The following is a 118,748-nucleotide window of genomic DNA, read 5'->3' on the forward strand; positions in this document are numbered from 1 at the left end:
AATAGTAAGCTGGTGATATGAGCAAAATAGAAACTGTCAGTTCTTCTCGTGTTGTTTACTTCAGCAACCCAAAGTGTTGTTGACCTGGTCCACCTTCTCTCTTGAAGTTGAAAGCCAGAAATATCCATGGCCACTCACACCTTAAAGATAACTCAACAGCTCCAAAGAAGACTGAAGAGCTCTCCTCTCTCACCTTCACCAGCTCAACCCTGCCCACTCCACCAAAAAAGGAGAGAATCCTCTACATATGGGCTTTAGGCCTGGGGTTACACAAAATATACAGTGTTGAAGGAATATAGCTTTATTACATGACTAGGGGACCAGCTAAGGTGTCTTACAGAAAGTGGCAATTGAGCTTAGCCCTAAAGGAAGCCAAGAAGGCTCTGAGGATGGAAAGCATTCCAGGCATAGAGACAGCCAAAGCAAAGGCACAAAATCGGGAGAATCGTGTGAAGGGCAACAAATCTGCTATCATTGAACTATAAGGTATGTGTACAGCTATGTGGAGCATGAGTTAGAGCAGGAAGAGATGTGATGCAGGGACACCAATGAAAAGACCATTATAATTGTCCAGGGGAGAGGTGACAAAGGTCTGGACTAAGGTCATAGCTGTATGAGTGACATGACAAGGATGAGAAACCCAGAGACATAGAGAGCCCAGAGAGGTACAAAGAGAAAGCAGTGTCATGAAAATCCAGAGAGGAAAGACTATGCACTAGGAAATGCTCAACAATTGGGTCAGATGCTACATACAGGGAAATAAGAAGGGCATTATGAAAAATTAAAACAAACATTAGATCTGGTAATAAAGAGATCACTGGTATCTTTGGAGAAAGCAACTTTACTTCCTGGCCATTTCCAAAGTATGCTGCCTAAACGTTATTTATCTCCTTCATTCCTCCCATTAGAACCTTAGACTTTGTCTCTGAGGTCCCTGGGCTCTAATGGATGAGTTTTCTTATCTAATCTAGAACCAGGCCTCCATATGACTCCTCTGCCTTGCCCAAGCCATATCACTGCATCTGTGTCCCTTCTCTCATCTCTTCCTGATTTCAAGTTTCCCTCTGAGAGGATAGAACTGTCTAGTTTGCTTATATTTGTCTCCCCAGGACTTAGCATAGTGTCTAACAATGCTTAGATTAGATTCATCTAATCATTCACTGACTGAATCCAAATTACAGTACATTTCAAAAAGTGTAAGAAGAAAAGAAATGGAAGTCCATTCAAAGAGCTTAGCAGAGGAGAAGAGAAATACAGATAAGAGGTGGCTAGGGTGGAAAGATCAGAGGAGATCTTTTGGAGTATGTCAGAGACTTGGGCATGACTGTAAGTAGCAGGGAGGGAGAGATTAGGTAGGGAGAGACTGAAGATTTGAAGTCAGGATGATAGTGGGGACCAGAAGGGTGCAATTTGATTTAGAATATGGGAGAGATGGATGTATGTTGAAAGGATGACCTTGACAAGCAGAAGGGACATGTCTTCATCAGAAACTGGAGTAAAAGAGGAGATACTGGGAGATATCAGAGGGATGGAAAATGGTAAAAAGGAGAAAAGAAGCTCTCAGCAAAGGGCCACAATTTTAATGAGTCCAATATGAAATATGTCATCTGCTGAGGGAATGGAAAGAGAGGGTGTTATGAGAGGCTTGAGATTAGATCAGAAAGTCTGTAACAATCATTGTAGAGAGGATAGTTAAATGAAGAGAAGTAGAAGGATTGCCTTCTTGCCATGAAACCTAGTTAAGATTAGATAACATAAAGTTGTAGGAGACCCAGTCGTCAAGGTTTAATGACCTCCTCTAGATCCATTGAGTAGCACATGAAGAGGAATGACAGTCAGTTGATGACAGTAATCCAGGGCTGACATTTAGCAAGATTTGGTTAGCAATAGGACAAGGGAGCAAGGGATCACAAGGTAGATGACAGGGCAGAGTTGAACTGGTTCACAAAAAGGCCTTGATTGAGAAGGGAGGAGAGTATAACCAGTCTAGGTTTACTGAGAAGGTATATCCTGAGAAAATAATGAGGAATGGAAGGATTAAGTGTAATAAGGCATAGGGTCAGATGGAATGATAACAGATTATTGTGACATAAAGAGTACATGAACATGGAACTGGGACATTTGTGTGTAATGGCAACATTAAGGGTATGAGAATCTCTATATGTAGCTAAGATAGAATTGTAAGGGTTAAATTAGGAGTTTTGACAAAATAAAGAGAGCAGCTTTTAATAATTTAACAATTTAGTTTAATTAAAATAGAGATAGTAAAATGAATATAGTAAAGGAGAGAAATATAGAAAAGAGGTAGAGAAAGAAGATCCCTAGCCATAGTTCATTTCTCTGCCCCTACAGGTGGCAATTGCCTTATCTCTAGGGGAAATGACCAAGCAGATACCACTGCAAAGCTAGTGGCCTTAGAAGGGTCTGAATTAATTTTAACCTTGACAATGAATAATGAATCAGTTCTATCACTTTCCTATAATGAAAAGGACCTGGAAAAATGGAAGCAAAAATTCAAAGCAAAACAGATCAACGGAGTATGGGTGTCATCTGAAGGAAAATCCCTGCTCCCTAGAAGTTTTTATCACCAAATATGCTAATCCATGCATAAAAATGATCACTTTGGCACCCATGGCATTGTAGACTCTTAAAAAGAGTATGGATAGCCCCTGGTATAACTACTATAGCTTTTAAAGTGTGTACAGCCTGCCTTACCTGCCAAGCATTCAGTCAGCACTCCTTTCATGGCAAAGCATTTGGTGCGCATCCTCTGGCTTATATACATTTTGTAAGAGTTAAAATGGTTGAAGATATAAATTGTGATAAATATAAGAGAGGGTGAGTAAGTTGTGACCGCAGAAAATATGTTTTCACTACAGTGTCTTGTTTTTAAATCAAATATAAGGTGGTCGCCAGGGAAATATTCCCAATTATGAATATACCTGTAAAAAATAGACTCCAATACAGGACTACAATCCCCACAAGCCTTTGTTCCACTTCCCCAAGATGCTTTGTAATCTCACAGGAATTCTGAGGTGGGCCAAGATCGAGGAAGGATTTAAGCTGGTGGCAAAGGTTTTTGCTCTCTCGCTTCTTTTGGACTTCCGTTTTGGAGCAGATGTGTCTCTTCCGTGATGTGAGGTTATCTGGCCTAGGTCTCTGGCCTAGGCACGTGTTTTTTCTTATTCTGTATTTTCTTTAATCTTTAACCTTTAATAAACCTCTAAAAAATATAATACTCCTTGCAGAGAGAAACTAATTTCTACCTGCCTCAGTCTCCCCATATTCCTAAATTTTAACTGTTACATACCCAATTCAACTGGGTTTTATAGAGAATTTAATTAATAATACAATGAGGAATCAAAGAAAGAGAGAGAGAGAGAGAGAGAGAGAGAGAGGAAATAAATGAGAAAAGAATAGGCTGGCCCAGGCACCTCTGGCCAACCTAGGCCTAAGCCCCTAAAAGAAAAGATCAGTCAGTCCTAATCACTCACCATAAGATCTGTTCAAGCTAGGATTCAGGGGGACAGAGTCTCCCCAGAGGGAGTTCCAGCCAGAGTCAGCCTCCCTTGAGAGACCTCCTTAGAGATTGTCCTTCTCTCAACAACCTCCTTAGAGACTGTCTCTCAAGAGACTTTTTTTAGAGACATCCTGTCCTTTTCTTATATAGGGGGTTTTCTCCTATGTCACCTCCCCTAAGTTCTTCTATCTACCAATCACAGTAGACGTTTTCCAAAGGACAGCCCATTCTGAATTCACACCTGAGTAGGCTAGAATCTCTGAGTAAGTTTTTTTCCTCTTTGCTCCTTGTAAGTTCACAAGTTGCCTGACCTTTATAGGTACTTAGCACCCCTTTGTATTAATTCTAAAAATAGGCATGGCTTAAGTATGGGTTTAAGTATTTTTCATTGCTCAGCAAGGAGTTTTCTCCCCTAAAGCAGTCTTAAGTATGGGTGGAGTAGAGGTCTTCCCATTTCTGATCTAAGTAGAGTTCTCACTGTCTAAATGGGGAAAGATCCCAATAGGGAATTGTCCCAACATTCACAAATCTGAGAAATTTCAAGATTCACACATTTTGAACATCTGCAAATTGATTTCATTTCAATGCCAAAAGCTAGACATTATAAATTTTGTCTAGTCATAGTGCATCAGCTGACCAGATGGCCAGAAGCATTTCCTACCCTCTGAGCCACAACAGCTCTTGTTGCCAAGGTACTCTTAAAAGAGATTATTCCTTGCTTTGGCTTGCCAGCACAAATTGATTCGGACAGGGAAATGTATTTTACCAATTTGATCCTGTTCCACATTTATTCCTGTTTGGAGATAACTCCTAAATTTCATGTACCATATCATCCCCAGAGCTCAGGCCAAGCTGAAAGAATGAATAGAGAACTTAAAACTATGACTGGAAAATTATGCACTGAGACACATTTAAAATGGTCTGGAGCTTTCCCTCTAGCTTTATTTTATCACCAAAACAGGCCCAGAGGAGATCTACACATCCCACCATTTGAGATAATTTTTGGACCTGCCTCTATATGGGGGGGGGGGGCTGGACTTCTATTTCTTCCTATATACATGAATTTTAGAACAAATTGCATGAATTCAATGATTCTGGAGCTGCAGTACAAGCAGAACCAATACAGTTTTCACTTCATGACATAAACCCAGGAGACAAGGTATACATAAAGAATTTCTAGCATGCTGGAGCAATTCAGCCTGCCTGGAAAGGTTCATTTCAAGTACTGTTGACCACTCCAACAGCTATAAAAATTGGAGAAAAGGACTCTTGGATTCATTGCTCTTATGTAAAGAGAATACCTTCTATTGAAACTGACTGTATCCTGTCACAGACATTGGAGATAAAAATCTATAGACAAGTGGACATTGTTTTGGAAATATATTGAATTCCTGAATTTTATTTTATTATTGTTTTTCTTTTTCATGGAATATTTTCCCTTTCTTATTTCTTGTACTTGAAGTACATATAATCAATATTAATCTTTTTATGATTTTTCAGTAATATAAATTTCAAATATATGTTTACTCTAGTAATAATGAATACCCAAGACTTTGGAACTTTTTTTAGACTATGGAAACCTGCCATTTAATGATAAACATTATGGGACTGTGATTAATGATTGTATCTGATTCCAGGAGAAAGGATCATAAAAGAGCCACTGCAGTGCTAAGGAGAGCACAAAGAGCAATCTGCTCAGTGCCTACAAGCACAAGGTCAAGGAGACCACCAATCCCAGTGGGATTGATGAGATCTGCGCCAAGACAGAGGACTTGTTTGAAGTTTGAGGTTTGTCAGACACAGGTCTTTCTTGTGCCACATTCAGACAAATACTGAAGTTTAGCTACTCTCCTGGCTCTCCTATTCCTGGGTGTGAAGGTAAAATCAGACCAGAGAAACACATTTCCCTTTTACACAAAAATCTAGTCCTTTTTTTCTCTCTTATAGAATGGCAACTTCCTGTAGTCCTGGCTGCCAGTGGGTAAGTACAATATTACTACATTTGTCCCAAAGACTTGTGGGACAGAAATTACTTTAATTGAATGCTGATTTAAGAACCTGTTTTGGATTTATGCTTATTTACTCAGAAAGTTTTTTTCCTGATAATTGACTCATATACCCTATAACTCAATGAGGTATGCTGAATTGATCTGGGTGTTGGTCAATGTAAAGATTAAAATTTAGGGGATATGGGGAGACTGAGGCAGATAGAAATTAGTTTCTCTCTGTAAGGAGTATTATATTTTTTTAGAGGTTTATTGAAGATTAAGGATTAAAGAAAATATAGGATAAGAGACACGTGTCCAGGCCATAGAGTGGCCTAGACACAACCTCACCTACATTATGAAAAAAACCAGGCCTGCCCCAAAACAGAAGTCCAAGAGTCAAGAGAGACCCCTCAAAAGCCTTTGAATCAGCTTAAATACCTTCTCGATCTCGGCCCAGGTGAGATTAAAAGGCATTCTGGGGAAGTGGAGCAAAGGCTCGTGGGGATTGTAGTCCTGTATTCGAGTCTATTTTTTACATCAACACCCTCCTCAGGGTATAACATTTAAAATAGTTGTAGCCATAAACTGTGGCAGTTAAAAGAGTGACCGCAGAAAATATGTTTTACTACAGTGTCTTGTTTTAAATCAAATATAAGGTGATCGCCAGGGAAATATTCCCAATTATGAATATACCCAAGTCAACTGGGTTTTATAGAGATTTAATTAATAATACAATGAGGAATCAAAGAAAGAGAGAAAGAGAGAAAAAGGAAATAAGTATGAAGGGCCTTAAGCCAACATGGCCTAGACCTGAGTCTTAAGAGAGAGAGATCAGTCAGTCAGTCTTTTTTCACTCACCACAAGGTCTATCTAAGCAAGGATTCTAATGAGAGTCTCCTCAGAGAGAGTTCCAGCCAGAGTCCTCCTCAAAGGGCCTTCCAGCCAGAGACTATTTCAAAGGGCCTCTCTCAAGAGCCTCCAGAGGGACAGAGTCCCCTCAGAGGAGCTCCAGTGAGACCTCCTTAGAGATTATCCTCCAAGAGCTTCCCTTCTCCAGAGCTTCTCTCAAGAGCTTTTCCTCAAAAGGATTTATTTTCAAGAGATTCTGCTTTTTCTTATATAGTGGGTTTTCTCCTATGTCACCTCCCTTAAGTTCTTCCATCTACCAATCACAGTAGACGTTTTCCAAAGGACAACCCATTCTAAAAACACTGCTGGATCAACTAATCCCTTTAGTAAGTTTGTACCAGAAAAAAACTTCTGAATAAGTTTTCACCTCTTTGCTCCTGGCAAGTTTACAAGTTGCCTGACCTTAAATAGGAACTTAGCACCCCATTGTATTAATTCTAAAAATAGACATGACTTAAAGAACTTTTTGCCTCACTATAAGTATGGGCCCAAGTACCCTCATTGTTTAGCAAGGAGTTCTCTCCCCCAAAGCAGTCCCAAGTACGGGTGGAGCAGAGGTCCTCCCATTTCTGATCCAAGTAGAGTTCTCACATTTTAGATGGGGAATGGTCCCTAATAGGGAATTGTCCCAATGAAAAATTCCCCAATGTGGAAATTTTTAACATTCACAAGTCTGAGAAATTTTAAGATTTACAAGGGGGATTGTATAATTTTCATAAAATCCAAGATTTAAACATTTTTGAGAAAAAAATTCAGGGAAAGAAGCTTGCTAACTCCTTGAATCCAGAAAATGAACTGTTTGGGGAAAGATGTTTACAGAAACCTACCCTGCATCAGAAGATCCAGAATGAATTGTGGGGTACAATTGATTGAACTGAAAGAAGATTGAACACATTTATTTTTAATGTAAATTTTTATGCCAAAGGGGACTGCCCCTTAATTGGCTTTTTGTCAATGCTCCTAGCAAACAGTGATTTGCTCTCTCTCTCTTCTATTTCCCCATTATCTCTAACTATTGTAGTTTCCTCTTAGAATGTGCAATAGAGTATGCACCCGTAGTTAGAAGATTTTTAGGGGTATAAGATGATTATGTCAAATGATCCATTGGGGAGACTAATCTCCCAAAGGATCTGGGGGGGTGATTGTGAAGATGGGATTAACTCACCCCTCCTCTACTTTTAAATTTAATCACCAGACACATATATATCTTACTTAACTCCTAAATGGGGGATGTCTCCAACCCACTTGCTAAAATGGTTGACAACTCAGAAATTATTAACTGCCCCCTGGGCTATTGGAAGCAAAGTTATAGACTGCAATTGGTTCCTGTAAAGTAGAGGAAGGCACAGGAAGTGACAAGAAGAAAGGTCTTTGAAAGTGACTGCAACTTCCTGTGAGTCAGTTTTTCAAGGCTATGGAGGCTGGGAGAGGATCAGCTTCTTCAACATGAACCTGGGATCCTAGAATTTGGTAAGATTACTTTGGAATCTTCTCCCCTTGGATTTTGGATTGATGAGTGGAAAAAAACTGACCTTCCTTTCTTCACTTCTGGAGAGGTGAGTTTCCAGAAAGGCTTCCCTGTCTTGGGGGAGGCCTCATGGTTATTCATCACCAGGTCCCTCTGGCTAAACAGCCCTCCAAATGAGGGCCCTCCACTGGAGGGCTAATTGGCCCAGCCTGAGTTTAACCAGGCACCAGAGAAGCATTTAGAGTGATAAGCCAGACTTCTCATTCTGTCCTCTTTCACATTTCTCTACTTTACTCTTTTCCTCTATTTTGCAAATAAAGCTAGTAAATAAAAAGTCATTTTTGACTTGAGTTATAATTTTGGTGACCACATTCTCTCATATTTTAGTTAAACCATTAATTTTAACCCTCACAGAATGGAAGAGTAGGGCAAGAAAACTGAGTAGATTGGAGAACTGGAAAGTTAGGGTATTTGCTGACACATCAGCATGCATATTGAAATTGAGTACAGGTAGAGAGAAAGACAGTGAGACATATGATAAAGTTATTAAGAAATGAGGGAAAATGACCTGGAGATAGGAGGCACCAAGCATCAAGATCTGGATTAGGTAACATATTTGAATGGGGTGAACCTGAAAGGAGAGACAACTGAGCAATGATTGTATATTCTAGAAGTGGCAATGGGGAATGTAGAAGCAGACTACCCTTGCCCTTTATGGAAACATGAAGAAAGCATTTTAAAATTATCCTAGTTTAAAAATCTAACCACTTTCTCTTAGAAAAATATGTAAGGGAGGTACATGTGGCTCAATGGATTGAGTCAGGTCCAGAGACAAGAGGTCCTGGGTTCAAATCTGACCTCAGACACTTCCTAGCTGTGTGACCCTGAGCAAGTCTCTCAACCCCCATTATCTAGCCCTTACCATTCTCCTGCCTTAGAACCAGTACACAGTAATGATTTTAAGTCTGGGGGTAAGAGCCTTTTTTTTTTTTAAATGAATGCTACGAGTTATAGGGGAGGGAAAAAAAACTAGCCCTTACTGCTCTTCTGCCTTAGAATCCATATTGGTATTGACATGAGATTCAGGGCTTCCCCTGAGCACCCCAAAATCCCAGAGGTATCCCAGGACACTAGAACAAACTTTTTTCCTTGGATTCCTATAGTGCTGAGGAAAGGTGATCATTAGCAACAGAAACCTACAATAAAGACTCATAAGAGAAAGAAAGATCCCTCTGGCTTCTCCCCTAGATTTTTGATGAATAAAGATATGCACCTCCTAGATCTACTTTATTAAGCATTGGGTTGTATCCAAGACATCTAATCATCCCCTGAACTGCACAGGTTGCCCCTTCTGTCTTCAAGGCACAACACACCACCCTATCCCTGGTTACTTAGTAACATCAGCCTAACAACTCAGCTCTGCTCAAGTAACCCTTGTTGTCAAAAGGGAATGAGAATCCCAAACTCCATCTCTTTGGGGAGGCAGAATTCTACCTGCACCTGCCTCCTGGTCATTCAACTTAATAAAGTTCTCTATTTTTAAGCTAATCATTGGAGCCGGTCATTCTTGAAGAAGTATCCCTTCCCTGCCCAAGTTTTCTTTCCAGATCTTCCACAAAGGTATAATTTCTAAGAGAGAAGGTAATGATTATTATTTTCTTTTTAAAGGAATGAGTGCTAAAATTCCAGAACATGGATTGAGGAGGATGAACAAACTTGGAATAGGGAGTACCTCAATTTAGTTAAGGTCTGTCTATCCCCATGCCTTGACCAGATTAGGTTAATTTTCTGATAATAAGAAGGAAAAGAACCTTTATTCTTCCAATTAATGGAAAATTTCTTGAGTTCTTTGACCAGCTGGAAAGAAGCCTCCCGAAAAGGAGAAGCCAAAGAACAATTTTATGGAAATCATTCTCCTTGGCTTTGACAAAAGTAAAGAAACTATCCTGCTTCAAGAAGCAAATTTTTGTTTATTTGGCTTGGTTTGTTTTGCTTTGTTTGTTTGTTTGTTTTTTATAATACCCATTTTAATTGGACTATTGCCTAAACTGTGCACTCTTGCTCAATTCTGATTAAATGTATGTCTCTTACCTAGGAATACTATGAATTGAAGCCTCGAAAGACTTTTAGAGAAAGATGTTTAGTTTCTAAGAATAACTCTGTTCGTTTTTTGTCCCCCTCCCTCTAAGCAAAAATGCTTACATTAAAATGACGGATTAGTGGTTCTGAAAGTGGTTCTCACAGACTCCTGGAAACTTTTCGGGATATTCATCCGCTAGTTCCAGGGGCTCACCCTACCTCCTTCCTGCCTTCTCCGGAAGTCACCTCTTCCCCTCCCCCTCCAACATCCCCACTACAAGACTCTTCCTCCTCAGTCTAGGCTATACTCTTCCCTGCCCTCCATTAACCATCACTATTCTCCCTTCCAAGGCAACCCTACCTCAGGATCTTATTCCTCCCCCACAATCTGTTCAAGTCTCGATCTCAGACAGTAACTGCATTGAATAAATGTTGCTCTCTTCTGGGCATCGTGCTGAGCCCCCGGGGTTCAGAGGAAGTAAAAAGTTGAGTCTCTGGCCTCAAGGAGACCATGCAAACCAGGATGTGCAGCCAAGATAAAGAACGCACAAACTGAAGAAAATCGCCCCTAGGGAGGCACTGAAATAAAAAACAGTCTGAGAAAATTTTCCTGGAAAAGAAAAAAGGAAGTCAGAGAAGGCAAGGGGCACAGCAAGGGAAAATGTCCAGAGGCTGGAGATAGAGGATCTTCTACAATTAACAGCCAAGAGAGCTTGGGAGAGGGTAAAGACAGAGGGGTGGGAAGTGAGAGGAAGTCATGAAGGGCTTTAAATACCAAATAGAGAATTTTATACTAAATCTGCAGCATCTCTAGGCTCCTGACCCTCCTCCACGAGATAAAGCCTGCCCCTCTTTATTCTTATTCAAATTAGACCCTTAGACCCCCCCCCACCCCCAAATGAGCCGGTCCCGCCTTAACATTGGCCCCTCCTCTAATCGGACCCTACCCTTTCCAGCTAAGAACATTCCCTCTCCATTCAGAGCTCATCCTCCCTTAGGCACTGTCCCCCTTCAGAGATTGTGCCCACCCGTTCGTTCTTACCCTTCTAGGTCCCACCCCTCCCTTTCTCCAATCCCAAACACCATTCCCTCTCTTCATTTTCAAACCTCCTCCCCACACTTAGCCCTGCCCCGCCCCAGACTGTGCCTTCTCCCACCTGACCAAATGAGGCCCCGCCCCCACCTGCACATAAATATCCTCTCCATGCAAGGCTCCACCCCCCGATTACACCTGCCTTCCCATAGGAGGTTCCGCACCCCCAGGCCACACCTCCATCCTTTCCCACATAAGGCCCAGCCCCCTTTGCCCATCTGCAGAGAAATACATCTAGAATATTAACAAGACATCACTGGGAAGAGATCAGGACAGGCACTGGGGGAGAGGGGGTGGCAGCACCTGAGCTGAGCCCTAAAGGAGCTGGGATTCCAGAAGTTAAAAGGGCCTGAGAGAGTGCATCGAGGAATGGGAGACAGTCTGTGCAAAGGCACAGAGATGGCAGATGGAGTGAACCATTGTGGAATAAAGAGAAAGCCAGTGTGAGGACCAAAGAGTCAGGAAGCAGAGCTACAGATAATGAAGATCATTCAGAGGATGGAAAGAGCTTCTGAAAACATGCAGAATTGGATAATTTATCCTAGAGGCAGAGGGGAGCCCCTGAAGTTCATTGAGGAAAAGAATGACAAGATTAGGTTTGCCCTTAAGGAAAGTCACTTTGGCAGCAGTGTGGCAGGAAGGCCTCTGATGGGGAGAGACTTGAGGCAGGTAAAATTACCAGAAGACTGCTGCGTAGTCCAGGGGGAAGAGGCTTGGACGGAAACCATTTTTCATTATCTCAAAAGGCAGAATGGATGCATTGGATAGTAAATGCAACTGAGACACGAATGGGAATCTTCACCAAAACTTCAATTTTGACATCCTGTAATAGGAGCACATGGTGTTAGATGGGGAAGTGTACAGAGTGCAGGCTGGGAGTCAGGAAGACCTGAGTTTTCTGGCCCCAAATGGCTCCTAAGCTGTGTGATCCTAGGCAAGTCATTTAACACTCTTTGCCTCAGTTTCCTCATCTGAAAATGAGCTGGAGAAGGAAATGACCCACCTCGCCAGTATCTTTGTCATAAAAACCCCAAATGAGGTCACAAAGAGGCAGACACAACTGAAATGATTCAACAACATAGCAGCACTGGGAGTTATAGGCTTATTTATTTCTCTTGTTCTTGTTTCAGTCCCAGAAATCCAGGGAATACAATTTAAATCTCAGATACATCAGTCTACTTGGTTAAGGGTATATTGTCAGATTTACACTTGATGGAAAGTCTTTTGTGATCACATAGCCAGAAATTTCAAGTTTTCTTCTTCTGAGTAGATAAAGCAATACATCTTTACATTGCTTTTGTTCCTAGCTATTGTCACCCTCCCCAACCAGAGTCTTCTTACCACCAGAAAGCAAGTTTGATATGTATTCATACTATGAAACAATTCTCTCCTTGGAGACAGCCTGTTCTCTGTGTTTTTGTTGAGGGGAGACCACCTACTCTTTCCATATAAGTTTCTGGATAACCATTGATTTGTAATACCTTTTATTTAATGCTGATATGGGTTGAATTTGAAGCAAAGCTTGATATATAAATGCCTCCATGCTTTGAGCAATTCCTAAATTAAAATAGCCTAGATTTTACTCATGTTAGAAGAAGAAACTTTTATTTGTGATAATTTAATGCTGTAAATAGTGATCTTTTCTGTTTAATATTATCTTTCTGAGCTATGGACTTAAAATATTCACACCTATCCTTGCCAAACAATATTGAAAATCAAATAATATAGTATTACAAAATCCCACTTCCCTTTTGATGTCACATTATACATATATATACATATATACATACATACACACACACACATATATATATATAGATGCATACATAAAGATTCTGAGATTGTTCTAAATCTTCAGGGTCAGCAGACCAAAATGGCTATTAGAAAATGCTCATTGGAGTCTACTTGTCAGTACAAAACAATATAATGATGTAGCAGTCCAGCGCATAGGTATTGTGGAGAAGCAAGGATTGTGAGTGAACACATGGCCATTCTGCTCATGGCAATGAACTCTATTCCCAGCGTGGCTGAAGTTAGGGTGCGAAACCTTGCTTCCCTTTGTCTCACTCACCTGAGGATAATAACCCCACCTTCACCTTGTCATAATTTGCAATTATCCAATGGCAATACACTATGTAACTCATCTATATGTATTGAGGCATCATGTAACTTATCAATATGTATTGAGTTCATTTGCATATCAAAGAGAATAAAACGGAGAAACACAGCCAGCTCCGCCCACTTCGAGGACATCTACAGGTTTGCCCTACAGACTAACTTCTCCCCTTTCTCTCTCCTCTTTTTCTTTCCTGAGGCCTGGCCCTTCGGTCAGGTCTCTCTCTCTGTCTCTCTCTTTTCCTATGCTAATACCTAGCATTGTCTAACTCTTTCAGTCTCTAATCTCTCTCCCTACTGAGCTAGTATTATCCTCTGATCAGTGCAGTGTTAAATTGGGATCACTGGATGGGAATAGCCTTAAAAGTAACGTCCAGTGGTCGGAGCATGGCTGTGGCTCCTGAATATTAATAATAATTGATTACTGACTCATTATTCATATCTCAAAGGTTGGCTCTTTCACGCCCTTCGCGGGATTCAAAAACTTCTTTTCTGTTTCTATTTTCCTACCATAAAGCTTCTCGCTGGCCGGGAGGCTTTAAAAGAAATGAGGTATTATTAGATTTTTTTGTTAGTAATAGAAAGTTTTTTAAGTTATAAAGTAAACTAAATGTATGATAGTGCAAAAGCACTCAAACGGTTCCCATTTAGATACTTTATCTACTTTTGAAAAATCTGTAGAAGATAAATATAAAACTTTCATTTTAATTTAGGTTGGGTGGTCTTCCAAGTTACATGTTCAAACCATTTAGATACCTTTTCGGTGGAGATCTACATGATCTGCCCTGAGTGCAGATTGGTCCTTGGTTAGTGTTCCCTTGGGTTCTCATTAAAATGAGAGCACTTAAAGAATTATTTAAAAGAATTATTCTTAAAATATACAGCAGAGATGTCAAAAAGGAGCCCAGATCAGATGAAAAAGTAATTGGGGAGGGGGCAGTTAGGTGTCACAGTGGATAGTGCCAAGCCTAGAGTTTGGACTTAGGTTTGAATGTGACTTGAGATGCTTCCTAGCTGTGTGACCCTGGACAAGTCACTTCACTTCTGCCTAACTGTTGCCCTTCTGTCTTAGAGTTGTTACTAAGATAGAAAGTAAGCATTTTTAAAAAACTTAACTGGGTAATGTTTAACAAACTAAATAAAAATACAATACAATAGAATGTTCATTGGTAGTTTTTCTAAGTCACTACAGTCAGCAGGATCCTATTCTATCTGGGCACCACTGAGATAAATGAGATAAATGTCAGCATTTCATTTTGTCCAATAAGAACCCTTGAAGGAGGATGGTGAGAAAACGTATTGTCCCAGTCCATTATCTACCCACCAGAGAACAGTGTTATTGACTCGGCCCTGAAATTCATACTAAAAGCTAGAAGTGATGAGATTTTTTTAACAGATCTTAAGTTCAGTAGAATTTCCTAGAATTCAGACTCAACTAATGAAAAAAGTAGAAGTTAAGGAGATGAAATGGAGTGATGCTTCACCTCTATCCCATCAGGCCCTTGAGAGTCTTGTGAGATAAGACCAATGCTTCAGGAAGGACCTTGGAGCCTAATGGCTATTTACTTTGACAAGAGTTACTTTTTTATGGTGACCACAGGCTTACTTGGGTAGACATAATTCATTCTGTGAGTCAGGCAATCAGAGGTTGTTCCTCTCAAATTCTACAGTGATAGCCCTAGTTTTTCTCACGTTTTCCCCTTCTATATCAAATAAAATTAAAAATGTTTTAAATTTTTGGTTTTGCTATTTTCATCTAAATTTAAATTCTCATCTTTATTCCAGTTTAAAAGCTTTTTAAAATATCCATCATTTGATTCAACTATAACATCTATGTTATAGTCCAATATTACTTCCTTTCCCTCTTCTCATATCAGCTATTGAGAAAGCTATCTACACTCACTAGCTCCACTTCTCCACCCATGCAATTCTAAACTCCTTGGGGTCTGACTTCTTCATCCATCTGGAGGTCTCTATAACCTTTGCCACTGTGAGGCACTCACTTCTTTTTTTTTTCTGGTTAATAGTTTTAATTGTACATAACTTTGGGCACTATTTAACATTTTACATAAAATCAATAACAATGCACAAGGTTTCCAAATAAGACAATACTTATTAATCTAGCTAGTTTACAAGACATTTTTATGAAGCTTTACCTGAAAAATACCTTAAGGAAAATAAACATTCACTCTACCAGTTCCCTCTGATTTAAAAAATATGAATAGAAATATACATTTTAATTTTTAAAAATCAAGACAATGGTTAAATCAGTACTGAATAATCAATTTCACTTTTTATAATCTATACACGAATGAACTAATATTAGATAAAAGCCTGCAAATTACTGATACAAAAATTGCAGTACTTTTATCAGATGACTGAGCTGCTGTCATTTTTTTCCCCTCTGTGGACGAGGTAATTTTCTACACACTATTAAGTGTCCAGTCTTAAAAACAAAAACTTCTGCAGCATTTCCAGTTAGCAACATGGAAAATACAATGATCTGGATGGAAGTGGGGGAGGAGGGAACCCCACTCTGCCATTATTTGGTGAAAAATAATCATGAAAGAGTAAAGAAAAAAAGTCTTTAAGGTGGGGCTGAGCAATAGCAACTTTGAAAACTTTCAACAACATTCAATGAGGAAGAATGGGAGATGGTATGAGAGCGAATACATGAATGAGAATAGAAATCAAAGCTATTTTTTTCCCCACCAACTTCTTTGAGTAAATTTCTTATTTCCCAGGGATAAAGGAAATCAAATGAAAGGCATTACCTTGGACCTTTCTTACAAGAGAATGTCTCCATAGAAAGCCACAGTTCCACAGTGAGAGTGGGTGGAATTGTACTTCAACCTCAAACATGGCGGCCCCAAGCATCCCAATGAGGAAGCCAGCCCGGAACTAAAACTTGGAGGGAAGAAGCAAGATAGAAATTTTGGAAAAATTTCCCCATGAAAATCTCATGGTGGGGGTGGGATGGGGGGTTGAGGGTCAGGGCTAAATTTTAGGGTTAAATAATTGTAAAGTTTAGAAGAGCTACCACACCGGGGAACAAGTAAGACTACTTGTACTGAGGCAATGCTTGGTGAAGCAACTATTCACAGCTAAGTAAAAAATACTTTCTAAACTACACCTGGCAGTTAAGACAGATCTATCTCTAAACTCCCATTTCTGCTAGTTTCATTTTTCTTTACTTCCAATAAGCAAACCATGACACTGCACAGATTTAATGCTTTTTTATTCTGAGAAAAGAAAAAGAATGAGCAAAATAGTTACTTTCATGACAAAAGTGATTCAGATATAATTATTTCTATTTTATTATCTTTCAAATGTCACTATTTTAGTCCCAAAAGATGAAAAAATAAAAATATTCAACTTGTTTAATCATGAAAATGCAAAGTGGTCATGAGAAATCTACAATGCTTTTTCAGTTTAGCTTTTTAGGGTGATCCAATTTGAATTTCACCCTGGTGGGAAGCAATAGGTGGGAAATTTCCCTGACCAATGCAAATTGGCATTTTTTAATATATATATATATTTCTTTATATAGGATGTCAAGAGGCACTGAGTGGTAACTTGCCCCAGGCAAGTATGTGGTTACAGATTGGCCTTGAATCCAGAGCTTACTCTTTTAAAAAGAGTAAAAAAAAAAAAAAACCTTTACCTTCTGTCTTCGAGTCAATTGACTCCAAAGCAGAAGAGTGGTAAGGGCTAGGTGCTGGGGGTCAAGTGACTTGCCCAGGGTCACACAGCTGGGAAGTGTCTGAGGTCAGATTTGAACCTAGAACCTACTGTCTCTAAACCTGGCTCTCAATCTACTGAGCCACCTTGCTGCCCCCTGAGAGCTTACTATTTCTAAGGCTAGTTTTCTATCCACCTGCTCTTCATCTGACATATATTGTACATTTAAGTAGTGCTTCTATAAAATGGGCTTAAAGGGAGAAACCTTGGAAGACCAATTTGGTTATATTATGTTTTTGGAGATCAAGAAGCAAAAGCAAGGCAAAGCAAAAATAAAACATCTGACTTCTACCAACAGGAATCTTTCCAGCAGTTGTGCCCAGATGCCTCTTAATCCCCCTCAAACACACACATGCTCTGTGGCTGCTTTGTTTGGCACGTACTGGCTCAAGTCATCAGGGGCAGCCAACAAAGAAATACTTTTTAACCCAATTGAGACTCCCTAGGACTAATTCTGGTATGGATGGAGCAAATAAACATTAAAATAGGAGGAGAAGAGTCCTTACTGACATTTAAAACAGCTAGAAATTCAAGAAAGGCTGAATTAAGGACTTGCTGTAGGGTGTCCATTTGAAGGCTAAAATGCTTATGGAATGGATGTGGAAACACTGCAATCAAGATCTTTTATTACCAGTCAAAAAATGACTATCAGTCTTGGAGACAAGTTGTTCAGTTTGGGGAGACGGAGAGCAGAGGTTTTCCCATCTTGTTTTAAAAGACCAATACGTTTAATAAAGAAATTACAAGTGGTTTGATTTTGCTTTTATCCCTGGTTATTAATAGAGGAAAGTTTTTAGAGAAAGGAAAGTAAGAAAATAGACCCGAGTAGAGGGAGCTTAACATTACATTCACTTTTTATAACGATGATTTATTTATTATCTCTTTCCTTTTTGTTCCCATCATAGTACATCACAATAGTCTTTTTTCCCCCACAGGCTCTAGAGCAGATAATGTATTAGCCCGCGGGGAAATGATTTTGCCTCTGGGCCAATTAATTTACTAGCCAATGTCCTAGTAGCTATTACCACTAGTCCTACCCTCAAATCATTAGTCTCAAGGATGGTGAGAAGTATTTTGTGCTAAATTGCAAGAACCTATATCCAAGAGAAGTGCCCCTTGCCCCCCAAATAGAACCATTGCTTTATTTGTTGTTATTAATAATATAATAAGTTGTTAATTATTCTATTTTTTGCATTTACAGGCTTTTAATTACAATCATCCTTCAGCCCAGGTAGGGCCTCTTTTTCCTTTTAACACTAACTCTTAAATATAAATTAGGTATAAAAATAAACATGGTTGACATTTATTTAATGCATTTGTATTATATTATAAAAGTATCCATTTTCTGTTAAGATTTCAATGGTCCAGCTTTTTAAACTGGATTGCCTGAAACTGTTCTAAGTAAAGTAACAATCATTCATTCACTCATTCATGTGCATATGAAAAAAGAAATATGTGAACTCAAGATATTCAAAATATTCTTTACTACCATTAGGCCCCCTTTATTTATAGGTAATAAGATACATCTTAAGTTTTAAATTAAATTTCTGTAATTATCTAATATTGACAGAATCTACTCTTCTTTGTTGGCTTGAACAAGACCCTATAGAAAGAGTTACATTTTTGTATACCCTGAATAAAGGCAATAAGTGAGATCTCATTTTGTTAAATGTAAAATTGTTAAAAGTGAGATCTCTATTGTTAAATATAACAATAACAGAAATCCATAGATGCAAACCATTATAGTTTGAATCAAAGGAAGAGATCAGATAAGATATGGGGGGGAGGGGAGGTAAAGCAATAGCAGAATTCAATTAAAGTGGTACCTTAAGAAAAAAATTAAAATTCCTTGGAATTTTTGTTTTTTAAGGGAAAGAAGTCACAGTATTCTTTTTTAAAAAGAAAGGCTTTCTGCTCATGTTACTGGGCAACAAAACAGTGACAAGTCACAGGATGCTATTGACTTATTAAATGGTTTCAAGGATGAGAAATGAAATTATGCAGCATTTATACTATTTGAAACTGTTTTCTCTCTCTTGACTTTCTAAAGTAATATTCATTTTCTTTCACTAGTTTTCAAATATTTTCTGAAAGATCCACTTTGTAACAGTGTTTACATAAGGTTACCAGTTAAAACAGTTTTTGGTGGAAAGCAAGCAATTTGGTGTACTTGGCTAATTAACATGAAATAATCAAATTACAACAAATCAAAAAAAGTATTCTTTCCATTAAGTAGTTTCCTCTTACATCTTAATACAACATATTAAGGACAAACAAAATAAATATACAGAAGCCCGCCTCCGATTCTCCATTCCTTCTGGAGGCCAAGAGCTAAAAATTATTGCCATCACAATTTATACACATCCAAACAGAATCTTGAGTCTTCTTAATAACAAAAGGCTTCATATTTACACCTGAGACTAAATTTACAATAGATTTGTTTGCTAAACTTCAAACATTTCCTAACATAGAGATTTTGAGTTCTTTATCAAATTACTGATCTCAAGACTCAACAGTATGAATAAATTCAACTAATTAAACTCTTGTGTACATTTTCTTCAATGACCAAGTGTTTTACTGGGAGGCAACTAAAAAAAAATCTTTTTATTTGGTCTTTCAAAGAAACTGTTCTAGGTCCTGTTGTTTTCCTTTCCCTAGAGGCTTCCTTCAGTTCTGGCCACATTTTTTTTCCTTACTGCAAGACTGTTCTAGTCCTTGGAATGGAGTGGCTAACAGTGGCTGTCTGTCAAAGGGTCCTGATGGTTACTAGGTTCTTAAACCATCTAGACAGAATAGCAGGATGGGAAGAATACAGTCACAATCCACCAGATGATAATACTACATAGTGCAAAGGTCAACACAACTAGGATACATGTTAGAGGAATAGAAGTTGCCTGGTTTTGCCTTCTACTTTTCAGGGCAAGTAGCTTATCACCTTGAGTCATTCTGTTTGTTTCATCAGAAGAAGAAGAAGAAGAATCTTTAGTTTCTTCAGACTGGATTTCACATATTGAAATGTCATCAACCCCTGTTAGGATTTTTGTGACTGCAGCTGCATGTCTTCCATTTTCCTGGTCCCTTAACTTCTTGCGATAACAATCTCCTTCTGTCCAAAGGCTTGCCTGCTTCGACACCAAAAAATGTTGCTGAGGTCCAATCACAGAACCAGGTCTACAGATTCTGATCCAGGCAATGGTTTCAGGAACTGTCATCCTATAATGCTTTATGATATAGCAGGCTATAAGGGTGCCTGTTCTTCCAAGACCAGCTTTGCAATGAACTGCTACAACACCTTCAGCATTTTCACAGATATTCAGAAATTCTTTGACTATGGCATCACTAGGTGTACTGCCATCAGCAAAAAAAAGTTCATGATGGTCAAAACCGGCATTTGTAAATCTCCTAGCATCATATGCCTTTTTGTTGAGTCTAATAATGGTTGTAACATTGTGCCTTTTAAAATAAGGAACATAGGCTTCTGGTGCATGATAGTGGTAACCCCTTTCAAGTCGGTTTCTTGATTGAGGGCCACAGAAGGCAATAAATCGGCCTGGAATTATCCAGTTTAAATTTCCATTTTCTTCTTTTTCATAATGCTCATATTCAACAAGGTCGAATTTTTCAAAATTAAGGAAGCCATAATGGATTGCCTTATGAACTGCCTGAAAACAGTCAAGTAGTGTTAAGTAGAAAGTGCAAGTATCATAGGAAGCATCCCTGAAAGGAACATAGGATATGTTTCCAACCAACAGCATCCTATAGGTATCTTCAGGAGATTTCTCCAAATATATTATTATGAAACACCCCATGAGGAAAGCTGCATTTGCTTGTTTTTTTTTATCAGCACCCGTGAAATGAATTATTTTCTTCCTTATCAATGTAAGGGACTTCAATTTCTTATTTATCTTGCAACAATATCTGTAAACCATTGCCAGATTGAGTGGTCCAAAATCTGCCAAGAAGTTCTGATATTCAAATTCGTCATCTATGGAGAAATAGTGTATGTTTGCAGCACTCTTTGGTTTCTGGTAAAGAATGGCAAAACAAAGGCGATCAGTGATGTCCAAGTAAACGTCCTCCGGCTCTAGTTCCAGCTCCACGAGGTCTAGTTCCTGCTCTTCTTGGCTCCCAGTAAGTCCAGTGAGCTCTTGGTGTTGGACACCTAGTGTCAGCTCCAAGATCGCCTTTCGTTCTTTCGAGCGCGGTGCGTCCAGGGACCCATGACCATGGCCCTTAGCTCCTGCCCATGAGGCCGTGGCCGTCGCCAGCCCAGCACCGAAGCACTCCCAAGGAGGAGAAAAAGCAGGGGGTGGGAGTGAAGGGATGGGGAATGGGAAGCGATGATGCTTCATGGTGGTGGTGGTGGTGGTGGTGGTGGTGGCGGCGGCGGCGGCGTTGGCGGATGATGGTGGGGGGCTTCTGGCAGAGGTGGTGGAGGAGGGGGGAGGGGGGCCGAAGCCTCTGCAGCTAGGAGAGGAGGAGGACAACGACGAAGACGAAGAGCAGGAGGAGGAAGAGGAGCGGTGAGAAGCAGAAGGAAGTGGTGAAGGAGGAAAAAGAGAAGGAGCTCAAGTTAACGTTTCTCTTCACACTACCCCACTCACTTCTTGATCTTCATTTCTCTCTAGTTTTTGTGACACTTGTCTTTTCAGGTTCTTTTGTTCTGGAATGCTCCTCTTCAGTGATTCTTCATTATCCTTGTCATTTTTCCTCTCCCTGGGTGTCCCTCAAGACTGTCCTTGACCCTGTAAAGAAACTAAAATCTAGGGGTTTGACTAATTATAAGAATTCTAAAGTAATATTGAGGTTGCTGATTTAAAAATAATAAAGCTTAAGTCAAAATTACTTTTAGCAGCTTTATTTACAAAAAGGTGAAAGAGTAAAAGTAGCTAAAGAGACAGATTTAACAAGCCTACCAGCCCTTCTCCAGTGAAGTGAGGCTCAGCCCCATGAGGCTTCCCAAGTCCCTTGTCCCCATGTGGATTTCCCAGTAATCCCAACTCACCCACACAGAGACTCCCAAGGTGACATCCAGAGGCAAAGTCCCAAGGAGAAGGTCCCCGTCCAAGTCTCAGGAGCAGTTCCAAGCCGAAGATCAAAGGAGAAGCTTTAAGAGGAAGATCCAAAAGCCAAAGTCCAAAGGTCCCTTGGACAGAAGGTTCAGGACTTTTTATAGTGCTTTTTCCATGTCACTTCTTATCCCTCCACTTTAGAGGAACCAATGGCAGTTTTTTAATTTGCCTAGCACTGTACAGGGGCAGGGCAGTGGCCTCTGGAGTTGTCACCCACTTTAGTAAGTGACTTACAAATTCTCTTATTTCCTGTTAAGTAAAGGTGTTTAAGTTTTTGCTTGATTAATTTAAAAGTTGCTGATTGATAGACAAAGAAAGTTTGATCCACTCTTTACAGCCCCCTTCACTTTTCACCCTATCCTGTCTCATGGAATGATCTTATCAGTTCCCAGGGGTTCCATTTTCCTCTCTTCTGCAGGTAATTATCAGATCTATTAATCCACCCTTTGTCTCTCTCCTGATATCTAGGAGTTCCTACAGGCATCAAAACCTGGTATATCTAAACAGAACTCATCATTTCATCACCACACCCTTCCGTCCTTCCAACTTTCTTTTTTTTTTAATTTTATTTAATTAGTAAATTTAGAACATTATTCCTTAGTTACAAAAATCATGTTCTTTCTCTCCCCTCCCCTCAGCCCTTTCTGTAGCCAACGTGCAATTCCACTGGGTATTACATGTGTTCTTGATCAGATCCATGTTGTTGATGTTTGCACTAGGATGTTCATTTAGAGTCTACATCCCCAGTCATATCCCCATCAACCCATATAATTAAGCAGTTGTTCTTCTTCAGTGTTTCTACTCCCACAGTTCTTTCTCTGGATATGGAGAGTATCTTTCTCATAAGTCCCCCAGAACTGTCCTGGATCATTGCATTGCTACTAGTAGAAAAGTCTGTTACCTTCCATTGTGCCACATTGTATCTGTCTCTGTATACAATGTTCTCCTGGTTCTGCTCCTTTCACTCTGCATCAATTCCTGGAAGTCTTTCTAATTCACATTCCTTCCAACTTTCTTATATTGTCAAGGGCACTCAGTCAACAGGCTCACTGCCATCCTCAGCTCATTCCTACTAACCTCATACAGCTCATCTGTTGGTAAATTGGGGGGGGGGGGGGGGGATTTTATCTTTACAACTTCTCGTGTACATCCACATAGTACTGGCCCTATCGCATCTTCCTTGGATTTTTGCAATTAATAGTCCTCTGGTTGTCCTCAGGTCTCTCTCTGTGCTCAGTAAAATCCAGTGGCTCCTTCTTACCTCTAAGATCAAATACAAAATCCTGTTTGGCTCTTACAGCCTCTCATAATGTGTTCCCTTCCTACCTTTTCAGTCTGATGAAGACTGTGAAGACTCCACAGAAACTCCCTGGTAGCTAGTGGCCTCCTTGCCCTAATGCTCCATCACCTCATTCAGGGCATTTTCACTGTCTGTTCCCATTCTTGTAATTCTCTTCCTGCTCCCCTCACTCACCTGGCTTCAAGCCTCAAGTCTTATCTTCTGCAGAAGATATTCTCATCCCTTCCTTCTCTTTCCCCCTCCAGCCAGTTCCCTCTGAGGTTCCTTCTGTTTATATAGAATACACACGACATATGTGAGTGTACATTACCATGTACGCCTGTGTTTAGAGTCTTGGGCTAAGTGCTGGAGATACAAGGAAAGAAAGGCAAACAGTCCCAGCCCTGTAGGACCTGACAGTCTAAGGGGTGAGTAGATGTGGGAGTAAATATGTACTGACTAGAGAGATTGATATCTTATGACATATCTAGAGAGAGAGAAATCTACATGTCTTTGAAGTGAGAAGCTTGTAGCTCCTATCTGGATCTCCTAGCTTGTAAAGCATTTCTCTCTAGTTATTTACACATTATCTCTCTTATTAAATAAATGGCAGCTCCTTGAGGGCTGGTGCCATGTTTGCCTTTCCTTGTATCCCCTCCACTTAGCCCAGGGCCTGAAACATGGTAAGTGTGTAATCAGTCCTCATTGACAGACTCTTATAACTCTCTACCCAGGTCTGCTCCTTGGAATACCTACTTATAAGACCTAACCTTGCAAAGTACAATAAAGGCTCTTTCAGTATTTTTTTTCCCCATTTCCCATTGTTCTTATTTGATGGTTCTTCTGATTAAAGTACAAAATGTAACTTTCATATTAAAATGTTATAGAATTATCCAGCAGATGCTGAAATAGGTAGATGTCACTGCCCAAACAGGGATGGGCAGAAAACCTATGGAAATGCTTGATGAAGATTATATTGCTAAGGAGAGCCTAAGAATTCTTAAAGACATTCATCAGTTAGAGCTAAATTCAGAGTCTAAACAATATAAATTTTGTTTTTAGGTAAATTTCTCTTAGGCTTTTCTTTTAAGAAGCAACAAAATAAATCTAGGTAGTAGACTTTCAGTAAAAAAAAGGGGGGGGGAGGTCTCACTAACACCCACTTTAAAATTTAGCATTTTATTCTTGATTTTTACTATTATCTATGACCTTTCATGTGCTATCTATAACCATCTCAGTTCATGCGTTACCTATTATACTAAGGAAAGGAGGAAGAAATCAAGCTGGACAAATATCCTAAAATCCACTGAGGAGTTAACATTGACAATTCTTTGTATTTGAAATATTGGTGTTTATTCTGATGACTGGATTCAAAACTCCCTAAACATCAGGTATTTTCTCTGATGAACAACTAGGGGAAAAAAATCACTAAGATCATGAGCTGATCCCTGCTTAACATTTTTTATTCACTTGTAAACCTTAATTATTAGAGTTTTCAGATTCTAAGTTACAAATGTGAGGGCTGAATCAATTTAGAGAATGTGGTGTGGACATTAATTTCCCTCTCTAGAGTGCTGGGGGCCATCAGTCCATGATGCATTGACAGAGTCACGCGTGGTAGCTGGGGAGACCACAGAGTGGTCTTTGGCGAGATGTGACTGCCCATTCTATCCCCCTTGCATAACTTCTTTCATCAATGCCTCTTACCTATGAATTGACATGATTATTATTCCCCCTAGTCTCAAAAGAAATAATGCAAGAGCAAAACACATGTACCCTAATTCTCCAAAACATCACCAAAAGATCAGACCCTCAAACCCAATCCCAAAAGACTATCATGGGTTAACTTTTACTTAGGTACATAATTCCCAGCAAAACCACAGCTAAAGGCCAAGCCGAAAACTTTCTCATGAAGCCAGCACACAAATCAATCATAGAGGTCCATGTAATATGTACAGGTACAGTATAGGTACACTAAGCTTCAATATGCCTCAGTGACTCAATTACACAAATCAGTAACTCAAACTCCCTAGTAAGCTACTTGTGATGAAATCATTTATCTTGTATTCTGTCTGTAATCACAATACAAAAATATAGAATGTTAATCAAGTGATTTGTTAAAAGTTAATGTATCACTTTTCTAATTATCTCTCTTTGATTTTGTGTATTCGCATGCCAAGAGAATGGGTATAAAAATAAAGATCAGACATCGGGAAGGAGCAGCTGAGATGCAAAGCAGTCCCATGGCCGTAATGATTAAGCTGTCTTCCATTTGTTATTTATTTTGACTGATCGTTCGCTACCTGGCAGGAACCCTGGAGTTGCAAGTGAGGCTGGACCCTGACCATGGCACTAGAGAACATTTTGAGGTATCTAAACATTTTAATTATGATAAATCATTACTACAAGAGTTATTACTGTGCTTGTTTATATGAATAAGCCGAGTTTGAATCATGAGTTTCAAATGTGCATTATTGCTATTCAGTTTTTGTTGGAATCATTATCTGGTCTACCTGACAAGACAAATCCAGAAACTGTATGAAAACTATTACAAAATACTTTTCACACAAGTCAGATCTAAGCAATTGGAAAAATATTAATTTTTCATGAGTAGGGAGAGCCAATGTGATAAACATAATGGTTTTATCTAATTTACTTATTCAGTGCCAATCAAATTGCCCCAAAATTATTTTATTGCGTTAGAAAAAATAACAAAATTCCTCTGAAATAAGAATATCAAGGGAATTAATGCAAAAGAAATGTGAAGGAAGATGGGCTAGCAGTACCAGATCTCAAACTGTATTACAAAGCTATAATCATCAAAACAATCTGGTATTGGCTAAGAGAGTGGTGGCTTAATGGACTATATTAGATACACAGTACCTAGTAATAAATGACCCTAGTAATTTGCAGTTTGGTAAATCAAAACATCCAAGTTCTTAGATCACTATTTGGCAAAAACTGTTGGGAAAACTAAAAAAACAGTATGGCGGAGACAAAGAATAGACCAACCTCTCACACTGTATATCGAGCAAGGTAAAAAATGGGTACATGATTTCAAAATGAAATATGGTATCAAATGAATTAGAGGAGCATTAAATAGTTTACCTGTCAGATCTTTGGATAAGAGAAGAATCTATGACCAAACAAGACAAAGAGCATTAGAAGACATAAAATAGATAACTTTGATTTAACTAAATAACTAAATTAAAAAGGGTTTCACAAATAAAACCAACACAAAAAAGGATTAGAAGGAAAATGGAAAACTGCAAAAAAAGCCATCCACCAACTTCACTAACATTCCTCATGGGTAGAACTCTAGAAAGGGGAACTAGAGACTGAATAAATATGGGTGAAGAGTTAAAGTCTAAGGAAAGGAGAACATAAGACAAGAAGAAACACACAGACAAGTGGAGAGTTCCAACATAAAGTAAGTCTGGCAGCGAGTTAGCTCTAATGGAAAGAGCTCTGGTGGTAAACAGCTTTTATTATAAAAAAGTTTTACATGATTACACATATAATATCTATATCAGATTGTATACTGTTTTAAGAAGAGAGGGGATAGAAGATGGGAGGGAGAAAAATAATTTGAAAGTGAAAAAAAGTTTTAATGAAGGTTAAGAATCATTTTTACGTGTAATTGGTAGAAAAATATTACTAAAAATTAAATTAAAATCATTATGAAGAAACATACTATTACCACGGGAAAATTGCCCACCAGACAATACCCTAAATAGGGTCCCTTGTCCCAAGAACTAAAATTACTATGCCCTTATTTATGTACTGCCATAAAGATATGTTATCTCAAGACTTCAGGTTTTACTGACCTGGGTCACTCGCAGAAAAGGAAACATCTGGAACTAAGATTGATGTGTCTTTACTTTTGACGCCTGGTTCTCAAGATGATCCCCACCCCAGCCCCTCTATATAAACCAGACCTATGCAATGCTTGAGGTCTTCTGCTTCTTGTGAATGCCCAAGCTATAGCTTGAATAAAGTACCTATTGTGTATTGCATTACCGTGTGTGTCTCCTCCTTGGAATCCGAACCAGAATCGGACTGAACAATTATATGAAATTTAGGGTTAAAAGTCCAGGACCTGAAATTTGATTGCAAGATAGTCTCCAGCTCTCTTATATTTCAGTCCTCTTAATTTATGTGCTATCTCACTTCCAGAGCCATGAAATCCTGGCAATTCTTTGAAGTTGTACTTGAGGTATGAGAATGAATTAGACCATCCACAATTGTTTTTGTTCCTTGAATATATTTATCAGCAAATAAGCCAATATGAATCACCCAAAGGCAGCCCAATTCAACAAGTCCTTTATGTGGCATTTACAAAATTCTAGACCAAATATATGTCAATGCTAAATAATATTAGATCCCTGGTCTCTTGAGGAACAATTCTATATACAGCTAAAGAAGGAACTGTTTGAGTCTGGTTGTGTTATGGGCAGGAAGGATACCTTTTTGGGGTTCAGGAAGGATATCTTTTGCAAGCATGCAATGACTCCAAAACTTAGCTTAAAAACAAAAAGAGATTTATTAATTTAGAAAGTAATGTTGAGAGTGGCCAGGAGGATAGCAAGGTGGAACAGCAAGATGGGGAGCAGTTCCTTGGGAGGACAGCATGAAAGGAAAGGCTGTTCCTCCATGGGGACAGCATGGATAGAGAGGCTGTCCCCCAAATGACATCAGTTCTGGGGTTTATATACTCTTTAGATGCTATGTCCTGGTGTGGATGTGACCTAGAGTGTTAGTCCCTCAGGCATTTGGTGGGGTGGGGTGGTCATCTGACTGGGGTCTGCCTGGAGGCATAAAGATTCATTTCTTTATCCACCTTAAATCTAGAAGACAAAAGAGGGTAAACATCTCAGGACCCTAGAAGGGGTCATTGGGTATTTCTAGGTTAAGAGTCACAAGGATGCAAAGGGCTCAAGGGAGTTTCCCTGATAATAGTTGGCCTGGGTTTCTGGGGTACAGTGCCCTTGTCAGTTGCAGATCAAAGGGTGCCATCCTTTACTTTATTTCTTTCATAAGTTCTTTATTGTATGTGTGATATGTCTTCTTTCATGGCAAGAGGAGAATGGAAATATATTGCATGAAAGTGCTGGTACAACTTTTATCAAACTATTTAATGCCTTGGGAAGTGGGGAGCACGGTAGACGTGAGAGAATCTGAATTGCAAAATGTCAGAAAACAGTTGTAAAAAATGTTTCTACATGTAATTGGAAAAAAATTTTAAGTTTTTTTAAAAAAAGAAGATAACTGTTGTCAACGAGGAAATCTAGAGATCCCCAGTTTATTTAGTTGGGAGGTAGAAATCCCAGGTTTTGACCTTGTCACAGGAGAGTTTTCCCCCTGAGGGAAGGTCCCACTTCACCAGACAATGGACATCCTGGTAGTTTGGGTGGGAGTAGCTAATCCCATCCAAGGTTAAGTATCCCTTTTGTCCCAATGGTTTCTCCCCCTAGGATAAGGTCCATTACCAAGGTGGCCCAGCCCTGGGCTGAGACTTTCCCTTTTGTGTTCATTCTAAGGCATCAGCCCCTCACTGTCATTCCTGTCTGGAATCCTCCTTTTCCTTTCTTACCATTGTAAAGTCAATCAACTGTGCCTCTCACTCTAAGCCCCCCAGGTCATCTAGAGTGGTATATAGGTTCCTGAGTTGGTAGCAGTCCTGGGGGTCAGTGACCAGAGCAGCCAGAGTTCAATCCTTGGACTCTGTACAGTCTCGGGGAGTGAGCAGCTCTGTTGTTGAGGCCTCTTAGCGCTGAACCCCTTTTGCCCTTGACTAAAGAGTGATTTTTGACTATTTAATAGTTCTGTGTTTTTTTGAGTTAACACTGTTAAAGTTTTTTTTTTTTTTTTAAGATGGCTCTTCCCCTACTCAACTTTGGCATCAGTTCTGGAAGGAATAGACTTGAAGTCATCCTAGTTGCCATTTTTGTATGCTGTCAACCTTTAACTGTAGTACCCAGAACCAAACATAATTCTACAAGTGTGCTCTGGCCAAAGTAGAGAACTAAGGAACTCTCATTAGGGCTTTTATTCCTAGAAATCTTGTCTCTCTTAATGCAATCCATAATCCATAATGCATTAGCTTTTCTGGTTATGACAGTGAGGTGGTGGTCCTCTGAGACTCCAACATCTTTTTCAAACCCAAAACCATGGCTCTTGTTGATTTCTTTAATCCAACTATAAAACTTTACATTGATCCATATTCAATACTGGAGAAGAGACATAGTTAATAGGAGAGGAGGGAGTACAGCGTAGTGGACAGAGATCTGACCTCAGAGCCAGGGAAGATTTGAATTAAAGACCTATGGCTAACCAGGACTGAGCACAGTGCCTGGCACATGCTTAATACATTTTTTATTAACCGGTCAACTATACCACATCCTAAGAGACCCTGGGAAAGTCACTTAGTGCTTCCCTTAGACATCTGATGTGGGTTCTCTGCAGATTCTCTCCAGCTGCCTTCCACATCCTTCTCCTCTTCTCAGCCTGACCATGAATCATTTTGTGGCAAAATCCAAGACTTCAACCCGTTGGCCTTGCCTTTTTACTCCAAGCAAGGAGAGCACTCCTGCCATTTGTCTAGAGGTTCACAAAGCTGGTTCCCTGGCTAAGGTTGAGTCTCCAGGGGTCCCAGACTGCTACAGAGTCCCCTTCTGTGACGTGCTCATCAGGAACATGAAAACTGACTACAGGGCGGATTCAAGGACCAAAACTGCTTCAGCATCAGAGCCAGTCTTCCATGGCAAGGTGGAACACTCTGGGGGGCAGCTGGGTGGCTCAGTGGTTTGAGAGTCAGGCCTAGATGTCATGGGCATTGCACCCCCAGAAACTCAGGCAAACTATTCAGGGAAATCCCTCTGCTCCCTTAGGCCCAACCCCAAACACCTGACCTTGAAGATTACCCCACTGAATTGAGAAGGACAAACACACCTCATTCATTCATCCTCCAAATCAGGAGAACCACCCCCATGCCCTCGGGCTAACCTCCTCCCCTAGCCCTATTGAAGAATATAAAAACCCCAGAATGGAGGCATTCTGGGAGCAACCTCCCAGGTTGCTCCACTCATGCTGTCTTGTTGGCCAAAAATTCAACATTACTAATAAATCTCTTTAGTTAAGTTTTGGAGTCTTGCATTCTAGCAAAATGTATGCTTCCTGTACCCCAGGGGTACACCTCTACACCCCACAACATAGAGACTGTCAACGTGGAATCTAGAGGTCCCCAGACTTGTAGCTTTTAAATTGGTGATCCCCAGTTGGATCCCAGTTGGGAGGTAGAAACCCCAGGTTTTGACCTTGTCACAGGAGAGTTTTCCCCCTGAGGGAAGGTCCCACTTTGCCAGACAATGGGCAACCTGGTAGTTTGGTTGGGAGTAGCTAATCCCATCAGAGGTTAGATATCTCTTTTGTCCCAATGGTTTCTGCCTACATTAAAGTCCTTTACCAAGGTGGCCCGCCCTGGGCTGGGTCTTTCCCTTTTGTGTCCACTGGAAAGCATCAGCCCCTCACTGTTATTCCTGTCTGGAACTCCTTATTTTTCTTTCTTACCATTGTAAAGCCAAATAACTGTCCCTCTCATCCTAAGCCCCCAGGTTTCACCTAGAAAGGTATTTAAGCTCCCTAGCTTTAATGGCTCCTCGGATTCACCATCTCACTGGGTGGCATTCCCAGGGGTCAGTGTCCAGAGCGGCCAGAGTTCAATCCTTGGACTCTATGCAGTCGTGTGGCACACAGCTCTATGTCGAGGCCCACTATAGCATTGAACTCCTTTTCCCCTTAATTAAAGAGTGATTTTGACCATGTAATAGTTCTGTGTTTTTTCCTAATCAACAAGACAGAAGGTCCTAGATTCAAATCTGACCTCAGACACTTCTTAGCTGGGTGACTCTGGCCAAGTCACTTGACCCCCCATTGCCTAGCTCTTACCACTCTTTTGCCTTAGAACCAATACACATTATTGATTCTAAGATGGAAGGTAAGAGTTAAAAAAAAAAAAGCTGGAACACTCTTTAAGAAAAGTAGATATGTCATGTGGTTAAGACTGGAGCTTCCTCTTTTGCTCACCCGGGTCTACAGCAGAACTTTAAGGAAAAGCTTTAAATTTGAGGATATTTGGCACTTAAATTTCTAAGATAATAATAATATTTTACTGGAATATAATATCATACATTGTATCACCTTTTGCAGTTTACAAAGATGGGACATAATAGTAATGGCAATGCAAAGGTCTAATTATACTGTAGATAGACACTGAATCTGGAAATAAAATGATCTGAGTTCAATTCCTACTGCAGACATTTGTTAGCTATGTGACTTTGAATAAGTCACTTACCCTATCTGCTTCACTTTCATCAAATGTAAAATGAAGATAATAATAATAATAATAATCTTTTCAGTATGTGCAATATTCTATCCTGGTTCTACTTAATTAATTCTATACCCTTTCATATAAGTCTTTGCAGGTTTCTTTGAGTTCTCCTGCTTGTCATTTCTTATAGCACAATAGTATTGTTGGGTATCTCTTTCCAATTCCTTGGCACTACAAAAAGAACTGCTCTAAAAATGCCTGTACATAGAGGTTCTTCTCCTTTCCTTTTTTTATCTCTTTGGGATAGAAACCTAGTAATAATATTTGCTGACTCAAAGGGTATGTACTGTTTTAAAGTCTTTTGGACATAGATCCAAATTTCTCTATAGAATGGCTAAATCAGTTCACTACTTCACCCAACAGTGTATTGGGGTCTCCATTTTCCCACAACCCCCACCTCCCAAGTTTTGTCATTTTCTTTTGCTGTCATAATCGCCAATCTGATAGTTGTACCTTAGATTTTTTTAAAATTTGCATTTCTCTAATTAATAGTTATTTAGAAAATTTTTCCTTATGAATATAGATAGCTTTAATTATTTTGTCTGAAGATTGCCTATTCATATCCTTTGACCATTTATCAACTGGGAATTGACTGGTATTCTTATATGTGAGTCATTTCTCTTTGCATTTGATAAATGAGGCTTTTATTAGAGACTTGTAAAAACTTTTTTCACCATTATGAATAGTGTATAATTCTCCAAACTATTTCCTCCTGTTTATTCTTTTCTCTTTCCCTTCATTCTATCCTAAAAAATGTTTAGCTTCTGTGAATTTTAGATTTACTCCACCCTGCTTAGTCTAGAAATCAGGAATGTATACACCCCTACTTAAGGGTTAAGTATGGGGGAGGAAGGTCTATGACCTGCATATACTAGCAAGTGACAAATCAGAGACAACTGGCTGACTCCCTGGGCTGTCCAAAGCCAAGTTTAAGCCACCATTGGTACGTGTAAGACACAGGAAATGACATAAAGAACTGCCTTTATATTTCGTGTCACTTCCTGTGAGAGGGATTTGCCTGTGGAACTTGACTGTGGAGGGGCTCCTGTGTGAGACCTGAGACTGCTTCCCTTAGACAATCACATGGTGAGTGATGAGGCTGACTCCTTTCCCTTGGCTTTCTGGAGTCTCTAGCCTCTAGAGAGACCCCTTGGCTGAGACAAAGGTTGTGACGAGTGCCCTCAAAATTTCCCTGAATTTTCTTTCCTCTTTCTCTATTACCTCCTCAAGTCATTCTTTTAAACATCTATCTCTAACAGTTCAAAACACAGCTGCTAGATCAGGTGAATAAAAAACTTTTTTTTCCTCCTTTCTCCCTAAAATAAATAGAACACAGCCATTTTTAATCTTAGCAACAGGGCCCTGAGGACTTAGCTGGGGAAACTGTTCCCAAATCTCCCTTGCCTTAGGGAATAAACAACCCAATTAGCCAACCTTTGCTGACCTACTAGCTGGACGGGTTGCTCTTAACTAGCTGTGAGGAAAACCTGGAGAAAGGAGCCCTGCTTCTGATCTCTCACAACAAAAAGGGCTAGATCGCCAGAGTAAAGGTAGTCAGCTCAGCAAGTTTTTTTTTTTCTTAAGAGAGAATAATTGTATTAAAGTTTTACTTTCCTTTTTTCAAGCCTCTCTAATTTTTTAAATTTAAATGGGCTTTTCTCAAAGAGGGATGCACGTGGTTCTATCAGTTTTAGCCTGAGGGTGAAGGAGAAACCAGCTTGTGGCCCCTCCCAAACTTAACCTTTAAAAAAAAAAGCTTCAGCCTCAGGCAAAGGGCTTTGTTTTCTGTCTGCCTTCTCACCCAGAAGAGTTAATTGGATTAAGTGTCAAAAAAAGGACCACACCCAAAAGCCTAGTCAAAAGAAAAAAATACAACAAAATAAGGTCCTAGGCAATAGCGCCATCTAATGACAAAAGGCAAAATTACAGGCAACTTAATGATTGACTTTAGGAATAAATGGTTAGTCAGTATTCAATTTACTTAACAACTGGCTTTTCAGCACCATGACCAAATTTAGAAAAGTATTGTTCCTTTTCTCTTTGAATTGGCTTATCCCAGATAACTTATGGCATTGGTTAAGCTCCGCATTGCTCTTGGGTGTGATTTTAATTGTTGGAGGTGGAATGTTGTATCTCTTTTTCTATAAGAGAGACCTGGAAAATACCATACATATGCTAGAGAACCAAATATGACAATTATGTCAGTCTCCCCATGGAAAACGAATTTCCCAGTCAAACTGACTAATTGTTCCTTCTACTATTCAACAATATGTGGAACAAAACACTCAGCTTGAGTTTATAGAGGAAAATTTGGGGGAAATCATGGCTTTTATGAAAAACATTAAAAGGAACTCAATTAACATCCCAGAAGAGGAGTGATTTATCTCTCCACACCTCATCATTATCAGAATCTCTGTCCCACCCTGTTCTACACAATTTGGCTCCTAGTTCTCAAACTGTCCCCTTCCAGACCCAACTTCTGTGCTAGCTGGGAATGAAGGAACTAAAGTTTTGACAGGTAATTAAGAGAGAGGGAACAGCTAAAGAGGAATGCCAATTCTCCCTCCCCCCAGGCAGAGCTGTCTGGATGATTGAGTTAGATCTGACCAGAGCTGAAGGATAAGAGAAAATCCCCTTCAATCTCTTTCTTCTTTAGTTGATTGTATTTGTAATCCCCCTCTAGTACATTTAACATGTTTGAGTTCTGAGTAAAGTAAAAATAGCTATTTATTAGATAAAGGAGTTGGGTATAAATTAGGAAAGAGGAAACAAGAAATCCCTGAGCTATCTCCCTCCTATACATGTCTTCAGGGATTTGAGGCACAAGTCTGGGTCTAAGTTCCAGAGGATCTTAATGTCTTTGTAGGTTCAAGATGATGATATTTCTTGCCACAAAGATATAGCTTTGAATGAGTCTTCTGAAGAATAGGCTATTGTCTTCCCTGAAGGGAAAAAAATCTCTTATCCCACCACTGTAAAACAGATGGTTAGTATGGATCTTTTTCTGCTCAACAAGGGATTTGTAGATTTGTAGCTAAGTAGGCTCAATGAGGATTTTGCTCCTTCCCTCTTCAAGTCAAAGAGAGAAAAGTCAGCAGCTTCTAACTGTTCTACTCCTTTTCTTATCTGGAATGTTCCATTCTCATCACCTGTTGGCAGGCAGTGTTCTATCTCATTTTTTCATGAGATGACCTTACAAAATCCAGGCCTTGCATTCATTTTAGCATTTCTCTCTTCCACGACTACCCCTTTTTCTGATGTACAGACTCAGCCTGACATCTGTACCAAAGTTCAGTACTTACCTTATTAATTAACATTTTATCCTATCTGTCTATGAAATATCCTATTCTAAATATTCCTCCACCCCTCAAAATAATAAATCTTATTCTATCTTAAATATCCTAATCCATCTAAATTGTATGCTAAGATCAGGATTAAAGAAAAGTGGAAGGTAGGAAAGTAATTCAAATACATAGGTATTTTGAACATAGTAAGAATTTCAACAATATAACATTTTTTCTGTAATAATCTAAATCGTCCTATCTCAATGAACAATAACAATTTTTCTAACTATGAACTTTTGAACTTTTTAAACTTCTATGGTAATAACTTTCTTTTAAAAAATTACATCACAAGATATGATATTATTCTATCCCTAGTCTATCTCTAATTCCAAACTTCCCTGAGCTAATCTCTCCCTATGTATTAATAAATTAATATATTCATCTTCCTTAAGCTATGTTAGTATGTTAAACCATTAGTATCATACAAATGGACATTTGCTTTCTGTACAAACTTTATATATGTACAACTATGTTACATTTTTACATGAGTTCTGACTAGAAGAATCTTTGTATCTTCCTGCCAGAAACTCATATAGGTTGATCTTATGTATGATACAACCAAAAATATCAGTCTGAATAAATGTTTTATGTGCTCATTGTATTGATGCACGCATACTTACTCCATCAGTGAATCCTCTTCATGTTTCCTGAAAATCTATGCTTTATTCTTCCTGTTATGATTCTAATGTGCATGTGAATGCATTTCCCTATATGTGAAATTAACATCATGTATGATGAATAATCTTATGTGACCCATTATACCCAGTTTTTTTTTTATTTTAAAGTTTTTTTGTTCTTGGTGTTGATTGATGTAAATACGCTGGTCTGGTGACTTCCTCCGTCCAGCATGCATATTTGCCTGTTGTCTCACCTTGATTGAAGTCCTGTGTTCCCTGATTTTAACATATAGGATTATGCATGTATGTAAGAATATCGTGTGCATGCATGCATGTAAGATTGATTTTTTCATATGTGCATGTAAGAAAAAGTCTTCATGTGTGTATGTAAGTATTCTACTGTGCAAATCTTCATGTATGTGTGTATGCGATGTAGCTTTTTTTGTAATTTGTTGTAAGTATATCAAGTGGTTTTGAGATTTGGAGATATGATTTTTTAGATTTGGACATGTGATTTGAATATATGATTTTGAGATTTCGAAATGGACACTTCCTTCTAGTCTTGATTTAACCTTCAGATGTTGATCTTAGCAAAGATTCCTTATGATATGTGTTAGCAGAGATTTGTCTTATATGTTAGCAGAGATTTGTTTGTGCAGTACTTTATTCTATTCATCGCTCTCATTATTCTCATTTATAGGGACAATTTCAGTTGTTTCTAGGACATTTGGTATTACTTCAGATTCTGATATTTCTTTTGCATTCTCTTCTGTATTTTTCTCTAGATCTTCTATTGTGCTATCAATATTGTGGGCATAATGTTGTTCCACGTGCAAGGCATGATACCATGTTTCTGTAATAAAATTTTTCACGTACACCTTATCTCCTGGCTTGATATTATGTAATGAGAGGTCAAGTGGTACTCTTTGAACTAATAATCCTAACTTTTTTAATTCTTCCAACCTATTTTGTATTTCTACTAGATAGGTGTAAACTTGGCATTCTCCTTTTAACATGGATATATAAGATGGTTTAGCTGATTGTCCATGCCATAACAGTTGTCCATATAGAATTTCAAACTGGGAGATATGCAAGTCTCCTCTAGGTCTAGTTCTAAGGTGGAATAAAGCTAAAGAAGAAACATCTGTCAATTTTAGATGTGTTTGTGCAGTTTTCCTATAGTTGTTTTTAATTCTTTATTCATGCACTCTATCTGCCCTAAACTCTGAGGTCTGTACACATCATTTAGACTACTTTTGATTCCTAAGTTCTTGTATGCTTCTTACAATATCTGCAATGTAAAATGTGATTCCCTGTCAATAACATCAGGAATAACATATCTAGGAATTATTTCCTTCAGTAGCGTTTTCACAACCTCAGCTGTGTTGTTTTTAGCTGGATAAGCCTCTATCCATCTAGTTAAACAATCCATGATTACAAGTGTATATTTGTATCCCTTGTCACTATTGGCATGCTAATATAATCAATCTGTAAACATTGGAAGGGTATATAACTCAACAGACAAAACGGCCTTGATTGAATTTCCTACATATATCACATGCCAGACAAATTCTAATAGCCTTTGTAGATACCCCTGGGGTGATCCAAAATCTCCTTATTACATCCAGCATGGATTGCACTCTGTAATGACCTTTGAAATAAATCATATTACATAGATGTTGATAAAGTTTTTTAGGTAGTATGGGCTTCCCTCCTTTAGCCAGCCATATTCCTTTCACTAATTTGACTCCCAGATGTTTTTGCCATGACTGAATCTTATCCCTGTGGTGTGCTTTGGTAATATCATGCTTTTCTACCAGAGAAAGATTCAGAACACAGTAAGGACCAAAGCTTGCTGCATATCTTGCTGTTATGTCTGCCCTTTGGTTCCCCTGGGATACATTATCCTTGCCAGAAGTGTGTGCTTTGCAATGTATTATAGCTACTTCACTAGGCAAGTCTACTGAAGCTATTAGATGGGATATGAGATCTTTATATACAACTTACTTCCCAGCTGTAGTTATAAAACCTCTGTTCTGCCAATATATGCATTAGCATGCAGGGTTGCAAATGCATAAGCTGAATCGGTGAACACATTCACTCTTTTGCCTTTTGCTAATTTGAGTGCTTACAGGATGTGATATTTAAAATGGTTGAGGTCTTAAACTGTAGTGATTAAAATAGTGGAAGATATAAATTGTGATAGTAAATTTGACCGCAGAAAACAGGTTTCACTACAGTGTCTTGGTTTTAAATCAAATATAAGGTAGTCGCCAGGGAAATATTCCCAATTATTCAAATACCCAAGTCAACTGGGTTTTATAGAGAATTTTAATTAATAATATAATGAGGAATTAGAGAAAGAGAGAAAGAGTAGGAAAGGAATAATTATGAAGGGCCTCAAGCCAATATGGCCTAGACCTGAGTCTTAAGAGAGAGAATCAGTCAGTCAGTCTTTTAACACTCACCACAAGATCTGACTAAACAAGGATTCTAGTGACACCAGGCCAGCTCCATCTCAGCTGACTTCACCAGAGAGCCTTCCAGCCAGAGACTGTTCCAAAGGGCCTCTCTCCAGAGCCTCCAGAGGGACAGAGTCCCCTTAGAGGAGCTCCAGCAAGACCTCCTTAGAGATTGTCCTCCAAGAGCTTCCCTTCTCCAGAGCCTCTCTCAAGAGATTCTTCCCTCATCAGAGATCCTCCAAAAGGAATTCCTCCAAAAGGATATTCTCAAGAGATTCTGCTTTTTCTTATATAGGGGTTTTTCTCCCATGTCACCTCCCCTAAGTCCCTACATCTACCAATCACTGTAGACACTTTCCAAAGGGCTGCCCATCTAAATTCCTGCTAAGTCAACCAATCTCCTCAGTAAGTCTGAATGAGAGAAAACACAGCTGAGTCAATTAATCTCATCAAGAGAAAACTTGCCTGACCCTTTTAAGTACCTAGCATCCCATTGTATCAATTCTAAAAACAAGCCTGGCTCAAAGAACTCCTTGCCTTATTATAAGCATGGGTCCAAGTACTTTCATTGTTTAGCAAGGAGTTTTCTCCCCTAAAGCAGTCTTAAGTACAGTTGGAGTAGAGGTCCTCCCATTTCTGATCCTGGCGAGTTCTCACATCAAAATGGGGAATGTTTGTCAGTAGGGAATTTGTTCCAATTAAGAATTCCCCAATGGGGAAATTTTTAACATTCACAAGTCTGAGAGATTTCAAGATTTACAAGGAGAGCTTTTAATTCGGCATCCTGGGCACTGACATGACCAGGCAATGAAGCATGCCATAGTGTCTTATCATTAGTCACTACTGCTGCACCTGTGACCCTTTGTCCTTTAAAGATGTATGAGGATCCATCTGTGTATAACTCCATCACTGGGTCATAAGAGGTATATCTTTTAGATCTTCCCTTGGTTTGTATACCATTTCTATAACTTGGGTACAGTCATGTAGTGGTTCTTCTCCTAAAGGCAAATCAGGAATCATAGTTGCTAGCTTTAGAGGTACACATCTGTGAATGGTCAGATTATCATTTCCTAGCAAAATGATTTCATACTGAGATAGCCTAGCAGATGTGAATGCATGCATATTCTGTGACCTTAAGAGTTTTTCAATTTGGTGAGCAGAATATACATGTAGCTTGCATCCCAGTACTATGTCATTTGCCTTTTTCACCATGAGGGCAACTGCAGCAATACTCTTCAAGCAATGTACCGTTCCCTGTGCCACCTTATCTAGGATTCCCTGTGCCACCTTATCTAGGATTGTACTGTGGAATGCTACAAGTCTTAGATTAAGTCCAAGATACTGTTCCAACACCCCTGAAGCTATGCCCTGAGCTTCATGAACATACTAGTGTACCTCCTTGTCATAATTTGATATCCCTAATGCTGGGGCTATTAGAATTACCTGTTTGAACTTTGACAAAGTATGAATATGTTCTTTTGTTAATTGCAATGGTTCTTCTACTTCATTCTTTGTCAAGTCTGTTAAGCATTTAGATATATGGGAATACCCTATGACATTGCTGAGAGAAACCTACAATTACAAGGAATGCCCTTAGTTGTTGCTTTGTCCTTGGGATTGCTAGCTTTTAGATATCAGCAATCCTTTTGCTAGAGATTTTCCTGGTGCCCTTTTCCAGGATAAACCCCAAGTATTCTACTCACAGGGGTACCCACTGAAGCTTCTTTCTAGAGACCTCATGTTCTCTCTTATAAAGTTCTATCAGAAGCCTTTTTGAATCTTTCAAGCATGTCTTTGGATCAAGTGATGCCAGTAATAGATCGTAGACATAATGTATCAATTTGCTCTGCTTGAATTTGATTGTTTCTAGGTCTGTCTTAAGCAATTGGCAAAAAAAGGACACACTTTCACAGCAGCCCTGAACTAAAGTCCAGCAGAGCTTATTTTGTCCCCACAAGAATGCAAAAATGTTCTGGGAGTCAGGGTGTAATGGAATTGTAAACTAGGAGTTGCTATCACGGTGTACCACTGGGCATTGGGTGGAATTTCTGTAATAATATCATTTGGTGACAGTGTTATAATGTGTGTCTTCTTTATTAAAGTTTTTTGCTGCCCTAAGATCCTCCACAACTCTCCAGCATTCTGTTTGTTCTTCTTAATGGCTAATATTGGACTGTTAAATTCTGACTTTTGGTCCGAAATCAGGGGTTGTGGATTCGAATCCCATCTGGGGTGCCAAAACGGTGCTAGTGGGGAATCAAGGAACAAAAATTTTGACAGGTAATTGAGAGAGAGGGAACAAATAAAGAGGAACACCAATTCTCCCCAGTTTATTTGCACAAATTTTGAGCCAAGACACAGATAATGTAAAATTTTAAAAAAAGCAAAAGCAGAGTCAACCTTATCACTCACCACTTATAACCATCATCCCCCAATTTTCCCCCCTTTCAATCACCATCTCCTTTCTTTCCCTCCTACTTTCCTTTAGAGCAAGAGATTTCTGTTCTATACACAATTGATTATATATGTTTTTTCTCTCTTTGAACCAATTCCAATGGGAGTAAGGTTTAAGCATTCTCCTACCCACCTCCCCATCTTCCACTCCACTGTGCTCTTTCATAAAATTTATAGGCAATGATCTACCCCATTTTATTTCTCCCTTTCCCTTAACCCAATGCACTCCTCTTTCTCACCCTTTAATTTTTTTTTCTTAGCTACTGTGAGATTTAAAATGGTTGAGGTCTTAAACTGTAGTGATTAAAATAGAGGAAGATATAAATTGTGATAGATATAAGAGAGGGTGAGTAAATTTGACCACAGAAATATGTTTCACTACAGTGTCTTGGGTTTTAAATCAAATATAAGGTGGTCACCAGGGAAATATTCCAAATTATTAAAATACCCAAGTCAATTGGGTTTTATAGAGATTTTAATTAACAATACAGTGAGTAATCAAAGAAAGAGAGAGAGAGTAAGAAAGGAATAAGTATGAAGGGCCTCAAGCCAATATGGCCTAGACCTGAGTCTTAAAAGAGAGATCAGTCAGTTTTTTATAACTCACCATAAGATCTGTCTAAGTAAGGATTTCTAATGACACCAGGCCAGCAGCATCTCAGCTGCTTTCACCAGCTCCCTCCTCCATCTGAATGTTTCAGAATCAGTCTCCTCAGAATGAGTCTCTCCAATCTGAATGTTTCAGAATGACCTCTCCAGCTCTTCCCTGAGCTCTTATTTTTAAGGGCAAAATCTTCTCTGTCACCTCCCCTAAGTCCTTACATCTACCAATCACTGTAGATGTTTCTAAAGGACCACCCATTTTGAATTCACAGCTGAGTAGTTTTAATCTCTTTAGTAAGTCAGGAAAAAAAATGCTGCTGTGTTGACAAATTTTATTAGAAAAAAACTTCTGAATAAGTTATCACCCTTTTAGGTTTAAGTAGTTTACAAGTTGCCCCACCTTTATTGGTACTTAGTATCCCATTGTATCAATTCTAAAACAGTCATGACTCAAAGAACTTCCTGTCCCTTCCATAAGCATGGATCAAAGTACTTTTCATTGTTCTCAAGGAGCTCTCTGTCCTAAAGCAGTCCTAAGTAGGGTGGAGTAGGGATATTCCCAAGGCAAGGAGCCCCCACACTCAAGTAGAGTTCTCACCATCTGCTAGGGAATTTTTTTAAGTAGAAGATTCCCCAATGGGGGAAACCCCTAACATTCATAAGTCTGAGAAATTTTGGGGTTTACACTACATCCTATCATATCTAACCCATACACTTGCTCTCAGTCTGCAGAATGAGAACAACATTTTCCACTGCCCTCCAGAGGTTATTTAAAAGAAGGTTCTCTGTAAAAATACAAGCACTCTACCAAGTTGAGTTTTTGTATTCATATTACTCTTTCTTTTCCTATGTTAGCCAGATGCTCTCCCTTACCTAGTCACTTTGATACCCTCTCCCCTTGCCTAGTTGTGCCTTATTCTCCCCCTACCTGTTATGGTCAGACAGTGCTTCATAATCTTTTTATTTAAAGCAGGTCGGTTTTTACATTTCTTTCTCCAATCTCTTCTGGAGCCTTTCTTCCAGGAACTCTTGGCCTCTCTCCTCCCAGATTCTCTAGGCTTCCTTGGGAGACAGTCTCTATAAGATTTCAAATCCAACTCATTATCTCTTCTTAAACAACCTGTATCCTTCCCTGAAGCCTCCCTATCTTGTAATGCTTTTCACCAAAGTTCCATTCCCAGATGCACAATCTCAATTTGGAATATAGTCTTCATTTAAAAAAATACTTTTTTCCCTTCATCATGGCTCTGGCCATATTTTCATCTCTCGCAGGTAATACCCCTTCCCCTGACACACATATCCCATAACTCTCAAACTATCCCAACTCCTCTTCCTCACAATCCAACCACACTAGATAGAACTGCTTATCAGTCCAACCACTGTGCATTCCGATTCACTCAGCGGCCCAGGGTTCCCCCAATCCGCAAATCCGGGGTCAAGGCCGGGTCCTCCCCATTAGTTCCCAGGGCGCACTCCTCCATCCGCCCGGTCTTTCTCCAGCACACACCTCTACTCCTCCCTCTGCCCCTTCCCTGATCCCCCCCCCCCCCCAAGACCCTTCCTCCTCAGACTAGGCTGTACCCTTTCCTGCCCTCCATAGATCATAACTATTCTCCCTTCCAAGGCAATTCTACCTCAGGATCTTATTCCTCCCCCACAATCTGTCCAAACCTCGATTATCAGGCAGATACAGCAATGACTAAATGTTTGCTCTTTTGGGCATTGCGCTGAGCCCCCAGGATACAGAGGAAGCAAAAATTGAGTCCCTGGCCTCGAGGAGTCCATGCAAAACACGATGTGCAACCAATATATAGAAAGCATAAACTAGGGAAAATCACCCCCCAGGGAGGCACTAAAATAAAAGACGGACTGGGAAAATGTTCCTGGAAAAGACAGGGAAGCCAGAGAAGGGAGAACCTTGCAGGCAAAGGAGCGCAACCAGGTTAAATGTCCAGAGCCTGGAGATGGAGGGTCTTCTGGAGATGGAGGGTCTTCTACAAAGAACGAACAGGAGAGCAAGGGAGGAGGGGGAAAAGACGGAGGGGTGCGGGGCTAGGGGGTTGGTCTTGAAAGTATTTGGACACCAGGTAGATGATTCTATATTGAATCTGCGAAGTCACCCTGGCTCGCAACTCTGTAATATTCAGATTAAAGCCTCAGACCCCACCCCCAAGTGCGCCTACTCCCACAAGCACGCCCCGCCAGGGGACCCTTCTATTGGCCCCTTCTCTTTTCAGACCCCGCCCCTTCCGTCTCAAACTATTCCTTCCCTCGATCTCATCTTCCCTTAGGCTCCTCCCCCTTCTGAGATTGTGTCCGTCCATTCGTTCTTCCCACACTAGGTCCCGCCCCCTCCTCCTCCCTTCTTCTGATTGGCCCCTCCCTCTCCTCGAGTCCTATCTTCCCAGTTCTTCAAGGTACATCGAGCCCCTCCTTCCCTCCCGAGACTCCTCCTCCCAAAGTAGGCCACGCCCCCTCCCCTGACCCACCTCCCCACACTTGGGTTTACTCCTCCTTAGACCCCAGCGCTGGAAGCCTTATAGGTGAGTCCCGGGTGATAGGAAGTGAAGAACGACCCCGGAAGAGGTGTCATAGATGACCTGGGCCTGGGGTGGGGACCAGACCCCTTGACCTCCTTCGGCTGCTGGGCGCGCGCTCGGGCCCCGCTCTCACGCCTCTCGCCGAGCCTGGGCTGCTTAGCGCGCTGACAGCTCACTCAGATCTTTACTGCGACCTTCAGGATAGGGGGCCCTGGGTCCAAGGTGTGTGAGGATCCAGGGCCTATCGAGGGAGGGAGCCGAGGTCAAGTGCAGTCCGCCTCAGTTTCCTTCCACGCTCCCCTGCCCCAACCCACGCTGCCTAGGACAGGATCGATTCGAATCGCCTTCGAGCAGACGGAGACGGTTTGGGGGAGGAGGGGGCTGGAGTCCCCTATAGAGCAAGCCGGAGGAAGCCTCAGGTCACCTCAGGGTGCTCCCCGGAGCTGCCCTCCGTCCACCCGTGCCATTTCAGGAGAACAGTCATGGATGGGGCTTCCGCAGCGCTGGTTTCCTAGAAGGAACCTTGAGAGGGAACTGTCGCCAGAGTCCAGAGACCCAGAGGGGCCAATCCACACCCACCCTGTTTCCAGGCTCCTGCCCACCTCCCATGTGCCTGTGGGAACCCAGTTGGAGGACTCCAATTTACCCCCTCTAGATTAAAGGGTAATTCAGGGGTGCTTCAAATGTGACCCTGGGCAAGTCTCATAACCGTTGCCTAGCCCTTACACAATACAGATTCTAAGACAAAGTAAGGGTTATTTTTTTTAAGTCATTTTAGAAATGGTTTGCAAAATAAACTAAAATACAATACAATATTGATCATGTTAATTCGTAGTGCCATTTGGAGGGGTCTTTTGTGAGTTTGACCCCACTGGACAACCCTTTAAAAATTACAAATTGCTGAGAAGATGCCAAGCTGTCTAAGAGCCATGGGCCTGGAGTCAGGAAGACTTAGATTCTAATGTGGCCTGACACTTACTAGGTTAGGACCCTGAGTAAATCACTTAATCCTATTTGCCTCAATCTTCTGCAGAAGGAAATGGGAAATCGCTTCAGCTTCTTTGCCAAGAAAACCCCCATATGGGGTCAGGAAAAGGTTCTAGACACTGAGCATACAAAAAAGATGTTCTCTACCATCAGGAAGCCTAGTGTCGATTCTCCTGTGGGCATAAGGAGTACACAGTTAATAAGTAAATACACGGTATATAGGAAAGCAAATTTGAAGAGTGAGAGAAACCAGCAAATGATTCAGATGTAAATCCTTACCTTTGAGGCTTAGTATTTATCCAATTCCTGGGCAGCTAGGTGGCACAGTGGATAGAGGACTGAGCCTGGATTCAAGAAGACTCATCTTTCTGAGTTCAATCCCAGCCTCAAACACTTACTAGCTGTGTGACCTGGGGTAAGTCACTTATCCCTTTTTGCCTCAGTTTCCTCATCTGTAAAATGAGCTATAGAAGGAAATGGCAAACCACTCCAGTATATCTGTTGAGTAAACCCCAAACGGGGGTCACAAAGAGTTGAACAGAACTGAAATAAGTGGACAAAATAAACTAAGTGAATGTTAGTTTTGCTATGCCAAACTGATGAAACTGCAGGAAGAATGCCTGATTTGGAGTCAGACTGGCCCTACTCTATCAATGACTGTAGGAAAGTCACTTCACCTCCCTGGGGCCCAATTTGCTCATTTGTTTTTTGTTTTTAATTTTTTCAAATCCTTACCTTCCATCTTAGAATCTGTATATTGGTTCCAAGATAGAAAAATGGTAAGGACTGGGCAGTGGGGGTTAAGTGACTTGCCCAAGGTCATACAGCTGGGAAGTATCTGAGACCAGATCCCAATTTGCTCATTTGTAATAACTTTTTGTTAGCCGACCTCTAAGGGCCATTCCAACTCTAAATCTATGATACTTTGTCTACCTATTTTCCCTTCCCAAACTTCCTAGTTTGATTTCTCTAATTATATTTATATTTTGTTATATCCACTCACTTTGTCTAATTCCCCACTGCCTGTGGCTTTATGCATTTTACCTAATAGATGCTTCTTTCTCAAGCTCCTTTGCAGGATCATAAGTGCCTGATCTAACTCCAGTTGGACCCCAGCCCTCTATTGGTCATCTCTCTCTATAGCCTCTCAGTGGCCTCATCAGTTTCCATGAGTAGACTTATCACAGATGGCTCCTAGTTCTATATATTCCTAATTTCTTTCCTAGTTTCCATACAACCAACAAAATTCCCTTTTGGACATTCCCCATCAGGCATCCAAAGATATCTCAAATTTAACATGTTTGAAACTGCCAAATCTTATATTCTTCCTAATATTCTGTCCTGTTGGAGGGCACCACCATCCTTTTGGTCACACTGGTTCATAATCATTATCTTCCATTACCCAAATTCCCAGCCTTAACCCTTCATTTTCTTTCATCTCCCATGTCCAATGAGTTGCCATAATGGGTCAGTTCTTCTTCTACACAATTTCTTACATAAGCCTTGCATCATTTTGACTCTTAAAGCACCAGGTGATATAGGAATAAATATAATATATTTACATATTATATTTATACATATTTAAATATAATTATAAATAACTCCAAATATTATATTTCATAAGATTTATTAATAATCATTTGAAGTAGAAGAAATAAAAGAACAAAATACAAAACTTCAGTATGACCGTGTGTGAAAAATTCTCCTGCCTGGCACTCACCCAACTTTCCTAGCCGCCATCAGGGGAAAAGAAAGCGAGGGGCAGCGCTACGTAAAACTTATATCCTCCCTACATTAGCACATAAGGTGAGAAGGGACATGGGAAAGGGAGTTCTGGGGTTCAAAATTCTAATTACACAGTGGTTTTCTGAAGGCTATCTAGTCAATCCTCTTTTTTCTATTTGGTTCTGGGCCTCCAAACAAAGCATCTGTCCCATATATGTGTAACATTGGCTCTATTTGGCCATCTTCCCAACCGCACATCATAATCTGAACAAAGAGACCTTTTATCCATTTGATTTTACCTTGGTATATATGGTTGATGGTACTCTTTTTGAGTGTCTATGCATTATGCAGCTAGATAGCACAGGGGATAGAACTCTGGGCTTGGAGTCTGGAAAACCCAAGTTCACATCCAGCTTCAAACCAGTTGTGTGTTCAATCTTAAGATAGGGATGGGAGAAGCATTGTTGGGGAAAAGCATGGAAGGCTGTTTTTTATCCCACCAAATCTCCTGGGTTTCCGTATTTATTCAGTCATGTGATTATAGAAGAACAAGAAGGGGCTGCAGAGGACATCCAGGCCTCCTCCTTCATTGAGGAATCTGAAGCCCGATAAGGTCACATGAATTGTTCCTGTCCCAGAGATCTCTTTCTCATCTCCTCATCCTTCTTCCACATGCTTCTCAGTTTGCTTTATGTCATTGTCCTTGATGAATTTGATATAAATGATGCTGCTGCCAGGCCACCCCAGCACACACATAGGAAACACCTTGTGTATATGGCAGCCTCCACATGCAGGGGCCAGATTTGGCCCTCTCCTCTGACTTCAAATCCAGGGTCTGCCCTCAGGGGACATTGAGATATCTGCAGAAGCTCCCCTGTGTTGTGGTATAGGATGCCCCTGAGCTGCGGGTGGGCAAACTCCTGAAGATTCTAGACTGGGGCTAATGTAGGCTGCTGGCCTGTTGCAGATGCTTCTGACTCGTCTCCTTTCACCATGATACCATCTCTTCCACTGTTCTAGAATGTTCTTCTTTCCAGAGTAACTTTAAAATGATGTCACCTTTACTGTGGACACATTTTCTGTGTACTTGGTCTTGATTTGGATGATCTTTCCACATCCTTAGGAAGCACTGATGGTTCCACTGTCATTGATAGCTAGATGGACAGAGCTGAACCTGGAATGGGGAAGACCCAAGTACAAATCCAGCTTCTGAGCTAGTCATTCTCTGCCTCTGTTTCCCCAAGTGTAAAATGATTATAATAACATCATCTACCTCCTATCGTTATTGTGAAGACCAAACAAGGCAACATTTGTAAAGCCCTTAGTGCAAGTGCCTGCAAAATACTAGGCGCTGTGTGAATGCTCACTCTCAACATTATTATTACTATTACTGATGTGAATGAAAATATGTCGTTACGTAAACACTAGCACATCTGAACCATTGCATTTTCTGTGGCTTCTTGGGGCCCCACGCCAGTTTTTTGCCAGCCTTTTTTTTTTAGCTCCACTGCTTTTTGTTTGTTTGTTTGTTTTATGAAGTTATGCTGTTGGTCATCTTCCCTCGTCCTCTGCTCAGTGGTTTGCGGATAAACTTCTACTGTGACTACTATTGTCTTTAGCTGCCCCTTGACCTCCCTGGCACAGTCTTTCACTGTTCCCTGCCTAAAGTCATCCTGGCAGCTCTTTTGCATCATTTAAATCTCTATGAAGTGAAAGCTATCCAGTTAATATAAATCATTTTTATTATGTGCCCTAATGTGAGGCACCAGTTCTTAGAGAGTGTAACCCACAGGAAACATTTAACAATGTCATGTTATCTGGGAGTTTCTACTTTTTTCCCTCCTAAAGTGCTGATCAGTCATATCTGACAGTTTTTCGCCACTTCATTTTCTTCCTTTATTATGATAACCCTACCTCTGGTGAAAGTATAACTAGTATTTGCCTGGCAGGAGTGATTCTAGGAACCCAAAGGTAGTTTTCCCAGGGTGAGGTTTATCCATTGCACTCAAGATGGGCTGACCCCCTGTGATTTCCCCAAGAGTAGGAAATTCAACTGCATAATTTGTGCTAGTAAGCAACTGCATTTGTGGCCATCTCTGGAAAGGAAGGAAAGAAGGAAGGAAGAAGCATGGCATTTGTTGTTCTTTGAAATGGAAGCATTAGATAACAGGCACCCAAGTGACACAGTGAAGAGAGAGTGTTGGCATGAAGTCAGGAACTCATCTTCCTTCCTCATCTGGCCTCAGTTAGTAGATATGTGACCCTGGGCAACTTATTTCAACCTGTTTGCCTCTGTTTCTTCAGCTGTAGGCGAGTTGGAGAAGAAAATGACAAGCCACTCCAGGATCTTTGCCAATAGAACCTCAAATGGGATCACAAAGAGTCATAAGTGATTGAAAAATGACCAAATGAACAACAAAAAAACAAGGATGGAGTTTAGGACCCAAAGTCAGGAAGATCCCAAACATAACCTCAGATACTTGCCAGCTATGTGACCCTGGGTAAGACACTTAACTACTGTCTACCTTGGTTTCTCATCTGTAAAATGGGGATAGCCATAGCACCTACCTCTCAAACTGTGAGAATCATATGAGAATCTGTGAAGCCTTTTGGAAACTTTAAAGTTATCTATAAATGCTAGCTGTTATTATTTTTAAATATTATTTTAAGTCTTTCTTTTGTCAAAACTATTTTAAAATATGTTAAATAACAGAATACTTAGCCTGTACTATATATTGACTCTTGATTTTCTGTTGGAGAGCCTGTATATGTACAACAATAAGAAAAATACTCCATCTAAAATAATGGTAAAATAGTAATAGCACCTAGCAAAAATTCCCCTGTCCTCTGATTTATTGGCCATGACTAACAACAATAACATTAGTAATGTGACACTTCAAAGGTTTGCAAAGGACTTACAAATACTATTTTCACATGGCCCTGAGAGGTAGCACCAAGGCTGGCAGAGAGGTTGTATGCTTTGTCCAAGGTCACACAGCTCATGTTTCTGAGGAAGGAACCAATCCCGGTCCTCTGAGTTCAGGGCAATGCTCTTTCCCCTGGCTACCCTAGCATAGTCTGTGCAAAGAGTTTAAAGGAGAAACCAAGGGGAAAAAAAGAATCTGAAGCCACAAAGGGGAATTTGAACCTGTGCCAGGGAGTGAAGGGGAAGAAGTAGGGGATTTAGAAAAAGGAACAAACAGTCTGGCAACCTTTTCAGAAGAGACACTACATAGAACTGCTCAGTTGTTTGTTTTTTAAACCTTTACCTTCCCTCTTGGAGTCAATATTGTATATTGACTCCAAGGCAGAAGAGTGGTAAGGGCTAGACCATGGGGGTGAAGTGACTTGCCCAGGGTCACACAGCTGGGAAGTGTCCGAGGCCAGATTTGAACCTAGGACCTCCCATCTCTAGGCCTGGTTCTCAATCCACTGAGCCACCCAGCTGCCCCTACTTTCTTTTCTTTATTCCTGACCATGTTCCCTTTTCAGGCTCTGCTTCCAGATCATGTCTCACAGCATCTTCAGACCTGGGCTCTGTCCTCCACCTCTGAGGCTGCCCATGGCCTCAGCCCAACTCTGTTTCTCCCTAATTAGGACCAACAAGCCTTTGTCAGGATTCCTACTTCCTCACATGAAGCCTTCTATGTGGGGAGGTCAAAGAAGAGGTCAGGGCAGGGCCGGTCCTCTCTCTTCCGCTTTGTTCCTCGTGGCTCAGCAGGTGCTTTACACAGAACAAACCAGGCACTGCAGGAGAGTTCCTGGAAGTGTCTCAACATGGAGGAGAGCCATTTGTGTTGTCCCTGTAGGGCCGAGGCCCTCCTTCAGCAAGGTGGCTGCTGAGGACTCCCACTGCCTCTGACTCAAGAAAGAAAAGCAAGGCATGAGCTGGCCCAGCACATGAGAGCCAGGCCCGGAGACAGGAAGTCCTGGGTTCAAAATTGGCCTCGGACACTTCCCAACCATGGGCAAGTAACTTAACCCCCTGCCTCTCTACACTGCTCTTCTGCCTTGGTACCAACACTTAGTGTTGATTCCGAGACAGAAGGTCAGGGGTTAAAAAAGAGAAAAAAAGAATCAAGGTTCTCTACTCAGGTACACTCCTGTGGCCAAATGATTGTTTCTGTTCATCTCACTAGGGAAGGATTTTCCTAGGGTTCAAAGCACATGGAGTTCAGAATAAAGTCTTAATCCTAGTCCTGCTGTTCAGCTCAGCCAAATGTGCCCCTCCACTGAGGAATGAGGTTCTCACCTCCAGCCATCACAGGCTCCCTTTCTTTTTTTTTTTTAAACCCCTACCTTCAGTCTTGGAGTCAATACTGTGTGCTGGCTCCAAGGCAGAAGAGTGGTAAGGGCGAGGCAATGGGGGTCAAGTGACTTCCTCAGGGTCACACTGCTGGGAAGTGTCTGAGGCCACATTTGAACCTAGGTCCTGTCTCTAGGGCTAGCTCTCAATCCACTGAGCTACCCAGCTGCCCCCCCCCCCCCGCCCCCACCAGGCTCCCTTTCTTAAAAGAGGCTGGTTCAGTGTTAGACTACTGAGCAGGGAATGAGAAAGCCTGAGTTCAAAACAGCCTCTCACACATACCCATCTGTGTGACCTTGGGCAAGTCACTTAACTTCGGTTTGCCTTAATCCCCTGGAGAAGGAAATGGCAAACCACTCCAGCATCTTTGCCAAGAAAACCCCACAGTATAGTCTGGAGGAGTCATGAAGCTTCGGACACGACTGAAGGACGAAACAACTACAAAATTCCTTAAAAGAAATCTTGGGAATGAAGTGTGGATCCCAAGATAAGTAGGTCCCATCCTTAGTCAATGCTTTATCACCAGACAAGTCCGCAGGATAGAAGAGACTTCCCTGTAAAGCAGGCTGTCCAGAAACCCCTGAATCACTACCCATTTCCTCACTTCTACAGGTTTTTCACTCTGGTTTCCTTCAGACAAAAGAAATTTTAGGAAAATGACTCCTGCCCAAAGAGGAGAATACGGGCCCGCTGAGGAGACAAACAAAGAAATTTTACTTTCTGTTTGCCCCACACCTGTCCCAGGGGCTCAGAATGATTCTTATTTATCCCATGTGTGACACCAGATTGTCAGAAAATTCTCTCACTCAAGAAGAAAGACTCAGCCTCTCCCTGGGAGCCCAGTGACTGAGGTTCAAATAGAGAAGGCTGAACCAAAGAGATCTATTGGCATTGCAAGGAGATTGCAGACTGGAGTCTCAACTTCCAAGAGAACACAGATGGGGTTTTATCACATTTGGGGCCTATTTTGAGTCCCAGTTTAGCACCATTCTATAGGGCCTGTCACCGGAGAGGGAAGAATAGAGAAAGGAGGAATCATCCAAGAGGTAAGAGGGAACTTGAGGAATATTTGTCCTTCACCCAGCAGAATCTCTAACTCTAAGACATTGCCCATTGAAGGGCAGAAGTCAAAGGGAAGTATTCAGATACTTCTACAATTGTGAGAGAAGGTATTTGAGACAAAACTATACAAGCCCCCATGCTGGTAGGCCTGTCCATAGTGCTCTTAGGTGCAGAAAAGACAAATACAAAAAAGAAAATAGGAAGTTCTAGCCCTCAAGGGATTCAGCATATCCACAGAGAAATACATCTAGAATATTAACAAGACATCACTGGGAAGAGATCAGGACAGGCACTGGGGGAGAGGGGGTGGCAGCACCTGAGCTGAGCCCTGAAGGGAGCTGGGATTCCAGGAGTTAAAAGGGCCTGAGAGAGTGCATCGAGGAATGGGAGACAGTCTGTGCAAAGGCACAGAGATGGCAGATGGAGTGAACCATTGTGGAATAAAGAGAAAGCCAGTGTGAGGACCAAAGAGTCGGGAAGCAGAGCTACAGATAATGAAGATCATTCAGAGGAGGATGGAAAGAGCTTCTGAAAACATGCAGAATTGGATAATTTATCCTAGAGGCAGTGGGGAGCCCCTGAAGTTCATTGAGGAAAAGAATGACAAGATTAGGATTGCCCTTAAGGAAAGTCACTTTGGCAGCAGTGTGGCAGGATGGCCTCTGATGGGGAGAGACTTGAGGCAGGTAAAACTACCAGAAGACTGCTGCCTAGTCCAGGGGGAAGAGGCCTGAACTGGGGTGGCCTTAGATGGAAAGCATTTTTCATTATCTCAAAAGGCAGAATGGATGCATTGGATAGTAAATGCAACTGAGACACGAATGGGAATCTTCACCAAAACTTCAATGTTGACATCCTGTAATAGCAGCACATGGTGTTAGATGGGGAAGTGTACAGAGTGCAGGCTGGGAGTCAGGAAGACCTGAGTTTTCTGGCCCCAAATGGCTCCTAGCTGTGTGATCCTAGGCAAGTCATTTAACACTCTTTGCCTCAATTTCCTCATCTGAAAATGAGCTGGAAAAGGAAATAGCCCACCAGGTCAGAATCTTTACCAAGAAAATCCCAAGCGAGGTCATGAAGAAGCAGATGCATCAACAACAGATAAACAGCAACAGCGTTATGGGTTTATTTTGGAGTGCCCACTTTTTTGTGCTATGATTGTTCCAACCCCAGAAATCTAAGGAATATAAATCTCAGATGCATCAGTCTACTTGTTTAAGAGTATAATATTACCAGATTTACACTTGATGGAAAGCCTTTTGTGAGCAAGTAGCCAGGAATTCAAGCTTTCTTTTTCCAGGAGGCAAAGTACCTGTTGTTTTTGTTCCTAGTTCTAACCCTGCCTAATCATGGGCTCCTCACCATCAGAAAGCAAAATGCTTTCATAGTGTGAAAGAAACTTCTCCTTTGAGCCCACCTGCTGCTCTCTGTGGTCTTATGGAGGGGAGACTACCAATTCTTTCCATATAAATTTCTGGCTATCCATTGATTTGTAATATCTTTAATTTACTACAATATGGTTGCATTTGAAGCGAAGACTGATGCTTAAATGCCTTTATGCTTTGAGTAGTCCCTAGATTAATAACCTAGATTTTACCCACATTAGAAGGAAAAAATTTTATTTGTAATAATTTAATTTTGTCAAATAAGTAAAAACTGATCTTTTCTGTTTAATATTGTCTTCCTGAGCTGTGGATTAAATATATTCACATCTATGCTTGTGGTGATAATAGGAAAGAAATTTACCAGGATGATTCCAGCATAGAGATCATGTCATGGAGGACATAGAGACTCAGTTTCCCAAAAAAGTAAACCTATTATATAAAAAATGTACGATTTTATAGTCTGTCCTTTCTCAAACTAGTGACAGTAATTTTTCTCTTTTTTCTTTCTGAATTATCTTGCAGGTATGTTTTTAATTAGGCGGCATCTCCACTCCCTCATCAATACAGCAGAACTACTGAAGATCATTTGTGCTTCGGGACCCCCCAGTTTTTCTGCTTCTGCTGTATGTATGGCCGGTCACTTGTAGATTACATATTTTGTGTGTGTTCCAGTTTAATAAGAAAAGTTGCCCCCATTTGCAGATGATGCCTGTGGAGATTCTGTTGGGATATTTGAAAAATATATCAAATAGTAAGACAGTACATCAGCACAGGACTTTATTGTAGGAAAACTGTAACAGAATTTTGTTTTGTAGTACAAGCGGAGGAACAACCACTCTATTGAAGAATCAATTTTGGCCAACTTTTCTTTGTCAATTGAATTGACTTTTTGATGACTAATATTACATTTACAGCTTATCCCTTCAATGAATAACTGAGTGAATGGTCCATATATACAAAGCACTCAAGTAGGTAATATGAGGGACAGGAAAATTAATGCCTCACGTGCAGGGAGCATTTAGTAGAAAGAGCAGTAGTTTAGGACCTGAGGTCAAATCCTGCCTCTGATGACCACAGCCTGGTGACCCTGGGGAAGTCACTTGATCTCTTTAGGCTTTAGTTTTTGTCGCTAAGATGAGGGGCTTGTGTGGATGGTCGCTGAGCTCCTTTCTGACTCTGAACCTACAGAAATGTCATAAGAGACACTCTCTAAGTTCAGAGTCAAGCATGGTCACTTCTGTCATGAAGGGGGTAGCCTGGGGCTGGGACCTGAAAATAGGTAGAACTTTGATAAGCTGAGAAGGTGAAGAAAACCTTCCAGGTGAAGGGAACAACCTGAGGCCAGGTGGGAGAGCTAGAAGAGATCGCAGAGGTCTTCTGGAAAAGCCCCTTCGCCTTACAGATGAAGAATATGAGACCCAGAGAGAAGTGAGCTGCCCAGCACCAGCTGGGGGCACCTGGTAGTACCTTTGCTATGTGAGCCCAGGCCCACTGGCTCTGGGTCACACACAGCAACACCAAAGGGTCCGGGGGTAGGAGGTCTGAGGGACTGAACAGTGAGCTGCACCCTGGCTTATCACCATGTGAATGGGGCTGAAGTCAGCAGCTGGAGCCAGATCCTGGAAGACCTTAAATACCTGGCAGAAGAGGCCAGTCTCCAAAGAATGACAAGCTCTTTTCCAAACTAGACCTGGCATCCCGCAGGAGTAGAAAACTCCCAACTCAGAAACTCCTTCCACCAGGGCAGATCACAGCTGTTCTGGTCCAAGAGAGCTTCCTGGGACACTGAGGGGTTAAGAGAATTGTCCCAGTCTCTCTCACACACACTATGTGTCCAAGGCATGACCTGAATCCAGATTTTGCTGCCTCAAAGATCAATTGTCCACTTTGTGCCAAACTATGGAGGGTTTGTTTTTTGTTTTAACAAAAGACATGGCCTGATCAAACCTGTTTAGGAAGATTAATCTGGCAGTGATGATCTGGATGGATGAGAGGGGAGAGAGCCTGGAGGCAGGGAGGCTTTTAAAGGAAGTCCTGTAATTAGGGGATAGCTGGGTGGCTCAGTGAGCCAGGCCTAGAGTCAGGAGGTCCTGGGTTCAACTCTGGCTTAAACATTTCCTAGCTGTGTAGCCCTGGGCAAGTCACTTAACCCCTATTGCCTAGCCCCATTGCCTAGTTCTGCATTGGAATCAATACACAGTGTTGATTCTAAGACAGAAGGTAAGGATTTAGTAAAGTACATGCAGGAGGTGAACAGGACCTAGGCCAGGGTGGAAGTAGTGGGAATGGAGAAGGGATAGATTTGAGAGACAGTCTGAAAGGAGAAATAACCAGGCTAAATGACAGGTGGGGAGGGGAAGAAAGGATTGGTGGTAAAATAAAAATAGCAGAGTTAGCAGAGTTAGCAAAAATAGCAAGGAGGAAGATGGCATGAATATTCATTTGAATTTTAACCTCCTTAGGTTCAAGATACTAGTGTGCAAAGCCATAACAAGGGGCTGGCTCACGGGAACTTTGTCCCAGGGTAGGCAACTCAGAGAATGTGAGCAGGACGTCCCAAGAACTTTTTCTCCCCTACCAAACTGAATTCCAGCAGCAGGTGGAGATTTAAATACAAATGAAATTCTGAAGGAACTATAGTCTTAGGAGAGCAATTTCTGATGATTTCATAAAGTCTTCACAAGGCTTTGCACATAGTAGGCACTAATTTAGTAAATTTTTTGCATTGGAATACTGGTTTCCCAACCTATGTTCTTCATCCCATTTTGATCACCATTTTGAATCCCTTGTCTCAAGCAGTTATGGAGATAGAGATGGAGGACTCCGATTTTTGGAATTCAGCCCATATTACTTAATTACTTAATTCAAGATTGATTTAAGATACATTTTTCAACTTTTTAACTCTTTAATATTTTAATTGCTTGGATTTTTCTTTGTGTTTTCTCCAAAGTTTATTCTGTGATAAAGGACTTATATTCTTAAATGAAATGAATAATCACAATCACAATGCTATAATAATATCTAATTTATTCAGCATTGTCACTGAATGGAGTTTTTCTACATGCATGAATTTTCCAGAGAGCTTAAAGTTTCCCCCGTTGTCCCCTCTTAAAAGTCAGTGATTATACCAGAGGACCATGTAAGGATTAAAATTAAGGTTGGACTAGATATAAGAGAATGTGGTCACTGAAATGAATATATCTCAAGTCAAAATGACTTTTTATCAGTTTTACTTACAAAATAGAGGGAAAGAGTGAAAGTAGAGGAATGTGAAAGAAGGTAGAGAAAGCAGTTAACCCTACAAGCTAAATATTTGGTCCAGCACCTGGTTCTACTTTGGCCAGAGGGCCCAGAGGTAAATTAAGTAAGGCTTTTATCCATGTGGTCTCCTCTGAGAGAGAGGCCTATCTAGTGTTAATCTCTCTGGAAGTCAGGAAAGGAGGGTCAGATTTTTCCACTCACCAATCCAAAGTCCAAGGAGAGAAGATCCCAGAGCAATCTTACCAAATGCTAGAGTCCCAGGTCCATGCTGAAGAAGGTCCAGCCTCCAGAGCCTCAAGAGAGCTCAAAGCACTCCCTCACAGCAAGTTGTAGCCACTTTTAAAGACCCTTCTTTGCCTCATTTCCTGTCCCTTCTTCCACTTTAGGGGGAACAATTGTAGTCTTTAAATTTGTTTAGGACTGCCCAGGGGGCATTCAGTCTTTTCTGAGTAGTCACCCACTTTAGCAAGTAGGTTGTAGACCCCCCCCCACCCCCACTTAGGAGTTAAGTAAGGTTATCTTTGCTTTTAGTTGATTAGATTTAAAAGCAAACAGGAGAGAGTTAATCCCATCTTCACAGCCAGGATTTGAATTTAGGTTTTATAACTCCAAATCAAATGAGGAGGTTAGGAACTAGTCCCCAGGCACCATTTGCAAAGTATTCTGAAACTTCATCTTACCTACATTATTTAGAATCATATATTTAGAGCTAGATAGACAGTTAGGTGTTTCAATGGAAATAGTACCATTCCTAGAGTCAGACTTGAATTCAAATGTGACCTCATACCCTTACTAGCTGCATGACCCAGGGCAAGCCATTTCACCCTGGTTTGCCTCAGTTTTCTCTCTAGTGAAACAAGCTGGAGACGTAAATGGCAAACTACTCCAATATCTTTGACAAGAAAACCCCAAATGGGGTCATGAAGAGTGAGACACAACTGAAACAGCACCAATAATAATTTAGAGCCAGAAGAAAACTTAGAGATCACTTAATCAAAACCATCGACAGATGAAGAAATTGGTGACTTATCTATAAGGTTACAGAATATAGCAGAACCAGATGGTTCATAAATGTTTGTTGAGTTGGAGGCAAAAAATTGTGAAGGAGAAAACAGTCCAAATAGGGCAAACCGTTGACGTATTTATCATGCACCTTTGTTAGTAACTAAGTGCTAAGAAGACCTTCTACACAAGAGCACACTGGTACCAACGACTGCACTCAGGAAAAAAATGTATATATTCACACTTTTAAATTTTAATCTGCATTGTTAACACTTTTCTTAAGAATCAATGAAATAATAAACAAACCTTGATTTCCAGTTTCTGAGGTTTAAATGCTCACACTGAATGTTTCAGAAAAGATCTCTCCTACAGCATAACACTTAATGTTTGTAACAGGGATAATAAATCATGAAGAAAGGGTTAAATTACATTGGGAATACTCTGTTTACTAAGATTAGGAAGTCTGTCCTATTGTAGAAAAAAATTTATCTGCAATAACTAAATAAAAAGTTCAGTGCTGAGAAGCAACAATCTTTAGTGATCTAGAAAATTTCCTTATGTTATTATAATTTATATGATGGTGAAGTGGGGCACTTCATAAAGTGAATCCAGACACCCAGAAGTTCAATTAATGGAGCCAATATTATTTATTAATAATACACACCTAACTGGCCAGGGCAACCTTCCTAGTGAAAGTTGTACCAGACTGAAGTTACAATGCAGTTTTTTATAGGATACAAGATACAAAGCAAACAATGTTCATTATGAGACATAACCTTGATGGAGTGAGCAGCCTTATCTTCTAGAAGCTAAATTGGTCAGTGTCATGGGGTACAAAGCATTCCTTGTATCTTATCCCAGTGGCTGGCACTAAGGAAGTTATTTTCTCATGGATTCTAACTATTCTGAGCTGACTGACCTTCACAGGAAAACTCATTTCTGAATTCTACTTTCCCAGGGAAAGACAGATTTTTCTGGTCAATGACTTAGTTTACCTCCCTTCAATGGTTTAAGGTTTGTTTGTTTTTTTAAACCCTCACCTTCCATCTTGGAATCAATACTCTGTATAGGTTCTAAGGCAGAAGAGTGGTAAGGGCTAGGCAATTGGAGTTAAGTGACTTGCCCAGGGTCACACAGCTAGAAAGTATCTGAGGCCAGATTTGAACCCAGCATCTCTTGTCTCTGGGCCTGACTCAATCCACTGAGCCACCTAGCTGTCCCTGGTTTAAGGTTTGTAAAGCAATTTACATATGCTATCTCAGTTGACACTCATACCCTGTAAGGTGAGTGACATTTTTATTCCCCATTTTATAGATAAGGAACCAAGGCCTAGAGAGGCTGTGAGTTGCTCAAGGCCACAAAGCCATACAAACTCAAGCAGCCTTCATTTCAAGCCCAAAGCCTTGGGCACCCAGCAGCCTTTTCTGTGTAAGGCCCTGCTTCCCTATTCAGATGGCTCATCTAGATTAGAAGCTGTATCTGTACACTAAAAGGCAAGCATGGAAGCAAACACAAATCCTATTCAAATTCACTCTGCAGATGTTTCAAACAAAGGATCTTTAAAAGCGCGCCCATTTTCTGCTTCACTCTGCATGTAATAAATGGCACACTTAAGAGTCCATTAGTTTTTGTAAAGTTTTCAAAAATTAACCACAGACAGATATTTTCAATGAAATGCTACAATATGTATATTTAAGTATGACTCCAGGGACCAAGCAAACAACCCTTTTAAGGAGGAAGTGCTAAAAAGCCCCTCCAAAGACCCCGGAGTAGATCAAAAGGGCATGTGAGATCGTAGAGTGTGTGGAGGAGCTCTAGGTCCTTCTTAAAAAATTAATTCTGTTGTCCTTACCAGAACTTGTGCCTAAGGAATTATCTCATGGTTATCTGGCATATACCTATTGGGATGAGAAATGTTTTGATTTTCTTTTATTACAAATGAGACCCATTGTGTGCTCCTATCTTTTAGAAAATGCCCAAGACATTCAAAAATGCAAAACGAATTGAAGGACTTGATAGTAATTTGTGGTGAGTATCTAACAATCCATAAAATGTTACCATTTGTTTGCCTTCTTTTTCAAGCCTGTTATCTTATTTGGAATTTGTTAGTTTTTCACACACACACACACACACACACACACACACACACACATTCTCTGGATGAAACCAAAGTCAGCTTTTAATTTATGAAATCTATAAGGAAAGTAGAAAGGAGCACTAAGAAAACTAAAAAGTACTGGCTAAAAAGTCTGGCTCAGCTCATGTCACCTTCCATAGCATTGATGAGTTAAATGAAAAAGAAAAAGTCTTTAAGCTAAAGTAGACTTAAAATGTTTCTATTTTTTATACTAAGGAGATCAGCATCTTTGACTTCATCATACCTAAAGACATTTGTGCTCATTATTATCTACCTGATCATTTAAAGGATATAAGGGCAGCTGGGTAACTCAGTGGATTGAGAGCCAGACCTAGAGATGGTGGGTCCTAGGTTCAAATAGGGCCTCAGACACTTCCCAGCTGTGTGACCCTGGGCAAGTCACAACCCTTGTTGCCTAGTCCTTACTACTCTTTTGCCTTGGAACCAATACACAGTATTGATTCTGAGATGGAAAGGAGGAGTTTAAAAAATAATAATCAAGGACCCAAGGTAGACTCCTTGACCTGCAGTGCTGACCCATCTTCAGCATATGTTTTGGGTTATTTCTTCCAGGTGTAACACATTTGTATAGGTCTGGCCGCACTATTTTGCAGCCAGAGTTAGGAGTTTGTAAGACTCTGAGTCAGTGGCACGTCCTCCTGTGACCTTGCTTGTATTCGCATGTGCTATCACCAATGAAGTGTGTTAGGGATAGTTCTAGGAAGCCTGGGTGAGAAGAAAGCCTTGTAGTTTGGTCCAGCTAGATACTTTGTGAGCAGATGAGGGCTCTTTTACTTTCTCTTCCGTCTATTCTTTCTCCTCTCCTGGCCTTTTGAATTATGATCATTAATTAAAACGTGTTATTCATATTCACACAACGTGAAACACGGACTCGATTTAATGATTTTGACAAGCATTTCCTTTATTTTCCATCTTAGGGTGGAATTTACTAAGCTCTGCGCAGACCCCTCTGTTGTGAATCTTGGCCAAGGCCTGCCAGATATCCCCCTTCCTCTCTATGTGAAGGAAGAGTTATCAAAGGTGGCCGCCATTGACCGACTGAATCAGTACACTCGGAGCTTTGTGAGTATAACAAGCCATTTGAGCACGCTGGGAACAAGGAGCACCAGGCCCCTGTAGAGAGCGTCCATGGGACAGCAAGATGCGCCGGGTGGGGTCCCCGCAGGGCGGTCACTGGCCCTGCCTCCAGGCACTTACCAGGCCATTTGGACAAGCTGGAGCTTGGCGAGTTCCTCAATTATTTATTATTTTTCTCATTTATCAGAGTGATGGCTTGTTAGTCAGACGTTAATCAGAAGATGTCAGTCAGTCTCTGTGGCCCGTCTTTCTCTAGTGACGGACAGCTGGGGGGGATGGAGTGGAGGTGGGTCACAGACAGCATGGGGGCTCAGGCGCCCCACTCATGTCCTTCACAATGAGGCAGGGAATAGTCCTCACGTTGCCTGAGTTACTACTAAGAAAGAGGCTCTAACCCTACTGCTTCCATGGAAGGTGCTCAGTGGAGTTAGGAGACACGAGTTCAAGTTCCACCTCAGGCATGGATGGTGGTTCAGGCAGTAAAGCTGTGCCTGACTTTTTGTGACCCCCTTTGGCCATAGCACAGCCATATTGTGTAGGAGGCTTCCTTGGCAAAGACACTGAGGACGATTTGCTATTTCCCCTTCCAATGGATTGAGGCAGAGGTTAAATGACTTACCTTGGGTCACACAGCTAGTACATGTCTGAGGCTAAATTTGAACTCATTTTCCTGCTCCAGGCCCAGCTCTATCCACTGAGCCACCTAGCGGCCTCCAGAGCAGGCACTAGCAGGATGATAATGCACTGGTTTCAGAACTGGTTTCCTCATCTGTAAAAAAGGGATAATGATCAATGTACTATTATTCACTAGTCATCAGACTGATGGGTGCAATGATGTCATCAGAGAAGTAGAAAATGTTTTTCCTTTCAAGGTAAAGATTGGTGTGAAAATAATATCCCATTGTCATAGCAGCTCGGTAAGGGTTGCCTTTCTATGGTCTTTTTAAATGCTGTTTCTCGAGCACTGTGGCTCTTGGTATATGTAAGCTACAGGCACACTCAGCACAATTTTATCACTAATAGAATAATACTCACACACGTGAGAATTTTACAAAATTCTTTGGCATGTGTTTTCACATTTTCCAAACTTTTGCAGTTTTAATGATAAAATATCTATCTCCTAATAATAAAATAGCTACCTCCTTAGGAACTGGGTAGAGGTACATAGAGATGGAGTGTTGTTTTAATTATAGATGTTTTTAATGATTTTACAGTGGGTTTTTTTTTTAAGCCATCTTGCCAGAAGTTCAAGCATTTAAACTGAAAGGAACAAAATGTTCTACTTTTAGAGTTTTGTGAACACAAATAGGACATAAAATAAAAATGGAAGTTTTCTCTTCTTTGATCTGGACAGGGACATCCAGCACTGGTGGAAGTTTTGTCTTCTCTATATGGAAAGATTTATGAAAGGCATATTGATCCACTGAAAGAAATAATAGTCACAGTGGGAGGATATGGATCTCTTTTTAATGCTATACAAGGATTCATTGACAAAGACGATGAAGTAAGTTTGCTAAAGTGTTTTTGTCATATTTAAATCTGTTGATGAAGCATAATTATCAAACTATTATTAAACTTAAGTTTAATTTAAAAAATATTAAAAGTTATTAAACTGCTTTCTTTCCTGCTTTAGTATGTTTTAAAATTTAAATGGAGAGAAAATTCATAAAAATCTCCTTTTTATATTCTACTGCATTAAACCACAGGAATTGTACAAAATAGGTACAAAACTTGGTCTTTGTTGACTGATTGACTTGAATGATTGGTAACACAAATAAGTCACTGCCTCCAGGGAGTTTACAATCAGTTTGATATTATAGAAGCTCCTTTTGTATTGTCAAAGAACTGGAAACTAAGATGCCCCATCACTTAAGGGATTGTGGTCTATGAATGCACTAGAGTTTTGATGTGGCATAAAAAATAATGAAAGGGACAGGTTTAAAGCAACCTGGGAAGACTTGTGAAGTCTTGATGAAATGAAGAGTGAAGAGAGCAGAACCAAGAGAACAGTTTAAACAAGCGCAACAACATTGTAAAGAAAAACAGCTTTGAAAGACTTAAGAACTTAAGAACAATGCTGTGGCCCACCATCTACCATGGACATTTGGGCAAAACCAAAAAGTCTGAGAAGCCATAAAGCACAAGCATGAATGAGGTGACGATGGAACAGGCCCTGCTGACCCAGGATCTCACTGGTCTCAGTGGAAGGAGGAAGGATGGGATTGGGTGTGTGGGAGCCCAGAGTTCCAGGGCAAGCCTGATCCCCAAGGTACCCTGTGGGGCTTCTCTCTGGCCCCTCTTTCTCTATCCTGTCACCCTTTCAGGTCCACACTCCGGGCATGAGTCCATCACTCACCCCTGCATCAGGAGCTTCAGCTCCATCATCTGTGTGTGTCGGTGCAGACATCAGTGGTCCTCATCCTTACTGTACCCCTGACTCCCTGTACTCGCATCAGTGATGTCAGGTGCAAACAGAAACAGACGGACTGTGCACGGACTCCAAAAACCACAAATCCACATCATCTTGTGTATCTGGCCTGCTCTGCAGCATTATGGCCAGCCTGGCCTCATTGCTTTCCCCCACAGGCCCCATTCCATGGCTTGCCTCCAAGCCTCAGCAGCCAGGAATGTGCTCCCCTCTCCCAGCTGCGGCCTCCTTGAATCCCCAACTTCCTTCAGAACTGTAAAAATTTAAATTATATCCTAATATAGTGAAAATTATATTTTAGAGGTTTACTAAATGATCATTAGAAAATAAAGGAATAAAAAGGATACAAAATAAAGACCACATGCCCAAGGCTAGTTAGCCATTTTCAAAATCCCCACTCACCACCGATACTGCAGAGAGATAGGCAAGACTGCCCACTGGGTATTTATTTCCTGTTGACAGGAAGTCAGGGGCTCCTGGGAAATGTAGTTTTTTTTAGGGTAACAGATTTTCAATTTTACAGAACTCTGGGGGTGCTAACCTTATTACCCTAGAGGGGCTTCTCCCCTTTCAGAATTTAGCTCCATGAGTGCAGGGGATGTTTCCTCTTTGTCTCTGTTCTCTAGTGCAGGGGCTGGGGCACAGCTGGTACTTGGTGATTGATAAATACCTGTTCCAACAGACCCGTGCAAGCATAAAAGAAAAGTAGTCCCTGTCCTCACCAGGGGCCAACAACTTAGGGGTTGATGGAAAAGATCATTTGAAGACGGGAAAGGAGAAAACTGGAATCAAAGAAAGCTTCACGGAGGAGTTAGCAGCCAGCCTGAGCCTTGAAGGAAAAGGGAATGAGGAGGAAAGATGCGGAGGGAATGGCTCACTCTGTGAGGGATGGCCTTGGGAGAGGGGCATGGATTTAGGAGACACAGGCAGGTCAGGACGGGGCTGCCCCAGGGTGCTACCATAATGCTTGTTCTGTGCCATTTCAGGTGATTATCATCGAGCCTTTCTATGACTGCTATGAGCCCATGGTGAAAATGGCAGGAGCGACCCCTGTCTTTATCCCCTTACACTATGTGAGTATGTGGCGGGGACACGGCAATGAGCATGGGGACCACAGTGAGGCCCACAACACCGCTTCAAAGCCTGGGCTTCTGCTAGGCAATGAAACTGTTAAAAATGGCATTTCTGAGTCTATTAGCATCTCCTACCAAATTATTACCTAGTCTTATTCGTTGTCAACAACTGTCACTGGAAAACAGCCAGAGCAGCTCATATTCAAGCAATGCTGGGCAACCTGTCAAGCTCTTTTCTCCCCACAACCTCGTGACCCTTTAAGAACCTATATTATCTTTGAGAACTGAGCCAGCGGTCTCTCAAAGAGGAGGGTCTTTCTGTCTAGGTGGAGCAATCAGTCAAATAAGAGATGAGAGACACTGAGTGCTCAGACCTGTGCTTAAGCATCATGCAGTGTTCTGCCATGCATGAAATTTGTGTTTATTATATAGGTTCAGTGAGTATATGCTTTTCTGGCACACAATCATTTTTCAACATACATGATCTACAGATAATTGGATATGTCACACATTAACAAATCACTTAATCAACATTCTGTGGTCATTTACCATGTTGCTACAACAGAGAAATTTGTGATGGAGATAAATGGCATGAATAGGGTGATCCAGAGGTTAGTTCCCCCTGACCTGTGGGATGACCATCTAAGAGAATCATTATTGCTTTTGATCAGCTTTCACAATCAATCATAATTACTTGGGAGATGGGTAACAAAACATTTCGTAGCTAGGTGCAGGGTTAGAGGGTAACTTAAAGCAGACTAGAATTGGAGTTTTCCTCAATTTTCAAGTTATATTTTTCTTGTGTTTAATTAATGCACCTGGCAATGTTGCCTGGTTATCGCAAACAAAACGAAACAATGAAGTTGTCAGTAGCTTGTGCTTCAGAGGACTGGTTTATTGTGGTACTTGTGTGTTTGGCCAGTGGTGGTTGTGGGGCCTTTGAATGTGCCTCTGCTTGAGAGAGAAGGGAGGGGTAGTGGGTAATGATCTTTAGGTTTTAGTTCTGTAAATGGAATCTTTTGGGGTAATAATCTGGGGAGATTAAAGTGGGATATGTGTATGTTAACCCTATAAGTATTTGCTCTTATATTATTTCTCCTGTATTGGGGAGAGAACAATAATCATAACAATTCCATTAGTAAGAGAAGTTAGAGGGAGAAGTCACACAGAGGGGGTTCAGTGGGTGCTTCATCTTTTATAAAGGCTGCTCTGTAGCCTCTATTTCTCCAGACTGCTACTCTGTCAAACAGCGAGGGTATGATGGCTCTTCTCATAATATGATTTTCCAAATGCCCAACCAGCTAACTCAGGCTTAAGGCAAGGCGCAAGTCAGTACCTCATCTCAGAACTGGAACTAAAAGATGCCTATTGGCCTAGTCAGGGGGATTCCCTGCAGGGCCCGTATTCTGAAGTGGACCTGCATGGTGATCAACCATTATCCTCTCTGATCAGATGTCAATACAATATACAGAGCCCTCAAGGTCTCTCAAACTGGGCCAAGCCCAATATTTTCTGTTCTCCTTGTTCATCTTTAAGAATTTCTTTGCCATAATTTTCCATGTAAGATTTAACTTGCCATCTTCATTCCTCCTCATTCTTTATATCCTAGAAACCTATTAAGGGAAATGAAAGTTCCAGTGCCTCATGGACGTTAGATATTGATGAGCTGGGAAGTAAATTTAGTTCAAAAACCAAAGCTATTATAATAAATACTCCGCATAATCCCATCGGCAAGGTAAGTCTTTCTCTTTTGCCCCAGTTTCTACAATTCATGGTTTCTACATATATTGATTAACACATTCTTTATCTTTTTGTATTTCAGGTGTATTCCAGAAAAGAACTTCAGTCCATCGCTGAGCTTTGTATTAAACATGATGTCATTTGCATCAGTGATGAGGTTTATGAATGGCTGGTGTACACTGGAAATAAGCATATAAAAATAGGTACCAATTATTATGTGGTTATAACTTAAATAACCCAAATTTATAGTCCTGGCCCACGGGGAAGGACTCTAGATCCAGATATCTGTTGTTTGTGGAAGGCGAGAGTGGCAGCAGCTGAGGGGATTCTTCTTTCTGCCCATTCCATAACCGCAGCCATCCTCTCCCTTCCCCAGCACAGGAGAGGATGGAGAGCTGTGCTAAAGAGGGCCTCTGTGCTCAGGGACCCTCTAAGGTAATGGGGAGACCACAAGGCCTCACAGGATATTCACAGGATAAACTGGAAATGATCCTGGAGGGAAGGCCCTACGGCTGAGGGGGCTGGGGAGGCTTTTTTTAGGAAGAAGCCAGGAGACAGGGCCAAGGAGGAGAATTCCAGGCAGGGGGTGCGGCCAGTTACTTCAGAGGTTTGGGGGAGACAGACACCAACATTCCTCTCGCCACCCCGAAACCCCTTCCCTGAAGCACAATCCCGGGCCTTGCTATGTCATCTCTGTGCCTGCCTAGCATTAGTCCCCCCAAGTTCCAGGCCAGAGCCCTGGCTGCTTCCTAAGGTGCTTCTTCCCTTCAGGGCAGATGGCTGGGCTGGAATCCTGACTCCAGAGTCCCCCCAGCTGGTGCTTCTGCCTCTGGGCCTCTCCTCCCTGACCTAGAAATGAAAAGAACCAACTGAGGCCCAAACCGGAGCCCGTGGCCGCCCAGCCTCGGAGCCTTCCCACAGAAGGGAACACAGACGGAGGGCCAGAGGCCAGGACAGAAGCTATTCCTGGGCTCCTCCTCTGGAGAATGGGCACTTCCTAGGGTCTTTCCAAGGGGGCAGCTGCTTCTGCACGTGAGGCGGGCTCTAGTGCCCTCACAAGCCAGAGACCATTCATGGCGCGACCCCCAGCCCAGCTTTAAGCTTTAAGACAGACATTCCACCAGGACCAGGGGGAGGACCCCCTCCAGGTTCAGGGATTTGTCCAAGCGGTGGCCAGGAGGAGGAAAGGCCGCTTGGGGTTCATGGGGCAGTTCTGCTTCTCCCAAATTCTGGAACCCTGAAAGGGAAGAGCATCCTTGGCTGACATTTCTGACCAGCCTTACCCTTGAGCCGGGATACCTGGTCCTCTTAGCCCTGGGTACCAGCAGAGCCTGAGGTCCGGCTCCCCCTCTCATCCTTGGGCCATGACTGCCAAAACAGGCCAGATGTCATCCCTGGAGGAGCTCAGAAGGAGGCCTGTCAGGGTCTCTGCTGTGGGCCAGACTCCCGTCACAGATATCTGAGGTCACTGCTATGGTCAGCAAGGAGAAGAGTAAGAATAAAAGCTGAGTAATTCAGTAGATTCAGTCAGGCCCAGAGACAGGAGGTCCTGGGTTCAAATGTGGCCTCTGACACTTCCTAGCTGTGTGACCCTGGGCAAGTCACTTAACCCCCATTGCCCAGACCGTACCACCTTGGAACAAATACTTAGTATCAATTCCAGGATGGTAGGAAAGAGTTTTTTTTTTAAAAAAAGCCAGATTGAGAAGGATTTTCAATACTAAATATGAGTTTCTAATTAAAATAAAACCACATCATATTGATTCTAAGACAGATAAGAATTTTTAAAAATAAGGCTAAGCAGTGTAAGTTGACTCATCAGAAGTTAATACGGCCTGCCCCTGCTTCAAACTAGTGGATCCGGTAACATTCTTGTGGATTTTATTATTCTAGAAGTCTCCAAGTCTGAGTTATGGATACAGAATTGGTAACCACCTGGGCCGAGGTGCCCTTCCTGAGGTCCTCTGGCCTGGGGACACCTGAACCACAAGAGCTGCCCCGGCCGGCCAGGCCCAGTGAGCTCTGATTGGCGCCAGGAGTGAACCTCCTCCCTGGGGATGCAGCAAGGCGACTGGGTTTGGGATCTGTCCTCACCTAAGGAAGTCGGTCCTGAATGAGTAGTTTGTGGCATGAATCAAGAATTTTATCCTGTGGCTGCTTGAGGCACACAAAGGCTTCAGACTTTCCCCAGCAAGAAGTGAGGAAAATAGAGTTACTTGAAATCACTTTTGTTTTAAGATTTTAGCTTAAAAGAGGAAGAAAAGTAGCTAATGAACCAAAAATAGTTTATGCCCAACAGAAACCCTATCTACATGATGATGGCTCTGTTCAAGGCTCCAGAGGCCGAGTTAACTTCACAGGAAAATGTTCTCCCAACAGATCATTTTAAATGACTGTGAAATTTATTGTTTAAACCTACAGACTATAAACCCTTCGGGGTAAAAATGCAACTAATAAAATAGCTTTATCAAAGAGAAGCAAGACATCTTTTTAAACTCAGCTTTTTAGTTTTTATCACAGTCCATAAAAATAAAACAAGGGAAAAAACAAGCCCACTATTTCACTATTTAGAGAAGGCCATTCTCCCACATTAAGCTTCACCTATTCCATCAAACGCAGTGACATTTGTTTCAGGAAAGATGCACGACAGCTATTAGATCTATTTGCAGAGTGCAGCAGTGGTTCTTTAACATAATATAATAAGGGTTTCCAACCATACATCAGGAAATTAGGATCATTTTTACGTTGTCACAGAGGCAGTTTTCCCTGGTGTCAGCCTCTCTGTCATGTCTAGCTCGTATCTGACTTCTCAGAGTATAAGCTACTGAGGAGTAGCAGAGCTGCCTTGGCTGATTTAAAGGTCATGAACAGATATTGCCACTGAGGATTCTTATAGCATCCCAACAAGGCTGATGGCTCCTGTGATTATCTGTAACCTCGCTTGAGCATTTCCCTGAATCCTAAACCCACAGCCCCAAGACATGGAAATGCCATGTAAATCCAGCAGTCCATCCTGGGGCCATGTTCCAACAGTGAAAGGCCTTGGCTTAGAGGAATGGATCAATTACACACATGGAAAGGAACATGGAGGACACCTAGGTGGCTCCAGGGATAGAGTCAAGCTTGGAGTTGGGAAGACCTGGGTTCAAATGTGGCCTCAGACACATTCTAGCCATGTGACCCTGGACAAGACAATCTGAATTGCCTAATCCCTTACCATTTATCTGCCTTGGAATAGATGCTTAGTATCTATTCTGAGACAGAAGGTAAAGGAAAGGAGGGAGGGAGAGAGAAAGGAAGGAAGGAAGGAAGGAAGGAAGGGAAAGAGGGAGGGGGAACAAGAAAGAAAAAGAAAAGACAGTCACACTTGGAGTTTTCATCAATTAATTTTTTAGTTTACTTTGTAGGGTGTTTTGTAGGAATATCTATTAGGAAGTATCTGTTATGTTTCAGGTTTTGTTATGGTTTTTATATGTTGAAGAAAAGAAATGAGCTCAGGAATTTACTTTCTTCTATAAATATTTATTGGAACCTCCCACACTGTTGTTTCCTCTTCTACTAAGGCATTCTCACTTAACTGCTCTTCTCCCTTCATAGCCTGGGTTGAGAGCGCAGGAACTTGTTCTTCCAATAGGCTATAGGGTAGCATTGTTCGAAGTATGGGCACACATGCCCAGCTGGCAGGGAGAGCTGCTCCATCCCCCTTTTCTCAGTACCTGAGGGCATTTTTTGCATGTCCTGCCTCAGTCCATTCGCCCAAAGAGAGCATTTTCTCCCTCTGCTCTCTGGGGTAATGGAGTGGGGGTGGGGGTGGGGTGGAGGGCTCACAGGCAGCTTGAAGTTACAGTTTGGGCACAGAAACTTGAAAACATTCACCAATGCTACTGTAGGGCATTGCTTCTAAAAGAACAATACAATTCACTCTTGGGTGATCATATCCATTCACACAGTAAATTTCCAGCCTTCAAATGTGGTTGGAATCTAACATTTCACTGAAAGAAAAAGGATACTTCTTCCTTTATTATTTGTGGATGTTGACATAGTTCCTTGTGAACCCTTCCCTCCCACCTCCATGATCCACTGACTTGGGGGAAAATGGCATTTAATTATAATGAGTTTAGTGTGACTACAATAATTAGGAATCACAAATTAACGTAATTCCCTTTTAAGTACTATATTTAAATTTGACCTTTTGATTACGAATGCTTACATTTTATAAATAATTTAGTTCAATTCAACAAACATTTAAGTTTTTATTGTGTACAGAGTCCCATTCTAGATTATACTATCACCAAGAGTGGTTAAAAGTTTACATGAGGCATAATCCCTACCATCTTATATTTTACAGACCAGTAATATGCATATATCTTAAATATGTAGATGCAATAAAGAAATCCAAAATGATTTTAATAAAGATAAATTTTCAGCTGTTAGGTTTGCTTCATATAAACATGCTTTTCATCTCTTTGGTCAATGTTGTGGCTGATATTTTTAGACAATAATAGATGGTTAGTTTTGTTTCTGTCTCTAAGTTTCTCTTATTTTAAAATAGTGTAAAGATTTTTACGTCATTGTTTCCCAGAAAATAATACTAATCGTCAGATGTTTGGAAATTACTAGTCCTGAGTTTCCTTTTTTTTTTTGCAAAGTCACACATTCTTCCTTTTGAAGAACATGATATAATATTTTGTCCATTTGTAATTTAAGCTTTTTTTGTGTGCTCAAATAACAAAAAAGGTTCTGTGCCATGGTCATCTTTGGCAGTTAACTGGGAGACTAAAAATTATTCATTATTCATATCACACACCCATTGCCCTAATCAGACCATGGGCACCACACACTGAGAAGGGAAAGTTTGAGAGTATTCATGGAAGGTCACCAGGATGGTGGAAGGCCTTGAGATCATACCATATGAAAATCATATAAAGGAAGTGGGGATGTTTAACCTAGAAAAGAGGGTTTATGGGGTGCATGATGACTGTCTTCAAGTATTTTAATAGCTGACCTAAGGAAGAGAGTTTACATCTATTCTTCTTGGCCCTAGGGGGCACAACTGAAAGCAAGAGGCCTTAGGAGACAAATTGGGGGTTGATCTAAGAAAGAACTTTTCAGAAATTAGAGCAATCTAAAAATGAAACCAGCCACCTTGGCAGATAATAGCTCCCTCTTTCCAAAATCTCTGGTCAAAGGTTAGACAACAATTTATTTGGTATTTCACAGGGAGGATACTTGTTCAGACATTAGGAGGACTTCATGGCCTTCATGCTCCCTTCCAACTCTGGAGAATATATGATTTATTTATAAAGTCCAATATTACTTCAACATGATGGCCTTTCAAAATTCTTTGTAGACCATCACTTCATTGAAAAAAATCATGCCAAAAATAATTAAAAGTATATTATACTGAGATTATTATAAAAATTAATAATATGGAAATAAGTATTGAGTGATAATGTATAATCCAGTGGAATTGCTTGTCAGCTCAGAGAGGGGAGGGAGAGAACATGAATCATGTAGCCATGGAAAAACACTTTTAAAAAATAAATAAATTTTTTTAAAGTATATTATGCTGGCATCATATTTTAGTACCTTATGATATTTTAGAGAATAGTTTGGCTAGAATTACTCAATACCAAATGGCTGTTAGTTAAAATGACATTATTTAGTATCAATATAGGGAATATAATTCATTAAAGATTTACAGCTTCATTTTTTTTTTCTACAGCTACTTTGCCAGGTATGTGGGAAAGAACAATCACTATAGGAAGTGCTGGAAAGACCTTCAGTGTGACTGGATGGAAGGTGAGATGGATTAACAAGCTTTGGAGATGAAAAAGATGCAACCTTTCATTTTCTATGTTAAGTTTTTTTATTTGAATTTGAAGACTTTCTTTAATTTTCAGAATATATATGTATTTTTTTTCTTAACCCTCAGACAAGTTGATCTTTATTCTAGGGACAGCATACTACAGTCTTACTTCTGGTACCGATTTGCTAACTACGTGACAACCTTTCTAGGCCTCAGTTTCTTCATCTCAAAAATGAGGAGGTTGAATCTCTTAAATCTCTTTCCAGCTCTAAAATTCAATCATATTGTGATCCATCATCAACTTTTGTAATATCTTTAGAAAAGGAAAAGAATTGGGTGGGTTTTTTAAATAAAATAAACAGTAAAGCACTTATTGTGATTTCATAACTTTAAAAAGTTATTTTTTAACTTTTAACTTTTAAAAAATTACATGTAGAAACAATTTTTGACAGTTTCTAGCTGACATTTTGCAATTCTCTTCCTCCCTGCCTCCTAAGATGGCAGTCAAATATAGATTATAACAGTGAAAAGCTAGTTTTTTATTACAATAATACTTCACCTCATCAAAGCCTATCAGACAAATTTCCTATCTGTATTATAGGAAATAAGTAGAAGTGCTATCCAAGCTCTTTAACATTTTGGGGCTTGTTGCTACCAACACTGTCATACACAAGAGAGAGCTTCTAGAGTATCTCCCCATACAGAGAATTTCTCTTCATTGGGATTCTGCCAAGGAACTCGTGTATGACAGTGACCAACACTATTTTGCCAAACTCTCTTATCCATAAATCCACAACAGGATCTTATTTCAGTTAGTAGTATGACTGTTGAAATGGACTCTCTGGTAAAAGATGGTCTGGAAAAGCCTTATTTTCTCTTTTGAGCCATACCTTTGACATGATGATTGTTATCATTAAGGTTTTGGAGAGAAGAGAGAGTAAGTATGTCAGTTAGTAGTCATTGACTTCTTTGGGGGAAGGAAATAATACAGTCCTTGATTTTTCCCCACCATTCAGTGTCTTCACCTTCCATTGCTTGAAAATTGATCCCTGACTTCCTTTAACATTGTGTGGCATCAAGCCCGATTTCTTCTAGAAGCATCAAGTCTGGTCCAGCAGATTGTCCAGGGTTTATCTTCTATGGTACCATTGCTGTTTGCTGTTTGCTCATAGAGTACACTTAACATATGATATAGGAATATGGTGGTTTCAGTTTAATCAATTATGAAAATAGGTTGCTGTTTAAATATTGGCAATTCTGTTCTCATTTTCATCTGTTGTTGAAAAGTAGCACGACAAGTGCAGTGATCTGGGACTTATAGAAGGATTTATAATGGGGAATGCTGTCCACCTCCAGAGAAAAATCTGTTGGAGTTGGATGGATGCAGATCACAGCATACATATTATCTTTCATGTCAGTTTTATATGAGTGTGCTCGTACAACAATGGACCATATGGAAGTCGGTTTTGCATTATAATACATTTTTGGCCCAGACCAAATTACTTACCATCTGAGTGGGGGGAAGGAAGACAGAGAGGGAGACAGCTTGGATCTTATAATTTTGGAAAATGTATGATGAAAATTATTATTACTTGTAACTAGGAAAATAAAAGGTCTCTGAATCTAAAAGAAAACAAAAAGAAAAGTAGTCTGATGTGGTAAAGCAGTGTTGGACTGAGAGTTTCCATCCTGATTTTGATGCTTATTGGCAACATGACCCCATATGGGCAAGGAAAGTAGTCAGGTTTGGGACAATAAGGAAAAAGGTATTAGGTACTTTAGAGTCTACTGAGTAACATAGAAATCATCCAGGGATATATTCCTGGACAACAAAAACCAGGAGACGTTTGAATTGTCAATCTCCCTGCCACGCCCTCAGGCCATCCCTTGTCTTCAGCTGATCCTGGTCAGCTACATCCAGAGCTGGAGCTGGAGCTCTGGTGGCTTCCAGTTGCCTGGAGTGACCACAGGAAGGCTGCTGACAGCACCAGCCTGGGCCTCCAGAGATGTGGCAGGCGCATTGGTATAATCTGTTGGGTCTTAGTGGCTTTGACTTTTCACAGACATATACCAATAATAGGTGCCCATGACGCAGACACATCTGCCCACAAGGTGCAAGGAAAAAGTTGGGTATCAGCAGCCATGAGAGCAAGTCAGGAACCTCATTTTTGAGCCTCATTTTCCTTATCTCTAAAATGGAATAATAGCTGTAATGACCTCCTCACAGGGCTTTTAGAAGGATCCCATAAATAGTGCTTGTAAAATACTTTTGCAAACCTTAAAGACATGGTTGTTATTGTCATTCACCTTCCAATTTCTTCTCCAAGCATCCTTCATGGAGTCTTCAGCCAGCCTTTCTGCAGCCATCATTTTCCTTCCAGGATTTTGGCTATTTTATGAAACAAGATCATTGCCATGCTGATCAACCATAAAGTTTTGCAAAGAAGTTTATAATAGGACTGTTGCTGACTTTGGCTCCCATATGTGTGCTTGGTCAGATGCTGGCTAGCAGCCTGAAGCAGTGACTCAAGACACCTGAAGCAGGTTCTGTGCTCTGCTGGATTCCTCATGGAGACAACAGCTTTGTAGGGGTGGACAGTTCCTGATACACACAATACTTCTGTGTTGGTGTTCAGTCATTTTTGATCATGTCTGATTCTCTGTGATCCCATTTGGGGTTTTCTCAGCAAAGATTTGGGAATGATTTGCTATTTCCTATTCCAACTCATTTTACAGATGAGGAAACTGAGGCAAACAGGCTTAAGTGACTGTGTCTGCGGTCAGATTTGAACTCAGGAAGAGGAGTATTCCTGACTCTAGACCCAGCATTCTATCCACAGAGCCACGTAGCCACTCCCAATAAACTTCTATAGAAAACTATAATAAAGCATAATGGTGTTTTTTCCTTTACCCCTTTCCCATTTTTTGGCACTAATAGTGTATTTGAAGGGCCCCTTCTCTTTGTCATATGGACACTTTTGCTTTGGTGTCATCAAATATTTAGGAATATATTCATCCAATTTAGAAGATCATCTAGTTCTTCATAGAATTTCTCTCTCTCTCACTTTTTGCGCCAGATGCCGACACCTAGTTTACATCTCTTGTACGCTTTCTATGAGCCCTCCATTAGAGAAGGCATCATTTGACCAAAAAAAATCTATGTCTATGTAAAACTATATCTTATTCTATTCATCAGTTTTTTCTCTGGAGGTAGATATACACGAATCACTCTTCAAACTATTTTTGTTGCTGTTCCAACTCTTGGTTCTGCATGTTTATCATTTCACATCTGTCTTTCCATGTATTTTTCACATGGCTTTGATTTCTTTATCCAAAAACCATCCGTTCCTACCTTTTGCTGTCTTGTACAACAGATATCCTCTGTCACTGTTTATTAAACTAGGATCTCCTGGTGGTGCCTGCTGGATCTGGCCGGTTGGAATGCCTCCTCTGTCTCTGCTGCCCCTAGACCTTCTGTGCCCTGGTCTGAGCGCTGCTGCCTCTGCTAGGCTTCCTGAGGCTTCCCAGGGAAGCCGTCCCCTCCACAGACAAAGCCTTGTGGAACCCATGTGTCCCTGGATTGTCAAGGCCCCCGTGCACCCAGGGCAGGACCGGGGTGTAGAAAGTCATCTCTGTTGGTCTATTGCAAGATCAGGAATGCAGAAGCACTGGGCCTTCCTCATCCTGTTCAGGCAACCATGTTGGCCCAAAGAGTGTCAAGCCTTCTTGTTGGTGAGGCAGCTGTAAAAGGAGGCCCCGTTCCAGGGTCAGCAGCTTGCTGTGTGTTTGGGAATTTGTAATCTGCATACAACTTCTTTGATTTGGTGAACAGTTAGATTCTTTTTCTTTTTCCTCTCTTAGATTGGTTGGTCTATTGGTCCCGAGACTCTCATAAGACACATGCAGACTGTGCAACAGAACACCATTTACACATGTGCAACTCCTTTACAGGTAAGTGAGTGCATGGAATGGAACTTACAATGAACTGCTGCGTTGTATGTCTTAAACATGTGTCCTTGTGAAGTAAAGACCCAGACGCCCAGAGATTTAAATGTGAGGAACCTTTAATTACTGGCCAGGGCATCCTCCTAAGTGAGTCGTGCCGGACAGTGGTTACCTACAGATTTATAGAGGTACAGATTGACAGGAAGTCTTCCTTTGGCGCACATGCGAAAGGAAGGGATCGGTAGATTCAAACAAATTCATTTCCTTATAGGGCTTGGCAGAAGCAAGCAATATCTCACAGAAGCCTTTAGCGTTACTGCAGGGTGGCATATGCTTCCTTATCGTTGTGGAGTTATTCCCTACTCACACAATTGTTGACCACAGGTTGTTAAGCTTGAGCCTTTAAGGCTTCCTGGAGGTCTGCAGGCTTCTGGATTCCCACTATAGATCTCTGTCTGCTTCACTTGCTTCCATGACCAGAAATGGCACCTCACCTCACCTTGAGTCCAACTTACTTAGAATATATTTGGACAATTTAGGAAATGTGATCAATTGTATTTATAGTAAATACAATTTTCTATATTAAAGAGATTACTTTTGTAAAAAATGTTTCTACCTCCAAGGTGTTACCTTTTGCCATTGGCTATTCTGTGAATTATATTTTTCACTGAAAAAATGAATTTTTTTCTAAGAATAAAAAAAAAACACCACTTTTTAAAAAAAACTGAATTGAATTTTTAAATTTTTTTCCCATGGTTACATAATTCTTGTTCATTCCCTTCCCTCCTCACCCCCCTCCCAGGGCAGACAAGCAATTCCACTAGGTTATACATGGATTATCACTCAAAATCTATCTCTTTTTGTAATAATCTTTTAAAATCAAAACCCCAAATCCTATACCCATATAAACAAGTGGTAAATCACATGATCTTTTGGATTTCTACTCCCACAGTTCTTTCTCTAGATGTGGACAGTATTCTTTCTCATAAATTCCTCTGGATTGTCCTGGTCACTGCATTACTGCTTAGTAGCAAAGTCAGTTACATTTGATCATCCCATAATGTTTCAGTTTCTGTGCACAATGTTCTCCTGGTGGTCAGTTCAGTTCCCATGGAATTCCTCCACTTTATTATTCCTTTTAGTACAATAGTATTCCATCACCAGTAGATACCACAGTTTCTTCAGCCATTCCCCATTTTCCCATTTTTGGCCACCACAAAGAGCGCAGCTATGAATATTCTTGTACAACCATTTTTATTTTTATTCTCTTTGGGGTACACACCCAGCGGTGGTATTCCTGGGTCTTTTAGTGCCCTTTGCACATAATTCCGAATTGTCTTCCAGAATAAGAATGGTTGGATCAATAACACTAGCAGCCATACATTAGTGTCCCAATTTTGCTGCATCCCCATAAAGCCTGTTGGTTTCGGGCCTCCTGCTCTCCCCAGTTATTAGCAACCCTCTGAAAAATGGGTATTCGCTTTGGGCTGTTTTGTGAGGCTCAGGACAAGAGGTGGCCTCACTCGGTGGACACAGAGCTGGACACAGAGCTGGCCCGACGCCGCGTTCAAGGCCTGCCTCTGCAGCTCTGAGGCTGCGCGCGGGCTCCCGCCATTCCGCGCAGGGATCCCTCCACTGGGAAAGTCTGGTCAGGTTCACAAAAGGGAAAGCACAAATAGCACCCCACCCCCACCCCGTTACACGGTATCCATCTGGGCCCGGAGGCCACTCACGTGCCCATGTGCCGCACCCTTCTGAAGGGAGCTCTCAAAGCGCTGGCACGGGCAGATACCAGGCACGCGGTCTCTCCTCTCCCACGTCCTAGCCGCAAGCCCCGGACAAGTCACCCAACTCCCATTGCCCAGCCTTTCCCGCTCTTCTGCCTAGGACCCCAGAGTATGGATTCTAACAGAAAGTGAGGGTTAAAAAATGTGGGCGAAAGCAGCGATGCATGGGATCCGGAGAGGCTGAACCTCCCACCCCACCCCACCCCATCCCATCCCCTCCGCTTCCTTGGCTACCCCTGGCGTCTCTGCCCCGACACTCCAGGCCTAGTGGCGGCTGGGACCAGCCCACGCGGAGGTCCGCTTTTCACAATGAAAGTTCCGAGTCAGAAGTTATGAGCAGGAAAAAAGGGCAGCAGCGCCCCTAATCATAAGGCAAATGTGCCCTCTTCTGGTTGAACCGAGTCTTTTATTGGTTTTAACCACAAGCCCCCCCCCCCCCCCCCCCGCCTCCTTTTCTCCACCTCCTTTCCCTGTCGGACCCCCAGAAACTGGGGGGCCAGAATTTACAGGCTCAAGTTTTACCCAATCAGAAAACAGGACAAGCAGTTTTAACAGCCATAGCTTGGCCTGGAAGCTTTTGACCCAGTTACCAAATAGCATAACCGCAATTTTGACACCTTGTAGCCTGTTGGAACATCCTCAGGGGCACAGCCTACACCAGCAGGGGGCGCGCGATTAGAATGTGTTGTAGCCAGCATCCTGCCGCAGCGGGGACTTTTGAGAGCAGCACAGAGCCCCCTCCTCACAGTGGGAAACCGGCCTTATCCCGGACTCACTGGCTAGGCCAGGCGGTGCAGGGCAGGCCGGGGTGCCCTCCCCACTCGCAGCGCACAGAGCGGGAATTGGGCTGCTTTCCCCTCCCTAGACACCGGGTACCTGCCCAGCGAGCCTTTAAGAGCTTTAGGACCTCCCCTCCTCCTCGGACACGCCCTGGCCTCCAGGCGCTCTCTCCTTTCGACAGGGCTATTTCCGTAGTAGAAGCACCCCTTTAGGAGGCGGCAGCTCCGAGCCTGGGCTGCCTTCTCTCCTGGTGGGCCCCTCCGAGGGAGAAGCGAGTGGCTGCTGCATCGGCCTTACTGCTAACAGCCGTCAGTTGTACATCCGTCCGTCCGTCTGTCTTGAAGGGGCCGCAGTCAGCAAACTTGTCAAAGGGCAGGGCGGGAGGGCCGAGGGGCCGTTTTCCCGCCAGTCTAGGCTATGCCGAGAGCAGAGGGGCTGGCCTTTTCAGGTAGGAGGCCTTAAGGTCCCAATCCTGGAGAGCCTCCCACCCACACCGCTGACTGACTGAGAAAACACAAAAGATTCCGAGCATTCACTGTCACCCATATTCATTCCAACGGCTTCTGCCTCCACTTAACCAAGCGAAATGAGCCCGATTCACACTGTCAAACCAAAACGACGATCCTTGGTGGTCTGGGGGTGAGGGAGCCCCGCCCCAGCCTGCCTCAGCGCCCCCACACCTCCACCCCTGGTGGGAAGCTCCCGCCGTGTGACTCGGTCAGTTTACTTAAAAATACCCATCTAAAGATGACCTCTGCCCTCCCCGCTCCAATCCATTGGTGGGAGGCATTTGGGAATTCATCTTATTGCGAATGAACTTGGCATTATTTTCGTTCCAGAGAGAACTTCTTGGGTAATATTTTTTTAATGTATATCATTGTGTTTAAGAATCATTATAAGGGGCAGCTGGGTGGCTCGGTGGATGGAGAGCCAGGCCTAGAGACGGGAGGTCCTGGGTTCAAATCTCATCTCAGACACTGCTAGCTGTGTGACGCCCCCCCTGCCCCCGCATTGCCTATCCCTCACTGCTCTTCCGCCTTGGAACCAATACGAAGCATTGTTTCTAAGATGGAAGGTTGGGGTTAAAAAAAAAGAGAGAATTCTTATAGCTTCCCATCCATAACCATCCACACCTGTGACCTCATAACAAAGCAAAAAAAGAATTGTAGAAGCCGAAGCTTGCAGAAATACTAACATGAGCTGGCACTCTCCTATCTGCTCCATCATCCTTGACCTGTTGAATGGTATTGATGGTCTTTTATTCCGTTTGCATCGCAGTAACTCATGAGGGAAATCCTCTTTCCTCTGTTTTCGAACCTTTTAAATACAGGAGGCTTTGGCTCGAGCTTTTGGGGTTACCCTTAAACACATGGACGGGCCAGACTGCTACTTCAGAACTCTGCCCCGGGAGCTGGAAGCGAAGCGGGATCGGCTGACCGGGTTACTGAGCAGTGCCGGCCTGAAACCCACAGTCCCGGAGGGGGGATACTTCGTCATTGCCGACGTCTCCTCACTGAGTTAGTAATGGCTTTGTGGCTCGGGGTGGGGCTGTTCTCCCGAGGAATGATGGGAAAGAGCAGTCTCTCCTCAGAAATGAGTTCCGTCCTCTAGCAGTCCTTCCAGTCAATGGGAATGTGAATCTATAATGATTGCTGAGACTCCCGGATGTCATATAATTCTCTAAACACGGGGGAAAACGAAAACATCCCGAGCCTCAGCTCCGAACCGATGCCCTAGAGCGAGGCGCCGGCCCAGCCCCGCGGCAGCCTCCATAAAGAGAACTGCAGGAAATGCAGGGGCTGCGTTTTCCAGTTGGGTTCAGTTTGTCCCCTTCCTCCAGGCAAGGTGAGGAGAAGCAAAGCCGCAGAGGGCTGCCTGGCAGGGAATGGGCCCTTGTTCAGAGCCTGATAAAAGCTTTAAGATGGAACCAGTCTGGGAGAACATGGTGGGAAGATGCCCCATGAGGCCGGAGAGTTAACTGTAAAAGTGGCAGAAATAGATAAGCGTGGGGAGTACAGCAGAGGAGCCAAAGACGGCTTGGGAAAGGCCTCTGGCCTCCCTGGCCACCTTCTCACCTGACTGAAGCACAGACACGAGAATCCGCAGAGGCCTCACCAGGGAAGGCTGCCAGAGGCCCCGGGCAAGCCGAGCTTCAGGAGAGGAGGAGGGAGAACCTGTGAGGGTGGTTTGGCTGAGAGGTAAGGGCCCTGTGCCATCCCTGGCTGTGGCCCCAGGCCAGAGAGGAGAGCTAGTGCTAAGAGGCAGCCGAGGACCCCAGGGACTAGAACTGTCTGCTTCCTGGGGCAAAGCTGCAGGGGTGGGAGGGGAGTTGGGGCACCCTAGGTCAGATGCAGGCTGGGGTCTGAGCCAGGGGAAACAGGGAACATATCTGGTCGTGGATTATAGAAATTGGAAGAACTAAGTAGGACTCGGAAAAACAGAAGCCCCCCAAAACCTGCAACATCATCCCTCAGACCCTGGGAACAGAGGCCAACTAGCATAAAGCTAACAATTAAGCCTTTTGGCCACTAGCTTTTTTTTTTTTAATGAGTAAGCAAAGGGGAAATAGCTACTATGAGGACAGAGAATAAAGACCAGGTTCAAATTCAGAGGACAGTAAAATTAAATCACCTACTTCTAAGTAGAACTTTGAATGTGAATAGGATTAATTCTGCCATAAAACTGAAATGGAGAGCAGAATGGATCAAAAAACAAAACCTGACAATAGGTTGTTTATAAAAAATACAGTTAAAAATAAGAGATACATAGAGTAAAAATAAAGGCTTGGAGCAGACCATACTATGCCTCATCTGAGATACAAAGAAAGCAGAGGTAGCAATCATGATCTCTGACAAAGTTAAAGGTAAAATAGGGAAATTATATTAGGTTAAAAGGTACCGTAAATAATAAAGCATTATCAATATTAATCCTGTATGTGCCAAATGTTATAGCATCCACACTTTTAAAGGACAATTAAAATGAGTTACAGGTAGAAATAGATAACAAAACAATAACAGTGAGAGACTTCAAACTTCCTCTCTCAGGACTAGATAAGTTTAACCAAAAGGTAAATAAAAAAGAAATCCAGGAGGTGAAAAGCATCTTAGATAAGCTAAATATACTATCTGGAGAGAATTTAATGGCAGTAGAAAGAAATACCTTCTTCTCAGTGGCACATACTACCTTTACAAGAATTGGTTGAACATATTTTAGGGCACTAAAACCTTATAAATACAGAAAAGCAGAAAATTTAAATTAATCTTTTGCAGGTCATAACATGATCAAAATTATACATCAGGGACTGTGGAAATGCAAAGAAAAAATCAATTGGAGACTAAGTAACAATCTTTTTTTTTTTTTAATCCTTACCTTCCACCTTAGAATCAATATTATGTATTGGTTCCAAGGCAGAAGAGCAGTAAGGGCTAGGCAGTGGGTGTTAAGTGACTTGCCCAGGCTCACATAGCTGGGAAGTTTCCAAGGCCAGATTTGAACCTAGGATCTCTCCCGTCTCTAGGCCTGGCTCTCAATTCACTCAGCTACCCAGTTACCCTGAGTAACTTCATCTTAAAAGATGGACAGGTTAAAGAACAAGTCATAGAAATAATAAAATTTTTTGAAGAGAATGATAAGACAACAAACCAAAACCTCTGGGATATAGCAAAAGCAGTAATCAAAGGAAATTTTCAATCTATAATTGCTTATATCCGTAAAATAGAGAAAGAATAGATCAGTGATCTAGAATACAATTTTTAAAACTAAAAAATATTAATTTTTAAAATTCCTAACTAAACACCAAATTGGACATCCTAAAAATCAAAGGTGAGATCAATAAAACTGAATTTAAGAAAACCAATGAATTTATAAATAAAACTAGGAGTTGGTTTTATGATAAAATCAACAAAACAGATAAACCATTGGTTAATATTATTAAAAGAAATATTAGAAAATCAAATCACTAGAATTAAAAATGAGAAGAGTGAATAAATTATCAATGATGATAAAATCAAAGCAATTATTACAAGTTATTTTGTCCAATTATATGCCAACAAATTTGACAATGTAAGTGAAATGGAAGAATACCTACAAAAGTATAAACTGCCTAGACCACCAGAGGAGGAAACAATATCTAAATAACCAGTTCTAGAAAAATAAATTTAACAGGCCATCAATGAACTTCCTAAGAAAAAAATAGAAGGACCAAATGGATTCATAAGTGAATCCTACCAAACATTTAAAGAACTAATTCCAATATTAAATAAACTATTTTAAATGATAGATGAAGTAGGCCTACCAAACTCCTTTTATGAAACAAATATGGTGCTGATATCTAGACTGGGGAGAACTAAACCCAATAAAGAAAATTACAAACCAATTTCATTAATGATTTTGGATGCAAAAATACTAAATAAAGGCAGAAACTATAATAATGTCACAAAAAAATATATATATTGTAACCAAAGAGGATTTATACCAGGAATGCAGGAATAATTTAATATAAGGAAAACTGTCAACATATTTGATTTTATCAATAACAGAAATAATAAAAATCATGATTATATCAGTAGGGGCAGAAAAAAAAGCCTTTGACAAAATATAACACTCATTCTCCTTAAAAACCCTGGAAAGCATAGGTAAAAATGGATTTTTTCCCTATAATGATACAAAGCACCTCACTAAAACCATCAGCAAGGATTATTTGTAATGAAGATAAGCAAGATACCTTCCCAATAAGATTAGGAATGAAACAAGGATGCCCATTCTTGCCAATATTTAAAATAATATTATGAATGCTAGCAATAGCAATAAGAAAAATATTGAAAGAATCATAATGGGCAAAGAGGTAATCTTTTTGTAGACTATATGATGATAATTGTGGAAAATCATAGAGATTCAACAAAAAAGGTAGTTAAATTTATCAATTTTAGCTAAGTAACAAGATATGAAACAAATCCATATAAACCACCAATATTTTTATGTATTACTAACAAATTCCACAAAAAGAGATAGAAAACCACTGACAGAAAAAATACCTGGGAATATACCTACCAAAACCAATTCAAGAATTACATGAACATGATTAAAACCCTTTTTTACACAAATAAAGTCATATTTATGTCAGGGACATCTATGGAGTCACAATATGGGACAGTCTGAGAAAAGCTACAGAGTTGCAAGAAAGCAAGACTGGAACATTATCAAAGAAAGGATAATGAACGTTTATTGAAAGCAGCACACCAGATTTAAAGCTCTTCTTGAGAGACAATCTATCCTCCCCAGAATGTGAATAGGGGAGTTAACCAGTTCCCAGGATTTCTTGGAACTGTTTATGCAGCCTTGAACTAAGATTTCTATGTTTTGGCGTACTCAGCAGGAATGGTATGCCACAAACACCTGGGAAGAGGAACTCTATTCCATGAGGTCATGAATGGTTCACTGCAGATTTAAATACTTGGAGAAATATGAATTATTCATATAATAATGGGCCAATATAATTAAAACAACAATCCTATCTAAACTAAGTTACTTATTCAATGCCATCTTAATTAAATTACCAAAACATTTTATTGACCTAGAAAAAACAACACATTTCGTTTGGAAGGGGAAAAAAGGTCAAGAATAACAAAGGAACTGATGAAAAAAATGTAGAAGGATACCAGGAGCCATCAAAGAAGGAAGCCTAGCAATACCAGATTTTAAATTGTATTATAAAGCAATAATTATCAAAACTATCTGCAACTGGCTAATAAAACATAAAGGTAGATCAGTGGAATAGAACAGATATACATATACATATATATATAACAGTAGCAAAAGATTATTAACCTAATATTTGACAAAAGTATAGATCAAGCTTATGACAAAGAATTCTATCCACCTCTATAGAAGAATGCAGATTGAAGCATACTATTTTCCATTTTAGTTTGTGTGTTTTTATTTGGGAGTTTTGGTTTTATGAGTATTCTCTCACATGACCAATACAGAATTGTTTCCCATGTTCATACATGTATAATCCAGATCAAATTGCTTATGATCTCAGAAAGGGGTGAGAGAAAGAAGGAAGCAAGGCAATTTAGGGAAACATGTTAAAAATTGCTATTACATGTAATTGGGAAAATAAAAATTTTAAAGGTTAAAGTATAGATCCAAGTTTTAGGAGTAAGAACTCACTATTTGGCAAAAATTGCTGGGATAAATTGGGAGAGTTTGGCAGAAACTAGATATAGACCAGTGATGGTGAACCTATGGCATAGGTGCCAAAGATGGCACACAACACTCTTGTGAGCACTCAGTCACCCCCTGCCAAGAGTTCATTACTAGAAAGGCAGAGCAACTTGGGCAGAGCTACTCTCCTCCCCCTCTCCACTGTACCTCCCTGATTCTCTGCCCAACAGTTGAATGGGAGCTCATAGGGGAAAAGGTGGGTGGCCCATAGACCACAGAGCTGGAGGGGAGCAGAGTGCTTGGGCCACTCCCCTCTCCCTCTCTACACTCCCTGAGTACTTTTCTCACTTCAGCCACCCCTCCATCCAGCCCAATGGGAGTGTTTCCCTCCCCCCTCCCCTGTGTGGGGTAAGTGGGAGGAAGGGGCAGGGCATAGCACTCTATCTGTGGGATTGGGTGGGGGCAGGGCCCAGCACTCTATCTCTAAAAGGTTCACCATCACAGATATAGACCAATGTCTTACCTCATAAGATCAAAATGGATAATTGACCTAGACATAAAAAGAGGTATCATGAGCAAATTAGAAGAGGGAACATATTACTTATCAGATTTATGCACAGGAGAGGAACTTATCAATAAACAAGAGATAAAGAGCATTGTGAGATATAAAATGGATAACTTTGATTACATTAAGTTTAAAAAATTTATATAAATAAAAGAAATGTGGCCAAAACTAGAAAGCAGAAAATTAGGTTAAAGTTTAAAGACAGTTTCTCAGAAGTTTCTCATCCAAAATATATTGAGAACTTTGTTAAATGTATAACAGTAAGAGCCATTCCCCAATTGATAAATGGTATATAAACAGATAATTTTTGGATGAAGAAATGAAAACCATATATGGACATGGGAAAAAATGCTCTGGATCATTTGTGATTAGAGACATGCAAATCAAAATAATTCTGAGAGATCATCTTACACCTATCAGATAGGTTAAAATGATTTTTTTTTTTAATAAAAAACCCTTACCTTCTGTCTTGGAGTCAATACTGTGTATTGGCTCCAAGGCAGAAGAGTGGTAAGGGATAGGCAATGGGGGTCAAGTGACTTGCCCAGGGTCACACAGCTTGGAAGTGTCTGAGGCCAGATTTGAACCTAGGACCTCCCGTTTCTAGGACTGGTTCTCAATCCACTGTGCTACCCAGCTGCCCCCTAAAATGATTTTTAATAAGGCAAAATGACAAATGTTGCAAATATGGACACTAATACAATCTTTTTTTTTTTTTAATAAATGTTTATTTTCTGTCTTAGAATCAATTCTGAGACAAAGGAGTGACTAAGAAAGGACGAGGTGATTGAGGTTAAGAGGACAAGAGGTTAAGTGACTTGATCAGAGTCACAGCTAGAAAGTGCCTGAGGGCCATATTTGAACATAGGACTTTCAAGTGATCCAGTGAGCCACCTAACTGTCCCACACTAATACACTCTTGGTAGAACTATGAACTGATCCAGCCATTTTGGAGAGCAATTTGGAATTCTGTCCAGAGAATTATAAAACTGTGCTTACTCTTAGGCCCCTGAAATGCCATTGCTGGATCTGTTTCACAAGGAGATCAGGGAAGAAGAAAAGAATTTCTATGTTCCAAAATATTTAAAGCAGCTCTCTTTGTGATGGCAAATAACTAGCAATTGAGGGGATGACCATCCACTGGGAAATGGCCAAAAAAATTATGGTATATGATTATGATGGAATACTACTGAGTCATAAGAAGTGATGAGCAGGCTAATTTAAAAACTTGGAAAGACCTACATGAAATAATTAAGATTTAAATGAGTAGAACCAAGAGACCATTACCCACAATCACGGAATTACTATTTGGAGAATAATGTATGAAGGTCCACCTCCAGAGAAAGAACTGATAAATAGAAACACGAATGGCCCCACTTATGTTGTCGGGGATGGCTTGTGTGGGGCAGAGGAGGCAGGAAGGAGGTAAAACAGCTGGGAATAAGAAACAGAAACAAAACAACTGCTACAAAGGCATTGTTGGCTAGAAGTTAACGGCTTTATGTACAATTTTTTATGTTTTTAATGTTCATATGTGTTAATAAATGCCAAGTCCATAATTTTCAAAATGTAGCAAACTTCATGCAGAGAAGTGAGATGTCTGCCTTGGCCTTTCCTCTCACCCTCTACTTCACTCTCCTTTCTGGCTTCTAATCTCATCATTCAATCAAAACTGCTCTTGCCCAAGTGACTAATGATCTCTAATGGCCAATGTGAGGGTGTCTTCTCAATCCTCATTCTTCTACGCCTCTCTGCAGCCTTTGATACTGTTGGTGGCTCTCTTCTCTGGAGGTTTTCATGGCTCTGCCCCTGTTCTTTTCTGTGACAGCTCCCAAGTCTTTGGCTCTTCATCCAGGTTCACGCACACAGGGACTCCACAAAACCATCCTGGACCTTCTTCTCTCTCTACTGCTGGTCATGATTCCCCAGAACAAGCTTCTCCCACTTCCAGTCCTTCCTACTCCTCCTAAAGAGCACAGTCTAGGGCTGCCCATCTCCTTGGTTTCTACCTTCCTCCCCACTCCTTAGCTCTACCTCCTGGCTTCCCCAGCTTCTCTCAAGTCCAAGCTAAACTCTTTTATTCTACAGGAGCCCTTTCCCAATCCTTCTTGAAGCGAATGCCTTTCCTCTGGTGATTATCTCCAATTTATCCTGTATCCTTGTTTGTACAGAGTGGTTTTCAGGGGGTCTCCCCTTTTAGTCTGTAAACATCTTTCTTGGTATCCCAAGCACTTAGCAGAGTACCTGGCACGTAGAAGATGCTTAATAAATAAATGTCAGTTGTCTGACTGAATTCCCCCAGGGACAGATCTCCATCAATTTATGTGTCTTTCCTAAATTGTTCATGTGATATACAAATAGGGAGTAAGTTTAAACTTCTTAAAATTTGGCTAGGGACATATTTAAATTTTACATGCCATATTGCAGATAGCATAGGGACAAGTATAAATTAGAGGTTCCAACTCTTCTCTGCTTAAAAAAATACATTAATAATATGGAGAACATTTTCATGAATATTTGATGAAAAATCAATCATTTTATGTTATAAACTAATGATTGTAAGGTACTCAAAGACATCTAACTGAGAATTTGCACAAATTGAAAGTGACAGGAAAAAGCAACTAGGATATCCTTAAGTATACCCCAAGGGAAATTTATCTGGGTCCAGCCTTAAACTAAAAAAGGGCTCAAGGAACCAAAATGTCTGGGAACATTAGGGATGCAAGAGAGTGAAGTCCATGAGTCTGTGGAGGGGAAGGAGAGCTGAATAAACAGTCTACTATTAATGAAGAGAATATTTGGTAAAATAATTATTCCAAATGGATGAAATGTGAGGTGAAACTTTTTTCACATATGAAGGATTTCCTTCACAGTGACCAAAGAGTGAATCTAACTATCTGATAGAACTCACTGATTTGTGACTATAGCTTAACAGTAGGCCAACCAGTTGTGCTCATGGACACAATCTTAGAGCATCAATAAAGTGATTAACCTTTTTAAAAAAATCCTTATTGGCTAAAGGACCTACAATTTCCCATCTAATTTTTTTACTCCTATAAAATTTTCTGATGATCCTCATTTTTTAGTGGCTTCTAGTTATCAGGTCATGGTCTCTACTGAGAAAATCTTAAACTACATTCATTTACATGGAGAAAATTTAGAAAGTGGTTATTAATAATAATCACATGCTAAGGAAAATTTTGATTAGATTTATTAAATAGATCTTTTTTGCCTTGTTTTAGATGCAGACCTCTCTGATATGAATGAAGATGAAAATTATGACTACAAGTTTGTGAAATGGATGACTAAAAATAAGGTAATGGATTATTATCAACTCTAATATATTATTTTATAAAAGTACAAAAGGAAATCTTTCTGTTGCTACTAACACATTTTGAGGGTCAGCTAGATGATGCAGTGGATCAAGCACCAGGCCTAGAGCAAGGAAGATCTGAGTACAAATCCAGCCTTACTAGCTATGTGACCTGGAACAAATCATTTGATCCTATTGGCCTCAGTTTCTTCATTTGTAAAATATTCTGGAGAAGGAAATGGTAAAGCATTTCAATCTTTGCCAAGAATACTAACTAAACAAAAAGCTGGTTACTTAGATGTTGCTTTTTTCAACCCACCTCTTAAAAAGTATTGGACACTTTTTATCTATTACCTAATCCCTACCTCTCTTCTATCTTGGAACCAACACTTAAAATATTGATTCTAGGACAAAAGGTAAGGTCTTTTAAAAAAAGAGCAAAATCTTTTAGGGGAAAAAAAAGTAGAAATTTAAGGAAACAGAGGACTTTAAGTATTCTTGATGAAAAGACCTAAGCTGAATAGAAAATGTCATTTTAAAATATGACTGCAGAGAAACATAAAAAATAAATGAGAGCATAAGGAATTCAGTAAGGTTAAGCTATTTACATTCCTACATGAGAAGATACTTGTAACCCCTAAGAACTTCATCATGGCATGCGTGTGAGTGGACTATGATAGGAAGATATCTTAAAAATAAAGTTAAGGGATGAAGGATACACTGAAAGAAGGAAGAAAGAAAAGAAAGGTAGGATGGAGTGAATTACTTCACTCAGAAGAGGTAGGAAAGCTTTTATAGTGGATGAGAAGATGTGGGGTAGCACTGGGGGACTGCTTGAACTTGACTCTCAAAAAGGGTATAACATGCATGCTCATTTGGGCATAGAAGGAAGTAGGGGAAGGAGAAAATAGAAGGGGGAGAGGGTTGCTGATAGAAAGGAAGGTGGATTTGGAGAGGTGTGGGTCAAAAGCAAAACACTTTTGAGGAGGAAAGGAGAGAGAGAGAAGGATAAATGAGGAAAAAGAGGATGGAAGTAAATGCATAGTATTCTACATAACTATGGGAAAAAAATTAACAGCAAGTTTTTCTGATAAAAACCTTATTTCTCAAATATATAGAGAACTGAGTCAAATTTATAAGACTATAAATCATTTCCCAATTGATAAATGGTTTAAGGATATCAACAGGCAGTTTTTAGATAAAGAAATCAAAGTCCTCTAGTCATATGAAAAAATGCTCTAAATCACTTATTAACTTGAGAAATGACAATTAAAACTCTGAATTAAACCTCACTCCTAACAGATTGGCTAATATGACAGTAAAGGATATGACAACTGGAACACTAATGCACTGCTGGTATTGTGAACTGTTCCAGCCATTCTGGAGAACAATTTGGAACTATGCCTAAATGGCTATAAAGCTGTGCTTACCCTTTGATGTAGCAATATAATATCACTACCAGTTCTGCATCCAAAAGAGATTTTTAAAAGGGAAAAAGACCTCTCTGTACAAAAATTTTGCACCTACCTCTTTTTGTGGTAGCAAAGAGTTGGAAATTGAGGGGTTTTCCATCAAATGGGGAATGGCTGAACAAGTTGTAGTACATGACAGTGATGGAATACTATTGTGCTATACAAGAAACTTGGTGCTATATAATATGATTTATATCAAATTGTTTGCTTTCTCAATTGGGGGTGGGGTGGGAAGGGAGAGAGGGAGACAATTTCAAACAAAAAACTGTTAAAATAGTCTTTATATGTAATTTGAAAATAAAATATTTAATAATATCCCTCCCAAAATATTATAACTAAAATCAATTAGTTTCTAAATTAAAGAGTCACTAAAATACTGTTTTATTGAAACACATGGAAACATCTTAACTTATAATTTATTAAAATTTTAACATTTGCTTTTTCAGAAATTGTCAGCCATTCCCGTTTCCGCATTCTGTAGCTCCAGCAACAAAGAAAAGTTTGAGAAATTTGTACGGTTTTGCTTCATTAAAGTAAGTTTACGAGTCTACTCTAGTATATCACAACATTTATGAGAGAGAGAGAGAGACACACACACACACAAAGTCAGAGACAGAGACAGAGAGAGAATGAAAGGGGGAGAGGGAGGGAGAGAGAGAGAGAGAGAGTTACAGACAAGGGTAGGTAAGAAGAGAGAGAGAAGAGAGCATTTATGCTCCTACTATGTGCCTGACACTACTAAGTTTTCAGAATATAAATACAAGCATAAAGAAAGATACTTTCAACCCTCAAAGAACTTACATTCTAACAGAGGAAGCTAGCAGGGCACTTGGTCAAGAAGTAGTTGAGGGAATCAGACTGGATTTGGATCCATAATGGCAGGCAGGAATGCTTTCTCCAGGGCAGGTGCGGCCCAAGTCCTTGAGAGTGTTCTGACATTAACCAGCTTTAAGTTTTTATTAATCCTACAAAACCTGGAACTCGATGTCAGTCAGTCCTCCTCCACAATTACCTGGACTCCCCACTTCTCCATGAAGCTTGCCTGAGTCATCTCCCTTCCCTGGTACTTAGGGCTAATTTTACCAGAAGTCCCTGAAACATAGGAATGGGATCTGGGATGGTTTTTTTACCCCTTCAGTTCCTCTATAAATTGGGATAATAAATACTTGTTAAATATAGATTATAGAACCTTGTAACAACTATATTCTTCATTTCCAGCAAGACAGTACCCTGGATGCTGCAGAGAAGATCATCAAGGCCTGGGCAAAGGGATCCTAATTTTTGCTAATGTTCATGTGGCTTTTGTTGATTTAAAAAAATGAAGTTGCTGCCACCTACTGGATATTGAAAAACAAATCTTTTAGTACAAATAATATACCTTATTGGATGTTTTAAGGCAGTCATGTAATGTGGGGACTTTCAAAGAAAATTAGTAGAAATAAACAAAAAATATTGACACTGAATGTAGGAAGAAAATCAAAAGAACTGATAATTGCTGCATTTCATTATTCCAGACAAATCTTGGAAGAGAAGTGTTAAGAGAGTTTTTATTTCCCCTTTTTTATATTTAAGAGAAAAAGGAACAATAATATTTTTCAGGAAGAGACCCCCTGCTGTGCCTTTTGTCAATTAGCCACAGTTAGAAGGGTGTGGCTGAAGAGAGCTAGTCAGTTGCAGAGAGTGCAAAAGGCTTTTTCTCTCTGAGTCTCCTGGGGAGAGGGTATGCTGCTAGCACTCTCTGGTTAGAGACAGAGAACAGAATTAAGGCCTTAATAGCCTTATTATTCATTAATAACCTGGGTAGATAAGGTAGATAGATAGTGCTTATAGGATTAGATAGTGAGAGTAAGAGAATAGGCGAGTGCTTCAGCCTAGCAGAAGATACAGCCCTCTGAGGCAGATGGATTTAGGGTGTTTTAGAGAAATTTAGTTAGGTTTGGGATGTGGGGTATACAAGCTATTGTGAGATTACTTTCACTTTCCTCCTTCCTATTTCCTATCCATATTTCCTAATAATAAACTAAGTGTTTTGCATTTAACAAACTGCACTGGCTTTTGTTCAAACTCCTATCCCAAGAAATTTAACCCCTCACAGAACCAACAAATGAAGCCTAAATTATTCCCAAACTTCTTTATATTCTGTATTTTCTATAAATTACTATGTTTCTCTCCCAATTGTCAGATTTAATATATTATTTGAAGACTTCGTAATAAAGTTATGATAATGGTGGGCTATTCATGCTTCATAGGTCACACTGTTAATAGTTTACATAAAGAAGCAGCAAAACTATAGGCTTTGCAGTCCTCCTTGGTTTTTTTCCTTGCCACTCAACTTGTGAAATATTGCAGTAAGGAAGAGGGAAATGAAGTACTTCCTAGGAACATTTATATTTGGAAGAGATACTAATACCATATGCAAATAAAACAATCATTTTCTTTTCACAGAGTTATTTTACAATCCTAGTTGTTTAAGTAGGCTCATTTCTGTGTTACATTGGTCAACACAAATTTAGCACTCAGTATACAAATTTAGGACTCTGTACTTATAGGGACTTAATTCTTTTTTTTTTTAAACCCTCACTTTCCATCTTGGAATCAATACTGTGTATTGGTTCCAAGGCAGAAGAGTGGTATGGGCTAGGCAATGGAGTTAAGTGACTGACCAGAGTCATACAGCTAGGAAGTTTCTGAGGCCAGATTTGAACCTAGGACTTCCCATCTCTGAGCCTGGCTCTCAATCCACTGAGCTACTCAGCTGCCCACAGGGACTTAATTCTTGATAAATTAATTCAGATAAACTTCGTATACAAACTTCGTCTTAATTTTAGCTTATTTTCTAGAAATTTTTTTTTACCCATCAGCCCCTTTACAAATGGGGATAATAAATGCTTGTTAAATAAATGTTATAAAACTTTGTAACTATATTCTTCTGCATCTATTGAGATAATCATGTGATCTCTGTGGGTTTGATTATTGATATAGTCAATTATGTGGATGGTTTTCCTAATATTAAACCATCCTTGCATTCCTGGTATAAATCCCATCTGATCATAGTGAATAATCCTCATGATAACTTGCTGGAGTTTGCTAATCGTTTATTAAGATTTTTGCATCTAGGTTCATTAAAGAGATTGATCTATAGTTTTCTTTCTGTTTTTGGTCTGCATGGCTTTGGAATCAATACCATATTTGTGTCATAAAAGGAATTTAAGACCCCTTCTTTGCTTATTTTGTCAAGTAATTTGTATAATATTGGGATTAGTTGTTCTTTAAATGTTTGCTAGAATTCACTTAGGAATCCATTTGGCCCTGGGAATTTTTTTCTTAGGAAGTTCCTTGATGATTTGTTCAATTTCTTTTTCTGAGATGGGATTATTTAAGTATTCTATTTCCTCTTTTGTTAATTTAGGCAATGTATTTTTTTTTAATATTCACCTATTTCACCTAGATTGTTATATTTATTGCCATATAATTGGGGGAAATACTTCTTAATAATTACCTTAATTTCTTCTTCATTAGAGGTGGGATAACCCTTTTCATCTTTGATACTATTAATTTGATTATTTAAAAATGGAGATTTGAACCCTAGACTTCAATCCCCAGAAGTCCTTGGTATTTCCCAGAATTCCCTATAATCTCACCTGAGTCTCCACCTTGGTGAGATCACAACTACTGTTTAAACTGGCTGTACTGCCTACCTCCTCCTCCTCTACTCTGATATTGCAATATGTAGTAAGTAAGCTATGAATGGGCCAATCAGACCTAGGCACATGGTTTTCTTATTTTGTATTTTCTTATTTCTTGATTTCATATAATCCTTAATAAACCTCATAAAATATAATATTTTTATCAGTAGAGACTAATTTAATTTTTACAGTTTTATTTTTTAAAAGATATTCTAATTTTTTTAAAGCCATGTTTCTCTGGCCAAGGTTTTTCACTTACCCTTGCACAGCTGTTCCTGATTCAGCTCGTTCCAGCCATCTGCTCCGGACCTTCTTGATTCAGATCAATCACCTGGTCCCAGCCCTGCCTGCCCAGCTCCTGCTGCCTGCTTCTTCGCTCCATCAATACGGACCTGCTTGGCCCAGATCACTCTTCCAGCCCCAGCCCCAGCCCCAGCCCCAGCCCCAGCCCCAGCCCCAGCCCTGGCCCCAGCAACTCTGGCCTCTGACCCATATTGCCCCAGGCCAGCCCCAGGACCCAGGCTGTTGGTAGCTATCCCTTGTGTCTTCAGAATCAAACACCAGCTGGTAAAAACGGGGGTGATCTTTCCTTAGGCTATAATTAGCTTCCTCTGGTGGCAGGGGACCACAGGGGGGGACAATGAGGAGAAGGAAGAGACTTTTCCAAACAGGAAGTTGATTACAAGCATGGGATATTTCAAAGGTTTGAGGGCACTGATTCTGTTACTTATCTCACCTGAGATTCCAGGGAGAAATTCATCTCCCTGTAACTCTTCGGCCCAATTTGAGATTCCTAAAACCCATCTTCACAATGGGGGAGGAGCTCAGTGGCTCAGTGGATTGAGAGCCAGGCCTAGAGACAGGAGGTCCTGAGTTAAAATCTGGCTCAGACACTTCCTATCTGTGTGACCATGGGCAAGTCACTTGAACCCCATTGCCTACCCCTTACAAATCTTCTGCCTTCTGACAATAGGCATCTAAATGGATAAAAAAAAAACCCAAGGACCTTTAAACCAATCTTCTGCCTTCTGACAATAGGCATCTAAATGGATAAAAAAAAAACAAGGAGGTTATATTTTTAAGGCATTTCAGACTCCAATGTTTTATAAAAACCTCTGTATTTTATTGCATTTTGCTAATTGTTTTGTTTAAGATTTTAATATTTTTGGTTTTCACATATCAATGTATTCAGTACTATTCTATTACACTGTTCTTTATAAAAAAGTACTGGGTTTTAACTACTGTTATATTCTGTTGTTTTTCCCCTATTACTATACTGAACAAATACTATTGAATAAGCCCATATAAAAACAGCTTTTTTTCTATTTTTGAATTTGTAAATTGTCACCTAAAGGATAGATGGACTTCATAAAACTGGTTACAATTGTATAACAACATTTGGAAAATTGAATGTGCTAAATATCTCAAGTTGATTTTAAGGGGTCTTTTAGACATGATTTTTATATTTTTTTCAAACAACTCTGATAAGGTCCATTTTAGTAGCTGAAGTAAAATACAATTATAATCCCCACCTCCCACATTTATAAAAATGTGAATGGATGGAACATCACAGTCTTTAATTTAATTTTTTTAATTCTCTTCTTTTTTAAAAAATTATATTAACTAGTACTTTATCTATTTTATTTGTTTTTTCAAAGTACCAGCAACTAGTCTTATTTATTAGTTCAATAGTTTTTTTTAACTTTCAATTTTATTAGTTTCTCCTTTAATTTTTAGGTTTTTCCAATTTAATTTTCATCTGGGGATTGTTAATTTTTCTTTTTTTAAAATTTTTATGTTGCAAGCCTAATTCATTGATCTCCTCCCTCTTGATTTTGATGCTATAGGCACTCAGAGAGATACATTTTCCCCTGAGTACTGCTCTGGCTATATCCCATAGATTTTGATATGTTGTCTACTCATTGTCATTCTATTTAATGAAGTCTATAATTGTTTCTAGGATTTCTTTTTTGACCCACCAGTTTTGAAGAATTCAATTATTTAGTTTCCAATTAATTTTAAATTCGCCTTTCAATGGACCCTTGACAATTATAATTTTATCACATTATGATTTGAAAAAGGTACATTTATCATTTCTGCTTTTCTGCATCTGTTTGCAATATTTCTATGCCCTGGTACATGGTTGATCTTTGTATATGTACTATGTACTGCTGAGAAGAAGGTATATATTCCTTTTTATCCATGTTTAATTCTCTTCAGATATCTATTAACTCTTATTTTTCTAGCATTTCATTCACTTCCCTTACTTGTTTCTTATTTATTTTTTGGTTCAATTTATCTAGTTCTGAAAGGGGAAGGTTGAGATCCACCACTAGTATGGTCCTACTATCTATTTTCTTCTTGAGCTCCTTTAATTTTTCCTTTAGAAATCTAGATGCTCTACCATTTGTTGCATAAATGTTTAGTAATGATATTTCATTGTTTATAGTACCCTTTAGCAAAATAAAATTTTCTGCCTTATCTCTTTTAATCAGATCAATTTCTACTTTAGCTTTGTCTGGTATCATAATTGCTACTCCTGCTTTTTAAAATTTAGATGATACATAATAAATTCTGTTCTAGCCTTTTACCTTGAATCTGTGTGTGTCACCCTGCCTCAAATGTGTTATAAACAACATATAGTAGGATTCTGGTTTTTAATCCACGCTGCGATCCACTTCTGTTTAATGGGGAGTTGATCCCATTCACATTCAGCATTATGATTACTAACTATGTATTGCCCTCTATCCTATTATCCCCTTTAGATCCTGCTCTCTTCCCTCTCTGTTCCTACTCACCAATATTTTGCTTTTTGTCACACCCTCCCACTTCCCCCTCCCTTCAATTGCCTCCACCTTCCCTTGTCTTATTCCCCTTAAACTTCTCTGTGGGGTAAGATAGAATTTTATGTCCCACTGAGTATACTTGTTTTACCCTCTCTGAGCCAGTTACAATGAGAGTAAAGTTTAAGCATTGTCCATCACTACCCTTTATCCTTTCCTTTCTGTAATGATTTTTCTTTCCTCTTTATGTTATATAATTTACCCGATTCATTCTCTCCCTTCCCTTTTCTCTTAGTGCAATACTCCCTCTCTTTCAGCCCTTGATTTTTAAAAATTTTTTACATATCATTCATAAGCATACATATCATACATATATATCATTTCATGTCATCACATTTATATACATATATCATATTATCATACAGCATATCATCATAATCAGCTTACTTCCCCACCCTCTTTCTGGTAAATTCCTTCTATCTTCTCTACTACTAAGAGTAATTTTTGAGAATTACAGAAATCCTCTTTCTATGCAAACATATAAATATTTTTCCTTAGTGAGTCCCTTAAATTTTGTTTTTTATTCACCTTTTTGGGCTTCTCTTGTGTCTCATGTATGGTCTTCAGATTTTTTGTTTAGGTCTGACTTAATCCTTGGGAATGCTTGGAAATCTTCTATCTTATTGAATGCCCATGAATTTCCTCTGAAAGAATATACTGTTTTGCTTTATAATGTAATAGGAGAATTTAGGAAGGCAACAGGATTACAAAGAGAGTGTCATAGAATGCTATGAAGCAAGACTGACAGGGTTAACCCTGTTAGAATCTTGGAAGAAGAGGGGATGTTGGGATTCCAAAGGCCAGCCTGGGGAGTTGTTCCTTGACTCTGGAAGGACAACCAGCTCCTACATCCCTGCTCCAACCTTTTGGAAAGTAGAAACTATTCCTGAAAGAGTTTTAGCAAGAACCTGAAACCCTCTGTGACTTATAACTCCCCTGTGACTCTGTGAAGAAGAAGATCTGAGAGGGAGCTGATCAAACTCCTCAGTTTGCCTTTGGGGGTCATTCTCAGAGGGAAATTTGATTTCTCCTAAAGCCTGTCTCTATTTCTATTCAATCTACAATCTATAGACTTGTTCCTAAGTGGGTTTAGCTTAGATTTAGTTAAGAATAGAAGGTATTTATCAGGCAGAGAGTATAGTCATCATAGCCTTGACTTCAGTTGAGGCCTGATGAGATTTGCCATCAAAATCAGTTGGTGGGAAAATAAGTTAGGTTTTATTAGCTATAGGGAATAATCCTCAAACCAGTTGTCAACATTATTAAACTGTGTTATCTCAGAGAAGCAGTCAAATTGATTACTCACTGTCCTGAGGCCAGAGAGGGCAACCATTTTTGCTCTCTGGCCTTGAAGAGAATACTGTCAGACCGGGTTCTATAAAATCCTGGTCTCCCATTTATACCATCTTTCCAGAGGCTCTCTTCCCCCTAACAATAGGTGATTCTGGTTTGTAAACTAAATTTTTTGCTTTCATGAATATCATATTCCATGCCTTTGGATCCTTTAAAGTAGAAGCCATTAGGTCCTTAGTGATCCTGATTGTAGCTCTATGGTATTTGAATGGTTTCTTTCTGAATGTTTGAAAATTTTTCTCCTTCACTTGGTGGTTCTTGAATTTAGCTATTACATTCCTGGTAGTTGTCATTTGAGGATTTCATTTTCTTAAAAGAATTTTATTTAAAATATTTTTCCATGGTTATGTAAGGGGTTGGACTAGATTATTTAAGAGTATGGCCGCCAGGAATTTAATCAATTCCAACTTATTTTTTAGCAATTTATTTATAAAATAGAGGGAAATTCAAAGTAGAAAAATGAGAAATAAGGCAGAGTAAGAAATCTAGCTTAAGGAGCTAGACTATTGATCAAGCCCTGGCTTTACTCTGGCAAGGCTCCAGAAGCCTCAGCCAGAGGACCTTAGGGTCAATTAACAAAGGTTTTAGCAAAGAGTCCTCCTCACAGATGAGAGGTCTCTGCAGAGGCTAGTACCTCCAGGAAAGCCAGGGAAAGGAGTCACCCTTTTTCACTCACCCACGTGGTAGTTCTAAGGGAAAATAGAAGCAATCCAAGGTCCTCAGCCAGATCTGTTTTAGTAGAGGCTAGTACCTCTCTGAACAAACCAGGGAAAGGAGTCAGCCTTTCTCACTCACCCACATGGTAGTCCTAGCAGTTGTCAGCCAGAGCTCTTCCAGGGTCAAGTTCGAAGTGAAAGACATCTTCACAGGAAGTTCTTGGCATTTCTAAAGACCATTCCTTTTTGTCACTTCCTGTAGACTTCCTTCCATTTTACGTGGACCAATTACATGGATCAGAGACCTCTTCCACTTAAGGATAAATGGGGTGTATACACTTCTGGTGATGCAATCTAAAAATGGACAGGGGAGAGTTAATCCCATCTTCACAGTTACAGGATTCATAATTCCCCCTCCCCTGCTCTCTAATCCCTCCCCCCAAGATGACAAGAAGTTCCACTGGGTTATACATGCATCATTGTTCAAAACATATTTATATGTTACTCATATTTGCAGTAGAGTGATCCTTTAACATCAAAACCCTAATCATATCCCTATCACACTATGTGATCAAGCATTTTTCAAATGCATTTCTGTTTCCACAGTTCTTTCTCTGGATGTGCATAGTATTCTTTCTCACAAATTCCTCTGGATTATCCTGGGTCATTGCATTGTTATTGGTAGAAAAGTCTATTATATTCAATTGTGCCATAATGTATCAATCTCTGTTAACAATGTTCTCCTGGTTCTGCTCCTTTCACTCTGCATCAATTCCTGGAGGTCATTACAGTTTACATATAATTCCTCCATTTCTTTATTCCTTTCCATTTGAGTATTTCTTTCTGGAGGTGATCTGTAAATTCCTTCTATTTCAATTTTATTTTCTTGTTCATGAATCTCTGGGCAGTTTTCTTTGATAATTTCTTGTGGTGTGATGTCTAAGGTGTTATCTTGATCATTGCTTTCAGGTAGTCCAATAATTCCCAAATTGTCTCTCCTAGATCTATTTTCTAGGTTACTTGCTTTTTCAATAAGATATTTCATGTTTTCCTGTTTTTTCATTCCTTTGATTCTGCTTTATTGTTTCTTGGTTTCTCATGAAATCATTAATTTCTAGATGGTCAATTCAGATTTTTAAGACCTGATTTTTCCTCTGTCAGTTTTTGGTTCTCCTTTTTCAATTGTCCCATTTCTTCATGCATCACTTTCATTTCTCTTTCCCATGTTCCCTCTGCCTCTCCTAATTGGTTTTTGAAGTCTTTTTTGAATTCTTCTGGAATCTATATCCAATCAATATTTTTCTTTTGGACTTTGTGTGTGTTTCCTTTGCTTTCACTCTCCCTTTCTGTGTGTAAAACTTTTTCTTTGTCTCCATAAAAATTCTTTAGAGTTAAGTGCTTTTTTTGATGTTTGCTCAATTAGATTTTTCCAATCTAATTATAGGTAGGCTTGGGGGATGATGTGATGGTCTGAGGGCTGAGAGCTCTGAGGGCCTCCTCTCCCAGCTGATTCAATTATCCCTTGAGATGCTGATAGCTTGAAGACTTGCCTAAGGCCTAGGTATAAGCTTTTGATCTCACTCTGATCTTGATCAGGTCAGGGGGTGATCAAATTCTAGCCCCATGCTTAGTCTCAAGTTTTTTATCTCACTGTGAACTTGATCCAATCAGGCATACCATGACTGCCCTGTCTTGGAGCTCTGCCCTGAGCTTTAGGCAAAAAATCAGTACTTCATTCTATCAGCTACCCCAAAGTGTGAACTAAGTTCTTATTCCAAACCCACACTAGAATTCCCTTGTGAAGATAGGATTAACTCTCTCCTTGTCTATTTTTAGCTAATCAAATCAAGAACTTAAAGTAGGCCTACTTACCAATAAGTATGAGAGTTCATGAGTCACTTAGTAGAATAAGCTCACACCTTTAAAGGCCACTTGGGTAGTGCTAGGCAACTTGAAAGACTGCCATTGGTTTCTGTGAAGAAGGAGGAGTGACAGGAAGTGATATGGAAAAGAGGAAAATAAAAGAAGAGACCAGCATGATCTAGAGGATTTTCCTTCCTAGCTTCTGAGGAAACTGGCTCTGGAGATTCATTCCCTTCCTGGAATTTGGAGTAAGTGGCTGAGATTCCTGCCTTGGGTTTGGAAGAGGCTGCATTGGTGTAGCTCTGACTAAAGACACCACAGGGACCTCTGGCTGAGGATTACTGAGAAATCCACATGGAGACAAGGGATTTAAAGAAGCCCCTGCTGGGGCTGAGCCTGGTTTCTCAGGAAAAGGGCTGGTAGGCTCATTAGAATCTATCTCTTTATCTACCTTTTTTCACTTTCTGCCTCTTTGTAAATAAAGCTGCTAAGTCATTTTGACTTAAGCTGTAATATTTTTAAATTGGAGACCACAATATTACTTTATAACTCTCATATTTAGCATAAAACCTAAATGTAAATCTTACACTCTGGGCTGGGACTCTGGACTTCCCCAAAGGTTTGAAATTTCAAAGGTTATGGGTTGGCTTGTACCACTATTTGCCCAGGCAGGATCTCATGGTATAGATGTTGGCTTGGACTTAGGTTCTGAATCTTGGGCAGCAGATGTAGGGTGTGGGGGTGTGGCTTGCTCTTCACTCCTTGCTATAGCTTCTTGTTGGCTCTGCTCTCCTCTCACCCCAGTGCTCTAGATGTTCTTTGCCTACATTTTGGCTTTTTCTTTTCTTGAAAGTGGTTTCTCTCTGTCTCCTTATTGGTTCTTTTACTCCTGTCTTCATTTTTGTGGCAATATTTTAATCTTGGTCATATTGGTCAGAGAGGATTCTTGTGGTGGCACAGAGCTATTTTGGATTACTCCACCATCTTGGCTCCTACAAGTGTATTTTTGAAGCAGTTTTCCATAGCTTTCAGTCTAAGTGAATCTCCAGAATTTTACAAAATGTAAAAGTCAAAAAAATGCACAATGTATACTTAAATTCATTTTAAGAAAATTGCAAGATTTTCTTTGTAAATTTTTGATGTGAAAAGCTCAAGCAATGCTGACCTCTTGTCCTTGAAGTAGTTTTTGAAAAATAGAAATGAAAAGCTAAGATAAAATTTTAAATTCTGTACTTTACCAATCCAGATTTATTCCCTGAGGGAGAAGAATTAGTTAAGAGTTGATAATTCAAAAGGGATGGCAGCTTATTTCTACTTAATTGATCATAATAGAAAAAAAAAGATTATACTTCAGCTTCTTAGCTATGAAATTTTGCCATCAAAATTAGGTTAGAAATCCTAGAAAATAACACATATCTGGTGTAGAAGAAACAGCAGCAGCTGTATAATATGATGAAGTTAATATTGATTGGAAAAGCCAATTATTTCTACAATTTATTCTAAGTGATCCCAAGATTGCTGTTTGTCATCAGGTGAACTTCCTGTCTAATTGAGATGATTGGGTAATTAGATGTATCCTCTCTCAGCAGCAATGAAATGAAGCTCTGATGCCTAGTGGGTTGTTTTTGTCTCTCTCCTGAATTATCTGACTAAGACGAAAGAAAACCTTCACTTGAGCTGGTAATGATTCGTGATTTTCTATATTCTGGTAATTTTGGAAATAGCTAATTATTTTAATCAGAAGTTTGATGGGGGTAGGGATCATACTTCTGCTGACAGAAAAAGAGATCATTAGATATAGTCTTAATGTTTCAGAACTGACCATTAAAAATTTTCAATATGCATGTATAGACTGACTTTTTAATCAATAAAAAAATTAGCTTAGGGGGCAGCTGGGTAGCTCAGTGGATTGAGAGCCAGGCCTAAAGACAGGAGGTCCTAGGTTCAAATCTGACCTCAGACACTTCCCAGTTGTGTGACCCTGGGCAAGTCACTTAACCCCCTTTACCTAGCCCTTACCATTCTTCTGCCTTGTAGCCAATACACAGTATTGACTCCAAGATGGAAGGTAAGGGTTTAAAAAAAAATTCGCTTAAAGAGAGTTTGGACATCTAGATATTTTCTTTAAAAAAAAAAAAGACATAGAAAACTAAGTCAAATTTATAAGAATACAAACTATTCACCAATTAACAAATGGTCAAAGGATATGAACAAGCAATTTTCAGATAAATAAATCAAAGCCATCAATAATCACATAAAAATGTTCTAAATCACTCTTGATTAGAGAAATGCAAATTAAAACAACACTGAGGTACCACTTCATACCTATCATATTAGCCAATATGGGAGTAAAGGAAAGTGGTAAATGTTGCAGGGGATATGGCAAAATTGAGATACTAATGCATTATATGTGGAGTTGTGGCATGATCCAACCATTCTGGAAGGCAATTTGGAACTATGCCCAAAGGGCTATAAAACTGTGCATACCCTTTGATCTGGAAATGCTGCTACTGGGGCTGTACCCAAAGAGATATAAAAGGGGAAAGGAAGGACCCACTTGAACAAAAATATCTATAACTGCTTTTTTTGGAGTGGCAAAGAATTGGAAATTGAAGGGATGCCCATCCATTGGGGAATGACTGAATAAATTGTAGTACATGATTGTGATGGAATTCTGTTGTCTGATAAGGAATTTATCAATAAGCAGGATGATTTCAGAATCTGCAAGAACTTATGCATAGTGAAATAAACAGAATTAGGAGAATATTGTATCCAATAACAGTAATATTGTAGATGATTATCTGAAAACTTGGCTACTTTCAGCAGTGCAGTGATCTGGGACAATCCTGAAAGATTTATGACAGGGAAGGCCATCTACCTCCAGAGAAAGAATTGTTGTTGGAGTTGTCTTTTCCCTGGACAAGTGCTTTACAACTGATACTTAGTGTTGATTTTTTAAAACCCTTACCTTCCTTCCTAGAATCAATACTGTGTATTGTTTCTTAGGTAGAAGAGCTGTAAGTGATGGGCATTGGGGGTGAGGGGTAAAATGACTTGCCCAGGGTCACACAGCTAGGAAGTATCTGAGACAACCTCTAGATCTGGCTCTCAATGCACTGAGCCATCTAGCTGTCCCCTTAGTATTCGTTCTAAGGCAAAAGGAAAGGGTTGGTTTTTTTTAAAGTGTTTTTAAGTGTTTGCCTCAGCTTCATTTGAAAAAATGGGGATAATAAGAGCATCTACCTCCCAGGGTTATGAGGATCATGAGATAACATTTGATCTAGTAGGTCCTATATAAATATTATCTATTATTATTATTATTGTCAGGCACTATGGTGGGTTCTAAATCCATACAAAGACAAGAATAATGTCGTTTCTGCCCTACAGATAGTTGCATATTATCAGATACCAGACAAAGATAGACTGGACATAGGAGATTCCCCCTAAATGGGGGGCCAGGGGCCCACCAGGCTCCACGATGAGGACAGGCTAGCCTGCTGCACCACTCCACTGGTCACTCCTCCCTCCCTGCAGTTTGGTTCCTTTTTATGGTAGGTTTTCCTCCCCATTAGAAGCTGAGCTCTTTGAGGACTAGAGGTGACATTTTGCTTTTTATCCCTGTGGTTAGAACAGTGCCAGGCCCCTACCAGGTGCTTACTAAGTGTTTTTAGACTAGCTGCCTGGCCCAGTCCCATGGGAACTAGATGAATACACAGCCTTTATGAAAATAAAGGCAGACCTAAATAAGCGGAGGAGTATTCATTCCTCAGAGAAGCCTGAATTGATATAATAAACAGGATAATCCTACCTAAATTAATTTACTTAATGACATTTCAATCAAAATGCCAAATGATTATTTTATACAACTAGAAAAAAATAAAATTAATCAGGAAGAATAAAAAGATCAAAAATCTCAAAAGAAATCATAAAAAAAGGAAAAGCAAGGAGTCTGGCAATAACATCTCAAAATAAACAACAAAGAAATAATCACTGAAATAACTTGGTACAGATTAAAAATGATAACATTGATTAGTGGAACAGATTAGTCATACAGCATACCAAAGCCGAAGGTCCTCATACGCTATGGTTCAATAAACCCAAAGACTCCGCCTCCCAAGGTAAGGAAGTGCTTTAACAAGAACCACTGGCAGTCTGGCAGAAATTAGGTTTAGAATAACATTTCACATCATATAACAAGAAAAGCTCCAAATGGATAACCTGACCTACATCTAAACAAACAAGCTAAAGGAATAAAGAAGAAATTATGGCCAGATCAATGGAAAAGAGAAGGGTTGGTGATCAAACGAGGACCACAGCAGATAAAATAGACAATTTTAATTGCATTATAATTTAAAAGGTTTTTGCAAAATCAAGTCCAGTTCAGCTAAGATTAGAAAGGAAACCACTAACACGGTTTTGTAGCAGGTATCTATCTGAAGAACGGATTCAAATTTATAGAAGTAGCCATCACTTAAATTGATGAATGGTAAAAGGATATGAATAGGCAGTTCTCAAGGAAAGAAATATAAAATGTCAGTCGTCATGTGAAAAAAATGTTCCCAATAACAACTATCTAGAGAAATATAAGTTAAAGCAACCTTCACATTCTACCTCATACCTATCAGATGGACAAAATTGACAAAAGAGGAAAACAGTAGATATTGGAAGGGCTGTGGGAAAACAGGTACATTTGCTGCATCTTTGATGGACCTCTAAATCAGGCTAGTCATCCTAGAAAGAAGTTTGGAACTATGCTCAAAACATTGCTAAATTGTGCCTATTTTTTTGACCCAGCTATAAAATTACTGGGCAGCAAGGTGGCGCCATATTGTATAGAGCATTGAGCTTGGAATCAGGAAGACTTATCTTCCTGAGTTCAAATCCAGCTCCAGATACTTACTAGTTGTGTGCCCCTGGGCAAGTTGCTTTACCCTATTGGGCTCAGTTTCTTTATCTGTAAAATGAACCAGAGAAGAAAATGGCAAACTGCTCCAGTATCTTGGCCAAGGAAATCCCAAATGGGGTCACAAAGAATTGGACTCAACTGAAATGACCGAACAACAATAATAATACTAGACTGGTGTTTCCTTCTCTGCCCAGCTGGGTTATTTTCATCATATTTGGCACACAGTGAGGGACCCAGAAGATATTTGAAAATGGAGCAGTACACCTGTAGACCACTCTGGTAGTGGGTTGAAGGATGGATTGGAGAAAGCAAAGACTGCAGGCAGCAGTCTTTGTATAACAAGAACCTGACCAAGAACTAGAGGGCACAGACTAGGCCAGGGACACTAAAAATATTTGTCAGGAGCTCTGGACTAGTGCCCAGCATGACCTCACACCAGCAATTTAACCTCTTTCCTTAGCTTCCTAATCAGCTTGATGGGAAGATGATCTTGATTTGCTTCAAGAGGAGCAAGCCTAGCAATGCATCTAAGCTCCTTTGATCACAAGTCTAAAATGTCAGCATCCCACAGTGCCTTCTGTTTGGAAGAGAGAAAAATCCTCATTAGGCAGAAATGTGGCTCATCATATCATACTTGGGTAGAAACCATTTTTAGAGACTTGAAAGGACCAGAAGAACTTTGGCCCTTTTGGGTGGAGAGATTTGTGATTAGGAGAACATTTGTTGCTTGAAGCTGCCCAGGATCCAAACTCTATACTGAAAGGAAGACCTTAGGCTTCGGGGAAATTTTAAAAAACGTCCAAAACAATCTCTCTGATGTTCAAAGCCCTGAATAACTGCACTTCAGAAAGCAATAACTAACACTTCTTGTCCAGGGTAGATAATAAGGTCCAACCACAGCCACAGTACAGTGCTACTGAAAAGAATGAAAATGATGACCCAAAGGTATTCTAACAGGGAGGATGTGATGGTAGACGCTCTGCTGAGCAGTGATTCAGTCAGAGACCTGGGTCAAGACAGATGCTTGAGAAAAGCGCCACTGATTTCAACGTTGCTATTATCCTGAATTTTGAGACAGGATGCCAGAGAAGAAGGACATTAAAATTGGTGGAGGATATCTGACATGCTGAGCCCCTGGTGTATGTAATTCTTTTTTTAAGCTAAAATTCAATAGTACATTTGTTTCATTTTTCTGCTTCTTCCCCCAAAAGTCTATCACCAAAACAAAGGTATCTTTTGATAACTGAATGGTGAGTATCCAAACAGTTGACTATTTTAGAACTGTTTGTCCCAAGATTACTTCAAACTGGGCAAAAGACCTTATCTTTCTTGCTTTGGTTCAGTACAATTAAACAATTATTCAGTTAAGCTTCTTGCAGGGACAATGTTTAGGAATGATTTACGTCATTTACATGATGGAGACTATGGATATAGATTACCTCAGTGACTCTAAGCAGAGTTTTCTATAGGATAATAAATCACAAGTAATTTAAGATGTCAATTCAACATGTCAGCGTATGCCCCAGTTTTGTACAGAATATTATATGTTCCTTTCACAGAACTCCTGCATTAGAAACTCCTGCATTTTCTTGGCTGGACATACAGTATTTGTTTTTCTCATGTTGGGGAGCAAGCTATGTGTCTGGCAATTTCTAAGCTATGGTTTCTCTGGGTCCTTGCAAACTGGGATGCTTTGGGTATTCCTCAGCCTTGCTGGAATGGAAGCCACTAATTTCTTATGTTGTTCCCACATGCCCTCAAGTGGCTTACATTCCCAATCAGCTAGTTATGGGGGAGTGCCTGAATATAAGGAACTATGGAGATATGGTCCCTAGACTAGGACTCCAAGGGGGACACAGATGGAGTTACTTGCTTTGCATCAATAACTTTTTTAAACCCTTATTTTACCTGTCTAAAAATTGGTACAGTGTATTGGTTCCAAAACAGTGTGTTTTATTTTATATGAAAGGTTTAAGTTATTTTGGGGTAAGAAATTTGCTGCCTCCTGGAATCCAGAGACTGAACTACTTGAGGAAGATGCCATGGAGATGACCGAGAAGACCGCACACTGCTCCAGGAAATCCTGAGCAAACCAGATGTACAGAATTTAACATTGAGGGGTTAAATTAATTTGTTTTGTTAAAATGCATTGGTTTGGTTAAATGCTTTTATTTTTATTTGTTGTGAGAAAAGGGGACTGCCTCCTAATTTGTTTTGTTCTTGTTTCTCTTTTGTTTTATTATCCCCAGTTTGCTGTATTTTCCCCATGTAAAATTGTATGTACATTAGTTTATGTTTCTTATGATTAATTGGGGAGACTGGTCTCCCAAAGGATCACAGGGGGAGGGGAGGGAACATGAATTTCAAAATGTTGTGGCCAGGGAGAACTGCATTCCCTAGCATGCATGCCTCAGGGGTCCTTCCTACTTCGTGGTGTGGGATTGGTCTTGAATGGACCAATCTCATCCTGGGGGAGGGACCATGCCCCCTATTTCCTGGTGTGGGATTGGTCCTGAATTGGACCAAGTAAGGGTTTAAAAAAATTATTGATGCAAAGCAAGTAACTCCATCTGTGTCCCCCTTGGTGTCCTAATCTAGGAACCATATCTCCATAGTTCCTGAATTGGACCAATCCCATGCTAGGGAGGAGCCACACACCACTACTTCTCACACCCCTATCACCAATCTCATGCCTAGGAAGGGACTCACTCTTTTATGAATGAAGGTGGTGAATGGGGAGGAGAAGTGAAAGTGGTGAGTGAATTTCAGCTGGGGGAATAATGCTTTAGATAAGAATGAGATAAGAGTTTTCTTTTAGTGCTTTCTACAGCAGGAAAGTGGTAAGAGCTAGGCAATGGTAATTAAGTGACTTGCCCAGGGTCACAGAGCTAGGAATTATCTGAAGCTAGATTTGAACCAAGGACTGGCTCTCAATTCACTAAGCCCCCTTTGCATCATTAATTTAAAAAAAAATAAACTAAGTGGGCAGCTACACTTCAGTGGATAGGGTTCCAGGGCAGGAGTCAAGAAGACTATTTTCTTGAGTTCAAATCCAGTCTTAGACACTTACCAGCTATGTGACCCTAGATAAGTCACTTAACCATGTTTGTTTGCTTCAGTTCCTCCTATATAAAATGAGCTTAGCTGTATGACCCTGGACAAGTCACTTAACCCTGTTTGCCTCCATTTCCTCATCTTCAAAATGAGCTGGAAAAGGAAATGACAAACCATTCCATTATCTCTGCCAAGAAAACCCCAAATAGGTCACAAAGCATCAGAGACAACTGAATAACAACTCTCTAAGGCTTAAAAATTGCAGAAAAGGGACCAACTTTCATTGGTAGGGGGAGTTTCTTCCCCCTAAAGGCCCCATCCACCCATCCCATCCCATCTCTATTCTTTACATAACACTGTGAAATTAGAAACCAGATGTCCTTCCATTCCATCACCTCAGCTCTGAGTAGAGCTAAATTACCTCTACGAGGAAAGGGCAGAAAGCTCTAGAGGAAGAGATCAGGTGAAGATTAGCAGAAAAATAGTGAAAAGACACATAAAATCTCTCCAGACACCATCCATGTGGTAACTAGTGGGCAAAACCTTTTAGATTAAACCCAAACTCATGGTTAATTGGGGTCGTTCCTGAATTGTGAAGTGTTTTTTAAGAAATGCACATGAAGAACTTTTAAGAATATTCAGCAGGGGCAGCTGGGTGGTTCAGTGGATTGAGAGCCAGGCCTTGAGATGGGAGGTCCTAGGTTCAAACCTGGCCTCAGAGACTTCCCAGCTGTGTGACCCTGGGCAAGTCACTTAACTCTCATTGCCTAGCCGTTGCCACTCTTCTGCCTTGGAACCAATATACAGTATTGATAAAGGTTTAAAAAAAAAAGAATATTCAGCAACATAAGCAGAATTTGGTTTTAATCAAGGCCCTTCAGAGAAGGATTTGTTTTTTGATTAGATGGTATCCTTGGAGCCTCTTTGACTCCTTCCCTTGCATGGCATCAGTCATCAAGTTTCATTGATTGTTGATTAAGTCTACAAAATGCCTCTTCCAGTTGCCCCTTTCTCATTATATATACATTATATATCATAATTATATATTATTACAACTATTTTATGTATATTATATATAAATATTATCATGCATTTAATATATATTATGACCTTGTAATAATAATGATGAACTGAATTATTGCAATGGCTTCCTAATTGTCTTCCCCAACCCCAGGGTCTCATTCTAATTAGGCCTGACCATTACTACTAGGATAATCTTTCTGCAGCAGCTCTACATTAATCACGATGATGCTTGACAACCTTTAAATGGATCTTCAAAATGAGCTGGAAAAGGAAATGACAAACCATTCCTAAGAGGTTGTTCCAAGCATCTCAGTAGACTATTCGAGGCCCTGTACAATGTAACTCCTCCTAGTCCTCTTTTCATATGCTATAATCCAGGCAAACTAGAATACTGGTAATTTCCCACTTCTCTGCCTTTCTTTGCACTCTTCCCATTACCTGAAATCTTGACCTTCCCATTTCAAAACTGAGGTCTGATGCTCCCTTCCCTGAAGTTCAGCCCAACTGAGAGTAACCTCTTTTCTCTTCAGTGATGTTTACCTATTTGGGACACCATTTTGGATTTTTTTGGGGGCAGATACTGGGATGGTTTGCCATTTCCTTTAACTCATTTTACAGGTAAAGAAACTAAGATAAATTGGGTTAACTTGTCCAAATTTGAACTCAGGAAGTTGAGTCTTTCTGATTCCCAGGCCTGGTGCTCTATCCCTGTAGCACCTGGCTGCTCTTTATATACCATTCATATAATATATATTATAATGTATAATAATTTTATAATATATAATAATGATAGAGTGCTTCAGGTGCTTCAGGGCAGAAATGACCTGAATCCAGGCAAAATTCTAGAACATATCATTAAAAGGATCGTAATTAACATCTCAAAAAGGAATCACTAAGAGCCCTCATGATTTCATCCACAACAGATCATGTTAAACTAACCTTATTTGGTTTTTTGATAGGACTATGAGGCTAGTAGTTTACCTAAGATGTAAAGGGAAATGGGGTTTATTTTTAAAGGGTTGGTCTTTATTATTAAAGGTATGGTTGCCAGGAATTTAATTAATTCCAAAAAGATTTATTTATAATTTATTTACAAAATGTAGAAAGAGTGAAGCAAGAAATCAGAGAGAGGATAAGGTAAGATATCTAGCCTAAGCACTAAGTAATTTACTCCCAGCCCCTCCAGGCAGGGAGAATAAGTTTCAGCCGGCCTCAGCAAAGCTGAGGAACTGGGAAGTTTCTCAAGAGGATATATCTTTCCTGAGGTTGGTCTCTTCAGAGAAAAGCCAGCAGTTAGGAGTCAGCTTTTTCACTCACCACATGTCAGTCCAGTCAGCAGATTCTTCTGCCCCTCTTCACCAACCTCAACTCAAAAGCATAAAGAATTCCTCCAGTCTCCACATCCAAAAGAATGAAGAACTCCAGTAGAACTCTCTCTCATAGGAGGTTCCACTCCATGTTGAACTCCACTCCAAGAATTCCCAAACTCTGTGTAGCACTCTCTCTTTTAAAGGCATTTTTTCTTGTGTCACTTCCCCTAATTCTACATCTACCAATCATAGCTGATGCTCTGCTCTAGGACTGCCCAGAAGGCAGTTAGTCAATTCTGATTTGTTATACACTCTCGCAGGGGTCCCCAAACGTTTTACACAGGGGGCCAGTTCACTGTCCCTCAGACCATTGGAGGGCTGGGCTATAAAAACCTATGAAGAAAACCTTATGCACACTGCACATATCTTATTTTAAAGTAAAAAACCAAAATGGGAACAAATATAATATTTAAAATAAAGAACAAGTACATTTAAATCAACAAACTGACCAGTATTTCAATGGGAACTATGGGCCTGCTTTTGGCTAATGAGATAGTCAATGTCCGGTTCCTTATTTGTCACTGCTAGCCATAACAAGTGATGCAAGTGAGCATCAGTTAGTCTAGATCTGGTTGGAGATTTCAGATGTTTCATTCTGGAAAAAGTCTGTTCACAGATATAAGTGCTGCCACAGACGGTTGCCATTTTGAGTGCATGGTTTCTGAGATTAGGATACGTCTCAGAAGGGAGAGATACATAGAAATTAGGCAAGCTGCTTGACTTGAATGCATCTTTCAGAGTCACAATTCTGCAGTAAAGCCAGTTCCATTTGGTAAATTGAATCCACATTTTCAATATCAATAACAATGGGTTACAGAAAAGCTGTATGTCCTATTCATGGAGATGAAGCTCTTTAAATCTGAATTGGAACTCCTTTTGCAACTTTTCCAGTGAATCCACACATGTTTCTTTTGGGAATGCAATCAAGGATTTTTCCACTAACAGATTTTTGAGTAAAGGGGAGATGGCAGAAATTTTCCTCCTTCACCTTTTTGATAAGGAGGCTCAGTTTTACTTCAAATGCTTTCACATGTGATTGCATATCACAGATGAGCTTCTCTTTTCCTTGAAGTTGCACATTGAAACCATTGAGAAGCTCTGTTACATCTATCAGAAAGGCGAGGTGCCATTTCCATTCTGTATCATTGAGCTCTGGTACTTCTTTGTTTTTTGAAAGCATAAAAGCTATAATCTGTGGAAATAAGTCACATCTCTGACCAAACAATCATATTTATTTTCATGTTGTGTATGATAGTGTCAATACAAATTGTATCCTTTGAAAACAGACACTATATTCTGGCATATCAAACACACAGCTCTTTCCTTGATTCCATGAAAAAGTAATCATAAGTCCACTGTTCTTTGAATATCCTACACTCTGGGTCAATTTTTCTCTTTCTTGATGTCATTGTTTCCTAGGGATTCCATATTTCTATTTGTAAAATACACATATGTATTTTACATATATATATGATATATATGATATATATACACATAGCTCTACAAAACAACATACCAACAATAATTTTGCCCACACAGAGGCATACAGACTGCACTGCCTATCAATGCACTCTGATCTGTGTCCATCAATGAAGTCTTCCCAGTCCACATCATTTCAGCCTCACAAGTGGTCATATTGGTGGAAATCCACTTTTACCTCAGGCTCACACTGGTGTGGTGTGAGAACCGGCACAATTACAGAGCCAGTTCCTCCACCACCTTTCCAGTTCAGTGTGAATCACACTGCAATCTATGAACTCACACAGGAATCTGATCTCATGGGTAAGACCCATGCAATGAGATTCCACAGCAGGAAAAAAGAAGGCATGACACTAGTGTGTGTCCTCTTGCAGTCTGTATTTATAGATTTGTAATTATAGACCGTAATACGAAAAATACATTCCTCACTTCCCCCACATAGTACAATGGCAATTATACTCCCCAGATGTGCAACATAATGGCCCCTATAACCTCCCTTTGCCCAAAAGTCCCCACATTACTACACAGTACAAGGGCCCCCATACTCCCCTAGATGCACAACATAATGTCCCTTATAATAATATGTTGTGCATCTAGGGGAGTATGAGGGCCATTGTACTACCATGTTTCCCTGAAAATAATACAGTCTTATATTAATTTGACCCCCCAAAAAACAGGGGGCATCTTATAAAACACCCAGTGGCAGTGGTGGGCTTCTCCCAGTAGAGGCCATTGATGTCACAGGCCAGATCACTGCTATCTGATGCCTGTATACAATACTGGAGGTGGTGCTGGGCTTGTGCTGGCTGTGATGGGCCTGTCACACCTTGCACAGGCCCATCACTGCCACCACTATACTGGGCAACAGTGTACACAATGTAGAATCCCCTCCCCCAGATCATTGCTCACCATGCTGACATCTTCCATTGTGCAGCCAAACAATCCTTTGTGCGGCACCTTGTTCTCATTCAGTTACTCTCAGAATAAGGTGCCATGCAAAGGATTATGTCCCTGGAAGTAGTACTGTAAGTGAGCAATGCCATGCTTTGCAGCACCGCAACATACAGTACTCCAGGAGCTCCTCTCACTGACCATCAATTAAAGAAGTGCCCCACAGTTCAAATTCACTATATCTCAAAGTTCATTCTGGATCTTTTGGTGCAGTGTATGGTTTCTGCAGGCATCTTCATGGTTTCTTCTACAAACAGTTCACTTTTTAGATTTGGGGAAGTAGCAAGTTTCTTATCATAAAATTACTCTCAAAAGAATTTAAACTTTGCATTATAAGATAAGAATACAATTCCCCATGAGGAGGGCACTGACAAACACAAGGATCACCCCAGGATACATGGCTGAGTTATGAGGTATATGAATCAATTGACAAAGAAAATTAGAAACATCAAATAATCCAAATAAAAGAGGAAAAAGTAATTTCTGGATGAAATATAAGATATCAAAGTCTCATGTGTAAAAATTCTAAGTAAGGAAAAATAAGTCTATAACAAGTCATTGAATCAAGGTCTGATTAAAGTGATTTATGTCCCACAAGCCTGTAGTAGTAATTATGTACTTATCTAATCAACAGGCCAGACTACAGGACTAATTCCATATTATGAAAAGAGAGAGGAAAAAGGACTAGACTTTGAAACAGAAAGGGAAATATCATTCTCTGGTCTGATTTTACCTTTGCAAATAGCAACCAAACTGAGGTACTTGGTAGAAATCTGGATCTAGCACAAGGGAATCCTGTATCTGACTTTGCAAACAGCTGATCCCTTGAACCCCAAAATAAGTTCAAGTCCCCTGTCTTGGCACAGAATTTCATCATTTGGTCTCCTTGACCTTGTGCTTCCAGGCACTGAGCAATGGCTCTTTTGTGATCCCTTCTCCTGGAATCAGACATAATCATTAATCAAAGTCCCATAATATTTAACAATCAATGGCAGGTTTACATAGTCTAAAGCTTTTGGGTATGCATTGACAATAAGCTAATGGACATTTTAAACTTATCATAATGCAAAACCAAAAAACCATTAATACTGGTAACGTGCTTCAAGTACAAAAAAGTGTGAGAAAAAAAGAAAACTCAAATCCTCTATTGCTCATACAAGGAAAAACAATAAAATTTTATTTATGTATATATAGTTCACAATCAGTGACATGCTGTGCTAGCCAAGGAGAGGCACAACACAAAGGTTTCTCACTCAAAAATAAGATCCATTTCCTTAACTTGGCCATGATCTATATAGTGTGAGTGCACATAATTTTTACCAAGTAACAGTTTTATAAAACAATAGTACAGCAGCTAATGCACATTCAAAGAAGTACCAAAATTCCCAAAATTATAAGAGCCCAGTTAATGACAATAGGAAACAAACATGCTATCATTAGGATTCACATGAGTTGCTGTATGACATTTAAAAAACCTTTGAAGCTCATGGATACTTGTCACAAGTTCTCCAGATCTAGCTAATCTTTCAATTTTGGCTGAGACATTTTTAACAAAGTCTATTACTGCCATCACTCCAAAATTTGACAGGAGAACCCAGAAAAACCTCTATATTGCTGATAAAATCCTAGAATCAGGGCCTAATAAAGTAATTTATGCCCCACAAGCCTGTAGGCAATTGCAGCGATATGCACTTATCCAATCAGTAACCAAAAGTACAGAAAATTGCCATACTTAGGAGAAACAGGAAAAAAGGACTAGATATTTTTACAATAACTGGGAAATATCATTCCCTGGTCTGATTTTATCTTCACTATCAGGAACAGGGTAGCCAGAATTAGAGCTAAGCCAAGGTACTTTGGCTGGAACTGGCACAGGGAAATCCTGTATCTGTCGTTGTCAAACAGCTGCTTTCTCAAACCCCAAAACAAGTCCTCTGCATTGGTGCAGATTCTCCTCAATCCCATTGAGATTGGTTGGTCTCTTTGACCTTGTGCTTCTTGGCACTGTATAATGGTTCTTTTGTGATCCCTTCTCTTGGAATCAGACACAATCATTAATCAAAGTCCCATAATACTTAACAATCAATGTCAGGTTTCTATAGTCTAAGGCTTTGGGGGGATATGCATTAATATTAGGGCTAATGGATATTGTAAACTTATATTAGTACAAAATAAAAAAAACATTAATACTGTTAACATGCTTCAAGTACAAAAAAAATGAGAGAAAAAAGAAAACTCAAATATTCTATCACACATACAAGGAAAAACAATAATGAAATTTTTAAAAATCAAAAATATATAGTTCATAATCAGTGACAAGGAGAGGCACAATACAAAGGTTTCTCACCCCAAAATGAGATCCATTTCCTTTTTAACTTTGCCATGATCCACAGTGTGAGTGTACATAATTTTCACAAATTAACAGCTTTTTAAAACAGTAGAATAGTAGCTAATGCACATTCAAAGAAGTACCAAAATCCTTACAATCATAATAGTCCATCTAATGACAATAGTAAACAAACCCACTATCTTTAGGATACACATAAGTTGCTGAATGACATTTTAAAAAAACCTATGAACTCATGGATACTTGTCACAAGTTCTCCAAATCTAGCTAATCTTTCAACCTTGGCAAAGATATTTCTAACAAAATATCTATTATTGCCATCATTCCAAAATGTAGCAAGAGAAACCAGGGGAAAAAAGCAAACAAACAATTGTGTAATTCTGATAAAAAAAAAAAAAACCTTTGGGGTCTAAAATGTCACCAAGAATCTAGATTATTCTGCTTGAAGGGTAGAGTAAGCTGAAGAGTTACAGATCTAAAAACCCATCTAGGAGTTACAAACCCCCTTGAGAAAACCTTCCCACCTATGGAGGAGATTATAACCTGTTGTGGGGTAACCAAGCCCCTTCGGAAACTTCTCTCCTCTGGTATGAGACTGTAACAATCATAAAAGGCGTGTCTTTATATGACCCATCCATTGCAATGTGGAGGCAAGGAATACAGTGGTGAAAATCACTTCTGATGTCTCATCCATTACATTTTTAATAAATGTGTTGGTGGGGAATACAACAGGGTTATTGCACTTCATTTCAGTTACTAAATGTACCCTTACCTCTTGTTACAAATAACTCAAAGGTAGGTAAATGATCAGTCAGAGGTAGTGGTGCTACTAGATATCTGAAAAAATCACTTCTGAAGACCCCTTAAAATCAATTGAGATTTTTAGCTCATTAAATTCTCCAGAGGTTGTATACAGGTTTTAACCATTTTGATGGAGTCCATCCATCATCATATATGTGTCTGGTGACAAACCTAGCATCCATAAGGACCTATGGTTTTGCCATGGAAAAGGATTTGTCCCAGTTGTTTATGGATTTTATAATGGTATTTTCTCCAGTCCTGTCATAGGGGAGAGTACAAATAAAGGCAGTGTAACAGAACATATAGCAGATGGCTAAAACACAGTAGCTAAAAATGACTTAGTGTAACAGAATATATGAAGTAAGATTAATATGTAAACTTAAAAACAAAATTAAATTTTAAAACAATCAGCAAATCCAATATATGTGACAGGATGTGAGCAATGAATTTAAGAGTCCTTTTCTCCAATTCCAATAGCTGCATTACAGAAACTTCTTCACTATTTGGAGGGGAACAAACTGAAAAAGTTAACATCAATAAGGCAAATAAAGTTTGAAAAGGCTTAAAATTCACCTCCACACTCTTGGATGAGCCCCATATTGGATGTATTACAGAGACTGGACAGGCCAAAATGGCAAGGGAGTGTAGGGAGATGAATCTCCCCTCTAAATCTTGAGATTACTCAAGCTAACAACAAGGACAAGTGCACCCATGAACAGTAGTAAGAAAAGACATACTAAAGCTGTAATACACTGTTCTTTCAGAGTGGGCTATGGTTGCAATTTTATTTCCTGTCCATCAGTGGTACTACCCTAGTATGTACTGGCTAGGAGTAAAGTTAAAAGGTTTAGGAGAGTAAATTTCCTTCCCCTCCCCCCAGGGGTAAAAATGCAAGGGGCCAGGTGACACCTCAGACTCTACCCCCACATCTAGGAGCATGGAAGCCCCACTGGGTTAGCCAGGCTGAGATTGGGGTGGATAGCATGGAAAGGCTGCTCCATGATGTGTTCCCCTGCTGAAAAGCAGCTAGCAGATTTAAGACCCATGTGGTTGTTAGGAGGGATAGCCCAAGGAGATGTGGATCTCACACTTCTGACAGGAAAAAGAAGGTACTTCCAAACAGCTCTCAGACCTTTGGATAAACAGTAGGTAGGGAGGCCATGGCAGAAGCGAGGGGAGTGACTGCCAAACTGCAGTGGCTCATGGACAGCAGAAATGGCAAGGACTCCCCAGGCAGTGTCTGGTCAAACCTGGGAGGCAGCAACAGGTGGCCACAGCAGTAGTAGCTGGAAGAGTGGGAGCAGCAGTCGTGGGAGGAGGCTTTTTAAACTAATCTGTCTTTTGGTCTATTAAAAAAATTGCTCTACCAATTTAGAGAGGAGCAAGGGTCCTAAACTCTAGACTTCTGGTCACCAACAATGTAAGATTAAAAATTAATATCCAATAACTCCAAGTATTATATTTTATAAGATTTATTAATAATCACTTGAAGTAAAAGAAATAAAAGACAAAAAGTAAAAGCCTGAGTAAAGAGAAGTTTTCCCAAACATGTTTGTGTGAAAAGAGAGAGAGGGGTAGGGTCCGGGAAACTCTATCTCCAAAATGTAAGGACATAAAGTGAGAACCAAAGTGGGATGTTGGGAATTGGGAGTTCTGGGGAGCAGGTCCTAATTACACATCTGGAACAGGGTGAAGTCATGAGAAAATGGGATTTTTCTTTTTGAGAGGATTTCTAGGAGTGACTGTAGCTTTCACTACTCCTCGGCTGCCATCTTGGTTCTGCCCCCAACTGGGACTTTCCTAGCTTAAAGCCTGGGGTGGTCACTGGACAGAACAATGTTTACATGTTCTTTGGCCAGGGTAGGTATTTTGGAGGGGAATACAGAAATGGGAAATGAATAGATGTTACCCCAGGAAGCAGGTTGAGGAAAAAGGGGACTTGATTCCAAGACACACCTTCCTTTTAGTTCTCCCTACTAAGGCAACCTAATGACGTCCTTGCCTACCAGATGGTGAGTCAGCCCCTCCCTCAATCTTCTCTTTTAAATTGTTTAATTCTCCCTCCTACTACAAAGGTAAAGACTACTTCTTAGAATAAAAGATCTAATTTATTCTCTTTTGGGAAAGATTCTCTTTAGGGAAATTAACAGGATAGAGGGAAAGGGGTTTCCCTAAATTATATAATCTCCTATCTCTGATAGAAGGCTTCAGTTCAAAAGTCCTTTCTATTCAGTTGAGATCTTCACTGGGCAAGACTCTTTCAATTCAGCCAGATCAAGGAGGATAACAGTCAAGCACCTCTTCAGCCCTCCTCTTTTCAGAGAGGTTAGCCAGAGAAGTAAAGTGAAGTAGTATAGCAAGCAGACACCTCCAAGAAGAAGTGTGTCCAGAAGATCAGCTTTGGCCAACGGCTCCTCCTTTCCAACCTTCTATAGAATGTCTCTCTTCCCCCACTGGGTTCTGAAAGGTTCCATCATCCTTCTCTTGAGCTCTTCTTCTTTTGCATTTCATCTCTTCAGTCTTGGCCCATTTCTCTCAATCACATAGGATTGCCTGGGTTGTAGCCCCGAAGAGGGGTAAAATGATGGGAACGAGCATTTAAAAAAAAATACTTACCGTATGTCTACCCAGCACTCAGCTCTCACTTGGGGCTCCAAGAAGCTATAGCAAGCAGTGGCCACATTCCAATAAACTGTCTTGAGC

At 40.2% G+C, this 118,748-nt stretch overlaps 2 protein-coding genes and 1 non-coding gene across 5 annotated transcripts; 2 read left to right on the plus strand and 1 right to left on the minus strand.

Moving 5' to 3' along the window:
* Positions 1-19,640: 19,640 nt before the first annotated feature.
* On the minus strand, positions 19,641-21,012 carry LOC100619552 (dual specificity protein phosphatase CDC14C-like). The gene is given in 2 exon segments (XM_016429692.2): positions 19,641-19,735; positions 19,738-21,012. Coding segments are annotated over 2 exon segments (1,161 nt in total). The 5' UTR covers positions 20,843-21,012; the 3' UTR covers positions 19,641-19,679.
* Positions 21,013-32,638: 11,626 nt separating this feature from the next.
* On the plus strand, positions 32,639-91,756 carry KYAT3 (kynurenine aminotransferase 3). 3 transcript variants are annotated; one of them, XM_056815381.1, is made up of 14 exons: positions 32,639-32,739; positions 53,661-53,761; positions 59,371-59,429; positions 60,477-60,621; positions 61,991-62,140; positions 64,051-64,137; positions 65,747-65,872; positions 65,960-66,080; positions 71,603-71,679; positions 75,548-75,637; positions 79,529-79,715; positions 88,171-88,244; positions 90,160-90,246; positions 90,932-91,756. In XM_056815381.1, the coding sequence occupies exons 2-14, from the start codon at positions 53,663-53,665 to the stop codon at positions 90,989-90,991; spliced, it is 1,362 nt and encodes a 453-aa protein (XP_056671359.1). In that variant the 5' UTR covers positions 32,639-32,739; positions 53,661-53,662; the 3' UTR covers positions 90,992-91,756. The 3 variants fall into 3 exon arrangements, with proteins under 3 accessions (XP_056671359.1, XP_001377913.2, XP_056671360.1); XM_001377876.3 differs by lacking the exon at positions 32,639-32,739 and adding an exon at positions 43,535-43,676; XM_056815382.1 differs by lacking the exon at positions 32,639-32,739 and adding an exon at positions 45,057-45,075.
* LOC130457608 (U1 spliceosomal RNA) lies at positions 48,320-48,485 on the plus strand. The gene has a single exon (XR_008916913.1). It is a non-coding gene; the product is annotated as a U1 spliceosomal RNA (small nuclear RNA).
* Positions 91,757-118,748: the final 26,992 nt, after the last annotated feature.

The sequence above is a fragment of the Monodelphis domestica genome, chromosome 2 (genome assembly GCF_027887165.1).
Source record: "Monodelphis domestica isolate mMonDom1 chromosome 2, mMonDom1.pri, whole genome shotgun sequence".
NCBI classification, from domain to species: domain Eukaryota; kingdom Metazoa; phylum Chordata; class Mammalia; order Didelphimorphia; family Didelphidae; genus Monodelphis; species Monodelphis domestica.

Coding starts and splice junctions, on each gene's coding strand:
- KYAT3 (XM_056815381.1), top strand. CDS start 53,663: ATGTTTTTAATTAGGCGGCATCTCCACTCCCTCATCAATACAGCAGAA. Junction 65,873..65,959: donor CGCATAATCCCATCGGCAAG/GTAAGTCTTTCT, acceptor TTTGTATTTCAG/GTGTATTCCAGAAAAGAACT. Junction 79,716..88,170: donor TGCCGACGTCTCCTCACTGA/GTTAGTAATGGC, acceptor GCCTTGTTTTAG/ATGCAGACCTCTCTGATATG.